The sequence below is a fragment of the Amblyomma mixtum genome, chromosome 3 (genome assembly GCF_055824585.1).
Source record: "Amblyomma mixtum isolate Tamu chromosome 3, ASM5582458v1, whole genome shotgun sequence".
In the NCBI taxonomy this organism is placed as follows: Eukaryota; Metazoa; Arthropoda; class Arachnida; order Ixodida; family Ixodidae; genus Amblyomma; species Amblyomma mixtum.
This window is the reverse complement of record NC_143014.1, coordinates 390,812,814-390,932,568: the sequence shown is the minus strand read 5'-3', so window position 1 is coordinate 390,932,568 and position 119,755 is coordinate 390,812,814. Positions and strand designations below refer to the sequence as shown.

At 47.6% G+C, this 119,755-nt stretch overlaps 1 protein-coding gene across 4 annotated transcripts; it reads left to right on the top strand.

The window, feature by feature from the left end:
• Positions 1 to 4,999: 4,999 nt before the first annotated feature.
• Swt1 (Swt1 RNA endoribonuclease) lies at positions 5,000 to 106,010 on the top strand. Of its 4 annotated transcripts, none has more exons than XM_089584461.1 (19): positions 5,000 to 6,011; positions 10,907 to 11,044; positions 12,414 to 12,490; positions 13,650 to 13,706; positions 15,406 to 15,484; positions 23,661 to 23,743; positions 28,866 to 28,955; positions 37,342 to 37,432; positions 40,054 to 40,194; positions 41,252 to 41,307; positions 44,931 to 45,028; positions 48,572 to 48,634; positions 51,975 to 52,069; positions 58,859 to 58,988; positions 99,977 to 100,153; positions 101,810 to 101,941; positions 103,812 to 103,947; positions 104,794 to 104,867; positions 105,725 to 106,010. In XM_089584461.1, the coding sequence occupies exons 1-19, from the start codon at positions 5,396 to 5,398 to the stop codon at positions 105,843 to 105,845; spliced, it is 2,454 nt and encodes an 817-aa protein (XP_089440587.1). In that variant the 5' UTR covers positions 5,000 to 5,395; the 3' UTR covers positions 105,846 to 106,010. The 4 variants fall into 4 exon arrangements, 3 of the variants coding, with proteins under 3 accessions (XP_089440587.1, XP_089440585.1, XP_089440586.1); XM_089584459.1 differs by having other exon boundaries at positions 41,252 to 41,343; XM_089584460.1 differs by having other exon boundaries at positions 5,001 to 6,011; positions 41,252 to 41,343; positions 103,848 to 103,947.
• Positions 106,011 to 119,755: the final 13,745 nt, after the last annotated feature.

Genomic DNA, 119,755 nt, shown 5'->3' with positions numbered 1-119,755 from the left:
ATATTTTAATGTCCTCCCAAAAACAACTTCATGGCTCTGATGGTGTCGCCACACAGTGGCGGGTTTTTAGCAGCGGATATGGCATCACCTGGCGCGAGCTTCATGACCGGACAAACAGTAAATATACTGCAAATTGTGTGAATAAATAGAGACACATTTTGTCACCTGTCTGTGTTTTATATTAGATCAACAAAAACAATTTGTTTGTCTTAGATAAAAGCCCTGCAAAGCAAGTAAAATAAAAATACACCACTAGGGGCGCTCTGGCATGGAAACAACGCTGCCAGTCTCACAGAGAGCAGGCAACCATGGAGTACAAACTTCCGCGACGTGCTCTGGCGGGCTGTTTTGATTGGTTGCGCCAGGTGCCGTCACTGGGAGAGCGAAATAGGAGTGGGAAGCCCCGCCAAAATCGAGTTGAGGGCAGCGTTTTGTTTGCTTGTATTTTGAAATTTCTTCACTGAATAACTCCCGTTCCTGTGCATCGATTCCTGTAATTCTTTTTAAGTCAGCATCTGTGTGACATAAAGAACCCACCTGAAGTATAGCCGGTATTCCCCCAGGCAGTGTTTCGCAGCCCCTTTAAAGGGGTCCTGAAACAACTTTTTATGTTCCCAAGAAGTGGTGGACAGAATTTTTCCAACTTGCAACAAGAGTGGAGGAGTGAAAAGTATGATGTCCAGCCTTTGCAGTTTATCTCAACATGAATTATTTTCTCCGTTTTCCCTTGTGCCTGGGGTAAGTGGTGCCACGTGTTCCAGTGCAGGGTACCGAGTCACCATTGTCCATGGTAGATCTTGCCACTGTCTTGAGCACCAACGCCTGTGGACCAGCATACTCCATGGAAAAGCCACTAAGGAATTAGGCTGCGCTTTTCTTTGTTTTTTAGGTGCTGCGTCCTGTCCAGGACTGCGTTAACTCACACCGACGGGCTCTGTGTGGCAGATGTGTTAACTTATGCTAATGGGGCGGTTTTATGGTCTCTTAGCTGTGGAAAAACTTCAGTCATCATTCATATATTGCTTTTGGTTAAATCAGCACACTATAGGGGATATTCAAAATTCCGCAAGTGCACTTTTCCGCATAACAATGTTGCCCCCAACAAGATGGCTGACCATGCGTTTCCAGCTGAAACAAAGCAAGAAAGACTGTTTTTTTGTTTGATTCTTCCAAAATACGTTTCTTACATTCTATCCACACCTTTAGCGCCTGTCCTGAAGCCCATGTAGTTCCTTTATAGCGAAGTCGGCCATCTTGTTAGGGGCAACATTGTTATGTGGGAAAGCGCACTTGCGGAATTTTGAATATCCCCTATTCCACCTGTTACTCAGCTGTTTAAAATAAGCGTATCAAAACTACCCCTTTGTATTCTTTTCCGTTGACAGACACGGCATATGCAAACAAACACATGGACAAATACAGCTTCCATTAGGAGCACAAGCTACCAGGTGGAAGTGATTTTTGATCTCAGCAGATTTAAATATTCCACCAATAAGGAGCGGGGGGCAAGGTCTCCTGGGCTGTTGGGGGCCCTCTTGGGGAGCAAGTGCGACGCTATTTTTTTTTCCCCATATATATGGGGAAAACCGAGTCTCGGAAATAAATGGAAATGAAAAATTTACTACTAAGTAAACATGCATGCCATCAATATTACGAGAACAGAAAGCAAGAGGTGTCCAACTGCAGATGGGCAGTGTGGCACTGGTTGCTGTGGCAAGACACAAATGCCACACCTTATAGAGTAGGATGAAAATCGTGCACAGCAAGGTTCATCGAGAAGAAGTAATCGTATTTAGGCAATTGCAAAGTCAGCACCTTTCCACACCCAAGCGGACTTCACAAAATCCACCCAACCATTTGGGAGAATAAGTACCAATTTGTAACAAATATCTCAATCTGTGCCACATGATCTGGGCATACCAAAAGGACAAACACATCCCCAGAATAGAAAACCCAGTGCTCGAGTAGTGGAGGGGGAGCTGTCTGGCAGTGGTGGCACCAAAGGGAGGCGAGAGGTGGCGGCCGCTACCCCAGAAATTTGCTTGACCATCTAAAAAAAATTTATTTCTTTTTAACTGGAATTGATTTATTGATTCCCCGTTTCCGCCAGACCCCTACAAGAAGGAAGCTACCCGATAATGCAGCCCGTAGTGGGCCCCCTTGTTTGTAAGCAAACGTGAAGCTCTCACTGCTACATTCTGTTGCTTGTATTTATTTTTGTTTTTATGGGGACAGCATGACTACCCAAATTTTAAATCCCCCCCCCCCCCCTTCCCCTCGCTACCCCAGTACAGATACCCTGGCGCAAACCGTGATGACCACCTCGGAACCTGAAACTGCTAGTTCTATGGAAGTACTCAATGTGTTCTAACTATTGCGAAAAGAGAATTATTCCATTATTCGGTCCCGGCTTAGATATCGCAAGCAGCCAAGCTCAAATTTTTGTAACCAAAATGTCCAAAATGTCGCCAATTTGGCCCAAAGTAGCCAAACCTGGGACATTGTGCTGCTAGCAGACAAGCGGGACAGGTTGCAGAGGAGGGCGACAAGTTGGGAATTTTAGTAGAGAGAAGTCTGGGATAATGGCATATAATGATGAGGTGGCATGCAGACCACTAGAAATACAAGACAAAGATTGACCATGTGAAGAATTAACGATAAGTATTTATGCATATCCATGGCTAAATGAAAGGAAAAATATGTGGAAGAGCACAAAAGGATTATGAAGGACAATTCAAGGGACAAGGCAATCGGACATTATGAAGCGTATAGCACCATGGAAGTTATAATAGGTATGCGGTTGTTATGGAAAGGAAGTATGGTACCAGGCTTCGCATTTGGTAATGCAGTGCTGTGCATGAAATCAGAAGTGCAATCAAGCCTAGAAATCAGACAAAGAAGTGGATACGCAGCTAGGTTAGCCTTGGATGCACATGGGAAAACGAATGAGGGACTCCTGGGAGAATTATGGACTGGGCGTCGTTCAAAGTTAGAGAGGTAATTAGCAAAAACTGAATTACGATCACATACTAACCGAAATGGAGGAAACGAGGTGGGCAAAAAAAGGTGTAACTTGAGAAGTATAAATACAAAATGAATGAACAGAAACCGATAGCTGTACAGGTGAGTGATGGAGCTCATCATCAGCCTGACTATGCCCACTGCAGGGCAAAGGCCACTCCCATGTCTCTCCAGTTAACCCTGTCCTTTGCCAGTTGCGGCCGTATCCCCGCAAACTTCTTAATCTCATCCGTCCACCTAATTAACTTTCTGCCGCCCCCTGCTATGCTTGCCTTCTCTTGGAATCCACTCCGTTCTTGTGTTCGCATTACATGCCCTGTCCAAGCCCATTTCTTAGTTCCTCTTGATTTCGACGAGGATGTCATTAACCAACGTTTGTTCTCTCACCCACTCTGCCCGCTTCCGATCTTTTAATGTTACACCTATCATTTTTCTTTCCATTTTTCTTTCTCGCTGTGTTGTCCTTTACTTAAGCTGAACCCTCTTTGTTAGCCTCCACGTTTCTGCCCCATAGGTGAGTACCGGTACGATACAGCTGTTGTATACTTTTCTCTTGAGGGATATTGGTAGACTGCCATTCATTATCTGAGAGAACCTGCCATATGCACTCCACCCCATTCTTATTCTTCTAGTTATTTCCCCCCTCAAGATCCGGATCAGCGGTCTCTACCTGCCCTAAGTAGACTTATCCTCTTACCACTTCCAACACCTCGCTACCAACTGCGAACTGCTGTTTCCTTGCTTTTCTGCATGTTAATTTTTAGACCCACCGTTCTGCTCTGCGTCTAACCAGTTGAGCATGCTTTGCTGTTCATATGTCCTCAGTGACTTAGCTAGGCAATGTCATCAGTGAATTGCAGATTACTTAGGTATTCTCCATTAACTTAATTATCCCCAACTGTTCCCAATTCAGGCCTTGGAATGCCTCCTGTAAGCAGGGAGTGAAGAGCATTGGCGAGATCGTGTCTGCCTGACACCTTTCTGTATAGGAATTTTATTGCTGACTTTATGGAGGACTATGGTAGCTGTGCAGTCGTTATAGACATCTTCCAATATTTGCACATAACACTCTTCTACACCCAGATTGCGCCTGCATGACAGCTGAGGTTTCCACTGAGTGAAATGGGTTCTCTTAATCAATGAAGGTTATATATAGCGGTTGGTTATATTCTGTACATTTCTCTATCACCTGATTGATAGCGTGAATATCATGGAGGAGTGAATATGGTCTATTGTCGAGTATCCTTTACGGAAGCCTGCTTGATCATTTGGTTGATCGAAGGTTGTCCTGACTCTATTCGTAATCATCTTAGAAAATACCTTGTAGCATGGAAGTTCGATGCCTTGTAGGAAGCTGATATCGATGGAGCTCAGCGAGGCTAAAGGAGACAGAAAGATGTAGAAAGAAAGAATGCAAAGAAAAAACAGGACACAGCATTTACCTGGTACCTGCGAGGCATTTCACTGATTTTCCAAGCTATATATAGGACAGGCGTTTTGAGAACGAAAACGTCAAGGTGAATTTGAAGAAGTGGGTATATTATGTGCTGGCTGTAGAACTGAAACCGAGACCATAGAGCACTTAGTTTTAAGGTGCACACATGGGTTGTTGTTGTTGTTGTGTGCACACAAGGGTGCACATAACTTCGTCCAGCACTTCCCGGAGCACTGGGATTTGCTGGGGAGGACGGACGAATGGATGAGAAAAGCGTGGCTTAACAAAGGGGGAGTTAGAATATTGGTGGAGGAAGTCAAAGGAGAAGTGAATTTAAGAAAAAAGTAGTCAAATTGGAAATTTTAAAATAAAAAAGCGAAATTGAAAGAAAAATTTAACGAAAAAAAAAACCCCATAGGCTAGATGGCGCGAGCTGCCGCCCAATACAAAGGGTGAAGTTATTACCATTTACCCACTTATCAATCCGATCTAATCCAATCAATTCTTTCGTCCTTGAATCCAATAAAAATTAAAGTAAAAAAAAAAAGGGATAAGTGCAGTAGCGATTAGTTTCGTGCCGTGTTTCGCTCTACCTACAAACCACGTCGTGCTCCAAACATTCTAGTTCAACCGCCTTACTACCACTTCTACTTTCCAGTGGGTAAACACTCGTCGTATTTGTGATGGGAAACGTACACGAGCCTGTAGCCTGGAGCTGTGACTGGTTCCAAATAGTTTCTGTCGAGAAGTGATAGTCGCGCGCGTCGCAGCTAGCGTGTGCGCCGAAGAGACGACGACGACGACGGCTGTGCGCAGGCCCCTGCTTTGTCATCGTCGCGCGCTTCGACTCGGAACGGATGCACCAAGGCGCGCGCTGTCAAGATTCGGCTGGACACGTAGCGATGTAGCTCGTTTGCTTTTGAGAGTCTGGCACCGAAAATGCATTTGCCTGACGGCTACGGTGCAGAGATGGACCAGAAGCGACGAGCTACGACAGGATACCTACGCGGAGAACGGTATGCGTTCGTTGGAAACTCAGAGGACCGTTCGAACACCTCCGGTCCAGCGAATCAACCGACTTCGAGCGATGCGACGACCGCTGGGCGGGCGATAAAGCGTGCAACTAGGCGCCTTCCAGCGCCCGAAGATGGAGCACTTAGGGCGGCCGCGGTGCCGACATCGCACAGTTTTTTGCGACAGGATCCGCCAAGTGTTGCCCGAACAAAAAACAAATCCGCTCCAGCCTTTTCTGTGCCGTCTTACGCTGTCCACGGCGGAAATTCGACTCCCAGCGCCCGTGGCAGCTCTGTTCGGGGCACTGGAACTTCTGGCCGTGTGGGAGGCTCACCGCCTTCCAAAAAGGCGTCCTTGAGTCGGGCGCTGTTCTCGGCGATGCTTGACGTCTTCGGCCCGAAACCCGGCGAGAAACTCGTAGCGTCCACTTCTGGAGAGAAAATCGGACCCTTCGACAGCGGTCCGTTGGCGCCCAAGTCGGCCAAGCCTCGGGCGTCGTCTGCTGCGCCCTGCTCGACGGTTGCTGCGGCTGGGCAGTCCAGTAAGTGCTCATGTTTTTTTTTTTAACTGCCGCGCAGCTAACTGTCTCTGCGCATCTGAGCTGGCGCTTCGAAACTGTAGAGATTCTGCGCGCCGTAAGACGAACGGTGAGACAGGCGCCTACAACTCGGCTTTGTCAAATACCGCATGGCTGCTTGTATTTCGTAATGGAATTGAAAGCACACATGTGTGCAGTTAAGCACTTGAGGTTTTGCGCTGTGCTGGCTTCAGTCATTTCAGTAGCGAGCCAAGTGTCTCGTGCAGTGGAGATGCGAGCAGTGCAGCCAGTTAGCCCCCTCAGAAAGGTAGGGGCTACCTGGCAGCTCTTGCTCTGCCTCCAGGTGATCGTGCGTGCCCATTTGTTCCTGGACAGCCAAGCACTGCGAGGACCTGATCATGAGGTGTCGAAGGATGACACTCCTGGCACCTTGCTCATTCCGGTCACTGTTGTTTTAACCAAGTTTTGAGCCCGTGTAGTTTCAGTTCCCATGGCCCTTTTTGGTTTTTGAGGGAAGGAAATGGCGCAGTTATTGTCTCGAACACCCAAAGTAGACAATAAAGGTGAAGCCTAAAAATTGATGAAGCTTAAACCGTGTCTGCAGTCAGGTTCTGACAAAAACTCTGGAAAACATCTTTGCACAGGTCCCAGGCTGAGACCGACATTCCTGGGAAATACCTTTTCTTTTCTGAGAGTGAAAGTGGATTCACGCAGGTTACTCCTTTTTTTGTGGGTGGCAACAGCCAGGATAATCTTGCCAAAGCTTGCTTTCCTAAAAATGGCGATATTATCATCCAATTTGGGGGCGGCTAGCACATACTCTGGTGACAGTGGAAGGCCAGGTGTCCTCATGTGGCTGGTGTTTATAATGGCTGCACTGATACACCTGATGATTTCTCCCGTGTAAGATTTCTCGCATCTGCAATATGCAATGACTGTGGATATATGCAGTGAAGTTTGCTGCGTCGATCGCACTGCTGTAACACAGCGTAACAAGAGGAGCAAACATTTTTTAGGCACACCCGAAGTGCTTTTCCACACCGCCTGCCTGCACTTACAGGCATGACCTGGCGTACTCTTTCAAAGCTACATGTGTGCATCGGCTAACTGGGCTGTGTCAAAAACACCTGGGCAAAAAACGTTACCCTGAGGCATACCTGTAATTGTTCAGAATGTGGTCACGCGTTTTTCGCAGCCCAAGTGGCGGGCAGCAGCAGTTTTAGATGTGCATTGGCATTGCGGGCTGCCTGTAATGACGCTGTGCTCACGGGCTGCATGTCTTGTCTTCTGGTTCTTTTCGCAGCTAACCCTTTGTACCTCTTTTTTAACCTGGTGTCTTGTTTGGTAGTCTTTTTAGAGGCTGAACTTTCACTCCCTGCCTTGCTGCTGTTTTCATAAGACTGGGCGAAAACCATGAATTTCGTGCACCACTGCAGTGTTGCCGGTATAAGCTTCTTTTGTTGTTGCAGCATTCCCATGTTTCATGCTCTGTAGTGAAGTCTTGCCGAGCGATAGCAGGATCACCGGGGTTTAGCCACTGTCCCATTATCTTGCTGTTTCATGTCTTTCGTGTGGGCGCAATTTCCTTAGCGGCACTTTCAAGATCACGGTGGTAAGGGCTGTCGTTACGTTCTTCAAATGGCCAGAGTTTAAGGGAAAAAAGCCCTTCTTTCGTGAGGTTCATAATGTCAGTTTTTGTGCCCAACTTTTATAAGTAGATGCTGGTCCAAGAATCAGATTTTGGTGCACTCAGGTAACTCGTTAGTAGACGTAAGCGCTGGTAAACATTTCTAAGAAGTGGCTACTCTTTTCTTCACAAAACCACACATGGCAGCTAGTTGTGCATTTGTGGAACATGAAATGCGGTAGTTGTCCACATTGAAACGTAGTTCTTACCGTCCAGAGTCCTTTGAATTTTTCTGTTTCAGGCCTCAAGGTACAGCTTTAAAAGGCGAGGTGTTTTTCATTGTGGGCTGCCACCATGCAACCGAGGTGGACCATCAGATGCCTAAGAAAGGCATCTTTACATATATACTGGCTGCATTTTGAAAAGATATCGAGCTCTCATTTGCTTGTGGAGTGAGGGATGGCATAGTACATTTCTTGACTGTTGCCCAAATTAGTGGTGATTTGTTACGACAAAAGTAGATAGCGTGTGCTTCGAGGGGTCCCACATCGCTTGAATTTGTTTCATTTGTGCACCACTCGTGTTGGTTCACTCAGAATGCAGTGGTTGCATTTCGTCTACAAAAAGTGTCACATTTGCAAGCACAGTGTTGACACTTGAGCGTCGTGGATGGTGTTCATGCCAGACAAGGCCTGCAGCCTTGTTGTGCCTTCAGGTGTGCTTTGAGTGCTGGGTGGAGAGAGCCTCAGCAGTGAGGAATCGCAGCTGCTATAACGAAGCTTTAAAGGTGCACTGAAAAGGAATCTGAACTCGTCTTTTTGCCGCGGGAACCCGATCTACACGTTCCTAGCATTCTTGGAAACTGTGACTTATTGCCCTGTGTGGCCGATTTCCCTGATTAAATCGAATTAACGCCCGGCTGCCGCCTTTTTTTTTTTAATTCTGCCTCGTACGGTGGGCGGAGTCGACCAATGCATGGAGCGCCTTTCACCCAGTCCCGTGGAGGCTTTGCTTTCGCTTCATTTTGTTTTTTAGGTTTCCATGAATAAATAGTTTCATTTGCAGACAATATAACCGCAAAATAAGCCCGCAGAAATAAAAATACGTGCGGACTATTTGCTTCAACGGACTACTACGTATTACTCCGCCGATGGCAGAGCGGCAAGCGGCCACGGGACTGGGTGAAAGGCACTCCCCGCGTTGGTCGACTCCGCCCACCGTACGAGGCAGAATTGAAAAAAAAAAAAGGCGGGAGCCGGGCGTTAATTTGATTTAATTACGGAAATCGGCCACACAGGGCAATAAATCGAAGTGTCTAAGAATGCTCGGAACGTGTAGATAGAGTTCCCGTGGCAAAAAGACGAGTTCAGATTCCTCTTCAGTGCGCCTTTAAGATATTTAACTGAACTTTCCCTTGCGTGAAAAATTGGGACACTTGAACTGTGCCTTAAAAGTATGATGCGAGAGCATTAATGGTTTTTTGCTACTTTCCTAATAAGCACCTCTAATTATACACACATTGTCATACATCAGCAGGCATCATAGACTGCGTAATACTCCACACGACGCAGAAGGTCTCCCCTTGACCAAGCCGAACGAACATGCTTCACTGGCCTTGGGGTAGCATGTCCGAGTCGCAACCCATCATGGGTTCAGTTCACAACTAATTACCCAAATTTTCTTTTAAGCATATTTAATTTACGCCCTTATATGTCATAATGACATTTCCGTCATGCTACGACCCCATAATGACAATTTAACTCGAGTTTTATTCCTCTTCATTCCATAGCTCAAAGTGTGACGTCATAGCCCTCTCGACCAATCCTGAGGTAGTGTGACAATGCGCACAGCTTTTCCTGTGAATGTCCACTATAATGCTGTCAGTTTAGAATCTCCTTTCTTAGTGCTGTGACACAAATATGAAAGCGTGGCATGTTTGCCTCTGCAGCTGACATTGAGCGCCATAGGCTGAGCTGACAATATGCTTTGTATAACCTTTTGCCCTCCCTTATTCTCTGCATGTCGCATCCAGGTGTCTCAGATGGCACAGCTGATATCAGGACTTCAGGATGATATGCCAGAAAGATGGGCTGTAGAAGAAAGTTGGTTATCTTTTATAGTTATCATGCATTTGCAACTATTATTCTAATTTTGTTCTTTTGTTTCCCTTTCGTACTGCTCTTTGTTAGACTGTGATATACGCTAATACTCACTTCTGTTCAATGGTGTTATTAGCAACTTGCAGTTTGTACGCAACGTACGCAAGTTATGGCTTAGTTTCTTTTCATGTGTACATGGATGCCTATGTACCGTCATTCCTGCTCAAAACTTTTGAATTGAACTTTAGTTATATTGCTGCATTGTACTGTGTATTTCTCGTATTCATTGTGTTGTAATTGAAAAGCGTGAACATGTTATCCTATTGCAACCGCGTACATGCTTAAATTCAGAAAATGTGTGTCTGCTGCTGCAGGCTGTAACTGATGTGAGGGGGCTAAGGCCTCGTCAGGCTTCCAAGCCTTTAGCCTTACGCCACGCACAGGGATTCATCTGTATTGTTTCCTGCAAATAAAAAGCCAATTCAATTCAATTCAAAGCAGGAGTATTTTGACGTGCACTCGTATGCATGATGTGAGTGACATTGTTGGTGTGTGCACAGTACATAAGCTGTCTAGAAAGATGCCCATAACCGTTTCTTGCTCAGCATTCTTGTTAGAAAATATCATTGCATTGAAAAAAGTGTATACAGTGTTGTAGTGGGATTGAGTGGAAACCTTTAACGTTTCGAATACTTATTTTAACGCTTTCAGTTTTTATTAAGTTTATGGATTGGTATTGCGAGACTTTCAGTGCAGTGCTCGTGGTCACTAGAGGGCAGTCGTGCTACGGTTTGAGTGACTTGAGTCTAAGAGTTTAGCTCAGAACTTTTATGATTACGTGAATGCACACTGAGCCAGACGATGTTTTATTGATACCATTAGCATCGCTAGGGTGAGTGGCACTCAGTGTGGGGGTAGGGAATCAATTGAAGATGATCACCGTAATGTGGAGGCCATAATTTCGGAAGGTCATTTGTGTTATAGCTCATGAATTGGGCATTTCAGTAGGCATGCTTTCCAGTATCATTGATGGTGTTTCAGTGGTGTCAAAGGTCAGTTCTTGGGGAATCCCACGAATGTTGATGCCTGACCAGAACGTATGTCACAAGCGATATAGCCAAGGTAATTTAAACAGGCTTAAAAAATTCTGGCGACATTTTTTTTGATTTCAGGTGTGATGACACATGGATCCACTAGCGCGATCCAGAGTCCGGACAAGAGTCCATTCAATGGAAGCACAAAGGTCACCGACTCAAAAGAAATTTCAAGTGGAAACTTGAGCTGGAAGAATTACGGATACAACTTTTTAGGTTAGTGAGGCGTTTCATACCAAAATTTGTGCCACCCAAGGCGATGAGTGGAGACACCTGTTCTTCAATAACGAAAGCATTACATGTGCATTCAAAGCGAAACGTCGTGGGAGGTTGTCGACAAACGTGTTACTCGTAAGGTCATAAGCTGCTATCTGGGAATGCGGCTTCATGGAGCTTAACCATTCTCCTGCAGTTCAGACATCGGTCCTGGGGATTACTCTCTCTTTTGTAACCTGAAGAAATTTCTTTGTGGACTACGATTTCCTGATAATAATACAGTCAAAGAAGTGGTAGCAAGCTTCCAGTAGCAGCAAATAGTCTTCCTCTTGTGAGGGCAATCATGGAAGCATGGTGGCATTGGTATAATGATCATTTTTAAAACAGCGCTAAAAAGACACAGACAGCAGGAAGAGACATACACATGTCTGTTGTCCACGTCTTTTTTGCACTGTTTTAAAAATGATCAACCACTAACTCGCCCAAGCTCTTACCTTAGTATGTTGATGTGACGGGGATTACTTTGTTATGAAGTAAGTTCAGTTTTCTCTGAAAATAGCTTTTTGAACACCCCTCATATTACCCTGGTCAGGACCTAACAGATTTATTAATTGTGGAGTCACTTTGTAATCGCATTCACTCACTCGACGTGTGTATGGAGCAAATTTCCCTTCTCTGACTGTGAGGGCCACTAAGCTGCTGATCATTTCTTCAGGATGATGCTTTTTGCCAGTTTGCTTTGAACAGATAACGCTTCAGGTCCTGAGAACCTAGACGTTCCAATTCTAGATGTCCAGCAGTTTTTGATACGTTTCAAATATACCCCCCCTCTATCATCTCATGATGCCACAAAGATATTCCTAAGAATATTTGCAGGTCGGCTAAAAAGGTTGTGTACGGCAGTCAAATCTTTTTGAGGGATGAACGTGACGAAGTCCAATGTTGACCAGTGCTCGACCTCTTCGAAATCAGTACCCGTTGTGTTGAGGTGCTTCCGTTGCCAACTTATTTTGACATAAAGTGCACCCCCAAAGAACTAGTCATAAGAGGTTGTGTATTAAGCTTATTCCGAGTTGTATAAGGCTCTTCAACAAGCGCAGCGTTACCGCCATGGTCACTGCATGACCATGATGACCCCTCCTCTGCTTCAGCTGCACCCCTTTGACCTCTGCACCCTGTGCGGACCACATCCGCCTGACGCCACAGTGGTTGATACCAGTTTTACTTGAAAGAGTTTGAATGCTACTATGCCTTACCTGGTTGAGAGGCTGTTTATACAAAAACTAGTGCTCCTTGGGGTCATTTCAGAAGCCCATCAGTGCACTCAACAACTTGGCTAGTGCTGATGTCAGTGCTCTCTCTTGAACAGGTGTGTCACCATGGGATGCCTTTGGTACAGCAGCTCCAAATGACGAGCCTTTCATTGAAGATGTGGAAATGGAAGACGTGAGTGGCCTTCTGGCATTTGAAAGGGCCTGCCTCCCTCCCCTAAAGAACTTTTTTTAAAGCTCTTAGCCTTGTGCAGATCATGACGGTGCTATTCTCTATTGCATGGGGGGGGGAGGGTGTAAGGGCTTCACTGAGACCATAATCTTCCTCAGGGAAAGGAATTAAATCCCATTAGGAAAGGTGTCAGGTAGGGAGACACGATCTCCTGTTCACTCCATGTTTACAGGAGGTATTGAGAGGTTTGGATTAAGGAATAACTGGGGAGATGAAATTTATTGGAGAATGCCTTAGCAATTTCCAATTGGCTGATGACATCACCCTAGTAAGCAACGTGTAGGAGGAATTGTAGAGCATGATTAAGGACCTAGATAGGCAAATCAGAGTGGTGGATCTTAAAATGCATACTCTGAAGAAAGCTGTAGTAATGTTCAGTAGCCTCGGAAGGGAACAACAGTTTACGGTAGCCAGCGGAGCTTGGCAAGTGGTAAAGGAATACCTACTTAAGGCAAGCAGAGACCACAGGTCCAGACTGCGAGAGTAAAGTAACAAGGTAGAGTGCATTTGGCAGGCACTTTCACGTGATGAAAACAGTTTACCAGCATCCCTCAAGAGGAAAGTATGTAGTAGTTGCATCTTGCCAGTACTCGCCTATGGGGTAGACACATGGAGGCAAATTAAATTGAGGTCAGCGCAGCCAGCTATGGGAAGGAAAATGATAGGTGAAATATTAAGAGGCAAAGAGAGCAGAGTGGGTGAGGGAACAAACGCACGCTAGTGATATCCTAGCTGACATCAAGAAAGGACATGGACAGGGCATGCAATTCAAAGACCAGATAACCAATGGTCCCTTAGGATAACGGTGTGGATTCCAAGAGAGGGAACGTTGGAGGGTTAGTAGGAAGTCATGTGGGTGGATGAGATTAGGAAGTTCACTGGACAAGGCAGCCACAGCTGGCACAGGGCAAGGTTAATTGAAGGTCAGTGGGAGAGGCGTTTGTCCTGCAGTGGGCGTAGTTGGGCTGATGATGATGTGTGACGTTGTCAGCCTGAGTTATGGCATCTTTGGTTGTAATGGTGGCATAGGGTTGACGTGACCGTGTTTCATTACTTTGCTGGCCACTCAGCTGATGTGACTGGATTGCTATTTTTATTTCAGTTATCGGACGCCATTGACAAAGGTTTCAACACACAGGGGCCACTGTCGGGCTACATGGTGAGTGGTGTGTGATCGGTTGTAACCCACTCGGCTGCAGGTGCTACAGAGTATTGTTGCTACGAGCATCACACAGTGTAAGTTATGGTCATTAACAGGTCCTTATGCAGAGGTGGAAAGGTTTAAATGCGCTGACTTTCTAAATGGCGTGCAATTTTCCAAGAACAAGAAGAAAAAGGCTCATTTGTGGTGTCCTTTAAACGAGCCTTTCAACTTATAAGCAGGACACCTCCTTTTGATTGACAAGTCAATGTGACAGTTTGCTTATGGTGCAATTAATTTTTATAGGTCTCAGGGTAGTTAACTTTACCAGAGAAAGTGTGAATTAACTGAGTGATGAATGTGTGTTGGTATGTTTTTGCGTCGTCACTTGTCATGTTTTCCATTTTGATTTCCCATAGTGTATGCATCTGTTGTCGTTTTTGCCCCTGAAAAATGACACAACCATGGCTTGGTGAGCTCGCATAGGGACAAAAATTAGTGGGCCATGGTAATGTATTATGAAGCTTAGTTTTGTGGGCATCAAGCTTGTTATTGAAGCAGACAGCCTAAACGTGGGTATGCACCACAGTGAACTGTAGAGTTTTAAAGTTTTTTTTCTACCTGTGTACAGTCTTTGTCAAAAGTAACCAGGCTGCATGGTTTGCTTCTAGCTTGTATAGTGGAGCCCTTGTGGCTTTCCTAAAGATCAAAACGTGTTGGAAGGTAAGAAGACCCCCAGTCCTTACCTTTGATGACCATTTCAGCTTCAGGGAAGCTGTAAAGGCTCCACTGTACGAGCTAGAAGCAAACCATGCAGCCTGGTTACTTTTGACAAAGACTGTACCTATGCTGCTGTAGAGGTCATGCTTTTAGTGCCACACGTGGTCCAGAACTTTTGCCTCAGCTGTGCCTGCAGGCCCAAAAAGGCACTAAATGCAGTGCTAGTGCAGATTGTGCAGTGGGGTCTAGGCCGTTGGGGTTTTGTGCCGCTGAGAACCTCCTGACGCAAGCAAAAGCCAAACAGGGCCCTAGTCTGTGATTCTCTCAACTGTCTCACCTGTTCCTGTGTAGAGAGCTGTGTGCACTTCCGTTGTGTGGACGAATTCTGCTGCTGCTAGTGTTACATATGCATATAGGTGGAGAGTTAGTTTGGCTTGGGCTTGTTGGTCATGCATAGCGAAACGGGGCACTGCGAACAGGTAAGGACAGAGGGCGGGATGGGTGGTGATGCTGCGAACGTTTGTTTCTAGAAAACAGCGAGGCACCTGTATCCAACATCCTGCCCACAATGAGGAGAGGAACCAGCAGGTCAAAAAAGCAGCCTAAAGTAGTAAAGGTGACAGGTGCACATTGTCATCCACTAAACATACAATGTGTATCTGCAGTCCTTACTTCTCGTGGCTCTCTTCTTGACCTGCTGGTTTCTGCTCTCATTGTAGGCGGGATGTCTGATTCTCAGAAGAAATGTTGGCAGCATCAGCACCCATCCTGTCCTCTGTTCCTCCGTCTGACCATGCCTGTTCACACTGTCTCAGTTTGCTAAGCTGGAGGATGTGTACCTACACCCACTGCGAGGCCTTTGCCCTGCAGTGGGTGTAGTCAGGCTGATGATGATGATGATGACTTGCTTTGCTTTGCAATGACTGGATGCAAAGGGTGCATATGTGCTGAGCAGTGTTGGATGGGATTTCCCTGGCTTCACCTCTCTCTCGTGCAGGGCACCTTTGTGGTCACGGACACCAACATCTTTCTCGGCCACCTGGACCTTGTCAAGAGGGTCATGGAGCCTCGTGCAGGTGACTGCTTTGGGCTTCCTCTGATGGGGCGGCACTCATGTCCTGCCATCTCGCAGCACTAGTTCGTTGTTTTTAGGGTTGTCCTCTTAGGTGGAGTAGATTTGAAATAAGGGAGCGATTACCCATTAGCATCTACCCAGGCTCAGTAGTACTACCCGTGGGTGGATGCTAATGAGTAATCGCTCCATTGTTTCAGGCCTACTCCACCTAGGTGGTTTCCCATGAACACATTGGACAAACACTGTTCCCACATTGCGTTGATCATTTTGGCATCACTCTGCCAACTGCGAGCTGGTTTAGTTATCTTAAAGGTGCACTGAAGAGGAGTCTGAACTCGTCTTTTTGCCACGGGAACTCGATCTACACGTTCTCAGCATTCTTAGAAACTTCAATTTATTGCCCTGTGCAACCAATTTCCCTAATTAAATCGGGACAACATCCGGCTCCCGCCTTTTTTTTTAATTCCCCACACACAGTGGGAGGAGTTGACCAACGCGTGGAGTGCCTTTCAGGCAGTCGCGTGGCGACTTTGGTTTCACTTTTATTTTGTTTCTTTTAGGTTTGCGTGAATAAATAGGTCTAGTTGGAGACTAGATAACTGCAAATTAGGCCCACGGAAATAAAAATACGTGTGGACTCATTGCTTTCGCCAACCACTATGTATCACTCCGCCAATGGCAGAGCGGCAAGCCGCCACGGGACTGGTTGAAAGGTTGTCGACTCCTCCCACCGTTTGGGGGGAATTAAAAAAAAAAGGGGGGGAGCCGGGACGTTTAATCTGATATAAATTAGGGAAATCGGCCGCACCGAGCAATAATTCTAAGTTTCTAAGAATGCTCGGAACGTTTAGATTGAGTTCCAGCAGTAAAAATGCGAGTTCAGGCTCCTCTTCAGTCCACCTTTAATTGGCAGAGTGACTCTCCTGGACAGGTGGGGGTCCTGGGTTCGATGCCCGGCCCTGGGCGAATTTTTCTGTGAACACAGTTTCTGTGTAAGCTGCGTAGCTTTACATTTTAGCTGTACCACTGCGCTTTGGTAGATCAGGGGAGTAATCACTCTCATGGCACTGCTTCGTTTACTGGCTTGTGTATTCCCACCACTGTGCACGCTGTGATACAGGGGCTGTGCTGCAAGCAAAGCTCTGCAGTGGGCTTTGCCATTGCAAATGCAATTTCATCAAACTTGAAGTTTAAAATACACGGGTCGGGCAAAGGGAATAACAAGAATCAGGTGTTGCGTTACGCTTCAGGGGCCGACTACCAACTGAGTTTACTGAAAGCAACACTGGCAATGTGACAAAGGCGTGACAGCATGTGTGTTTCAAAAGTAATCTTATGCTTTTGCGAATCCTTTCCCCGCGTGCTTTGTCAAGTCAAGTCTGTTGAGCAACAATAATACAAGCAAAATTATTATTTGAAGTTAGTACTCTAGGAGAGCCCATGGTTAAACAACCGTCAGGATGACCTCCCAACATAAAATAGGTAGTTTAAACAAATACTAAGACAGTGGTTGCTAGATACAAACAACGATAAAAGACAATCATAAAATCGTGTGTGTACAAACAAAGGCAAGAAGCATTAAACAACAAAAGTGGATCAAGAAACGGAAAAAGAAATGCATTAGGGTACACAGAGTTAGTCCATAATTTGCAATTGTAAAAAGTTTTTGATATGATGTAAAAAAAATAAAACTGTTGCATGATGATTTAACTTCGTGTGGTAAAGCATTCCATATTGTTACACCAGTGAATGTTGCGGAGAATTTTCCATAATTAGTTTGAACTTTCGGTAGGAGAAGGTTAAGACGCTCAGAAAACCTAGTTTCATTAGCATTGAAAAAATAGTTGTTGGGGAAGACTTCTAGTTCTAAGTCAAAATGAATAATTCGATAATCACAAGTGCAAAGGAACTTCAACTGCACTGCAGTACAAGTCCTATGACACTTAGGTCTTCTGCACTCTGTGAATGTGGCCATGCTCTGTTGTCAAGCCAGCCTGTTGGGGCATTGCCCCTTTTCAAATGCCTATCGTGACACTTAGTACTCCTCATGCTGTTCTTTCAAGCAACATTTGCCTTCTTTGGTTCATGTGAAACATTGTTCACAGTGATTCCGTCTTGTCCAGCTTAGCAGACTGTAGAGTGGGTGCTGCTCAGGAAGTGAAGCTCAGCTGTGCCAGGCATTTGATTGTTCCTAAGTGGTATGCAACTTTCACAACTTGTGAACACCTTCTGACAGGTACAGGCCCTTTGCTGCACTCAGCTAATGATCATCTTGTTATATACAGACGTCCTGGTAGCTCCTAAGTATTTTTGAGGTCTAGCACGAGATGAACGCCTTCTTATTAAAGCCGCCACAGTGGCTCACTGGTTGTGGCGCTTTCCTACTGGCCTGAAAGACGCGGGTTCGATCCTGGCCGTGGCGGTCGCATTTCGATGGAGGGGAAATGCTAGAGGCCCGTGTGCTGTGCGATGTCAGTTGAAGTTATCCGGAGCTCTCCGCTACAGCATCCTTCATAGCTTGAGTCGCTCTGGGATGTTAAATCCATGAAAACAAAACAACAAAAAATACCTTCTCAAGACTATACCCAGGCTCACTACATGCAGGTTTCTTGTGCATGTTTTGCCAGCTAAACAAAGAAATGTAACCCTCTCGACCTACTTTTTTCACACCACTGCTTGTGTTGAAGGAACGCTCGATTTGCCCCACATTTATACATTTATAAACGTTCCTGGATTGCGTGCCATAAAGCCCCGTCTCTGTCTTGAGCTGCAATTGTATTGTGGATATTTTATGCTTCTGTTACCCCAGAGGCCACCAAGACTACATTACAGTGCCACTCACATGAGTGTCATGACAGTCTTCTTTGTCACAAGGCTACATCATGACTAGCCAGTTGTTGTTAGATCATTTTTTTTTTTTTTTAAACTTATTGTCGCGTGGATGCAGTCATGTAGGGCGCTGTTCTTAAATTAGCTACGTCTGATGCTTTCTCGCAGCAGTTCAGGGTTATAATTTCCTTTTAACTAACATTGATTGATACAGACATGAACCTTTTCTGGACACTTTGTTGGGTGCATTTATCCTTGCCCTGCAAAGTCAAAAGGGCTGAACTTCAGCTTCTGCCTGTTGAAGTGTGCGAAGCATGAAATTTGAGAAAAATCTTAGAGGGATGTTACAAGATAGCGTACTAGAACTCGTGCATCATTACATAAAGGTGGATAATGCATTGGAGTACATGGTATTGTAAGAGAAGAAACACCTTTGAAATGAGAATGAGTTACCAATTATGCCAGTACTTTGAGGGCCAAACTATGACTACTTGTGGCTACGGTAGATTTCTTGACCAGTTTGTATGCTTCAGAAAGACTGAACAGAAAGGAAATGTTCAAATGTGTGTTTATGAATTTCTGTTCTTAGAAGTGTATAAAGTGGATAGTTAAAAAGTATGGATATGGCTCCACCCTTGGGTTTTTTTTATGTCCTTTCCTCAGTGGCATAAAATTAGTGGTCTGGACAGGCCACCATTGGAAACTGAACCTGGCGACATCTAACGCTAGAACCTTATCCAGTGAGGCTAGCCTAGCAGTGTTGTTCAAGGAATTAGCGGGTGTCAGGTGGGATGTCATAGGGCTCAGTAAGGTTAGGAGGACAGATGAGGCGTATACAGTGCTGAAGGGTGGGCACATACTGTGCTATCGCGGATTAGCGGACAGACGAGAACTAGATGTGGGATTCCTCATCAATCAGGATATAGCTGGCAACATAGAGGAGCTTTATAGTATTAACAAGAGGGTGGCAGCTACCATAATTAGGCTTAATTAGGTGGTGCAGGCCTACATGCCTACATCAAGCCATGATGACCATATCGTTGAAAGCTTCTATGAAGACTTGGAATTGGCAATGAACAAAGTAAAATCACAGTACACTGTACTGATGGGCGACTTCAATGCGAAGGTAGGCAAGAACCATGCTGGAGACCAGGTGGCAGGTGACTGTCATAGGTTCTAGGAATAGCAGGAGAGAGTTATTAGTAGAGTTTGCAGATAGAAATAATTTACGGATCATGAATACCTTCTTCCGCAAACGAGAAATCTGGAAGTGGACGTGGAAGAGCATTGGTGAGACTAAGAATGAAACAGACCTCATTTTATGCGACCTCACCCTGGTATCGTGCAGGATGTGGAGGTCCTCAGAAAGGTGCGTTGTAGTGACAACAGAATGGTAAGGTCTCCAATTAGTTTAGACCAGAGAAGGGAACGGAACAAATTAGTGAAGCGGAAGCCCATGAACGAGTTAGCGTTAAGAGGGAAAGTAGAGGAAATCAGGACCATGGTGCAGAACAGATATTCTGGTTTAACTGAGGAAGACGACCGTGATGTTGAAACAATGAATGATAATCTCACTGAATGATAATCTCACAGCTATCATTATGGAATGCGCCGTAGAAGTAGGCGGTAGGATGGTTCGACATGATATCGGTAAGCTACCTCAGGAGACAAAAAATCTGTTTAAGAAACTCCAAAGCATGAGGGTGTCTAACTCTACAGGCGGAATAGAACTAGCAGAGCTATCAAAGTTAATAAATAACTGCAAGGTAGCTTACATAAGGAAGTTTAATATGGAGAGAATCGGGCAAGCTCTCTGAAGAGTGCAGGCAGCCTAAAAGTGGTTAAGAGGAAACTAGGCATAGGTAAAAAGCAGATGTATGTGCAAAGAGACAAAGAGGGCAATGTCGTTAGCAATATGGATAAGATAGTTAAAGTAGCCGGAAAGCTCTCACAAATCTGTGCAGTAGTGAATGTAATCAGAACGTTAATGAGAGAGGTACTAGAGCGCAGCAATGGGACATCCCGCCAGTAACCAAAGAGGAAGTAAAGAAAGCCTTAGGAGCAATGCAAAGAGTGAAAGCAGCTGGTGAGGGTCAGGTAACAGCAGATTTGTTGAAGGATGGAGGAGAGATTGTGCTAGAAAAGCTAGCCACCCTGTATACGCAATGCCTTGTGACCTCGAGAGTACCAGAAGCTTGGAAGAACACTGACATTATCTTGATTCATAAGAAAGGAGACATCAAGGACTTGAAGAATTACAGACCAATCAGCTTACTTTCAGTTGCCTACATGGTATTTACTAGGGTAATCGCTAATGGAGTCAGGTCAACCTTAGACTTCAATCAACCAAATGGTCTGGCAGGCTTTTGTAAACGATACTCGACAATACACCATATTACCAATATACCATATTCACGCTATCAATCGGGTGATAGAGAAATGCGCAGAATATAATAGACTCCTATATATAACCTTCATTGATTAGGAGGAAGCATTTCACTCAGTGGAAACCTCAGCTGTCATGCAGGCATTGCGCAATCTGGGTGTAGAAGAGTGTTATGTGAAAATATTGGAAGATGGTTATAACGATTGCACAGCTACCATAGTCCTCCATAAAGTCGGCAATAAAATTCCGATAAGGAAGGGTGCCAGGCAGGGAGACACGATCTCACCAATGCTATTCACTGCCTGTTTGCAGGAGGTATTCCGAGGCCTGAATTGGGAACAGTTTGGGATCAGAGTTAATGGAGAATACCTAAGTAATCTGCAATTCACTGATGACATTGCCTTGCTAAGTCACTGAGGACATATGAACTGCAAAGCATGATCAACTGGTTAGACAGGCAGAGCAGAACGGTGGGTCTAAAAATTAACATGCAGAAAACCAAAGTAATGTTCAACAGCCTAGCAATGGAACAACAGTTCGCAATTGGTAGCGAGCTGCTGGAAGTAGTAAGGGAATATGTCTACTTAGGGTACGTAGTGACCACTGATCCGGATCATGCGAGGGAAATAACTAGAAGAATAAGAATGGGGTGGAGCACATATGGCTGGTTCTTTCAGGTAATGAATGGCAGTTTACTAATATCCCTCAAGAGAAAAGTATACAACAGTGGTATCTTACTGGTATTCACCAATGGGTCAGAAACGTGGAGGCTAACAAAGAGGGTTCAGCTTAAGGTAAGGACAATGCAGCGAGCTATGGAAAGAAAAATTATAGGTGTAAAGTTAAGAGATTGGAAACGGGTGGAGTGGGTGAGGGAACAAACGAAGGTTAATGACATCCTAGTCAAAATCAAGAGGAAAAAATGGGCTTGGGCAGGGCATGTAATGCAAGGGTAATATAACTGCTGGTCCTTAACTCTTTCGCTACCGCAGAAAAATGGACGATTTGGAGTGTACGGAAAGAAAAATTTTTTTCACAAGAACTAATACACCCAGCACATATTGCAATGCATGAAATTGTAGCTTATTAGTCGCACTTCTGAATGAAACAAACAGAAGAGTTGTGTGTGCGAAAGTAAATGAACATTTATTTGTGAAATTTGCTAAAAACAAAAAAAGTATATAGCAAAAACAAAAATTACCGGCTGCACTAAGCCAGAACTTGATTAGAGGAAAACGGGAATATACAAACTGTTGCACATGTTTATAGCTGTCATTATTCACAGTTTCAGCTATGAGAAAAATTTACTGCACTTTCCATGGCCTGTCAAGTCGGGGGTCATGACTGTGGTGCCTCTGTGAAGAGCAATCAGGGGTGAAGATGTGAAGCAGAGGTAGACTGACAGGTGCTTCACATAAGGTTTTATCTTTGTTCCTCCTTTGCTCTCTGATAGCCGAGCTTGCAGTTTCTTCTTTTTTTAATTTTTTTCGGTTGGTGTTGAATGGATTCTATGGGAGGATTGGGGGCGTGGACTTCATTTCCCTCATCATACCCGAAGATTTCTTGAATGAGCTGCTCCCTGAAAGCCAGTTGATAAAATTTGGCATTTTAGGCAAGCTCTAAAACATCAGAATCAATGAAATAAGTTTTAGCGATGCGGTTCGAAAGCCAGGACACTTTCCAAGTCTTTCCAATAGATGCTGCCGCCACTGAATCATCCGGGTTCGTTACGTGCAAAAAAACAAACAAAAAAAGCGAAAAACCAATTTGGAGAAATTATTTTTGATGGCACAGGGCCAGAATAGATTATTCTGGTATTTCAGTAGAAATAAAGTCGTGGCAGGTCAACAATTCCAATGTATATGATAATTCCAATGAACATAAGCATCTCCAACAGATTTACGTCTTCCCATGAGCCGTCACGCCGAACTTGCTGAAAATCTTCATCCATGCATACTTATTAGTGTTTCCGCACACGGTCTTCATCATTTCCGCCGTGAAGAGCATCAAAAGAAAGTCGAGAAGTCGAGCTAATCTCCGAGCGCCGCTCCGCAGCGATGTGCCGATATGGACACCTAGCTGTCGTCTTGGTTGAAAAATGCGACGTGACCTTGAGCATTTGGCAAACTGCCTGAAGCACAAAAATAAACCACTCTCATCAATTACAAACCGTATGAACCGCAGAAAACCCACAGCGAACGAAAACAGAACTTACATGCAAGTACGCGCTGGCGTTCCAGGCTCTCGAGGCGAAGTCTCGCTGTCGAAACCGAAATCCAACGTTTGTACATTGTTGCCCGACTAATAACCGCTGCTTTCGTCGCAAAAAACGAAACCGAAACCGGCCGACGTACTCGGTGTCAACTTACGTTTTCGAGGAGCGCGTGGCAACGCGGACACCATTTTCTCCGGCTGACGCCGCTGCGGCTGTTCAAAGTTTTATTTTTCACGGCCCCCCTCTTGTCAAAACACTGAAACCAAGGCTGCAATCGAAAGAGCAGTTGTTGAGCTCGCTAGCTAGATGGCGGAGCACGTACACGACTCTCCAAAATGAGCTTTTTTGCGCGGGCGATTTGAATAGATCATATGCGATCGATGGCCTATGGCGCGGTAGCGAAAGAGTTAAGGGTAATGGAGTGGATTCAAAGAGAAGGCAAGCGTAGGAGGGGGTGGCAGAAAGTTAGGTGCGCGGATGAAATTAAGGAGTTTGCGGGGATACGGGGGCCACAACTGGCAAAGGACAGGGTTAAATGGAGAGACATGGGAGAGGCCTTTGTTCTGCAGTGGCCGTAGTCAGGCTGATGATGATGATGCCACTTTGTCGTAGGGGCTCTGATTTATGTTTTTGTTCCAAGACCAAAAAAACCAAAACATTGTGTTCTATGACAGTTCTGATTGCTCTGACATTTATGATTCCCTCGCCACCTTTTGACCATGCCCACGCATTTGCCCGCTGATGCAGGTGCCGATGACATGACAGTGTACATCCCATGGATGGCCGTTCAGGAGCTGGACAACATTAAGACCAAGAAGAAGGAAACGACGGTAGGTTGTTGCCTGGCAGAGTCAACCAAAGTGCGGCGCTGACTTGAAAGGGCAGAGGCGAGGGCCGCTCTGTCACTGGTGTTGAGCAGGCCATGGTCCTAAATGTTTCCGGCAAGCAAAAGCAGTGTTTTGTTGTTGGGGAAGGCCTGGGTTTCAGAAGCATTTTTCAGCCACACGCCAGAATGTGACTGTCTTTCACCTTTGGCTGTGTGTGGTGCTTCAGTGTGGTCGCCTGTAATCCCGGGAACTGGAAAGGGTTGACCACTGCAAAGCATGCGTAACATGAAGTTGCCTCAGCAGGTTTTTTGTTCTTTTGTGTGAGCGGTTACAAACGAGATGATTAAAATAAAGTAAGAGAAGTTATCCACTCTGGAGTTTGTAATGGAGCATCACAGAGGCACTCTTTCAATGTTCCTGGCAGGACACTCGTGTCAGCTTCAAGATTTTGAAAGGAAAAGGCCAAAGCATTGGGTGGTGACCACGTATCCATGAATTGCTGTTTGTCAGCTGAGGCCACCACGGTCACTGGGGTGGTTTGTGCAGTGCATTAGGAATGATTTCAGCCAGAAGTGAGACTTGTTGTCATAGTACTTATAAGACGATGCTTATGCTTGATACTTCTGTTGACACTGGGGCGAGCTTCCAGTTATTAGGGTATTTACGCTGCATTCTAAGCCCTTGTTATACCAGTGGTACCAGTCTTCTGTTATTTCGGAGTCCCTTAGACACTCAAATCCGTCCAGATATGTTAACATTGCTTTAGCCATTGCCTTGCCACAAACGTGTAACGGTGGTCATGCCTTTCATTGCGCCCTACTGCTCTACTACATTCACTAAAACACACTCAGCCGCCACGGTGGCTCAGTGGTTATGGTGCTCGGCTGCTGACCCGAAAGACGCGGGTTCGATCCCGGCCGCGGCGGCAGAATTTCTTTGGAGGAGAAATTCTAGAGGCCCGTGTACTGTGCGATGTCAGTGCACGTCAAAGAACCCCAGGTGTGGTCGAAATTTCCGGAGCCCTCCACTACGGCGTCTCTCATAGCCTTAGTCGCTTTGGGACGTTAAACCCCATAAACCAAACCAAACCAAACCAAAGCACACTCAGCTGTGTTCATGCCATGCTCCTGCCATGATGTGTGGCCTCAGTGGAGTCAGTTGCATTGTCAGCTTGAATGCACCAGGGCAGGTACAACACTTATCACTCCTTATCAGTAAATTTGATTCCGTTGCTATCGTCCACCACACCAGCTGACTCAACTTGACGGGGAATGGGGCGTGAACCATTGAGGAAGGATGAAATAGGATAGAATGGGAATAGACTTGTATTAACCCAGCCTAGGGGTTTGCTAATGCAGCAGCTTGGGTTTGGCTGTTTTATAGGCAAACCAGGACAGAGGAGGGGACTCAACCAGGACCCCAGTTCTGAGTGAAAAATTTTATGGCAGTGCTGACAGAGTAAGTAGGCGACCAGCCCTCAGGGGTAAAGAAAAACAAACGAAATAGAACTGTACCATCATTGCCTGATGTGGTGCTTTATGGCTGAGGGCTCAGTTCTTTTCTTGTTAGTGAAACTGTGCGAGCAGTTGCACACATATGGGCATTAACCCAATGACGCCATCACGTCATACTCTTAACACGGAGCTTAAGTTTGCCCTCCAGTTTTTAATGTTTTTAATAAGGAACCCATATCGCAGAAAAGCCGGCGTCTGTCTTTGGTGTCCGGTGTCAGCGTTTGTCATCGCATCAGCGTTGGGGGATATTCAAAATTCCGAAAGTGCGCTTTCCCACATAACTATGTTGCCAAAGATAAGGTGGCCTTCGCTGCTGACCCGAAAGAAGCGGGTTCGATCCCGGTCGCAGCGGTTGAATTTCTTTGGAGGAGAAATTCTAGAGGCCCGTGTACTGTGCAATGTCAGTGCACGTTAAAGAACCCCAAGTGGTTGAAATTTCCGGAGCCCTTCACTACGGCGTCTCACAGCCTGAGTCGGTTTGGGACGTTGAACCCCAGTAAACCAAAGACAAGGTGGCCAACTTCTCTAAAAGAAAACCTGCGAGGCCTACAGGACAGGTGCTGAGGGTGCGAATAGAATATAAGAAACTTGTTTTGGAAAAACCAAACAAAAAAACTAGCCCTTCTGGCTTTGTTTCAGCTGGAAACGGATGGTCAGCCATCTTGTCTTGGGCAACGTTGTTACGCGGGAAAGCGCACTTGCGGAATTTTGAAAATTCCCTATTGACCGTGAGCAAAAAATCCACGAAAAATACCCAGAGAGTCAACTTAGGTGGGCCACCCAGGTCATGTGACCTTGAGGCATCATCACAACCTGCCCACCGGATTGTGAGTGAACTGCCTACCATTGCAGGCGATGGCAGTTAAATTAATGGTTGGTCGCGAAAGGTTGCTTGGAAAAAGCAACCTGGGTCGCACAATTCCCACTGGTGGCAGCGTCTGCCATCGCAGGGCAGTGGCGCATCCCTTAACCGCTGCACCATTGAGCAAGGAGTGGTATGACGACTGCCAGGGATCTATGAACGTTAAGTGTAGGAGGACCAGTTCTGCACATATGGGCACTAACCCATTAGCCATTGCATTACGCAGCGCGCGGTGACTGCGTTCACAAAGTGAGTTAGTAGGCTTACGCCTTCCCACATGTAGGCAGTGTTAAAAATCCTCTCTGCCGACTTTTTTGTTTGCTTATTTATTGCACTACTTTATGTGATGGATGTGTGCCACCTAACCTGGTCTACTTGTCTGTCGGTTCGCTCACCAATACCCCTCAGGAGGAAAAGGCGTGGCAGGTGTCTTGTTAGTACTCACCTATGGGGCAGAAATTTGGAGGCTAATGAAGAGGCTTGAAATTAAATTGAGAACAGCACAGCGAGCTATAGAGAGTAAAATGCCAGTTTTGGCATTTAAATGGTAGAAAGGTAGTAGTAGTACGTAAGAGTTCAGTGAAGAAAGTGGGGAGATTGAAGGGCCACTGCCGCTGAAGGCACCAAGCACAATCGCCTTTTCATTTGCATTCCTGAACCAACTAGTCTGCAGCAGTGCCCTTGATGAGAAGCATTAAACAGCCCAGATGCCAGGGAGTTGGAGAAAAAGATTCGCTTGCTTACTTGGCTAGTGTGAATTTTTCTGTCGAATCTATTCACAAATACTTTTTGTATTGGGAAAGTGCCTGTACCTATGTCATCAGTTCCTGTGGATTGTGTTTGATTTTGTTACAAATGTAATCAAATCTTGTTTCACACCCGCGTTGAGTCTTGTTCGGATCATTTCTTTATACCAGGTGTTTCAGGGAAGTCGATCACTGGTATTCAAAAATAGGGTTTTTGAGGTAAAGAGAAGTTTTTGTGGTATATTAATACTAGTGTTGGCAGTCTTCAAAAAACAGGTGAATTATGTTATCAAACAATCTTCCTAATAGCAGCTAACTAAATTCTAATAGTTAACTTTATAACTATTACCGGTAGGCACCTGATTGCAATCAGATTTGTAGCCGGCCATTAGTAATAGTCATATCAGTTTTTTATTAATTTCGAAAACGCGATTGCTCTTGCCAGCTCGACAAAATTTGGCCGCACTGTGCAAAAATACATGCACTTTCGAAAAGCATGCAGGCAAAGCAACCCTTCCAGTGCACATAAGTGTTGAAATAGACAGATTTTATCGAGCCGCAGTGTCAAGGGTAATCACGTTTTTGAACTTCTAAAAACTGGTATGGATGCTAGTAATGGCTGGCTACAAATCGCTAATTGCAATCAGGTTCCCATTGGTAATAGTTTAAAAGTTAACTATTAGAGTTTAGTTAATCACTTTACTAGTTAACATGATTCACCCGTTTTTTGATGTCTGCCAAAACTGGTATTACTATGCCACAATAGTCTTCTTTTTACTTCAAAAGTCCTAATTTAAAAAAAATAGTGATCACCTTCCCTGAAGCACCTGGTATAATGCGTGTGCCTGGTATGTATAGTCGGGGACAAAAGTCTCCGGACCACGTGTTCCTCAAACGAAGCTTATAGCTCTACTATTAGGCAGCGGCTGGAGACCGCACTTGTGGAGATGAAAGAACAAAAATCTACCGTTTACCTCCACAAGTGTGGTCTCCAGCCGCCGACTAATAGCAGAGCTATCGGCTTTGTTAGAGGAACACGTGGTCTGGAGACTTTTGTCCCTGACTGTACCCGCTGACCTGCCTACCTACCCACAAGCACTGTATGTGTAGGTGTGGTAGAAAATGTATACATGTAAATAGAAAGTGCAGTAAAGATTATTATTATTACCATTTGGGGTGACCCATGAATTAGGAACGCATTCCACACTGCAGTCATGTTTCGTTTGGAATGGGCTCGATGCTGGTGGTAGGATGTGCAGTGAAGGCCAGACTGGACTGTGCGCTTTGAAGGCATTCAGTGTGCCCAAGTTCCCATCATCACGCAATGAGACCACCAGGCCAACTGCGCACGATGCAGACCAGGCTTTGAAAGGAGCAGCTTAGGCTGGCACATCTGTATGCCAGGCAAGGGTCGCCAGTCCCCACTGGTCTCTTGGTTATGGTGCTTGCCTCAAACTTTTGGATGCACCGATCTCGTGGACAGGCAGCTTGGAAGTTTGTTGTTAGAGGCCATGGCAGTGCGTTATTTCTTACCCCGTCAAGAGAAGCCCACTGCCATTAGTGGTGCTGTAGTCATCATCATCGTCATCAGCCTGACTACGCCCACTGCAGGGCAAAGGCCTCTCCCATGTCTCTCCAATTAACCCTGTCCTTTGGTTGCCAGCGGAGGGACCTGAGCAGTTGGTTTTGTGGGGTGGTGCACAGAACAGCACTTGTATTATAGGCGCATAGTCAGACATGACAGCGCCACTTGTGACACCAGTAGGGAGCCATGACTCTCGATGTCATTGTGTGATCCCTGTCGGTTGTCGCTTTAGGGAAATGTAGGAAGGTGAATGGCTGTGTACTATGGTTGCGGAAAGTGTACACAGTCAGGTGTACTATGTCTAGCTAGCTTGAAAACTTGCATGCCATGCACTGCTTCCAGTTCTAACTGGGCACATGCTGTGCGTTACGTGTTAGTACTGCGGTAATTTGCTGACCTGCTTTCCTGTCTACTGCAGCTCGCCGCCAAAGCTGTGGCCGCAATCGCGTACATCTACAAGGCCCTTGCATCCAAGAACCCCAGGCTGCGTGGGCAGACCATTGCGGAGGTCAGTGCAGCTGTGGCTGTTTGCGCGCGGGCTACTGTGCCACACCTTCCCTGGAGTTGGAACGCGCAGACTGAAGAAATGCAGTGGACCTCGTTCTCACATATGAGGTGCATTCAGTGAGCATTGGCGGGGTGTTTATACAGTAAAAGCTCTCTAAATCCTACTTCAAGGAACTGGAAAAAATGTTCAAATCATCCGAAAGTTTGAATTATTGAATGACCCCAAAAAAGCTAACAAGATCCGCTTGCATCATGGTAAATTTATTTGGTGTAAGACCGAGCAGTGGTTGCCTGATTTTTGAGATGAGAACAGCGTGATGACTATTTTTAGCGATGGAGCTCCACCGCTACTGTGTCACACACCTCACGAACAGCAGCGTTGTGTCTCAGGAGGCTTCACCACATAGACTGCGAATAACATGCGACGAGCAAACAGTTTTGCCGCACTGGAAGAACGGAAGAACCATGCTGACAGAAATGCACAGTGGCAGCGAAACGGCAAGAAAAGACTAGCGAGATATGCCAGTCAGCGCCCGAAATGGTACGTTACTGGGCTCCATTGGCTGGCTGATGCAGACTGGCATGAAGCTCAGAAAATCGAAACCGTAACTAAGTGGTCGGAGTGTTCTCAGAGACAGGGCCGTTCGTCATGCCTGCCATCGAGAGCACGTCAGAGGTGTGCGAGCGACTGTGCAGTATGGAATTTAGGTTTGAGTTGGGCTATTTGGATGATGCTTGCTGTGCCGATCATATCTGGACGCTGCCTCTCTTCGGGAACCTGATCGAATTAATCGGTGTGAGACCGGTTGCGTCCAGATTAGTAGGCATGCGATGTCATAGGCTCACATGGGCAATGGCTTGGACTGCGCCCACAGTTCGAATTAAACGGATTTTCTAATTAGGTTCAAATTTACGAGCTTTTACTGTACAAAAGGGCATTGGCACCTGTGCTATGTCCACTCTGCACAGGGGCACATTTAAATATTTCAAAGAAGGATGTTCAAGAAATGTGTCGTGCAAACAGGGCTGCCCCCAACCACTCCCTCTGAGAGTAGTTGCCCATGGATCCGTCCCTGCTTCTGCTAGTTCTCAAGGCCGCTCCTTCCCAGCCACAACTTTTCTCTGCCTTTAAACCTACCTGCCTCCTTCCTTTCCCACAGCGCTCATACTTTTTGACTAGGTGTGTGCGAATATTGAAAGTTTCGAATGCGAATCAATTGCGAAGCAAAATTGCCCCCGAGTGTCGAATATCTGTTCAGAGTGGAAAAACATTCCAGAAAAGGCTGCTGTTCTTGTTATTTTTGTTTTCCCATAAATAGAGCATGGTCTTTGCAACTGATTTTAAGCAAAACTAGACATGACTTGGCACACAAATGTATACCGCCTAATTAGACGGCATAACAGTATGCCCCTAAAAAAGAAAATGCCAAATATACAAAAATGTGGTGAAACCTTCTAAGGAAGCTACATCTCACAAATGGCGAATGGTCAGTGAGGAACTTGCAGTTGCGATGAGCTGGGAGAAACAACGCGGGCGTAAGCGAGGGTAGCACGCATTGGCATCAGAGCAGAGATACTTTCTTTTAAAAAGGAATGACCAGCAACACGCCGTTTGGCATCTGAAAGAGGTGTGCAGCTGGGCTGCAGTCGCCTTCGCTGTGGGCTGCAGTGAAATTCAGAAACCAAAACTACGCAGCTGTGCTATTTTTTAATCCAGCAACAGGGGCCCTCCTATCATCACCATGCCTGCCGTTACACAGACCTAAGTAGTGCGCGGGCTAGAATGCTGCATGCAATAGGCAACGTTTTTACACAGTTGCTTCCAGGAGAGTTGCAAAGGCGAACTGCCGCCCGAACCCACTGGCGCTTATCTTGGAACCAAGCTCTACGCGAAGCCCTGTCTTGGGCAGCACGAAAGGCGTGAAGCCAGTGGCTTTTTACAAAGCACGGATGAGAGCGCTGTAATCGCGGCGCATTCGGGCTCACGGAGCGCGCTTTCACGTGGTAATTTTTAAACTCCGCGGGCTTTCGTTTTTCCCGAATAAAATCGGCCATGCTAAGTCGATCTCGTTGGAAGTGCCTGGGTTGTACAATATTTGTGGAGCTCCATAACTTTCCTATTGACGCCTGAACGTTTGAAGCTATATATAAAAAGTTAATTTATTTATCTCGACTAATTATTCGAATAGGAGTAGCAAAAAAAATGGTACTGTAACTTTAGATAAACCCTAACAACATCCACGTGATTTCAGTTCTGAAGAATGCATAGGTTTTTTTATAAATCTTGGTCCAAGTTAGCTGGGACACCCTGTGTGTGTGTGTGTGTGTGTGTGCGTGCGCGCGTGCGCGTGCGTGCGTGCGAAATGCTAGAACGCTAGCATTTCATTTTTAGGGTCACTTCTGTTGTGACGAACTTCTGATAAGATAAACAGATTTTATGGTCCCTTCAAGTTGTCTTAAAGAGAGCCAACTACAGTTGAGCCCAGTTATTACACGCAGGTGTAATGAATGCTCGCTTATTACGAATGAGTATGGTGCTACCGTCAAAATAAGCATTAAGGCAATGGCGATTCGTCTCAGATACAACAAACAACTTTGGCCGCACCACTCGGTTATAGCAAACGAGGAAGCACTGTAAACTCCCCTCGAAGTTCAAGAGGTTGCGCGTTCAGCAAGCGCGGAGGTCAAAGAGCTTCTCTCTGCCCTCGCGACACCACCCCGGATAGAATATGTTGGCCCAAGAATTCAATATAAAGGTGGCATTGAAAGAGTAAATAACCGCCAACCAACCGCGCCTCAGGGGCCTACGAGGGCAATCATTGCCTGCGTGTTTGCTGGCTGGGGAAATCATCCGAAGTGGAAGCACGGTGGGCGTGAGATGAAGGCATGATCGAAAGCGAAGCTACTGCCCTTGGTCGTGGATCAACAGCAGCAATTTGAGAAGTTTGAATGCTTTGCTGGCCATGCTGGTCACGTGGTATGCATCGCCTGTCCAGACGGCTCAGTGTTCTGCGCTGCTACCACGTGCAGGCAGTGTCGTACAGCGGACAGTGCAGCTGATAAATTCTGTGCCACGCGCGCTGCACTACTTTCATTACTGCATGGGCCTGGGAACGATGGATGAAGCTCTTGAAAACACATTATCTGACGCATGTAGATATGTAGCAATGTGTCATTCATACATAGCTGCCCATCTGTTTCCTGAGATAATGCGTTCCAACGAACCATAGTGTCACAGAGCCACGTGCTCTTGCGAAGCCATTGAACACCAAGAATGAGTACTCTACCGCTAGGAATCTTATTAATGTGGCTGACTTGCCACCGGCTGCTGTGGACACTTCAACCATGATTAGTTATATCCTGTCCCTAAAGTTGATTGTTGGCTGCAAGGGTTTCAGCCGCGGAGAACATGACCGCCGTGAGAGCCTGGAAAGAGCCATGATGTGGTCTGCTGTGAACGAGTAGATGCGCATAATGCAGCTTTTTAAGATATAAATGCCACTTTTGATGGGCAATATTTTTGGCTGTTATACAGAGTCCACTTACTATGAACATCAGATATAACGAACGGAATCCACATGACTGTCAGGTTCATTATAAGTGGGCTCGACTGTGTTCGCTTTGCAACCCCAAGAATGTAAAATCCCCTAAACCCTACTTTTTTCATGCCGCTAGACAAGCCCTCGAGTTCCTGTGCCGTAGGTGAGCACCACCATTATTGCTGGTATTCCTCCAACTGATCCAGTGATCATATGGGATTAGCTTTCAGTTTCAGGATCACGTGGGATCAGGGATCACTTCAGTGATGATATGGAGGACAGCTAAGAGCTGTGCTTGGAGGGTCAAGTGGTCGCAGCCAACCTTCTCAGTGCATAGTCAGGTTCACAGCTCCGTGTAGCTCCCTGCGATTACCAGTGGTTACCTGTGGAACCAGCAGGGCTGCATTTGGACCTTGCCTCATACCTTGTGTATGAACTAGCAGCTGAACTAGCAGCAGTGCCTGTTGCTTGCAATTGGCACTTGTGTGCACTGGTGATATGACCTATGGCCTCACGAGTTTGTGATCAACGGAGAAGCAGTGTCGCTGCAATGCGAGAAGCTGAAACTCAGGCCCAGCGCCATCCCGCGGATATTCGAAGGCCTACCAGCGTACTTGAGCGGGAATTTGTGACGGTGTTGCATTTCAGACAGCTGTACTCTTCAATGTGCTTATGGCTTTCGGTGCGAAAGCACGTGCTACCTCACGGGGTCAGACCCAACCAAGAATCCTGTGGCGCCTCTGACCTTGAGGGTGCAGAAATAAAGTAAATATTGCCGCGAATGGGTTTCGAACCCTCGGCGGTGCGACCAGATCAGCTTCGCTGGCCACTGTATGAGAGCACTAGGCTATCGCAGCAGCCGATCACGACTAATGTGAAACTGCAATAATACACTCGCGCTGCACGCGTTGCACACCATCGTCTTCATCAACTTCCACCTGTGGAGCGAACACATTAGATCAGCTTAACCTCGATCAGAGCTTAACTTGAGTCTAACATTGTCGCCAGACGTGCCGATGGCCCAGCAAAGCAAAACTATGAGCCAAACAGGCTAAACACATGCGGTCGCATATCTGCTCGGTTTAACTATGTTATTTTATTTTTTATTTTTTTGTACATGTTGCTCTGTGATTCCTATCATTGCTCATTTTTGGTTTATTGCGTGGCCGCTCACAGCTTCTCTTATTCTGGTAGCCCAAAGCCAGCGCATGAGCAATGAACAAAAAAAAAATCAATTTGCTTGCACTCGCCAGCGCCTACGTAGTCACAGTGCGACAGAGTGTAAATATACGGCTTATGTAGCAAGAGTCTTCAGCAGGTGCCTTTGCCACCTTCGAAAGTGTCAGCAAAAAAGAAAAAAAAACGTTTGAGATAGCATTATCAAACTGCCGCCACAATCGTCATGTGATCGCTTTTGTAGCGTGCACTCCAGTTCTTAACACTTTCGCTACCGCAGAAAAATGGACGATTTGGAGTGTACGGAAAGAAAAATTTTTTTCACAAGAACTAATACACCCAGCACATATTGCAATGCATGAAATTGTAGCTTATTAGTTACACTTCTGAATGAAACAAACAGAAGAGCTGTGTGTGCGAAAGTAAATGAACATTTATTTGTGAAATTTGCTAAAAACACAAAAAAGTATATAGGAAAAACAAAAATTACCGGCTGCACTAAGCCAGAACTTGATTAGAGGAAAACTGGAATATACAAACTTTTGCACATGTTTATAGCTGTCATTATTCACAGTTTCAGCTATGAGAAAAATTTACTGCACTTTCCATGGCCGGTCAAGTCAGGGGTCATGACTGTGGTGCCTCTGTGAAGAGCAATCAGGGCTGAAGATGTCAAGCAGAGGTAGACTGACAGGTGCTTTACATAAGGTTTTATCTTTGTTCCTCCCTTGTTCTCTGATAGCGGAGCTTGCAGTTTTTTCTTTTTTTAATTTTTTTTCGGTTGGTGTTGAATGGATTCTATGGGAGGATTGGGGGCGTGGACATCATTTCCCTCATCATACCCGAAGATTTCTTGAATGAGCTGCTCCCTGAAAGGCAGCTGATAAAATTTGGCATTTTAGGCAAGCTCTAAAACATCAGAATCAATGAAATAAGTTTTAGCGATGTGGTTCCAAAGCCAGGACACTTTCCAAGTCTTGCCAATAGATGCTGCCGCCACTGAATCATCCGGGTCCGTTATGTGCAAAAAAAAAAAGAAACAAAAAAAGCGAAAAACCAATTTTGAGGAACGATTTTTTGATGGAAGAGGGCCAGAATAGATTATTCTGGTATTTCAGTAGAAATAAAGTCGCGGTAGGTCAACAATTCCAATGTATATGATGATTCCAATGAACATCAGCATCTCCAACAGATTTACGTCTTCCCATGAGCCTTCACGCCGAACTTGCTGAAAATCTTCATCCATGCATACTTATTAGTGTTTCCGCACACGGTCTTCATCATTTCCGCTGTGAAGAGCATCAAAAAAAAGTCGAGAAGTCGAGCTAATCTCCGAGCGCCGCTCCGCAGCGATGTGCCGATATGGACACCTAGCTGTCGTCTTGGTTGAAAAATGCGACGCGACCTTGAGCATTTGGCAAACTGCCTTCGCCATACGTTGTCAAGACCCTGAAGCACAAAAATAAACCACTCTCATCAATTACAAACCGTATGAACCGCAGAAAACCGACAGCGAACGAAAACAGAACTTACATGCAAGTACGCGCTGACGTTCCAGGCTCCCGAGGCGAAGTCTCGCTGTCGAAACCGAAATCCAACGTTTGTACATTGTTGCCTGACTAATAACCGCTGCTTTCGTCGCAAAAAAACGAAACCGAAACAGGCCGACGTACTTGGTGTCAGCTTTTGTTTTCGAGGAGCGCGCGGCGACGCGGACGCCATTTTCTCCGGCTGACGACGCCGCGGCCGTTCAAAGTTTTATTTTTCACGGCGCCCCTCATGTCAAAACACTGAAACCAAGGCTGCAATCGAAAGAGCAGTTGTTGAGCTCGCTAGCTAGATGGCGGAGCTCGTACACGACTCTCCAAAATGAGCTTTTTTGCGCGGGCGATTTGAATCGATCATATGCGATCGATGGCCTATGGCGCGGTAGCGAAAGAGTTAAAATGCCTTTATGTCTTGTTTTCGTCATTAGTGAGATTGCAGTATTTCTCACAAGGTAAACACCAGCCGTAAGCAGTGTTATGCACTTAGATGCAAACGAGGACTCGGCCGAGACAGGCACAACCCGCACACATACAGATGTGTTACTGACCACTGCGCTAGATCTTCCAGAGTGACACTGCAGGCCAGTTGCAGTGAAAATGAATGCGCAGGCTAGACCCATGTATAAAAATTGCTGTTTTATAACAACGACAGGAAGTAAGCGCGTTAATTGTTTGCCAGAAAACCGCCGCTAACAAGGTTTACTAGCGGCCGCTGTCGATCGCACAGGGATTTTAGTGTCTCGATGTTGCAGCCAAGCTTTCAGGTGACAACCAATTAAGTAGCGTCCATCGTAAGCCCAAATACCGATCCCCAGAAAGCATAAATACCTAGTGAATGTGAGTCTGTTGGCCGGAAAACAGCCGCTGCGAACAGGGCTCGCGCAGCCATTCATGCCCCCTCTCTGACAGCCGCGCCACTAGTGGCGCGCGCTGTCCCTATATAAAACTTTGGCCGGAGTTTCGTGACCAGAAAAAAAAAAACTGAAGGACTTCGGCGATACCGTTCAGAACAGCACCGTTGAAACTGATGAGGTTACACCCATGTGCTATGCAAACAAGGCATCCATTTTTGAGCACTTAGTTTGGGAATGATGAGGTGCGTGGTTTTGTCGAACAAGTTCGAACACGAAGGGAAGACTGTGCAGCTCTCATAGGTGGCCCATGTTATGTGCATCATCCCTGATAGTAGAAATGCATGGATCCTCAGTAACAGCCGCTGCGGTGGCTCCGGCTCGGCTGCTGACCCGAAAGACACGGGTTCGATCCCGGCCGCGGCAGCTGAATTTTTGATAGAGGTGAAATCCTAGAGGCCTGTGTGCTGTGTAATGTCAGTGCACGTTAAAGAACCCCAGGTGTTCGAAATTAACCGGAGCCCTTCATTATGGCGTCCCTCATAGCCTTAGTTGCTTTAGGGCGTTAAACCCCATAAACCAACCAATCCTCAGTAACAGTCTGTCATTCAAAAATTATCCGCTGTAAGTTGCTGCAGTGACCAATGAACCTTCAGAACAAGTACTGTTCGGAAAAACTACTACGAAAAATTCTGCAGTGAAAATAACATACTACAACCCCTGGACATTTGCGCTTGATGCCCCCCCCCCCCCCCCCCCCCCCCTCCCCCTCCCGAATTTTGGCAATGGCGCATGTATTCATGCTCACCTGGTGGACTGATAGGGGTTTGCATTCATATCCACACAATAACTTTCAAATCAATTGTCATATAAGCTCGCAGATAAAGTTTACTTCACAAAAACTTCATTCCTGTGGAACACTGCCCCAAAAAGTGCACTTTGTTGGGGGAAAACAGTTGCTTTATAAGGTGAACTGACGAGAAATTGGAAGCACTTTGTTATGGGGGTGGAAGTTTTTATGTAGTGACACTCAGTGTAGCAGGGTGCAACCAAATTTGTAGTTTTTGAGCGACGATCCTCTGTTGTCATCTTCCTGTGTGGGCTGCCTTTTGGACGGCTACCCTCTTGATGCATTTGCACTCATTAGCATGGTAGACAGCGATTCTAGATTGAACCACTGATCTGTGTCTGAAACGTACATGTACGTGCAGTGCCTCTGGTAGTGGCAGCAAGGAGTGTGTAGGGCCCATATCTGAGCTGTGCTTTTGGTGCAGGCAAGGGAGAAGGATGATGCACTGCCAAACGATGGCCTCGACATCAGCGATGACCACTTTCTTCACTGCTGCCTGACTCTTCAAAAACAAGGTGGGCTCCTGGCTGCCCTGCTCGGCAGTCTCGCACTATTTCCCCTTTGTTTCCTCGACATTGTTGCCAGGGGCAGACGGGTGAAATATCATGCGCGACACTGTTTCTATACGTAAGTGGTTGCATTGAAATGGAAGGTGCAGAACGTGAGCAGATTCCTACGTGTGGTTATGTCAGGTGCCGTAACCTCAAAAAACAGCTGTTTAGGTAAGCTTTGTGCAAGAGTTCTCAAACTTTTTGTGTCAAGGAACACCAGCAGCCTTCAACATGGGCCATAGAACCCCTCCTATGTCACAATCGGTCGGTGTTGCTTGTGCATAGAACCTTTGTGCTTCATTTTTTCTACTGCTTCGTTCAGTTTGGTAAGCAGTGTGTGTTTTCATGCTTCCAGCAATCTGTTTTTTAATAAATGCCCACCTCTCACTCGTGCCCAGATCTCTAACTCCAAGAAAAGAACTCAGAAAGGCAGTGTGGCATCGACGTTTTTTCCTGTTTCGGCAGAATTTGGCTTTACGGAGCAAATGGTCTTTCCAGCGGCAAAACTTTGCCCTGGCATCGCCGATGCCATCAAATCTGCCGGAAAAATGCCCCGAGACACGTGCTTTTTTTCTTTTTGTCTTGTCTTTGCTATCTTGGTGGAGCTGTCCCCTCGTGCTGCCACGTGCACGAGTGTACGCTTTCCAACTGGGGTTGCCCTATGCACCATGCCCCTTTCACACCTTGAAGAAGCGTAGCTTTTTAGGCCAGTTGGTGCATGGTTACAGAAAAAACCAGCAGAAAAGAATGCGTTCATCAGAAGTAGGACTAGACAGGACGACACTCTTCCTGTCTAGCATTGTCCTGTCTTCTTCTCGTTAATGTGTTCTTTTCTGCTGGTTTTTTCCGTAACCATGCACCAACTGGCCCAACAAGCTACGCTTCTTCAAGGTGTGAAAGGGGCATGGTGCACAAGGCAGCCCCAGTTGGAAAGCGTACACTCGTGCACGTGGCAGCACGAGGGGGCTGCACCAACAAGATAGCCGAGCAGAAAAGGACATGTTCATAAGAAGTGGCAGTACACAGGACAACGCTCGTCCTGTCTTACTTCTCGTGAGCGTGTCCTTTTCTGCTCGTTTTTTTCCATAACCCTTTCACCCCATCTCACCGACATCCTAAACATACATACACTGGAGCAGTTGGGCTCTAGCCAGCATAGCCGGGTGCAGCAGCATCCTGGCATGCCTCCATGGTCTGCTGTGCGGACGGCGTCGACACTTCGGGCGCGAAACTGAGGAATGAGCTGACACCCTAAAAGGAGTTTTAAGAAACTAGCTGCTGTGTTTGGCCTGCACGCGCCCGCAGGAAAGGTGTCAGATAGAAGGACTCGCTAGTGTGGGTGCTTGAAAAGCCCACAAGAGCAGCGCGCGGAACCCGTGGGCTCCGTGTTAGGTTGGGAACCTAATTTGACAACCCCCGTTCTAGTGCATCAACATTAGAAACTAAACCAAATGATTCCTTTTTCCAGAATGCAAATTGAGTCAGAACTCAAAAACCTCAGTGATTTTGTGCACAGGCTGGGCTAAATAGCAGTTGTCAGTACATGAACCTTGAGCGTGAACAGTGAAGCAGACCTGAGGAAAATTTTTTATGTATGCGCCATAGAAAACCACTGCTGATTTCTGAAATCTGTAGCGTTTTGTATTGTTCTGTATGCTGTGGTGTGTGCAATCATGTGGCTATGATTTCCTTCAAGGCTGAGGGAAGGGGGGGATTCACTGAGAAATATCGAGGCTGTGCTTGAATGCAGCTTAATTCTCCATCAAAAAGAGGGATCTGCCATTTAATTAAATTGCTTTGCAGTGCTTTTTTTAATGGCATATGTGCTCATTCTATGGACACAGTGCAAGAAAGTAGCGTATGATTTATTGTTATATGGAATAATCGAGGACATTTGTGGTACATAACCTTTACCCAATCATCGGGTGCCTGCATACTGACACAATTACACATCATACGTGCTGCTGCTAAATACTGGTGCTCTCGCTTAGTGGTGACACTGTTAGTGCTGAGACCTGGGTTTCTCAAGGTAATAAAATATTAAATAGCTCAGTATTGATATTAAGACAGATGCTAGTAGCATTGCCGGATTCCACTCTGCACAAGCAATAGACATGATGCACATACTCAGTTCGTATTTCAGGCCCTCTTTAGGATTAGAAAATTTGAAATTAATGCGTGGGAGTTGCAGTGATTGTAGAGGGTGTTTCATGCTCCATGTCAAGCAAGGATAACCCTGTCTGCTTGACATGGTCGGGGCGCACAGTACACCATATTTTGCACACACACTCTCTTAACCCATACTTTTGTTACAAACTCCCGCTTTTTCTGCTGACTGAATCTACTGTAGTTTGCCCCCCCCCCCCCCCCCCCCCCCCCCCCCTTTTCTTTTTCAAGTTAAAAGGAGCAGCCCTAGTGTTTTGCAGGTTGTGCAGTCTTGTCAACATTGCCTGAAGGTAGCTGTCGGACTGTACGTGCTCAAACTTTCCCTTGCTCTAGGAAAGATTGGGATGCTTTGTGTGCACAGTGCTGAGTGGAGAGTGGCAGTTTATATTTTCCCTCTTCTTTTCTGGGTGTCACTGCAGGCAACCGTGTGCTCCTGGCCACCAACGATCGCAACCTGCGCAACAAGGCCATGATCAATGACATCGAGACGGTGTCGGCCTATGAATTGGAGGACAGGCTTGGTGGGCACCGCATGGGTGGGCAGCGGATGCCACCGCTTGGTATGTTTGGCCGGCACCAGAAGCTGCCATGTCCTTATCGTGGGCTGTGCCTCGCTGTGTTGACACTCTCTTCTTGGCGGCCTTGCCCAAGCTGTCTTCCAGAAAGGTCAATCAGTGGGAGGAAGCGCTGGGGCCCAAATGTGGGCGGCTGGAAATTGGGGGGGTAGTCTGTGTCAGTGCTTGCTGCAGCATATTGGAGCACATTTTCGGGTCGATCCCTCCACTGCGGCTTAGGCTCAGTCGGCTGCATTTTGATGGAGGGGTTGAGGGGCAACACAAAAACCACTTGTGTACTTTGTAATGTCGGTGCACTTTAAAGAACCTCAGGAGGTTGAAATAAATCGGGAGCCCTCCAATGTGGTGCGCACCTGTCGTAGCCCGTTAGCAGCTTTTGGACATTAAACCCCACATTCCATGCTATACAGTACAGGGGTAATTGGAGGGATATCGGAGAGGCCTTTGTCCTGTGGTGGACGTAGTTAGGCTGCTGCTGCTGCTGCTGCTGCTGATGATGATAGCACTATACCACACCATACCATACCATACACTTCTGTGTCAGTGCATGATGCTGGAGGATGTCCTGGACATGGTGTGCTGAGGGCAAGGACGAACTGAACGATTCGTAAAAACTTCCTTTGAGAGCAGCTGCTTGCCATATTTCAGCTCCAGCATCATCAGGTGGTGCAGGACTGAGGACTGGCGTTTTCTGTACTGATGGGAAAGCTCACTTCATGATAGAGGCGACATTTGTTCTCAGGCCTTAGAAACGAGAAATTTAGCTGCTGTCTTTTCAAGCTTAAAGGCTTTATTATATATTTTATCCTTTGTACTCAATTGGTGTTTCACTGTTAACGTTTCAACTGTGTCAGCAGCGTGAATGAGGCGACCATGGTCTTCTGGCTTACAACTGTTTGTTCTTTTATGACAAGTTGGGGTGCCGTAACGAGGGCGGGAGTGTGCCCTGTGCACAGTGTTGGGAAAGTTTAGCATCATGCCAGGGTGTGGACTCCTGTACACAAGTGGAGCTGTGTTGTGAACATTTGTTTGTCCTGTGCAGACCCGCTGCCAGACCAGCTGCTGACTGCCCCAGAGCCACCAGTGCAGCCTTATCGGGTGGGTGACCCTCCTGACTTCCTAGAAGTGTGCCTGGTAAGTGTGCAAGTCCACTCAGGAGGGTCAGGGGGAAGAACGGTGAAAAGAATCAAACAAGCAGAACCCTCAGAGCTAATCAGTAAGCGCGAGGTCGGTGATGGGAGGAAGTATAGCATGAAGAAGCAAGCGGCGAAGAATGGGAGAAGCCTGAAAGCAGCAAAGAGAGATGGGGGCATGGGCGAAATGGAGATGTGCGTGTTGAGAGGCAAGGAAGGCAATGTCGTTATCAGTTCGGGTAAGATACGGTAGCTAAAGTAGCTGAGGAATCGTACGCAGATGTGTACAGCAGCCAAATTAATAATGATGCTAACGACAGAGGTAGTCGTGCTGAGGAATCGGTTATCCCGCTGATAAGGAAGGAGGTAGCAGGGGAAGATTTACTAGCAATGCAGAGGGCAGTGCTTCCACTCCTGCGACAACTGTGCCATTCTGCGCCATCCTGACAAAAGTGACCAGAATTGTGAGAATATTGTGCGCCAAAATCTTCACCTTTAGTGAAATTTAGCATGCCCTTTGAACTGCAGGAAGAGGTTGCCAAAATTTCGCTTGGGACGATCCCATCGTCTGCAGAACACGTTCGCGCATCTCCCTTGAACTAACACAGTGATCGGCAGGCCTCGTTGTCACTCTCGGCGCAGCTCGTGCTAAAGTGTGTCTCCACCCGTATGACGTGCCCCACGGTGCATTGAAGAGTTCAGTGAAGTACAGTCGTGAGCAGTGTGAAAGTTGACGAAAGTTGCGAATTTCGAGGCTGTGTCTCTATTAAATTAGAGAATGACTTGTGGAAATTGTACGCCGAGGAGAACTAGTTGGAAAACTGAATAAACTGTGCTTGTCGCAGGTAATTGTGCAGTAATCAATGAATGAATGCTCAAACTTCGTTGTTCCCTCTCATATTGCTGTACATGCTGGTCTAAGTGCTGTGCATCTGAACACACTGACTTTCTAGCTTCCAGCCCAGGCATACCTTCACGCCTGCTTCCATTCAAAGTTAGGTACTGACCAAATATTTAGGGGAATCCCCCAAGGTGGAGTAGATTTGTAATAAGGGAGTAATTACTCATTGACGTCCACCTGAGCGCAGCCATACAGCCACAAAGTAATTACTCCCTTATTACAAGTCTGCTCCACCTTGGGGGATTCCCCTAAATATTTGGTCAACACTGGTTCCCACTTCGAGTTATAGATCAATTTGCTCTCGCCCTACCATAGGCTTGCCGTCCCGGTTAGCTCAATTGGTAGAGCGACTGCTCCGGTGTAGCGGTGGTCCCGGGTTCGAACCCCGGACCAGGACGAATTTTTCTTTAACTACGAAGTTTCTGTGAAAGCTGTATAGCTTTTCTTTGTGGCCACATGGCTGCGCTCGGGTGGACGTCAATGAGTAATTACTCCCTTATTACAAAGTTAGGTACTGTGGCATTTTCTTCAGAGTATCATGAGGTCATGAACACACAGTCTGAAACATGCGCAGTGGATTGAATAATGAGAACGAACATCATGCTGATTATTGCAGCACAGATTGCACTGTTCACTTCATGATACGCCATACACAATTACCCTGCCAAAATGTCTTAACGCAGTTCTTTAGAGTAACCATGTTGCTGCAGAAACGCTCTGGTAAACGTTAGATGGTAAATTTTGGGACGGACGGCCAAAAGTATTCAAGTTGCATAGAAGTCAGCAGTGGCGCCGAATTGGCATGGCTCTAGCCCGTGTAGGGTTTCAGAGGCCGTAACCAGCCGCAATCAAAGCCGCAAATTATCTGGTCAGCGACGCTCTGGATGCTCGGATTATTCAGTGAAATTATCGGTGTGAATTTCGTGGGTGTGATTCTGAATAGACCTTGACTATCAGTGAACCGATGTCGAATTTTCTGAGTTTTACTGTGTGGGGCTGGCTGTGGGCCTGATGTAGAAAGTGGACAAGTAGCGTATCCTTTTGATGTGTAGCGTTCCCTGCAATGCCAGCCAATCGAAAGTGCTCCATGTGGCGACCCCACAGTTGCTACATGCAGTAGAACCCCCTGGCCGGTCCATTTTTCACGAGATTATGGAGGGCCAAAAAAAATGTACCAGCTGGAAAATTTAGCTTCAGAACACATGGAAGGAGTGAAGTGGACGTAAATTTTCTCGATCCCAGCGTGCAAAAAAGTTGTTCATCGTTGTCTACTGCTTTCTTCTCTTTTTCTTCTTACTTTCTGCTTGCGCACAACGAGTGGGTATAGTTGCAGCACACATACGCTTGTATGCCGTTTTCGCAGCGACCGCTTAGTCCTATGCAATTCTCAGCTATTGTAATCCAGAAACTCCACATTTTAAACCAAAGGGGATGAGAAAAAGTGGCCCATAGTAACAAAAACCCCCTAGCAAGTCTGCTCAACTGTACAATTCCCACAGCGCCGTTGTTTTCGCACCATCATCAATTCCATGCCCTTGCCTTGCTGCTGCGATGGAACTTCATCAGAAGCCGCAAATCTAATTCACACTGCCCCTGATTGCCCGATGCATTGGCATTGTCAGAAGAACACTCTAGAAGCCACTCAATGGGAGGGGGGGGGGTGTCAAATGGCGATGGACCTTACTGGGTTTCATCGTTTCACCATGTCTGACGTGAAGTCACCATGTTGCGCGCACACGGGAAATGTGCCGTTAGGCGGCTGCAGTCTTTGTAGTGGATGCTGCTATTGATACCTGTGACGGTGACGATCATACCTGTGTAGTGAAGCACGACGAAAAGCCAGGCCGCATCAAAATTAAAAGGGGTGCTGACACTCGTCACACCAGCGGGTGTAGAGGGGGTATTTGTGACTTGTCATGCAGGAACATTCCCATAGTTGAGATTTAAAGCCTAGTTAGTATTGCATGGAATTCTGTGAAAGGCACAAGAGGGCTGACCTACAGCAATGAAGCAGCCAGCAGTGCTCGGGAGTATGACACGTGGTCTCGGCTCAGGCACGTAACTAGGATTTTTTTTTTTTTTCACGAGGGGCCTAAGGTAGTTTTTTGTACCAGAGAAGGTTGGGCATCACATGCCCAACAGGAGCACTGCCGAGAGCATTGGGCTGGGGGTGAGAGGGATTCAATGTATCTATTTCACGGCCCACCACATTAGGTATATACAGTAAAAAATGCATGTGTTTTACTCTTAACAAGGGGAAGCTTTGGGCCAGTTGGTCTGACATGTTGGAGAGGAACAGAGAGGAGGTTCCTCTCCAACATGTCAGACCAACTGGCCCAAAGCTTCCCCTTGTTGAACCTTATGTCTCCTACATTGGGCTCTTTTTACCGCTCGTCCTGTCCTCTTCTCGCTCTTCAGTCCTGTCAAGTTTGCGGTTATTCCTCCTCTCCAACATGTTTTACTCTTATTTCTTAATGTTTTTTATATCAAGGTTTGACTGTAGTATGGTGGTAGAGTTTGGACTTGTCGCTGTTTTGTAAATTTTGTTGCCTTGTGACGGACACAGAATCTGTCTAACAGTGACGTGTGGTATGGGGTTTGTTCTTTCAAGTTGTTTTCCAGCACTGGCTTTCACGTCCAGGTGACAGTGTGTTGATTTCAAGTAAATGCCACCCTTCTCTGTATAGGATGAAGAGGCGGCCAGGATGGAGATCTGTGACATCTTGAACAAGAGCCTGAACTGGGTCCTGAAGAAGGAGCTGGAATGTGCATTTGGGGACCTCTGGTGAGAAACTGTGCAACTTGCTTGAGGCAGTACAGTCCGGCTGCTACAGGGGCCAGGAGCAGCAGAACAGAGAGATGTGCACTCGTTGATATGCCGTTTTTGAGTACACATATTGTATTCCCCGCACGCTGCTAAGTGGGCCCTAAACCGTCCTGAGAAGCCGTGCGCGTGCATTTTACGGAGCACGCATCTCTGTTAACAGGTAGCGGCCAGCATGGAGGCAAATGGTGCCAAGTGTAGTGGAATGAAGCGGAAGTGTGTTGAGAGGCAGTGTGACAGACATTTCAGCAGAATGGGCGTAACAAGGGCTTTTTGCGTGAGGGTGCACTTGTTTGCATTCATTATACACATAAACCTGGATGTAATCAACCTCTGTATCGTGAATTCCTTGGTATTGCAAAATTTCTCAATTCCCCAATACCACCCCCCCCATTGAAGCTCATGTATTTGTGAACTCCATGTGATGAAGGTGTTCCGATGGTTGACCTTGATGCAGTGGACTCACTTCAGCAACTGTCTATTAGCTATTGCTATGTTACTTGAAATTTGTCTAAACCACGGGTAGTTCAAAGATTCGTGATGATGAAACATGGATTGTCATGAGAGGAACATCTACGATTGCAACGAGCGACCACAGTTGACACAACGTGCCATGCTCGAGCAGAATTGGTGCCTCTTTGTGGAAAATTCAGCAGTGCGCACGGCTTCCACTTTTGTGATGTTACGCCACATGGCACTACAACAATTTGTGCTCGAAAGCAGCAAAAAAACAATGGGACCTGACAAAAAAGACGCGAGACAGTGTGCACCCATCGCTTTCACTCAGTTCCTCATGTGATTCCAGCATCGATAACTCTCGCATGTCAGGAGTTCGAATGGTGGAGTGGCGAAGAAGCAAGGCGAAGAGTCCGGTTCCTAGAGCGGGGACATAACCATATTTACTCGTGTAATTTGCACCCTCGGGTAATTTGCACACTCTTAATCAAAACCTTAACAGTCATGCAGGCATTACAGAATCAGGGTGGAGATGTAAAATGCTGAAGTAAAAATACTGGAAGACATTTATGACTGCCGCACAGCCACCATAGTCCTCCATAAAGTTGGCAATAAAATTCCAATAAGGACGCAGGCAGGGAGACATGACCTCGCCAATGCTATTCACCACCTGTTGTGAAGAGGTATTCCGGGGCCTGGATTGGGAAGAGTTGGGGATAAGAGATAATAGAGAATACCTAAGTAATTTGCGATGCGATTCGCTGATGACAGTGCCTTGCTAAGCCACTCAGGACATTAAACTGCAAAGCATGATCAATGAATTAGACAGAGCAGATTGGTGGGTATTAATATTAACACGCAGAAAACCAAAGTAATGCTCAACAGTCTCAGATCTTGAAAGGGAACAGCAGTTTACAATTTGTAGCAAGGTGCTGGAAGTGGTAAGGAAATATGTCTACTTAGGGCAGGTAGTGACTGCTGATCCGGATCACGAGAGGGAAACAACTAGAAGAATAAGAATGGGGTGGAGCGTATTTGGCTAGTTATCTCAGATCCTGAATGGCAATTTGCCGATATCTCTCTAGAGAAAAGCATACACAGCTGTATCTTACCGGTAGTCACATACGGGGCGGAAACGTGGAGTCTAACGAAAAGGGTTCAACTTAAATTGAGGACAGCGCAGCCTGCTATGGAAAGAAAAATGGTACGTATACCAGGAAATGACATCTTAGTTGAAATCAAGAGGAAGAAATGGGCTTTGGCAGGGCATGTAATGAGAAGGCAAGATAATCACTGGTCATTAAGGGTAACGGAGTGGATTCCAAGCGAAGGTAAGCATAGCAGGGGACGGCAGAAAGTTAGGTGGGCGGAGGAGATTGAGAAGTGTGCGGGGATAGTGTGGCTGCAGCTGGCACAGAACGAGGTTAATTGGAGAGACATTGGGAGCGGCTTTTGTTTGCAGTGGGCGTAGTCAGGCTGATGATGGTGTATTTGTGTCCCGGGTTTATAAAAAAAAAATTTTGCCCCCATTTTTTATGCTTCGTGATCCGCCGGACCACCAGCATGCACGCGAGTGCGCACAAGGCAGGCTTGGGAAGATTGGCGCGGATGCATCGCCATGTGCAGCTGCGTGAGGTGCGATTAGCGAAGGGACAAACTGCGTGTCATTTACCCTGCTCGCTCGCGCTGACGGTCACATTCCGGCACGAACAGTTGCGCACACCAAAATCTGAAACAACTGAAACATTGGCTGTTTGGTTTTCCGCTGTCAGTCGGGCTGCACATGAGGCGCTGAGTGGCTTCAAAAAAATGTTAATATCCCGTTTACACTTGATAATCTGACTGCGGCAACCACGCGTTTCTGCCCCTGAATGCGTCGAGCCATATCTGCCGCTTGACATCGGCGTAATTCACGTGCTCGAGGTGTCCTGTTGACGCCACGTCACCAGTGCATACTGATAGCAATTGACTGACCAGGTGCCGACGTCTCAGTTCGGGTAACTCTCTTCCCCGCCGTGGAGTAAGTTCGCATGGATGTAACTCACTGCGGGGCGCATCAAGGATTGCTTCCGTTAAGGCAGAGTTTATGACTCCACGAATGATGGAAGATGCTGTCATACAGCCATGTTATCGGACGCATCATTTAGATTTGTGGCACTGCGTTGTCGATGTGCAGCTAGCCCGACCTGTTGTCGCCTGGGATGACCTTGTTGGTGAGGATGACGACACTGACTTTGGAGAGCCATGCGCTGAAGAAAATATTAGTACACGAAGTACGAACGCTCTCCCATTGACAGAAATATGATAAAGACCGTGACGAGGCAGCCGGCGTTGCACTTGCTGCTGTGGAGGCTTCCATCGCAATAAGTTATATCGCAATCCCTGGAGCAACTTGTGGCCAGCAAAGCTATCGGGGTGTGACTGCTCTGGAGAGCTTGGAAAGCGCCGTAATAGAGTTTGGTTTAATAAACAGATGCGCATAACGGACTTAGACTGTCTGAATTTGTATTTTTGTCTGTAACATGGGAAGTCCACTTACTGCGAACCTTGGATACAGTGACTGCAATGTGCGTGACCGTCAGGTTCATTGTAAGTGGGCTCGACTGTATACAGTATATGTTGTGCATTATAACTTTTGTAATGTCTTTGAGTAAGTGTTCACAAAACATTTGTGTAATTTTCTCACCCCCTTTTTGAAGCCTTATCTTAAAGATGTAATTGTCACATTACGCGAGTAAATAATGGTACAAAAAGGGGCAGGTTCTTGCATGGCTGTTCTAGCGACGGCATGACCACGTGCATTCTCTTCTAACCTGGCCGTGGTGCCTCAGACTCTCCTGCATCCCCCACTTTTCCCACCTTTCCAAGTGAAATGAAGTTGCCAAATGAAACACTAGGCCAGTCAGGAATGAACTACAAGAGCTTTTATATCCACCTTTTGGAAATGTCTTTCAGCCTCTGTACTGGTGCATGGCTAGCGGCATGCAGGCCAAAATGTGCATGGGTCTCTGAATCTCGATTTCTGCCTCTTCTCGGTGACGTCGGAAGGCCCCGTGTTGTGGTCATCCCCCCACCCTGGAATGAACGGACTGCCCTGGAATGCATCCTCAAGTAGGTACTGACAGGATGCATTGCACCTGAGCTCTGCTGTGCAACATTTTTGGCAGAGAAAGCACTATGTTGCAGTTCGTGTGTGATTAATGTGGAGGATTTTTTTTTTACATTAAAGGTGCACTGAAGAGGAACCTGAACTCCTCTTTTTGCCGTGGGAACTCGATCTACACGTTCCGAGCATGCTTAGAAAGTGCAACTTATTGCCCTGTGTGGCTGATTGCCCTAATTAAATCGAATTAACGTCCGGCTCCCGCCTTTATTTTTTTAATTCTCTCCGTACGGTGGGCGGAGTCGACCAACGCGTGGAGTGCCTTTCAGCCAGCTCCGTGGAGGCTTTGCTTTCACTTTATTTGTTTTTTAGGTTTCCGTGAATAAATAGTTTCATTCGCAGATAATATAGCCGCAAAATAAGCCCGCAGAAATAAAAATATGCGTGGACTATTTGCTACTACGAATTACTAGGTATTACTCCGCCGATGGCAGAGCGGAAAGCCGCCGCTGCACTGGCTGAAAGGCACTCCACGCGTTGGTCGACTCCGCCCACCGTACGAGGGAGAATTAAAAAAAAAAAAAGGCGGGAACCGGATGTTTATTCGATTTAATTAGGGAAATCGACCACACAGCAATAAATCGAAGTTTCTAAGAATGCTTGGAACGTGTAGATTGAGTTCCCGTGGCAAAAAGACGAGTTCAGATTCCTCTTCGCTGCACCTTTAAGTCTGTGGGAAGTCAAGCAAATTTTTCAGATTGTTCGTCATACCGGAGAATTTGTCTTAACCAAGTTCGTCTTAGCAGCACTCTACTATAATTGGTTTATAATGGCGGCATATGTGTCAGAAAAGGGGTGGTGTGCCCAGAAATGACAACTGAATTGTGCGGCGGCCGCATTTCGATGGGGGCAAAACGCAATAATGTCTTAGTGCTATATGATTGTCATGGCACATTGGAGAACCCCAGGTGGTCGAAAACTAATACGGAGCTGTCCACTACAGCATCTGTTAAATCCTACGTGCAGATTGGCAGTGTTAAATCCCAAATACTGTGCCTTAGGATTATTGAACTGTGCATTAGACTTGAAATGTGCAAGGGAAAACGGCAGCACTCTTTATTGCATAGGCTGCCACACGCACAACAAGCATTATTGCATGTTTTCTTCTTTCAAATGATGCGTTAGGCTTTACAATACATGAATCGCAGCGTGGTATTCGCCTACAGCTGTCAAGTAATTTATAATTGGATTTTTTTCTCTCATGCTGTGATGTGTGGTTGAACCTTGGGTCACCTGAGGCACAGAAAAACTGCAATATAAATGCTGGTGCATAGTTTAACCAGCCTGCTTCAAGAGCCGAAATTATAACAAATGATGTATCGGCGATTATATTTCTGTTTTTTCGTGCCTCACACGACGTAAAGTTCAAGCACAAATCACAGCCATTGTTCTGTTGATGAAATTGGAACCGAAACAGCGTCACAATAAAATTCAATTTTAAATTATTTCGTGGTAACAGGCGAATACCATGGGGCGCTCTGTGTATACTAGTGTCTAACACAGAGTTTGAAAGAAGAAAACACTCAAGCAAACGTTTGGTATCTATACTCCTTTAAAGAAACAGTTTGCACCGCCATGATCTACTCGTCTGCTCTTGTCAGTGTCTTTGCCAGTCCAATAAATGAATTCATTCATGTTCAGAACCCGCACATCTGAGAGGCCATTTGCCAAGCTTGTACAGAAATGCTGTATAAAAATGTGAATTTTAATCAAGGCAGTTTGATATGAATCTGTGTGCCTAGATTTAATTCATCGATGTAAACATGTTTCAATTGTGTCGGTCATCTGGTAACCTATCTGGTAATCATCTGGTGGTAACCATTTGTGTGCTATGTGGTTTCAGAGTGAAATTTAAAAATTTGTGTTCACCAAATGACGCGATGTGCAAAGCATAATTCCCTTAATAAGTGCTGCTTTCAGCCTGAGTGAACTGCGCATGATCAGTGCATAGAATTTGATTGGAAGCAAATACAAAACAGAGGGGAGGAGGCATTGCAAAGGATGTGGGGCGGATGGCGAAGCGTATGTCGCACTTAACACCCAGTGGAGAGTTTGCTTCTTAAGATTTTGCGAAGTGTAAGGAAGCTCTCGAGTTATTTGCCACTTCCATCTGCACAGGGTAGTTTAAGGAGGGAGCCTGGTCTTGAAAAAAAAATAAATTTTGTTAATGAAGTCACAGATAAGAAATCTTGAGGGAATATGTATTTTTGTGTGCCGATTCTAAATATGTCATTTAATTTCATGTAAAGCAATTCCTTGAGCACTTAAGTAATTTTTGTGCATGTATTTGGTGAAGACCTTTTAAAAAATTTCTTGCGGGAAACTTGCTGAAATGTATGCCATTGGGTTCTCTTGATGCTAAGGAATGCAATAAGGGTAAAATTGTCTTCCTGCCTCTCATAGAACTTAAGTTAAAGAGTTTTGAAGTTGTCGCTTCAGAAATGAGAAGAAAAGTGTGTATTCCTGTTTCTGAATTGGCTGCTTCAGTACTCTATTACTCAAGTTCTATGATAGGCAGGATGGTAATCTTACCCTTATTGCATTCCTTGGTGTCAAGAGAACCCAATGGCATACATTTCAGCGAGTTTCCCGCATCAAATTTTCTTAAAAACTCTTCGCAGTATATTTGCATAAAAATTGCATAAGTGCTCAAGTAATTGTTTTACGTTTAATTAAATGACATATCTAGACTCAGCGTACAAAAATACACATGCCCTGAAAATTTCACAACTATGACTAGACTAATGAAATTTTTTTTTTTTCAAGACCAGGCTCCCCCCATAAGGGCAGAACCATTGTGAGAACATATCCTTGGGCTGCTAAACCAGCTTGGGCGTTTGGGAGGGTGTCACCATTTCCATGAAATGAAGAGATAATGGAAATGCTACACTTGCTCTTGCGCTGAATGTTTTTTTTTTTTTTTTTTTGCCAGTGTGCGAGAGAAAAAGATGGTTGGTTTGGTTTATGGGGTTTAACGTCCCAAAGCGACTAAGGCTATGAGAGACGCCGTACGTAGTGGAGGGCTCCGGAAATTTCGACCACCTGGGGTTCTTTTAACGTGCACGGACATCGCACAGTACACGGGCCTCTGGAATTTCTCCTCCAAAGAAATTCTAGCCGCCGCGGCCGGGATCGAACCCGCGTCTTTTGGGGCAGCAGCCGAGTGCCGTAACCAGTGAGCCACCGCGGCGGCGTCGAGAGAAAAAGAGGCTGTCACCCCTCCATAACTGCAGGGCCCCCGTGCGCCCTCTGTCCATGTGCGGGTCCTCATTTTGCCTCTTGGTGCAGGCACTGGATTGCGCTGGGGGGCACAGCATTCAAGTCATGGATGAAGCCCACCATGCAGCAGCTGCTGGGCGTGCTCAAGTCCCCAGCAGTGAATGGTAGGGCACACATTCCTTCCTTCCCTGTAGTGCCCCACTGGAAGCTGTGGCAGGGCACGCCTCTGCAGCGTGAAAGTGTGGCTAGCCGCATTTTTCATCCATCGCGAATGTTGGGAGGCAGTAATGAGCCTGGTGGTCGGTTTTCTGCATAGCCATCATCGGGCTTCGATCCAGTTGCATGGCACTTGTTTCTATTGCTGTGTCAAGGGAGTGAAAGCCAGAATATTGGCTTAAGTTAAGGACAACGCAGTGAGCTATGGAAAGAAAGATGACAGGTGTAACGTCAAGAGACCAGAAGGGGGCGGAGTGGGTGAGAGAACAAATGCGGGTTAATGACATCCTAGTCGAAATCAAGAGAAAGAAGTGGGCTTGGGCAGGGCATGCAATGCAAAGGCAAGATAACCGCTGATCCTTAAGGGTAACGGAGTGGATTCCAAGAGAAGGCAAGCGTAGCAGGGGGCGGCAGAAAGTTAGGAGGGCGGATGAGATTAAGAACTTTGCCGGGAATATGGTGGCCGCGGCTGGCGAAGGGCAGGGTTAATTGGAGAGACATGGGAGAGGCCTTTGCCCTGCAGTGGGCGTAGTCAGGCTGATGATGATGATGATGATGTAGATGTACCATTGTACCCAGCAGAAGTAGTTTGAAGCTGCAACACAAATACCAACATATTACAGAAAAATTTTTTTTTTTGATGAGGACAAGTCAGCTGTGAATCTTCGTAAGCAAGCTTTTAAATGTGTGCCCCCCGCTCTGCGCCTTGCAGCAGCTGGTTTGCCAACGTCTTTCCTACCCTTCTCCTCCCCTCTCCTCCTCTCCCTATGGGCACTGCTGCAGCCTGAGTGGCCGTGAGACTTCCTGCGTGCCTGGACAGGCATCGGTTGAGGGAGGCTTCCAACACATGGAACTGTGCTGCTGCATGCAATGCAGGCCTTGGTGTTCACACGAGCCCATGCTCAGGAAGTATTGTGCACAGAGGGGGCATTTGGCTTGTGAAGGTGCAAAGGTGTCTTGGTCGCATTTCTGCGCTCTTGAGTTCTGGCAGAAGGTCTGATCTCTCCGAGGATCTGCCAAGATTTGCTCAGATGATCCAGCTGGCAAGCCAGATTTCTCATGAGAAACTAGCCTGGCAAGTCCGAGCTGGGGAAATTAGCTCCCTAGAAAGAGACACCATAGAAGTCCGCCGGGGGTGTTTTATGCTGACAACCGCAGATGTCTCTCTCCATCGCTGCGCATTCAGGACATGTTTAAGGGTGGTGGTGGTGGTGAAAAACTTTAATCAAAGAGAGCTTGAGGGTTAAAAAAAACCCTGCTGCATGGTCGGTATCCTTAGTCCGGGACACCGCATGACGAGGCCCCGTCTCGCGCCCGCTTGACCAGAGCCCTTTGGGACTCCAGTGTGGAGCAGTTGAGGAGGGCAGTCTCCCATGCCTCTCGGGTGGGGGTGGGGGAGGGGGGAAGGTGAGGATTCTGAGTACATGCCCACACCATGTGAAAGATATCGCAGATCTCTCCACAGTGCGGGCAGCGCCCATCTGTGTTCGGATCGAAGTGTTTTGCTATTGCAGGACAGAGAAGGGTTCCTGTCTGCAGGCGCCGCAGAGTTCGCTCCTCCGCCTTACTCAGCCCCTTGGCAGGTGCCGGGTAGAGACGGTGGCTGTCGCAATAATAAATTAGGATTTCGCGGAACCGCAGAAGCGGTTTATGAGCTTCTGAGCCATGAGAGCTAGGATGAGGAGCCCGGTGTGTGAGCGCTCGGGCGGCCGCATCAGCGGCCTCATTGCCTCGTAGACCCTGGTGGCCAGGAGCCCAGATCACTTTTGTGCGAGTTGGATCGGCGAGAGCGCGTCTTAGAATTTGCGAGGCCAGAGGTGATATTTTGCCTGCAAGATAATGTTCACAGGCCCGGCGAGAGTCTGTGATAACCGTTTTCGATTTTGGATCGGCGGCAGCGAGAGCTATTGCGACTTCCTCCGCTCGTGTTGAATTTGGGGCCCGAAAAGATAGCCCATCGACATTCATTCCCCGGTGGACTACGGCAGCCGTGAAGAATCCCGCGGGCGACGGCCCTGTGATGTCCACGTAATAGACGCCCTCTTTATAACCATATTGCCTCTCAAGCGTGCGAACCCGCGCTTGTCGTCTGCCTTCATGTGAAGCCATGTCCATGTTACGCGGGAGCGGAGCGACCAAGAGCATGTGGCGCCACTGCACCGGGATGTTCTCCGTCCCCTCTGGTATGCATGTGTGTTGGATGTGTAAGCGGTTTAGCAGGCGGCGCCCAGGCACCGTCTGCGATAGCCGCGTATATTGGTTCACGAGATGGGCCTCCCGCAACTCCTGATAGGAGTTTACCACTCCCAACGCCTTCAGTTTGGCGTTGGAGGTAGCCACCGGAAGGTCCAGTGCTTGCTTTGTTGCCTTCCTGATGATGGCGTCAATGCGCTCGTCTTGTTGTTTGGTGGTGCGTAGGTACGGCACGGCGTAGAGGATCCGGCTGGTCACGAAGGCATAGGCGAGCCGTAGCGCGTCCCTGCCCCGCAGACCACCCCGCTTGTTGGAAACACGGCGGATCATGCGCCCTACCTGTTCACCTATGCTCTTTAGTTTCGCTATAGTAGAGTCCGGCCTAAGTTTGTTATTGATGAACAGACCCAGGATCCGGAGCTCCGCCACTTCTCTGATGGGACCGCCTGACAGAGATATGTGTAGAGACGTGTTGTCCTTGTGGTTTGTCCTGACGTGTAGAAGCTCTGATTTGGCGGGAGCACATTGGAGACCACAGTCGGCAGCATATGCTTCGACTATGGTGGCGGCCTGCTGAAGGCGGTCCTCTATCTCCCCAAGGCTCCCCTCGGTGGTCCAGATTGTAATGTCGTCTGCGTAGAGTGCGTGTTTTATGCCATCTACCTGAGCCAGTCGGCCGGGCAGGTGCATCATGGCGATGTTGAAAAGAAGCGGTGATACCGCCCCCTGTGGTGTACCTCGTGTACCCATAGAGTACGGGCCGTACTCCTCGTCCTCGATCCGGAGGAGTGCCTCACGCGCAGAGAGGAAGTCTCTGACATAGGCGAAGACCTTCGCCCCGCAGTTAGTGGTGTTCAAGTTAGAGAGTATGGTGGCATGTTTAACATTGTCAAACGCCCCCTTAAGATCGAGGGCGAGAATGGCCTTGTCATTTTGTTGCATGGCTGTGGGTCGTATTATGTCCCTGTGTAGTTGGAGTAGGACATCCTGTGCAGACATGTGCGGGCGGAACCCGAACATAGTGTCTGCAAAGAGGCCCTTACCCTCCATGTATGGAGAGAGGCGATCCCGAACCATCGTCTCCATGAGCTTTCCCACACACGAGGTTAATGAGATGGGTCTCAAGTTGTCCGTAGTCACGGCTTTACCTGCTTTAGGGATGAATGTTACAAGGGATGTTTTCCATTCGAGTGGGAGCAGACACCCATCCCAGATCTGATTTATGTATTGTAGCAAATGGAGATATGCACAGTCGGAGAGGTTCGCCAACAGTTTCACTGTTATGCGATCCCGACCCGGTGCCCCACCTCGGCGCATTTTAGCCAGGGCCGCCTTAAGGTCATGCAACTCAAAAGGGGTGTCTAAATCCTGATTTGGCTTGCCGGAGTACGTGTACTCGGGCCCAACCGGGTCGTTTGTGCGGCAGAGATACCTGTCGCACAAAGTGTCCGCAAGTTGCGCCGTCGTACCTTGGTACCCGTGCAGAGCCCGCCGGAGCTGTTTTTGCGTCTCCCCTTTCGTTTGAGAAGGGTCGATGAGGCTGCGCAAGAGACGCCAAGTCCCCTTCGAGCTCATCTGACGCGCTGCCGAGTTGCAGCGTTCTATCCAATTGGTGTCTGTGAGCTGGGCGGCATATGCCGCAGCCTGCTCCGTAAGTTGTGCAATACGAGCTCTAAGCTTGCGATTCGTCTTGTGTTTCTTCCATCGTTTTGTTAAGCTCCGGCGCGCCTCCCACAGATGTAGGAGGTGATTGTCCACTGCAGGGATCTCGTCGGTGGTGTGAAGTGTTTGCGTGTGTTGTTTCTGTATGTTGGTGACCTGTGTTGCCCACTCCGCATAGCCGTCGGAGAATAGTACCGGAGGGACGTCCTGAATTCGAAATTGGTGCCAATTGGTTATTTTCGCCTGGCCCCATTTTTTACGGGCTGCCTTCGCCAAAAGCGTGATGCGGAGAAGGCAGTGGTCGCTGCCCAGGGTATCCCCCAGGTTCTCCCATGTGGCGTTTGTAGTGTTCCTAACCAGAGATAAGTCAGGACACGTGTCACGGGTGACCGAGTTGCCCACACGTGTGGGGCAAGACGGATCTGTGAGCAACGTAAGACGAAGGGTGGAGATGAGCTCTGCCAGCTTGCGTCCCCTGGATTTCTCGAAGTGATAGCCCCAATGTAGACTGGGTGCGTTGAAATCCCCAATGATCACCAGGGGTTCATTGTCAGCCGACTTGAGAGCACGATAGAAATGTTTAAGGGGGGATGTGGGGATCAGATCGCAATAATCATGAAAAAAGTCGATTTTTGAAAAGTACACTTTTTGGCATCTCCAACATTGTTTCTCTGTTGTACTGAAATATTTCACCCTAAAATAAACTTTAAGCTCTCAGAATATATATATTTGTTGGCATCTACGCATAGACAGTGTGTGCTAGCTTAGAACTTTCAGGCTTGTTTTCTGGAAAGTTTGTTTTGAGCTTAATACCTTGCTCCTGGAGAGCGTAGCGCAGCAATGGGTGCATGGATTTTTACCCTGTTTGTTTTGTTGTGGTCACTGAAATGTGGTCTGCGTCAAGACAGTCTCAGATTTACCATTTAGGCTCACGTTCTTATTACATGGCAATTAGATCATGATACATTCTAATCATAAAAGAAGGTGCATATTGTGTCCTTTAAAAAAAAAGAGCAGAGAAATTAAAAAAAAATTTAAGAGAGTCTTGATTTACACCACGCTTCTTAGTAAATATTAAAAGCATTTACAGACCTGTAGCCTGTTTTTTTGTCATGCTAGGTTTTCCACAAGCAAGCAACATGGGGACAGCATATCAACAATGATAAAAGGGAACCTACTGAAGCTGTCATCGTGAAACTTTATATCTGATTGTTTGATGCTGTTTTAAGCCAGTCTGCCAAATGTCATCACTCTAGGTCGAAAAATAGAAAAGTTGCCTTCAATCCCCTCATCCCCCCTTAATACATATCTACATTGTTCAAAAATGCAATTGTGGACATTTAAACAGTTTGAATGTGCATGATCTAGTGTCCTTGTGCTCATAAGACTACCTGTTTCACCTACACGTCGTGCTTGCTTGAAATGTTGTAACATAATTGAACGTTGCGGCTCTCTAGGCCACTGATGCATTGATTTTACACAAAGCTTAGCATTGCCTCACGTGCACTTCTGCTGTGTGCTGACAGTTGGTCCTATGAGGAAAAAGCAAAATAACTGATCCGTTGAGTGTGGGATGCTGTAACTTGTGAATACTGTTTGGAAATGGCATGATGCTTGCATGCAAGTTGATGAGCGAAGTCTTGTGGTTTCCGAACATTAAGGAGGTTCGAATACTTTGAATAGTTAGTGTGGTGCAAAATCCAATTGAAAGCTATTTGAAATTTCTAATATTTGCACACCCCTTTTAATTTCAGTCTTTTTGCTTCATCATACAATCAATTCAAAGTTTCTTAGCGTGATCACTGTGTGTATTTTTACAGTTCTGTATTTGTGTTGTGCTCAGAGCTGTGCAGTTATAAATTTTGAGGTTTTTAGTTTCTGCTCATTATGGTTTTTGTACAAAGCAGTGCTCTCAAGCTGTTGCCAAGCGAAAGGGTGGTTCTAGCTATTTTCTGCGGCTCCTCTGGCTGTATATCTTTTTGTTTTTTACTACAAGATAGAAATAAACCAAATCTAGATTTGAGACTAAAAGAATCCTAGTAGCTTTGAGCAGAGAGACATGGACTATCCTGTGAATTTTCATGTAACCTTTATAGTCCTGACTGTTAGCACTCATAAATATGCACCGTCATGCAATCAAAGCTCTGGAGTAAATATAGCCACCTAGGATCCTTTAATGCATTGCTTTTTGCAAAGCGGAAAGTTGGGCAAGTTGGATAACGTTCATGATGAATTGAAGCATCAGGCGCCACTCATCGCTGTGGAAGATCTGTTAAAAAGAAGATAATGGAGGCATACCATATTAGGAAATGTCGGAATCCGTGTATCAGTGAGCCCTCTGTTAACTTGGCAGACTGTGAAATCGATTTTTTAGCCTCAGCGTTACATTGAATTCCTTTTTTTGATAACGGTTTTTTAACTGATCTTCCACAGCGATGAGTGGCACCTGATGCTTCAATTTCAATTTTTTCCTCTGACTTGGTCTTTCGAGGAGGGACTGTTTGTGGTTGTTTTTGTTTTATGTTTTTAAAGTGACTACCTTATATTGCGCGCGTCAGCAATAAACCTCAGTTACAAGTTAGCGCTTGTCTGTGTCGTTTACTTTCCGTCCCTTGTGTTCCCTGTGCGCTATTTTTTACATCATGTGCATTGCTTTTTGTTTCACCTTAATTGAAATTCAGCTCAGAATTGCCCCTGTGATCCTCAGCGACAGAGTGCCAGAAGCGCTCAGCCATGGTGCAGTTCGTTGTGCATGACTGCAGTTCGTCACGCATGGCAACATACAGGATGCCCTGCAGAAAAGGGCCTACCCTCGTTGGTTCTCAGGCACTCTGCGCTTGTGTTGGCGGCTGCTGCAGTGTGATCCCTCTTTCTGGATGCAGGACAGCTTTCCCACCTCCTGAACCTGTCCCTCACGGTGTGCTCCGAGCTCCAGCTCCACTACAACCAGCTGGCTGAAGGCGTGGCTAGGCTCGAGGAGCTGCACACTGCCCTCACCACTGAACAGTCCAGGCAAGTCACCATTCCTTGTGGCCACCACTGTGGCTCAGTGGTTACGGCGCTCGGCTGCTGACCCGAAAGACGAGCATAAAACAAAAGCATAACATTAAATTCTGCTGGGTTCCTAGCCATGTTGGAATTTTAGGTAATGAGAAAGCAGATGTATGCGCTGCACAAGCCCGGAATAGCCAAATAAAGCAAGTGAACATACCGCACAGGGATTGTTTAAAATTTATATACAGTAAACTCAAAAAAAAGTGGCAGGCAGCATGGGAAGAGCACGCAAACAACAAATTACATTCTGTTAAGCCCATTTTAGGGGAATGGCAATCATGTAGGCATCAAGAACGTTTTATCGAAGTTATTTTATGTCGGCTCCGCATTGGACACACCCACCTCACGCACAACTTTCTGCTAACCAAACAAAACACACCTCTCTGTGAAATGTGTGGTGCTGAACTCACAGTGAACCACATTTTAATTTCATGTGTCAAACTAGAAGAACTAAGAAAGAAATATTTTACAACATTTTATAGGGAAAGACTTCCATTACACCCCATGCTACTTTTAGGCCATCGTGCACTGGTTGACATCTCATGTATTTTTAGGTTTCTCGAGGAAGCCAGCGTTTTAAACAAACTCTAAGTATAAAAAGCTTCACCTTTAACAAAACCTCCAACCTTGTGTTTGGCGCATCATAGCCTCAGTTGCTTTTGCGCCATTAAAATCAATATAACTAACTAACTAACCGAAAGACGAGAGTTCGATCCTGGCTGCGGTGGTCACGTTTCGATGGAGGAGAAATTCCAGAGGCCCGTGTGCTGTGTGATGTCATTGCACGTAAAAGAACCCCAGGTGGTTGAAATTTCCGGAGCCCTTCACTATGGCGTCCCTCATAGCCCGAGTCACTTTGGTACGTTAAACCCTCATAAACCATTGGCGTTCCGCATCACTTCAGATGGACATGTTTCGGTCATAGCAGGCACACACAGGTACAGCCGGCCAAATCTTTTGCTGGCTTGCATGACAGCCACGTTTTCCATGCTCCTGCAGCTTGCGACGGAGCAAACTTTCGGAAATACCAAATCTAAGCACAGGCTCACTAAGCCCGTACTAAATATTGAGCTTTCCGCAAGTTTTCTTTGTCGTAAAGCACAGGAGAGGGGAAAGAGCGGCCTGCGAGCACGCCAGCTAAAGATTTGGCCGGCTGTACCTTGGCGGCCACAAGTGGCCAGTGGCACATGTCAGAGGGGCTGTAGTGAAAAGAAAGCCAGCGTTTCGTGAAGAGAACTTGCCTTTATATTGGCCTAGACGAAGGCAAATCCTCTTGTTGAAACAGTTTACCAAAGTGGGCCCAGAGGAGTCTCCACAGCTACGATTGTATAGCATCCTGTTTATCGTTTACGGAATTCCTTCACATCGCAGTACGAACAAGGGCCAGCAGGGAAGCTTCGATTAGCTAGCCAGTGTTTGTAAGTTGTAGGGCTTAACATCCCGAAGTGACACATGGGCTATGAGGGATACCGTAGCGGAGGGCTCCAGACTAATTTAGACCATTCGGTGTCCTTTAACGTGCATTGGAGAACTCTAGGTTGTCTAAATTAATTAGGTGGTCTGAATTAACGGAAGCCGGGGCCTCGCGCAGTCCCGAGCCCGTGCAGTGCTCTGATTTATGGCGCAACCACACCACGTACCACTGCAGGACACAGGGGTGGAAACGGTGGTGGAAAGCCGCCGGAAGCACTGTGGTTTTGTGTTGAGCTGCCCAGCACAAAGCTTCTGTGTAGGCCACAAAGCTATTGGTCAAGATTCAGAGCTTCTCATCAGTTTGTGAAGTAGGGACTGCCATATTGGCTGATGAGAAAAACGGGACCTTAACTGGGAGAAGGGGACAGGAATGCTCATTGTGGTTTTTATGCGAAGCATATTACTAGAGGTACACTTCAGCCCTTCGCCGTGGTTACGTGCCGTGCACACCACGTGGTACAGTGACGTCACACCACGTGACATACCACGTGACAGATGACATCACGACAGAGGAAGACGGGGGTCCACCTCGCGCCGTCGCTGTGGTTGCACGCCGTGCAGACCACGTGGTACAGTGACGACACACCACGTGACACAATGACGTCACGACAGATCGCCGTCACGCGCTGGGAGAGGGAGAACGATGCCATCGCACAGACACCCGGAATGTCCTCGAGCGGCATTCCCGCGCATTTCGAACGCGCGTTCACACTCGGTGTAGGTGAAACGCTCGCTCCACCGGGCAGGCGGACGCGGCTTCCGTGGCAATCCAGGCGCTCACCCAACGCGCGTCTCGGGGTTAGTCGGCGTTCCGCTGTAGCCATGCCGTTGTCTTCCCCCACGACGAAGGCTTCTAGTGGTTGTATTCAAATGACCAAGTATTCAACCAAGGAAAGCCATGTATTACCAAGCCTAGCCATCAATATGCTTCGCATCTGACTAGGCTTAACCTTAGCTAAGCCTCAGCCATTTTTTTACTGGTGTGCTTTTTGAAAATAGAAAAGAGCTTTGTCTGAGCCCAGACATAAAAAATTTACTGACGGTTACAGCACTCCTTAATGCAAAATTTGAGCACAGCTCTGAGCGAGTAGTGGCGTACCTTTCTGATGATGTCATCAGCAAACGGACGATGGTGCACACTATTCAGGCACCACTTCTTAGCGGGTCGCCGCCATGGAGCCCGTCTTCAGGCTGCCAATGTACCCTGCTTCTCTGGGGCATGTCTTTTTTCGTATGGTGTGGCTATCGACTAAAGAACTACAGTTGCCTAAAAGTTGGAAGAACAGTGCAACCTTAAAGGAATAGACACCCAATTTTAGTTGCGTTTTCTCTCTTTAGAATGATGCACAGCACATTAGAAAACATAGACAACCGCATGGATTATAAATTATTCAGCAGCCGTAGATGAATTCTCAATCGTGACTCATGTTTACTACTATCCAGCTCATCACTGAGAAGAAAAAATGTGCATCCAAAACTCTGGTGTCTCTACTCCTTTAAGCACAGCCTTAAAGCTGCTGCAGGTACATTGATTTGTCTCCCACCAACAAAGGAGTAGGGTGACAACACTGAAAGTTTTCGATCCATTTTGCTGTCAAGGGATCCGACTGGCAATGGGAGCTTTCCGAACGTCTCCTGTTCCAAGTCTTTGTGCTGAATCAAATGAATGGTCATTTGATAAGCGCGGTTTTTTTTTTTGAGCAAATTGTTAAGACTTCGAACCCTCCCCAAACACCCAAATCATGGTCTTAGACCCAAAACGTCAACTATGAACGTACCTTTCAAAATAAGCCGTCTTTAACTCCGCCTTTTGCTTTTCGCATGAGGAGTACCTCGCAACGCTATTTCTGCTATCTACTCCCGTTCTTGAAGCTCAGCAAAAAAGGCTTGCTTCAGGGGAATGAGGCAGACATGGCGTGGAGCCTGACCTTGACAAAGTATAACAAGGAGGTAGTCGCTGTGAATCTTATCTGACAGGTATTCATGGACCTTATGGCATTGTACAGTCGTATCTCGTTATAACAAAATGGTTTATAACAAAATAATGAATATAACGAAGCAATGATGTTTCCCCTTGAAAGCTTGGTCAACACGGGCTATAACGAAGTAATCGCTGGGCCCCTTCAACTTCGCTAACGAGGTTCAACTGCATAAGGGTTACAATAATTTCTTCACAGATGGATCAAAAAGCCCTAATCATATTGGCTGCACTCTCATAGGAGAGACTTTGCAAGCCATCAGACGAATAAACCCCTGTGCATCTATTTTCTCAGCCGAACTGTTTGGGTTGCTAAGAACAGTAAACCATTTAGCCCAACATAAATACGGAAAATCAGTTGTGTGACACTCTCAGTTCTGTGTTGGCACTGAATGCGGTCACTTCTTGGAAGCTTGTTGCCTTGTTGCGTAGAAAGGGTATTTATGCCCAGTAAAGCAACCTAGTCATTGTATTTTGTTTGGTTCCGAGCCACACTGGAATACTTGGTAAGGGGAAACCAACTGAGTGCCTGTGCAAATAGAGCAGCTAGTCAACATCAACAGCATCCCGGCCAGAGGCTGCACATCATCCTTGCGAAAAGAAATGAAATGTTTGTGGCAAAAGGAATGGGACCTCTCAGCTCCATAATGACCTCCACAGCATTAAGCCAACATTCAATGAATGGCCGAGTGCCTGACAGAGGGAACGGTTGCACGAAGTGGTCTTGTGCCGCCGTTTGTGAATTGGCCACACATACTTAACCCACAGTCATCTCTTGAAAGGAGGGCCTACCGGTCTGTGGAGAGCACTCAGAGACCTTAACATTGATACATATTTCATTAGTTGTCCAAAGTTTAATTTAATTCAGCATATGTTTTAATGAGCATATGCCATTCCACATGGCTCTTCTACTTGGTGATGAACCTCATTTGTTTCATGCACACGCCTTAAAATTCTTGAAAAATATACGTCTCGAGCCACATTTACCTACTTTTACCTACATTTACCTTACATTTACCTTTACCTACTACATATTTTACTGCAATGAAGTTCACGGTCCTTCATTTTATACAAAGGCTACCATACAGTCAAGAATGTACCTATCTTAATGGGGAAATGTTTGTACTGCCCAGTGTTTCTTAGATGCAAAGAGTAAAGTTCCACAGGTTCTTTCGTCTTCCTTGCACCAGAGGTGCCCCGCCAGAGACGGTTTGTTTAACTCGAAGACTGAAGCTTGATCTCTGCACCAGAGGTGCCCCGTCAGAGACGGTCTTGTGATCAGTTGAGATGCAGGGGTAAGGCGAATACTTGAAATTTATGTACAGATATTTACAGCATAAGCATGTACAAGCTTAGGCACTCGAGAAGGCAAAGAGATACACAACAACAAAAAGGCGGAACTGGCTAACACTAGGGAAGGCCCCTACTCGGCATAGCCGAAGATGCATAGCATCTCACCTTAGCGCAGAACCTCGCTTCCAGCTCCGGGACCCAGTTTTAAAGCCCTAAAGGTCCGGCCCACATTTCGTAGCTTCCAATCATGTTGTGCTCTCAACATGATTGGCTCTTCAAGGGCATGGCCAGCCCTCCGGCTTCAACAAGGTAAAACCACCCTCTCTACCACTAAATAAAAGTAAAAACAAACACAAATACACATTCGTGCCAGCACGTGCGTGAATCGGTACCGCGGGGTGGGGGGACACCCGTACTTGTCGGCGCGTTCGCGAGCGGCCGCGCTCCAAGAAAGGAGACGCTTCGCTTTGAGCGCCCCCAGCCGCGTTCCGATGACCCCGCGTACACTGCCGATCCCTTACACAAAGAGTTCAAGATCTTTAAAATTCTTGAGTTGTTAGTTCATAGTGGAAATGTTTGTATTGCCCAGCGGTCCTTACAAATGAAGAGTTCGTAATGAGGTTCTCATATTTGAATTGTTAACTTGTTGTGGAAATGTTTGTGTTGCCCAATGTTTTCTCTCGCTTTGGCTAAGGGCGTTATAGATTTCTACCAAGAGTTTTCTTATTTTTCAGTTTCTTTTGGTCACTTATTTATTTAGGATCTTAAGAACCAGGGAGTCATTCTTTTCAGCACATTCACTAGACTAGAAACAATAAACGAAAAACAAACGTTTAGAAGCCCACTATAGTAATGTCACTCGGACCTGCAAAAATCTTTACTAGTTTGGTTTGGTTTTATGGGGTTTAACGTCCCAAAGCGACTCAGGCTACGAGGGACGCCGTACTGGAGGGCTCCGGGAATCGCAACCACCTGGGGTTCTTTAACGTGCACTGACATTGCACAGTACACGGGCCTCTAGAATTTCTCCTTCACTAGTATATCGGGGTCTTTACTATATCAGTTGTTGGTGATGGCATGACTCTGAGGATGCTCTCTGGCTACTTATTTAATGTAAAGTGTTGGCTTATAAAAGAAACAGTCAGAAATACCTTTCATCCTGTTCTAATCGACCCTTTATGTGATAATTATTTATTTTCAGTTATTGCGTTATATGCTATCACGTTTTCGTCTACGTCTTCTGGAGGTACAGCATTTGCACTAATACAATGAGGCTACGAATATAACGCCAGTATGATTTTGTGTAAAAACCAAAGCTTTGCGTGAATGCAGCGTCGTCTTCCACAGCCTCATTGTGATTTAAGAGGCAGTCAAGAAACGTGTGTGGCAGTCAAGGGCGGCAAAACCGTCCATGCTGTGCCGCCGCTGCCATGCTGCGAACGTTCGCCGTTTTCTTTCCTTCTCTACTCATCACTGTACTTTTACTAGCTTTCCTTTCTCAGCGAACTGCGCCGCCTTCCATCTGCGTTCATAGCCGGCTTTTTTTTTTTTTTTGAGCACTGCACGCTTTGCCTCAAGGCCCCAAGGCTTTCGAAAAGTTGGCTTCTCCTCATACTCAAGCTTGGTGGTGAAACCATCCCAAAAAGCGGCGTTCTGTTATCTTCGATATCCATTTGCCTCCGAACGTTGGCCTCGTGATCTTCGACTTCGCACATGTCATGATGCCATCATTCTGCGGGTATGTCGCCATGGCCTGACGCTCTTTACTTAGCTGTTTCTTGTAAAAAAATGTTTACTATAAACGAAAAAAAATGTACAGTCGTCGGTGAGAGGCGAAATGGGACCACACAGTTTCATGTTTACTATATCCAAGTTTACTATAGCGGGGTTCTACTGTATAGCCTCTCTGCCTGTGTATATATCTCTTGCCAAGGAGCATGCATGAGGGGGGGGGGGGGGGGGGGGGGGGGGGAACGAGGAATGAATGGAAAAGGAAGGGAGCTAATTGGGCTCCACCCCCCCCCCCACCCCCCCCCCCCCCCCCCCCCCCCCCACCCCCAGGAGGATTGAATACTTGGTGCCTATGGACAAGACGATGCTGTATAAACAAAGAAAAAGCCATTCTCTAATGCTCTGCAGCAGCACAAAACCAAAACTGAGTCAATCAGGCATGTAGGAAAGTGGGTGCAAACACAATGCCTGCAGGGGACGTGCTGCAGTGCCTGTGGCACCAAATTTGAACTGTCTGCTCCTTTGTATCATAGTGTGCACTTTCTTTTGCTCTGTTTATCTAAAAAATAATGACCACTCAATTAGTTGGCATCATTTTCCTTTAACCCAGCGCCAAAGCAAAAGAATGAGCATCACATTGCACAATAGCACATGCACTTAGAATTGGGTGCCGTGGCACTGCTGCACATCACCAGCGGGTGTTGTGTTTTCACCGGGTTTCCTGTGTGCCTCCTGCACTTGGTTTCAGTTTTGTGTGTAAAAGAGCGGCAAATTTCCTCACACCACAGACCTTTAGAACTTGAATTTTTCATTTATAAACTGATTTGGCATCACAGTCCATGGCTTCGGTACTAATCACCTGGTACCTGACTGTGGTAATTAAAACACTAATTGGTGAATTTTTCTATGTAGGTACCTAATTATTGTGAATTTTATAGTAACTTATGTCCGCTGTGGCTGACAGTTCCCAGTGTGACTTACTGCTCTTAGACCAAAGCTTTTTCAGAAGATTTGTGACTTTGACCTTGTCGAATGTAGTAAGTCCGCTCCTACACTTCACCCAAGCTTGCATCATGAGCCCCCAAAAACAGGGGAACAAAGAAATTCCAAGTTATGCTACGATGAACATAAGATGGAGGATTGGGATGTAATGCTAGGCGTTTGGTGTCTACTTCTGTTTGACAGCAAAAGAAATTGCTTGTTTGAGTGACGTCATGAATGGCTGACTGTGAACAGCTGATGTCAAAGACTGACACAACAACCAAACAAGACTTACAGCTGGAAGTGTAAAACTTACGAATGTGATGGCAGACAGTTTTTACAGCATCTTTTATATTCAAAAATTTTTTTATTCCTGGTACCCCTTGGTATAACTTAGCATGTTTTCATTTCTTTTGCATTACTTTTTATAAAAACCATTGTTTAACAATTTTTAATGCACATTACTTAGCTCATGGTGCGAAAACCCCGACATAGCCAGAAAGCCGTGCGAGAGTGATGCCATCACCATCAGTGAGACTCTCCCCCTCGAAGCGACTTCCAGGACGAATGGAAACACCCCTCCTCCTCTCTAGGGTCGCTATACAATACCCCCTCACTCCGATAACAAACCAGACCAGGCTCCACCCTCTGGGCGAGATGTCACTGTCCAGCCTGATTGATGTGGTATGTGTAAACAGTGACGTGTTGCCTCCACGAGATACGCTAGGAAATACGATATGCCATGGCCGTATTCATGTAAACATGGTTAGCGATTACGCAAAAGGGAAAGCCCTCGCCGCCGCCACCAGTTGGCCTTCAGCTTTCGGAGAATGAGGTGGTGGCACTGTGCAGTCTTCATCATTGAATCGCTCACATCTACATCATCAGGCGAGACAGCGAAGCGTGGCCGGAGGTAGCAGTTCACTCCCTATGGAGTACACGACTATCGCAATGCTGCGAAACGTGTGAAGCGAGCTGCTGCAAGCGAAACAACGTTCACCCCCCCCCCCCCCCCCACCCAAGTCGCCGACAACTCAGCAACACATTTAGCAACAAGCATTGCTCTCGCATTTACACATCAAAGAATTGCTTAAGTGCCCCCATAATTTCTCTTTAAACATTGTTTAACAATAATGCTTAACTTCTGAATCGAAATTTTTGTATTGCATGAAAGAGCAACTATTAAGCTACATTTTAATGTAGGTATCTTGACAGAGATACATTAATCATTTGTATGAAAAAAAAAAATTACCTAATATCGCAGAAAATGTTAGGTGTAATGTTAAGGGGCAGAGTGAGTCAGAGAGCAAACGCGGGTTAATGACAGCCTCGTCGAAATCAAGAGGAAGAAATGGGCCTGGGCAGGGCATGTAATGCGAAGGCAACATAACTGATGATAGTTAAGGAGAATGGACTGGATACCAAGAGAAGGCAAGCGTAGCAGGGGTCGGCAGAAAGTTAGGTGGGCGGATGAGATAAAGAAGTTTGTGGGGATACAGTGGCGGCAGATGGCACTGGACAGCGTTGATTGGAGAGGAATGGGAGAGGCCTTTGTCTTGCAGTGGGCGTAGTGAGGCTGATGACGATGATGACCACAGAAAATATTCTTTTCCTTATGGTCAGGAAAGAGTTAATCGCTACCGCTGGTCTGAGGGAGGGTGGCACGCAGTAGCGGAGCAATGAACAGCAGGGCAATCCTAAAGGGACACTGAGGACAAATTTGTTTCTCTGGCTCTTTTTGGGTATGCTGATGTTTGTCCAGCTACAAAACATGCATTTATTGTCGAGAAAATTGCATTTAAAAATCCTTCTGACACTCTATTCAAACTTGGGATGTATCCAGCAGACAAAACTCTGTGTTCACCATTTATAAGTGAATGGCAGCGTAGCCTTGCCTCTAGGATCCATGTCCAAAAAACTGTCGATGCATGCAGTTTACTTGCTAAATTTGCCGGTTATGGCAACACCTGTACTTCATATTTTGGCCGTTTGTAGCTTATAAAAGCTGTTTTTAGAAAAAGTAGTGTCTGTCATTAGAATGCAGTAATCTATCAATACAGGCCAACTTCAATTTCTCAGTGTCCCTTTGAGGAGAGCCTCAGTGATGCCTGAAAAGAAAACATGTCATTGGTCCCTGGGGAGTTTTGTTGGTGCGTCGTGGCTGAGGATAGGATGATGGAAAATGAATGAAGCAACATTATGCATGCAAGGCAGTTGGCAGTGTTTCTTTATGTGGTTTCTTAGGGTGATTGGCAACCATAATGATCCTACATTTGCCATCTGGAATGGTGGGGAAGGAGTTGTAGAGATTGATTCTGACATAATGAAGTGCCGGGGCCTTCAGGGGAAATGCAGAGGAGGCGGCCTTCAGCATTGGCTGGCAAGACGCAGATGAACTGATGAACAAAGGCATGTTCGCACTGGGAGTGAGTATGAAAAGGAGCATGGATGCTGCAGTGTGGGTGGGTGTGGAGGGTTGACCAGTAGCCATCTGCGTCTGCTGAAAAGGCAGCTGCAGCAGTGTAGCAGCCTGCCACAAATGGCAAAGCAGCAATCTTGTCAGAATGAGTGACAGAGAATGAGTGACAGCCAGATGGGTCTTTTTGGGAGGACATCCAGCAGAGACTACGATGATCCATGATGATTGGGAATGGCCAAGGTTTTCCAATTGCCTTTATGATGGCCAGGCATTCTGTTTTGTTAATGCAGTGATTGGATTGTGCTTAAGTCATTGTGCAACTGGCGTAGGAACCAACATACTTGCCGAAGCAAGTTCTTTCCCAAATGAGAACAAGATCATGTTTCTTAATGCTAAAATTTGTGTGTGTAAAGGCTTAGTGTAATGTGCTGAATGGTTTTGGTCGTACCGGCAACCGAGCTGAGCAATGGGAACTGCCGGACTGGGTCAGAGGGGCAATGGTAAAGGCAAAATTCAAGGGGAAGCGCCAAAAAATGTGAGCACAGGCCAACAAAGCTGCTTGTGAGGCAATTGAGTTCTTTTAGGGAGATGGGTTGAGGGTTTCAGTGCCCGGACAAAGTTTGGGAAGGATAGCATCACTGATGAAATGTCAGAATATAGTTAGCATCCCGGCGGCAGAGTAGCACTGCTTTGAGTGCAGGTAGCTGCCACATACGTATTCTTGTTGAGACAAGTCTAAACATACGGAAAGTGAGAGTGGATGGGAGGGAAACTATAAAAAAAGGTGTCCATGTAATCCAGGTGACAAAGACACACCTGGAACTGGAGGCACAGAACGTCATATGCCTGAATATGGCTGGGGCATTGCACTGGTTGAATGGCACGGTGCTGAAATGATGCAGCCCATTTGATGTGACAAAAGCAGTTTTTGGGCAATCGCTGTCAGCTGTTAGTACCCGTCAGGAGCTGGAGCCCAAGTCCAGTGAGGAGACAAAACTGTTGTGTGCAACTGTGCAAGCCCTTCAGAGTGTCATGTGGGCATGGTACAGGGTAGACATGTTGTGTATGATCCCCCTCTTCAGTAGAACCGCACTGTTGCGTTCCCGGATACCGCGTTTTCCTAGGTGCTACGTTTTCTTGAGCCAGTCCCATTGAATAGCTTCCACAGAGACTCAAGAAATGCAATCTGGACTCTTACATCACAACTGTGACAGTGTTCCCGCATGGTACATTGCGATATTGGCTAACCATTTACCGGCATCGCCTATGTTTAGCACGCGTGGAACGACAACAGGTCCAACCAAAGCAGGATGCACCACTTGGCACTCTAACCACCACCGTTTGGCTCGCGCTTATGCCACGAGCATTTATGGGTGGCCTGACTTTTGTTGCGGCTGTTGATTTAGTTCCATTGCCGCAGCGACATGAGCGCGAACGACCAAAGCAGTAAAAACGAAACTATGTCACAGCAGACGCTGTGCGGGCACGCTTTACAAGATGTGGCTACGCGGGTTGGCTCAATGATTTTACGCAGCAGCGTAAGGGCATGGTTCTGCAGAAAAGTGGGCATCGGCATTGTCGTCGGCAGCCGCGCTGCTGTTTTTACCGAAAAATCCAGATTGGTCAAAAAAGTGGCTGTTACAAGAGGCTCTCATAGATGGCGCCAGCCACACCAGTAGTGCATCGGATTTTCAAGGAGTATCGGGACCGGGCGCGCCCGCTGTATGGCACCACCGTTGCCAAACAGCGCCACCCATGGCAAAACGCTCGTCAGCGGAATACTGAGGTAGCGGGGTGGCATAGCTGTTGCGTTCGGCCAGGCATACTCAAGCATGGCTCTACCCATTGTTCTTCAGTGTGGCTTTCAAAGCTTAAGTAATCGCACAGAGATTTTTCGATCAGGCAATCTTGAAAAAGGGAAGAGCCTTCACGAGCCAAGCCACGTGTACAATGTGCTTGTCAAGGAGCGGTTACACACATATTCGGCTAGTGCATGCCACAAACGAAGCTGAATGCGCCAACCTACAATGTGGACCTGGAAGTAAGTGCAACTTCATTCCTTCAGGTAACCGTTATAATACACAAAAACGGATTTTACATGCTGTATTATTGCTTGCATGCAGTTGGACACATCGAGGAACACAACTGCAGCAAAACGCTCCTACAAAGCCGGCGTGGATGGCAGATGCAAACATGCTGCGGCACTCACATTTGCCGTTGATAGAGAAAAAAACAGCATTGTGCGCGAGCACCAGTTGAAGCTGGGGGGGTGCCTCGTCAGAAAATTTATTCCAAAGGAAAAAGGCTGTGCTCATGGGACTGTGGTACGTAACCTCATTAGTTAAGGTAGAGTCGAGGCGAGTTTCACAGTAATACGAGGGTATTCACAACAGCCACCGGAACCCATTTCCAGAATAAACGCCGCTTGACAGTAAACAAATGCTTCATACAAAAAGGCAATGCTTTATGGCTGAATTGGAGGCAAGAAGCACGTTGCCAAACTTCTTATGTGTTTCTTAAACGATAATGCATGGAGATTGTTTGCTAGCTTTCGTAGAGCTTCCTTCAATTTCACACCCAAATGGTGTGATCGCGCTTTTTTTTGCAAAGTTTTAAGATTTTCGCTGCTCATATTATGAGGACCTCGAGTGCATGTACTTGCAATTTTTTATTGCATAAAAAAAAGAGCAGCTTGCATTTTAATCAGTTAGAGTTTTGCAAACAAAAGATATATCATATTTAAATGTGTATGCAAAATAGGGTGCCACAATGGGGAAAATATGGTGCAAAATTTTTGATGTTTTAGCCATGTGCATGAGAAATAAACGAGCTTTGAACTTCACCTGCCGTTATTTTTACGGTGGTTGTATTCTGAATACAAATCAAAACATTTTTCAGGTGCTGCAGCCCAGGGTGGTGTCAGTCCTAATACGTGCTAGAGAACGGCAGCTGGTAAGACTGATAACATCACTGAGCACAAGCCCACCATGGCATTCTCATCTGACTGTACAGTCTGAGCGCCACAGAAATAAACATTCTTGTGGTCTGGTCCTGATGCTGTGGTGTGTTTTGCTTAAGGTTCAGTTTGAACACAGACTGTTTACACAACTTTACATGTAATTAAGAAAAACATGAGGCTCAGCCAGTGATTCTTCCTGTTGAATTGATGTCGTTGTTCCAACCTCCAACTAAGAAAACGCATTGTTTACACTGCTATGGAAGCTATCCGCATTCGGTCAACAATATGTGGCTGTGAGGCGTAGTGTTTTTTCGTGGCAAGTTCTGGAATATCTTTCTCGGGCTCAGGGCAGTATGGCTCATCTGACTAAAATAAAACAAAGATTGCCTGACTGGAATTTCTGAGAAATAAATTCGTGCACTGCATTTAAATAATGTGTAAAAATAACATACAACATGATATGGCTAGCATTTGGGTGAAATTACACTGTGCACGGAAGTAAGTGCTAGAGTTAAACCTTAGTAACAGCAACAATGAAAGAAAAGGAAAAGAAAAAATGACAGCAATAGCATATCTACTAGGGCTCATGGATTCCCCCCAATTTTGAATTGCCGATAAAATGGCTACAGATGTGGGAGTGCGGCTTCGGCTCCCAGGCTCCCCTACCATGACTTCTGGGGATCAGAAGGCACAGCTTCCGGTTACTGCAAAATTTTAAAATTGCCGCAAAGTTTTCTTGACCACACAGTAATCAAACTCATGCATATGTATCTACATCTTCGAACCAACCGTATCCAGGTCTCCCACCATTCATGCTGGTGCGGAAACCGTTATGATGGAAATCAGTTGAAATGAATCGGCATAGAAGCATCCGACAAGTTCACATAGTTGTTAGTGCAGTCAACAACACAACACGTCTGCCTAGATTTGTTTCACTGTCCATATTCGCACAACACCGCCTAAACATTAAGAGCACCAAAGCAAACTCTACACAAACCAACGACAGACAGCGCACTCCAATGCGCTGACTGGTGCCGGCCCGTTCCAGTAACGAGGGAAGCGCCTAGCTCTCTGGTCCCTATAGCTTTCTATTATGCTGGCCTGTATGTTGCTCCCTAATTTGGGGAGATTACCCTATCATCGCTCCTAAGTGATTGAGCTAACTGATGTAATGTAGCCTGAGTCGCTTTGGGACGTTAAAATCCAATAAACCAGTTCACAGCATCGCCTCTTTCTAAACATTTTCCCTCACCATCTTTCTTGAATGTGTCCCTGCTTTCTTTGATTCGTTTTACCCAGCCAACTTATATGGTTCAAGAATTTTCTTGTCCTCCCTTTAGTTGCATCGGGAACTTCAGCCAGCCAGCGATCAGAAGACTGCTTTATTTTAGCCTGGACGAGGACCTGCCTTTGCTAGTTCTTTTGTCGATAAGATTTCCTCTTCAGATAACTGCGCCTTCTTTGCTCCTCTATGTCCCCTTGAAGACACCCGTCATTGTTCGATGGCCTCCTTAGTTTCCATATTCCACCAGCTGCGTGGCTTCCTCCTTCCTCTGCAGGGGTTCACCACTACTTGTTTCATTTTTGTACTGATGAGTAGTTCTGATTATGATCCCACTTTTCCATGGGGCGTTTCTGTTTCTTCCTCTATGGCAGCATTTAGCACTATTTGTTCGTTGTTTAATTTTGTGTTCTCTTTTTCACTTCTCTGCATTTCTCTTTTGATCAGGGCTCCTACCTGCAGACTAATACGTTTGTGATCACTTCCCACACTGCACTCCGCCTCTTCGTCTGTTTCCATCTTGCTATAGATTCCCTATGACATTAGGCAGTAGTCAATGGTCGTCTTCCTGTTACAGAATTCCCACGTGATTTTTCCCTCACATTTACGTTCTCTATTTACAATAACTAGGGTGCGCCGCTCTCAGAAGTCTAGCATTACCTTCCCGTTACAATCTGTGTATCCATCCAGATCCTCTATATGGCCATTCATGTCACCCAGCAGAATAATATCGGCACCATCTCTAAACTGTGTTATATCGTCATTGAGATATTTAGCTACATCCTTGTTTTCTTGCATGAATTTGTCCCCTGTCCCTATCCCTACACGACCGGCTACTGAGCCGTAGTGCCCGGGTTCGAACCCGGCTGCAGCGGCCACGTTTCGATGGAGGTGAAACGGAAAGGGCGCCCGTGTGCTGAGCGATGTGAGTGCACGTTAAAGATCCCTAGGTGGTCAAAATTATTACGGAGCCCTCCACTACGGCACCTCTTTCTTCCTTTCTTCTGTCGCTCCCTCCTTTAACCCTTCCCTTGCAGCATGGTTGAGGCGTCCACCGAGGTGCGAGACAGATACTGCGCCATTTCCAATATTTCGGCTTCCTCTGCCGATTTGAACCTCGTTTCCTTCAAATTCACTGACGCCTCATTCCTAGCATTTAACCTTCATTTGCTTGACCATCTTATCACCACTCGATTACTGCTACCACAAAATATGCACAGGCTCAAAAAAAAAACAACAATTCTGCCAACACGGCCTCAAATAAATTTCTACCTACGGTAAATGCCAATCACCTAGAAAAGGAATAACTACGCTTCTAAACTAGTAAAGTAACAAATGCATTCTGAAAGTCCTAACTGCCAGCACTAATAAACCCGGCCGTTAGGACACTGACCTAAATTCTGCTCTGTAGCCTGCACTTCACCGAAATCTAAATACACCTTATTCCCAAAATATTAAAGGAAAGAACTCATTACTCATCTGTTGATGCGGTCACGTCGCTCCCGCAATCGTCATTCTGTCCGGTCCCGGTCACCAAGTGTAATCCGACGAACACTGAAACATGCGCAACATGAATCCAAGTACGGCTGAACTAGAGTTACTAGAGTGTACCACTAGAAGAAGAGTGTGCCTCGGACGCCTATGCCACCTGTGTATCGAAACTGAAGCCAGAAGAGGTCATTTCCGCTTGGAGCGCTGCAGTCGTTAGTCTCCCCTGGGTGCCTTTTTTAGGTGGTCGAAGGAGAAATCTTTCGTGGGTAGTGATCTCGCTTTACACGCGGAAGGCCAGGATTCGATCCTCGCCCGCGTTTCATATTTTTCTTTCTATTTTTATTTATTTTCGTTCCAGCTGAAATCGCATTGTATTTATTATTCATTTAGCACTTTTAGCCTGCTGCAAAAACAATGATGAATATCTTGCGAACAACCAAAAAGAAATAACCAGAACCGAAATCTGTGCAGCGGCACCTTGCGGTTGCCGCGAACTTCACAATCTCAGCATATCCTTCGAGATCTCCAACGCGCTGCCAATTTTGAATGCTATTTAGAGCACAACTGACCATAAACTCCAAGCTCCGATCTGCACTGCTACAGATAACCTTCACAGCAAAACACTTGCTTACCTTCTTTGCATGAGTGATGGCTTGGGATGAACCAACAGGAAAGAGTGGCGAAGGGACCTTTTTTCGCAGTCTGCGATCGTAGTGAAACAGACGAGACGTAAACACACTGCCTCTGGCAGGCAGGCCATATAAGCATTCATACCAAAGTCTTAATTATCCACTTGTGTGTTAATTTTCGTGTTTCATAATCTGGAAGAGAAAAAAACTGGAAGCAGCTCGCAGACGACAACTTCGTTCAGTAACAGAGCACATCTGCGTGGTGGGCTCTGTGTGACTGGCACACGGCAAGCTGAATGAAAATATTCCCATCCCTTTTGTAGGCCGTGTTTGCCTTACCGATCTGCAGCAGTGCAGTTCGGAGGTTGGAGTGCATCATGGGTTGTACTCTAAATAGCATTCAAAATTGTCCGCGCATTGCATCAGCCACAGATCCCGGAGGCTATGCTGTAATCAGAAGTTCGCGGCAACTGCAAGGTGCCGCTGCTCAGATTCCGGCTCTGGTTGTTCGTTTTGGTTGTGCACCAGATATTCAGCGCTTTTTTTACAGCAGGGTAGAAACGCTAGATGCATGGCTTATCTGCAATAACACTGCGATTTGAGCTGAAATAAAAATTTAAAGAAAAGTAGAGAAAAAATAGGGCCGGCGAGGAACGAACCCCGGCCCTCCGCATGTGAAGCGGGTTCACTACCCACTTGAGGAAGTTTTTTCAGCACTACAAAAACGAGAACACAGAAAGAAAGAAGTACACAGGACGGGCGCTGTCTTCTTATTACTTTCTTTCTGTGTACATCGGACGGGCGCTGTCTTCTTCTTATTACATCTTTCTTTCTGTGTCCTCGTTTTTGTAATGCTGAAAAAACTTCTTCAAGAAACCATGCTTCACCAACTAGCCCCACAATGGGTTTTGTTCACTACACACCATGGTGTTCTAACACCATGATATCCACTATACTACGAAAGATGACCCCTCGAGAGAGAGAGGGTTTATTGATGCGAAAGGCAGAGAGGTTGGTGGAAAAAATGAATATCCGCCCCGCTACTCTGCACTGGGGAGAGGGAAGAGGAGAAAAAATGGTCACAATGGGGGATGATCCTGATGGGAGGAGGCGGATGAAAAAATACGGCACACTTGCTAACATTACAAATGCCAGATAAGGCCTGTGTCGCTTAAAAAGCGTGAGAGCGCTCGCGTTGCGTGTAGAGTTTTCGAACTCTCTGGCCAAGCGCCGAGGATCAAATCCTCCAAGAGGAGCCTGGTATCAAAAGACTTCAAAGTCGATGCTAGCATGAGTCTTTTTCGTGCATATGCTGGGCACTCCACTAAGGCATGCTCTACGGTCTCTAGCACACCACATGTGGAACAGTCCAGGGAGTCCGCTTGTCCAGTTAAGTGCAAGTACTTGCGCGTGAAGGCGACGTTTAAACGTAACCTATGTATTGGCATGCAATAGACCCTTTAGAAAATTCAGTCTGGCAACTCGGCAGGCATCATCATCAGCAACTGTCGTCGGCGCCGGGCGCCATATTTTGGGCACCTTTGGCTGGAAGACGCTCTGCACAGCCTTTGCACTAGTTTCCACCTTGTGGCATGTCTGGTTTCGTTTGTGAAAGCGATGGCGGAAAATTTGCAGTGGTCGAGGGACCTGACTGTCATCCCGGGCGGATTTTCGGAAAGGCTTTTGGACTCCTATTGTCCGGCCGCACCTCTCAGCGAAGCTACAAGCCGGTATTACTGCGATCCGTTGACAGGCGGAAAATTTGCAGTGGTCGAGGGACCTGACTGTCATTCCGGGCGGATTTTCGGAAAGGCTTTTGGACTCCTATCGTCCGGCCGCACCTCTCAGCGAAGCTACAAGCCGGTATCACTGCGATCCGTCGACAGTGCGCGTTGCCGTGTCACCCTGCAGGTCGAATCTACTGTCGATAAAGGAGGGCTAACAACACTTGGACCGGACTCGACTACGAGCAGGCGCACTGCAGGGCGAAATGCGTGTGGATTCGGATACGGGCGCTCGATCAGCAGTGCCGGTGCGCTAGCCGTCGGTGCGAAATCAGTCGCGTTGTAGTTGTTCACCATCTAGGCCTAGCGACGACTAGGGCAGTCGGGGACTAGCGCGCAGTTCGTCGCCCGGCGTTGCCGCAGGCGGTGTCGTTGCCGAAAGCTCCACTCTAGCACAGGCATGCTGTCGTTGCTAGAATCTAGCAAGCATCCTTTCTGGTAGCATGGCTGTTTTGTATTTTCTTGTGCGAACGTGAAGTAAGCCGAGCCTGCCGGCCGGCCTGGATTCCGTCCGCCGGCGTCATAAAAACGAGCTAATGAGTGTTCTCGACGTAAATAATAAACCATAGGATAGGGAAATGAGAAAATATATCATTTTTCTGGGTCATTGATCAATACCGAGTTGCTGGTAAAAGTGATAACTGTGGTACGAGCGAATTTGTTGCGAGAACCGCCTCGAAGCTGCCGCTGGCCCGACGCCGGGGTCCGGCTCGACTGGCTCCCGCTAGCTCCGCTGCTGAAGGCGCCGTAGAAATTGACCATACTATTATTTTATTGTGAGATGATGCTGTTGACAGCAAAGCGGAGTGAAGAATATAGGCCTTCAATCATAGTGCAGGCGACTTCCGAAGCGCCGGCCCCTGCCGCTTCGATGCGAAGCAGCCTAAATGCCTAGCGACGACCACGGCAGACAGGCAGCCGCAGAGCTCTTCGCCCGGAGCGCCCGCGAGCGGTGCCGTTGCGGAAAGCTCGCAACATCAGCTGGCATGCTTTGTCGCCGCTCGAGTATAGCTGGCAGTCTTTCTGATAACAAGGCGATGCCGTTTTTTCTTGCAATATTTGTACACCAAGCCAAGCAGCGCTCAGGCACTGCTGCGCTGCGGCGAAGTGCGACACCGGTTGTGGACGGAGCTTGGGCAGAGCGGCGCAGCAGTGCTTGCCGCTGCGTGTGTCCCTGCTTGCTGTGGTATGGCAGTTCGGAAGCGGCGACCGGAGCGTGTTGCCGGACATGTCTCCTGCCTTAGCCAGAGTGCATAGGCCCTGACCGAACGAAAACACAAAGCTGCTGCTGCTGCACTCCGCCTATGTCGCCGTCGTTTGCTGCATGCTCGCAACGGAGAGAACGACGGCGCTCCTCGCCGCGCCGCATCGTCGTGCTCTTTTTCGCGCACACGGAACTCTCTATGAATGGACGTGGATGCTTGAAAATCCAAAACAAGCGCGTTTGAGGTACGTTTTCATTTTGTGACGCGCCGAAATAGTCGCCAGCATCGGAATGCATATCCTCGAGTGCGCCGAAGGTGGCACCTTTATTTTTGTGCTCATTATACAGCGGAGCGGCTACACGGTAGAAGGAACTTTTCGCTGCTCTTTCAATACTTATATCGTTTATTTTAATGTGAAAACCAACAGGTCACGGACGAGAAGAAAGAAGCATGCAGCTACTCCGTGCGCTCCGTGCTCTGGAAACACAGCTTGTTTCCGTGCGCGTCTCTTCGCCGCGCTGGCTGCAGAAAGGCACACAGCAGCATGCCGGCATCGCGACTATAGCTTGGTGCAGAGAGCCAATGTCAAGGAACATGGCTAGGACACAGAAACAAGAAAATTGAGCTTATTGTGGCTTCGCCGGGCGCCGTACTTTTCAATCTGGCCCGAGCGCATACCGGCAGGCGTATGCCCAAGTAATGGCGGAGGTACCGCGGTTTGCGCACCACACACCAGATGGCGCTGAATTTTCTAAAGGGTCGAGGATCTGGATGGATACACAGATTGTAACGGGAAGTTAATGCTAGACTTGTGTGAGCGGCACAACTTAGTTATTGTCAATAGAGAAACTAAATGTGAGGGTCAAATCACGTGGGAATCCCGTAACAGGCAAACAACCATTGACTACTGTCTAATGTCGCAGGGCATCTATAGCAAGCTCGCAATAATGGAAATAGACGAAGAGGGGAAGGACAGCCTAGGAAGTGATCATAAACGTATTAGTCTACAGTTGGGAGCCCTAGTCAAAAGAGAAATGCAACGAAGTCCAAAAGACAACGCAAAATTAAATGATGAACAAATAGCGCTAATATCAGCCGATATAGAAGAAATAATTGAGAAACGCCACATGGAAAATTGGGATTATAATCAGTTGGAACTGCTCATCGCTACAAAAATGAAACAAGTGAAAGGAGTTAACCGCTGGAGAGGAAAGAGGAAGCCACGAAGCTGGTGGAATATGGAAATTAAGGAGGCCATCGAACAACGACGGGTGGCTTCAAGGGAACACAGAGAAGCAAAGAGGGCGCAGTTATCTGTAGAGGAAATAGGAAAAAAATGGGAATCTTATCGACAAAAGAAACAGCAAGTTCAGGTCCTAGTCCAGGCTAAAATAAAGCAGTCCTCTGATAAATGGCTGGCTGAAGTTCGCGAGGCAAATAAAGGGGGGCCAAGAAAATTCTGGAACCATATAAGCTGGTTGGGCAAAACAAATCAACGAAAGCAGGAACAGATTATAGATGCTGAGGGAAAATGTTTGGAGGGAGACGATGCTGTGGACTACATTACGTCATTTATAGCTGCGTCTTTTAGCGACGCCAATGGGGTAATCTCCCCAAGTGAGGCGGACACACAGGACAGCATAAAAGAGAACAGCTTAGAACTGACTAGTCTTAACTGGGAAAAGGCGGAAGCGAATATCCCTAAAACCACTTCCGCAGGGATAGACGAAATTCCAATTAAGCTGATTAATGAACTTGGCCCAAGAAGCAAGGACGCGCTGATAAAAGCATTGGAGGCAGTCATAACAAATCAGCAAATTCCGCACAGCTGGAGACAGAGTAAAATGAATTTGATTTATAAAGGGAAAGGAGATAAGATGAACATAAAATCCTTCCGTCCGATTACGATAACATCTGTTATGTACAGGCTGGCAATGCAGGCGGTGAAATTAAAAATGCAGTCATGGGTAGAAGGGAATAGGATACTCGGAGAACTTCAGAATGGGTTCAGAAGGGGTAGGCGGTTAGATGATAGCCTGTTCGTGCTTACCCAATGCATAGAAATAGCTAAGGCGGAAAATAGACCTCTGTTTATAGCCTTTCTAGACATAAGCGGTGCATACGATAACGTGAACAGGGAACTCCTGTGGAGCATATTGAAAGATTTAGGTATTGGTGATGAGGTAATTGATTTTCTACAGGAAATCTACCGAGATAATGAAGTTGAAATTACATGGGAAGGGAAAAAAAGTACCACAACTGTAGGGGTGCACAAAGGATTAAGGCAAGGTTGCCCTCTATCACCGCTGCTGTTCATGCTTTACGTGATAAATATGGAAAGAAGGCTAGAAGAAAGTAATCTGGGTTATAATCTATCGTACAGATTAGGCGGAAATGTAGTTGAGCAGCGACTCCCGGGTTTAATGTATGCGGACGATATTGTACTGTTAGCAGATAGCCAGGAAGATTTACAAACTTTGGTTAATTGCTGTGGAGACGAAGGAGACGCTCTAGGATTCAGTTTTAGCGCAACTAAATCAGGTGTGATGATTTTTAACGATACAACTGATCAGGTGCTTACAATACAAGGCCACGAAATACCCAAAGTGGCCGAATACAAATACCTCGGGATATGGCTAAACGAAGGGCAGATATACACGGAAAAGCATGAACAGGCTCTTAGGGCAAAAGGACGAAGAGACGCCGGGATAATGAAACATAGGGCATTATGGGGGTACAACAAATATGAAGTACTAAGAGGTATTTGGAAAGGAATAATGGTGCCGGGACTTACTTTCGGCAATGCGGTTCTGTGCTTAAGGGCAGAAGTTCAGTCGAGATTAGACGTAAATCAGAGAGCTGTTGGAAGATTAGCACTAGGTGCCCACGGCAAAACCACAAACGAGGCAGTACAAGGGGATATGGGCTGGGCATCATTCGAGGCACGGGAAGCTAAGAGTAAAATACTATATGAAGAACGCCTGAGGAAATTGGACGATAACAGATGGGCAGCTAAGGTATTTAAATATTTATACAGAAAGAACGTTGACTCACAGTGGCGGAAAAGAACTAGAAAACTAACCAGTAAGTATGCCGGTCATGAGGACGGAGAAAGAAAGAGCATTAAACGACAGGTTAAAAACGCGGAAGTTAAAAATTGGATGAATTCAATGGAAAAGAAACATAGTGTAGAACTATATCGATTCTGGAAAAGGCAGATCAGGAAAAAATTTTTCTATGATAACTCAAGAGGCAGTGCCCTACTTTTTGAAGCTAGATCAGGGTGTCTTAGAACGCGCAGCTACAAAAAGAAATTTAACGAAGAAGATGACACATGTGCAGTGTGTGGTAGATCTGTGGAAACAATTGAACACCTCATAATCAAATGTGATGGTATCCATCCGGATGTCGATGCAGGCACAGTCACTCTTTCTGAGGCCCTAGGGTTTAAAGATAACAATGGTCATGTAAATAAATCTGCAGTGGAAGTCAGCAAAAAGCGATTGGAGGATTGGTGGCTGAAAAGCAGAGATGTGGCATAAGGTTAGAATAGTAGGAAACCGTAGGCAAAGTTGATGGAGAATCTTAATGAGAATTGCCAACACAGTAAACAAAAAAAAAATAATAATAAATAAAGAAAAGCTGAGCATGGTGGCAATTGCCACCACCCCGTTTCAAAGGGGGCGCTCCTATCCATCCATCCATCCATTTTGCACCGACTGGCGCGCCGCGGTGCGGGCGTTTCTTAGGGGACTGCGGGGCTGCGGCAGTTCCGCGGCCGCGCCTGCATATAGCCGCGCTTCGGGCGCTAAAAAAACATTGTCGAGCATACTTCCGCTGCGTGGCTGTGTTGCAGGAAGTATTTACGTTATCAAAGCGATAACATTGACGCGTTTTAATGACATTTAGTTTGACATTCAGGTTAATTGTGCCGGCGCTTAGAACGCGCTCGTGCTTAATCGAATTCCGTCTTGGTGCTCCACCGCAAAGAAACTTTTTATTCAATATCAAGAATTAGGTGTGCGGCTAGTATGCAGTTCCAATTCCCATGCACTCTTATTCCTTCCTGCCGGCCATAAAGCCCCCCCCCCCCCCCCCCCTTCCACAAACGGCTTTCTTGTCGCCGCGCCAGTTTATCAACAAATTACCGCTGTGAGCTCAACTGAGTCGCAGCGCCAACAGAAAACAAATTTTGTCATGGTTTATGCAACCTGGTGCATAAAAACGTACTTCCGCTTAATTTATAAAAGTTTGAATAGATATGAGCAGCTAATCCAGCTTTCACTAATTCTGAGGTCCGAAGTCGCGTTATTTTATTCAGGAGCTCTCGCCGCGTGTGAGAGCGTTGCGTAGGTGTTTGGCTAAGTGTGGAAAATGTAATGAAATCGCGCATATTTTCCTATGAATAATGTAGATACCGCACCGCTGCGGTGGCTCAGTGGTTACGGCTCTCTGCTCTGGCCCAAAAGACGCGGGTTGGATCCCGGCCGCGGCGGCCGAATTTCGAAGGAGGCGAAATTCTAGAGGCCCGTGTACTGTGCGATGTCAGTGCACGTTAAAGAACCCCAGGTGGTCGAAATTTCCGGAGCCCTTCACTACGGCGTCCCTCATAGCCTGAGTCGCTTTGGGACGTAAAACCTTAATAAACCAAACCAAGCTAAGGTAGATACCAACAGCAGAAAGATACTATAGATAAACCTTTACCCCCCAGATACCTCTGACATGCGTGCGGAAAAAGCAGCTGAAATCGGTAGCGGTCGTGCTTACAATCCTGTGCATGAAATGTTCTGAATGGGAACAAGAGCAAGCTCAGCGCAAGGATGCTGAACACGTACTGGTGATCGAAAACACGCGCTCCGTCGGAACAACCTTCAGTCTGCAGCTCGCCTATCCAGTTACTACTCCACTGAGTCAAGTCAATAGATCTACATTCTGATGCATAATATTATCATAGATGATATCGCACGTAAAAGGCGACAACAAACGACACGACAGCGCAGAAATCTGCTTCGAAGCGCCGGTTTCCAGTCCGTACACTACCTGGTCGACTACCCTCGGATGTCACGTTAACGAGTAACTGCGCACAAGATAACCGCAGCACTGTCTGGAAGAGGGCAAATGTGAGTAGTGACGCACAGCACACACCCTCATACGTTAGCTGATGGAGCACAAAACGGCAGAAGCGAACACGTAAACATGCGTTCTATGCGCGGCGCCGGCGCCGCACGCAGGCTGCGGACGCGCGCCTACTCTCGACGCCAGTCGCCATCTGTCGGCGCGCGCGGCCCGAGGGACTGCGGGTCGCGCCGGCGCCGCGCATAGAACGCATGTTTACGTGTTCGCTTCTGCCGTTTTGTGCTCCATCAGCTAACGTATGAGGGTGTGTGCTGTGCGTCACTACTCACATTTGCCCTCTTCCAGACAGTGCTGCGGTTATCTTGTGCGCAGTTACTCGTTAACGTGACATCCGAGGGTAGTCGACCAGGTAGTGTACGGACTGGAAACCGGCACTTCTAAGCAGATTTCTGCTCTGTCGTGTCGTTTGTTGTCGCCTTTTACGTGCGATATCATCTGTGCTAATTTTAGGCATCAGAATGTCGATCTATTGATTTGACTCAGTGGAGTAGTAACTGGATAGGCGAGCTGCAGACTGAAGGTTGTCCCGACGGAGCGCGTGTTTTCGATCACCAGTACGTGTTCGGCACCCTTGCGCTGAGCTTGCTCTTGTTCCCATTAAACACATTTCATGCACAGGATTGTAAGCACGACCGCTACCGATTTCAGCTGCTTTTTCCGCACGCATGTCAGAGGTATCTGGGGGGTAAAAGTTTATCTATAGTATCTTTCTGCTGTTGGTATCTACCTTAGTTTGGTTTGGTTTGTTAAGGTTTTACGTGCCAAAGCGACTCAGGCTATGAAGTACGCCGTAGTAAAGGGCTCCGGAAATTTCGACCACCTGGGGTTTTTTAGCGTGCACTGACATCGCACAGTACACGGGCCTCTAGAATTTCGCCTCCATCGAAATTCGGCCGCCGCGGCCGGGATCGAACCCTCGTCTTTTGGGCCAGAGCCGAGAGCCGTAACCACTGAGCCACCGCTGCGGTGCGGTATCTACCTTATTCATAGGAAAATACGCGCAATTTCTTTATATTTTCCACACTTAGCCAAACGGCTACGCACGCTCTTACACGCGGCGGGAGCTCCTGAATAAAATAACAAGACTTCGGACCTCAAAATTAGTGAAAGCTGGATTAGCTGCTCATATCTATTCAAGCTTTTGACAAATTAAGCGAAAGTACGTTTTTATGCACCAGGTTGCATAAACCATGACAAGATTTGTTTTCTGTTTGCGCTGCGACTAAGTTGAGCTCACAGCGGTAATTTGTTGATAAACTGGCGCGGCGACAAGAAAGCCCTGTTTGTGGAAGGGGGGTGCTTTATGGCCGGCCGGCAGGAAGGAATAAGAGTGCATGGGAATTGGAACTGCATGCTAGCCGCACACCTAATGCTTGATATTGAACAAATAGTTTCTTTGTGGTGGAGCACCAAGACGGAATTCGATATAAGCACGAGCGCGTTCTAAGCGCCGGCACAATTAGCCTGAATGTCAAACTAAATGCCATTAAAACGTGTCAATGTTATCGCTCTGATAACGTAAATACTTCCTGCAACACAGCCACGCAGCGGAAGTATGCTCGACAATGTTTTTTTAGCGCCCGAAGCGCGGCTATATGCAGGCGCGGCCGCGGAACTGCCGCAGCCCCGCAGTCCCCAAAGAAACGCCCGCACCGCGGCGCGCCAGTCGGTGCAAAATGGCCGCGCCCGGGAGAGGCTCAAAATTCTGGTCTATAGGCCGTGGTATTCTGCGATGAACAGAAAAGGCCATCGCCGGATATAGCTGTTCAAGGCGGATGTGTCAAGTGTCTGGCAGGGCCCAGCCATCCCATTGCTCATAGATCCCGAAAGGAGATGAGTGGTGTCCGGTCTAGAGAACGGCACAGCTGTGCGCAGGCCACTGCTGAAGGCGCTCCTTGCTTCAGTGTCGGTGGTCTCATTTCCATCGACTCCGCAGGGATCAGGGATCCACTGGACGCTATGCGGTGGCCTTTTTCCTGAGCAGATTAAAGGAGTCTAGTTATATCATGAGCCAGAGCCTGGCAGGCGGTGTGGCGTAGGAAGCATCCCAAAATTTGTAGCACAGGTTTAGAGTCCGTGAAAATGCACCACTCCTGAGGCGGTTCTTCGCAGATGTGGCGAACCGCGCCGTAAGGGAAGAGAGGAAGGTGGGATATGTGAAAGAAGAGAGAGGTGCCGTATAGTGGAGGCCTCCGGACTAATTTCGACCACCCGGGAATCTTTAACGTGCACTGACAGCGCACAGCACACGGGTGCTTTTGCGTTTCGCCTCCATCGAACTCGGCCACCGCGCTTGGGTTCGAACCGGGTGCTCCGGCTCAGTAGCCGAGTGCTGAGCCACCGCGGCGGGCCAATGTTGCGATTAAGTCGGCCTCGTCTACATCAGCAGAGCGGCTGTCCAATGCACTAGGGCCACCTTTCTTCAAAGAGGGGCAAAATTTCCGAAGCTCACTTTGAAGCTCAGTGGCGATGCATACTGAGAAATCTGAAAATTTTGTAGGAACTATGATCAATGCGCAACTTTGCCTTGCAACTAAAAAGTAATTTTCAACTTTTGGGGAGTAATTGTAATGCAATGTCATTGCGTTTTGCGAGCAGTAATTTGCATTGTAAATTAATTGCTCTTGGGAGATTTTTAGGGAAGTAATTATTAATGTAATTTGATTTTCAAAAAGTAATGTTGCCATGTGTGGAGCATTGCTATGACCACCATGGAGGAAATAGAACTCAGGAGGAGCGCCACGCCCCACTGCCAGCCTTTTCAAGCCAATTGCTCATGAAGCCGCTCCCTCCCCCGTTTTTCGCTCTCCGAGTCAGTCCCTAATGTTTTGCTTTTGGTGTTGGTATTTTTCAGTGGGCGCGTCTGCGCGGACCATGGTGCGGGCGTCTACAGCAAGGAGTGTTGATGTACAGCTAGTCAGTTTGGTCCGCGCATGCGCGCGCGCAGGGGGGATAGATATCATCCATGGAGGAAGGAAAAAAAACTAAGGAGAGGCGGTTGCGTCACATTTTTTGAATCCGGCTCCCCCCTGCTCCCCACCTGCTTGGCCGCCGTCTCAGCGCGCTTGCGCATGCGCAGCAGGCAATGGAGCAGACGACGCCGCTGCGCCCAGCGTTACTATTGGCTGCGCCGTTGGCCAAAGACTCCCAGAAGTCCTTGCGAAAGCGCGTGACCTCCGGCACAATTTTTAGCGTGCAGCTGAGATAGCGAGGACCTCTCCTGAGTTTTCCTTCCTCCATGATATCATTGCGCACTATCATGTGGTGTGATCACGGGAAAGGGGGGAGGACCTTTTTAATTTTTATGACTGTGGTTCAAGGCTAACGTCGGACGCTCCCTCCCCAGTTCTTTTTTCCTCCACGATGACGACAAACGTTACTTCGTCAGGCTTAACAGCTGAAAAATCGCCCTCCTGACTGAAAAGCAAAAGATATATTTGTCACTTGAAACTATATGCGAGAGTACGAATGGGCAAATTGAAGGTGAATACAACTGTTTACAACACGATATCGTGTCGAGGGATTAGCGACGAAGCTGTTGCCGCTGTGAAGCCTGTCTAACGTTTGAGACTTGTTTACTATGAAGCGCGCTAAGATTTTAAAACGCTATCGTATGTGCCGATTTTATACTTGCCTTACATTTCGCAGCGTCAGAACGCGGCACATCTGCGCTCATCGCAGCTTTGGTAGTGCTGCAAGAAACTACTGAGATGGAGTTAGCATGCATCGCGACGTAGCGTCCCTGGCGTCCATGCTGCCCGGTTCACCGCGTGTTTCGACAGGAAAGCAGACTCTAGCGAAGAAAATACGTCACGCGGAAAGTACGCATGGTAATGCGTCGTCGCGGATGGATAGCGGGTTCCGGTCAAATTTGTCGATATTGGCAGAACTCTGTATTGTTCCACTGAGTGATTCGGCACCTACCGCGCATCCCAATTTGCCATTGGAACACGCGGCGTCCGCTCCCATCACGCTGAGGGCATCAGGTTTTTGAAAGCCTTCCTCGGGTTCCCCTATGCGAAAAGGACTGAAGATCCCTGAACTAGACGGTTAAAAGAGAAGTAAGCGGTTGCGGTAACATATATGTTAGAGGTTTAGAACAACTTTTCATTAAACACTAGGCTGAGAAGGCTGCAACGAAGCGAGAATGGAATAGGAAATTGGTGAGGTATGCGTGCTCATAGATCAGAAGACAGATTGGCAAACAAAAATGCGCACATGAGGATTGTAGCTGGTGCAACTTATGGAAACAAAAATGCGAATATTTTGCAGGAAGTGTGCGTACATATCCGACTTCGGAAGTTCCACGCATGAACCACTTGTGATCCGCGGTCTTGCATCATTCAGCGGTTGTCTGGAGGGTGTCTTCAGGCGAAAAACGGGATGTCCATCGGACGCCCAATTTCGTGTGTGGTTAAAGGCAGGTTTTTGGATATGTGGCTGACTGCCGAGAAGTAAAATAATGCAGCAAAAACAACTGAGGTCATTTTCTTCGTCATTAGTGCCGCAGTAGTGACATCGATAAGTTTACCTCCTCGTCCCCGTGCAAAGTTCCCTTTCCTATTTCGACAGGAGCTCGGCGCGGAAGTTTTCGGTTGCGGTGTTAGACGGCGACGCTGTATACCCCAGCATCGACGTTGAACGGTCTTACATTATACCGCGAGAGATTCCCGTCACCTTGTTGCGCTCCCTGCTTTGGCCGCTTCGGCTGCACTTCGTCCGTACTTACGCCTCTTGAGTGGCGCGGCGCGCCCGGCGCACTCGCAGGAAGGCATTTCACCGGCGGACGACTCTGGCAAAAGATATGTGCGCGAGGCGGCAGTTTGACTTATTGGATTCTGCAGTTGGCCTCTGGTGGAGTGGCACACCAGGGTGCCTTGCGCATTGAAACAGTAGTGACATATATTGACGCAGTTAAGGTATACGTGGGTGGTACTTTGCGGCGTTCAAATTTATAACATGAACCAACTAGCCTTACAGCAAGTACTAATGAAAATGACCTCAGTTGTTTTTGTTTCATTGTTTCTTCTCGGCACTCAGACTTATTCAAAAAGTCGCCTTCCACCGCACACAGCATTTGGCATCCAACAAACAAAAATCCACTGGAAACTCCACTCTGAATGTTCATACCTCCGATGGACATACGTTTTTTTTTTACTACCTCCAAACAATCGTTGAACGATGAAAGACCGCGGTTCACACGTGGTTCATGCGTGGAACGTCCGAAGGCGTATGTGTACGCGCAAAATCTGCAAAATCTTCGGATTTTTCTTTCCATCAGTTACACGAGCTACATTCCTTACATTTTCAAGTTGTTGTCCTCTAGATAATGGCGCGTACCCACTGCGGGGGATTGGCCAAGGCACTGCGCGAGATAGCTCCCCGAGCCGCTTCTTTATTGTCGTCTTTGCCTGCTTGCCGCCGGCTTCTGATTCGCTCCACGGCACTCGTGGCACGAACCTGCGCGCGGCGCGCGGACAGCTCGTGTTGCACGTGCCGCGCCGAAACGGTCGAGACCTTATTTGGGCCCCAGCGTTCGGACGCGTCGACGCCTACGCCGTCTCTCTGCTGAGGTCCCGTGGGGATATCCAGCTTCTTATTCAGGTCAGCGCCTGGGCTCGCTGCCGTGGCAGCCCGGATGACGCGGCAGTCCGCCTTCTTTTTCGTGGCACCGCATAGGTTTAGACAAGGCGCCTCCCCTTACGGGGGCACTCTGCCTTCTTAGCGCTTGATAGCCGTCGGTGAAGCCTTAGGTGGCTGCTATGTGTTAGGCTTCGCTGAGACAGCGCTGGTTAACGCTTTTCTAACCAAAACGCCTACCTTCGCGCAGTCCTGACGCTCTTTTTCAGTGCCGGCGCCTTCCTTGGCGTAGCACCGCAGCGCCTTTCAGGCACCGGCACCCTCCTTGCCGCAGTACGACAGCGCCTGTCGTGCACCGGTGCCGTCCTTCGTGCAGTCCAGCCGCTCTTATCCAGTGCCGGTACCTTCCTTCGCGTAACATGGCAGCGCCTTTCGTGCACCGGGACCTTCCCTCCGCGCATTCGAGCAATGATTTTCCAGCTCCGGCGCCGTCCTTCGCGCAGTCCCTCCGCTCGGCGCCTCTTCCGAGCAGCACCTTTCGTGCACCGGCGCCGTCCTTCGCGCAGTCCCGCCGCTCCTTTCCAGTACCGGCGCCGCCTCCGCGCAGCACCGCAGCGCCTTTCAGGCACTGGTGCCGTCCTTTGAAGTCCCGCCGCTTGTTTTCAGTGCCGGCGCCCTACTTTATAGGCCCCTTTACTCTCCTTCGCGCAGCACCGCGGCGCCTTTCGTGCACCGGTGCCGTCCTTCGTGCAGTCCAGCCGCTCTTTCTCAGTGCCGTTGCCTTTCTTCGCGTAACATGGCAGCGCCTTTCGTGCACCGGGACCTTCCCTCCGCGCATTCGAGCAATGATTTTCCAGCTCCGGTGCCGTCCTTCGCGCAGTCCCTCCGCTCGGCGCCTCCTCCGAGCAGCACCTTTCGTGCACCGGCGCCGTCCTTCGCGCAGTCCCGCCGCTCCTTTCCAGTACCGGCGCCGCCTCCGCGCAGCACCGCAGCGCCTTTCAGGCACCGGTGCCGTCCTTTGAAGTCCCGCCACTTGTTTTCAGTGCCGGCGCCCTCCTTTATAGGCCCCTTTACTCTCCTTCGCGCAGCACCGCGGCGCCTGTCGTGCACCGGTGCCGTCCTTCGTGCAGTCCAGCCGCTCTTATCCAGTGCCGGTGCCTTCCTTAGCGTAACATGGCAGCGCCTTTCGTGCACCGGGACCTTCCCTCCGCGCATTCGAGCAATGATTTTCCAGCTCCGGCGCTGTCCTTCGCGCAGTCCCTCCGCTCGGCGCCTCCTCCGAGCAGCACCTTTCGTGCACCGGCGCCGTCCTTCGCGCAGTCCCTCCGCTCCTTTCCAGTACCGGCGCCGCCTCCGCGCTGCACCGCAGCGCCCTTTCAGGCACCGGTGCCGTCCTTTGAAGTCCCGCCGCTTGTTTTCAGTGCCGGCGCCCTACTTTATAGGCCCCTTTACTCTCCTTCGCGCAGCACCGCGGCGCCTTTCGTGCACCGGTGCCGTCCTTCGTGGAGTCCAGCCGCTCTTTCTCAGTGCCGTTGCCTTTCTTCGCGTAACATGGCAGCGCCTTTCGTGCACCGGGACCTTCCCTCCGCGCATTCGAGCAATGATTTTCCAGCTCCGGCGCCGTCCTTCGCGCAGTCCCTCCGCTCGGCGCCTCCTCCGAGCAGCACCTTTCGTGCACCGGCGCCGTCCTTCGCGCAGTCCCGCCGCTCCTTTCCAGTACCGGCGCCGCCTCCGCGCAGCACCGCAGCGCCTTTCAGGCACCGGTGCCGTCCTTTGAAGTCCCGCCACTTGTTTTCAGTGCCGGCGCCCTCCTTTATAGGCCCCTTTACTCTCCTTCGCGCAGCACCGCGGCGCCTGTCGTGCACCGGTGCCGTCCTTCGTGCAGTCCAGCCGCTCTTATCCAGTGCCGGTGCCTTCCTTAGCGTAACATGGCAGCGCCTTTCGTGCACCGGGACCTTCCCTCCGCGCATTCGAGCAATGATTTTCCAGCTCCGGCGCTGTCCTTCGCGCAGTCCCTCCGCTCGGCGCCTCCTCCGAGCAGCACCTTTCGTGCACCGGCGCCGTCCTTCGCGCAGTCCCGCCGCTCCTTTCCAGTACCGGCGCCGCCTCCGCGCTGCACCGCAGCGCCCTTTCAGGCACCGGTGCCGTCCTTTGAAGTCCCGCCGCTTGTTTTCAGTGCCGGCGCCCTACTTTATAGGCCCCTTTACTCTCCTTCGCGCAGCACCGCGGCGCCTTTCGTGCACCGGTGCCGTCCTTCGTGGAGTCCAGCCGCTCTTTCTCAGTGCCGTTGCCTTTCTTCGCGTAACATGGCAGCGCCTTTCGTGCACCGGGACCTTCCCTCCGCGCATTCGAGCAATGATTTTCCAGCTCCGGTGCCGTCCTTCGCGCAGTCCCTCCGCTCGGCGCCTCCTCCGAGCAGCACCTTTCGTGCACCGGCGCCGTCCTTCGCGCAGTCCCGCCGCTCCTTTCCAGTACCGGCGCCGCCTCCGCGCAGCACCGCAGCGCCTTTCAGGCACCGGTGCCGTCCTTTGAAGTCCCGCCACTTGTTTTCAGTGCCGGCGCCCTCCTTTATAGGCCCCTTTACTCTCCTTCGCGCAGCACCGCGGCGCCTGTCGTGCACCGGTGCCGTCCTTCGTGCAGTCCAGCCGCTCTTATCCAGTGCCGGTGCCTTCCTTAGCGTAACATGGCAGCGCCTTTCGTGCACCGGGACCTTCCCTCCGCGCATTCGAGCAATGATTTTCCAGCTCCGGCGCTGTCCTTCGCGCAGTCCCTCCGCTCGGCGCCTCCTCCGAGCAGCACCTTTCGTGCACCGGCGCCGTCCTTCGCGCAGTCCCGCCGCTCCTTTCCAGTACCGGCGCCGCCTCCGCGCTGCACCGCAGCGCCCTTTCAGGCACCGGTGCCGTCCTTTGAAGTCCCGCCGCTTGTTTTCAGTGCCGGCGCCCTACTTTATAGGCCCCTTTACTCTCCTTCGCGCAGCACCGCGGCGCCTTTCGTGCACCGGTGCCGTCCTTCGTGGAGTCCAGCCGCTCTTTCTCAGTGCCGTTGCCTTTCTTCGCGTAACATGGCAGCGCCTTTCGTGCACCGGGACCTTCCCTCCGCGCATTCGAGCAATGATTTTCCAGCTCCGGCGCCGTCCTTCGCGCAGTCCCTCCGCTCGGCGCCTCCTCCGAGCAGCACCTTTCGTGCACCGGCGCCGTCCTTCGCGCAGTCCCGCCGCTCCTTTCCAGTACCGGCGCCGCCTCCGCGCAGCACCGCAGCGCCTTTCAGGCACCGGTGCCGTCCTTTGAAGTCCCGCCACTTGTTTTCAGTGCCGGCGCCCTCCTTTATAGGCCCCTTTACTCTCCTTCGCGCAGCACCGCGGCGCCTTTCGTGCACCGGTGCCGTCCTTCGTGAAGTCCAGCCGCTCTTTCTCAGTGCCGTTGCCTTTCTTCGCGTAACATGGCAGCGCCTTTCGTGCACCGGGACCTTCCCTCCGCGCATTCGAGCAATGATTTTCCAGCTCCGGTGCCGTCCTTCGCGCAGTCCCTCCGCTCGGCGCCTCCTCCGAGCAGCACCTTTCGTGCACCGGCGCCGTCCTTCGCGCAGTCCCGCCGCTCCTTTCCAGTACCGGCGCCGCCTCCGCGCAGCACCGCAGCGCCTTTCAGGCACCGGTGCCGTCCTTTGAAGTCCCGCCACTTGTTTTCAGTGCCGGCGCCCTCCTTTATAGGCCCCTTTACTCTCCTTCGCGCAGCACCGCGGCGCCTGTCGTGCACCGGTGCCGTCCTTCGTGCAGTCCAGCCGCTCTTATCCAGTGCCGGTGCCTTCCTTAGCGTAACATGGCAGCGCCTTTCGTACACCGGGACCTTCCCTCCGCGCATTCGAGCAATGATTTTCCAGCTCCGGCGCCGTCCTTCGCGCAGTCCCTCCGCTCGGCGCCTCTTTCGTGCACCGGGGCCGTCCTTCGCGCAGTGCCGCCGCTCCTTTCCAGTACCGGCGCCGCCTCCGCGCAGCACCGCAGCGCCTTTCAGGCACCGGTGCCGTCCTTTGAAGTCCCGCCGCTTGTTTTCAGTGCCGGCGCCCTCCTTTGCAGTCCCGCCGCTTTTTTTCAGTGCCGGCGCCCTCCTTTATAGGCCCCTTTACTCTCCTTCGCGCAGCACCGCGGCGCCTTTCGTGCACCGGTGCCGTCCTTCGCGCAGTCCAGCCGCTCTTTCTCAGTGCCGGTGCCTTCCTTCACGTAGCACGGCAGCGCCTTTCGTTCACCGGAACCTTCCCTCGCGCGGTCGAACAATGATTTCCCAGCTCCGGCGCCGGCCTTCACGCAGTCCCACGGTCGGCGCCTCCTCCGAGCAGCACCTTTCGTGCACCGGCGCCGTCCTTCGCGCAGTCCCGCCGCTCCTTTCCAGTACCGGCGCCGCCTCCGCGCAGCACCGCAGCGCCTTTCAGGCACCGGCGCCGTCCTTCGAAGTCCGGCCGCTTGTTTTCAGTACCGGCGCCCTCCTTTATAGCCCCCTTTGCCCTCCTTCGCGCAGCACCTCAGTGCATTTCGTGCAGTACGGCAGCGCTTTCGTGCGCCGGTGCCGTCCTTCGTGCAGTCCAGCCGCTTTTTTACAGTGCCGGTTCCTTCCTTCGCGTAGCACGGCAGCGCCTTTGGTGCACTGTAACCTTCTCTCGCGCAGTCGAGCAATGTTTTAGCTCCGGTGCCATCCTTCGCGCAGTGCCGCCGCTCCTTTCCAGTAGCGGCGCCTCCGCACAGCACAGCAGCGCCTCTTAGGGCAGCGGCGCCGTCCTTCGAAGTCCTGCCGCTCTCTTTCAGTACTGGCATCCTCTTTTGAACCCCCATTTATCCTCCTGCGGGCAGGACTGCAGCGCCTTTCGAGCATCCTTCCTTTGCGCAGCCCAGGAATGATTTTCTAACCCCGGCGGCGTCCTTTGCGCTCTCCCTCCGCTCGATCTTTTCTAATACCGACGCCTCCTTCACGCAGCACCACAGTGCTTTTCGTGCCCCGGCGCCGTCCTTCGTGCAGTCATCAGTGCACGTTAAAAGAACCCCAGGTGGTCGAAATTTACGGAGCCCTTCACGGAGTCCCACCGCTCTTTTTTTAACTATTGGCGCCCTGCCTAGCGCAGACCCACAGTGCTTTTCCAGCTCTGGCGGCGTCCTTCGCGCAGTCCCGTAGCGTTATTCCAACACCGGCGCCGTCCTTCGCGCGTTCCCGGAGCGCTTTTCGAGGCCCGCCGCATCATTCGTGCAGTCCCGCAATGCTTTTATAGCCTCGCGCCTTCGTTCTCGCAGTCCCCCAGCGCGTATTCAGTACCGGCACCGATGTTTTCGCGTACCTGCGGCACTTTTCCACCCATGATGCCGTCCTTCGCGTGAACGCGCAACGCTTTTTCAGCCCTGGCTCCCTCTAAGCAGTCCCGCAGCGCCTTTTAGGACTTGCCTTATCGCGCATTTTGGTATCAAAATCGTATCGTATTTCGTATCAAAATTCTAGAGCTCAATTTTTTTCTTGTGATGAGGTTCTTGTTTACGTAACAAGAATCGTTTAAGCAGCGGACTACTTTTTCGTCGTGGAGGAATTCTGTGCACAGAGGCTGAATGTGAGCGGAGCTTCACTGCAGACTTGAGTTGTATCCGACTATAGCTGCACCGCTTATTTTTTTTTGCGATCTGACCGCCCATTCACCAAGCCTTGGCGGAAAAGTCTCGAAACATATTGGAAGGGTCGCGGCCACCACTCGCGCCCGATTCAGGCGGCCGTTGAGACGTAAACAAACCGGTATTGCCGTTGCGACGAAAATTCGACATCAGCTGGTCGATTGGCAAGAGCGTGTTAGCATCAGCCGCTGCCTACAGAGGGTGTCGCGTAAAGCTGCAACTGCTCGTTACTCGCCGCGGTGGCGTAGTGACTTTGGCATTCACCTGCAAGATAGAATCCCTGCCGCGTTTCGATGGAGGCGAAATACCAAGAAGCCCGTGTGCTGTGCGCTGTCAGCGCACGTAACCCCCAAGTGGTCCAAATTAATCCGGAGCCCTCCACTACGGCGTCTTTCATAGCCCATGCGTCGCTGGGATGTTAAAAACTCCGCGTGCCACATACCAGCAACTCCTCGTGTGCAAAGCAGCGTTTTTTTTTTCTTAATATGAATGCGCTGTGTGAAATCTGATTCGATGGGAGCCGTGAAACGCGCCATGACTGAGCGAAAAACACTACTGGACAGCTGAGGACAATGTACGCTGATAGAAAAGCTGTCGTACACGTCCTGTTTGGTTCGACGTCACTTCTTGTAGCAGCGCGAATCAACATGAGGGTAAGAGGATTACACTCGAAAGTGCTGAACTTCGACTTACTGCATAAAAGAGGACAGGGATCAGCAACGAGGAAGGAGCCCGCTGAAAACGCCATGGTGCAATCAGCAGTGGTATGGCATCAGGTGTCCCCTATTTCTTCACTGTTGTGTATGCATACGCAGTGTGCTGCTGCTGGGACCACCTCATTCAGAGGCATGTGCAGTTCTGACTGACAGGCAGACATGTGGTACGGTGAAGACATGTTGAAATGACGAAGTCCCTGGCGATCATTGCAATTGATGCGGAGGGGCATGTGCCAGCAGTAAGACTCCTATTGTGTGACTGATTTGCACTGACAATCTGAATTCACTCACACCAATGACAGTTTCAGTTTGACAGTTCATTTATTTGTGCGTTGTTCATTAGTTCAAATCATGTGTGTCTAGTGGCCATCAATTCTCCTCTTCGGTGGTTGTTCTGAGCACTCTTGCAGAGTCCTAAAACCTCCAACGACGCCAAGGTTTGCCCATGACGACCCTGTTAATGCTAGTTCGTTATAATTTCAGCAGAGGGATGTATCACTTGTGTAGCAGGGCGGTACATTGTAAATGCCTCCTTGCCTTAATTAGTTGTGATTGCCAATCGTAACGTGTTCAAGCTTTCTTGGCTGATTTATACTGATCTGAACTAAGTGTGTTGGTGGCCCAGTTGTCCTAGGGTGGATTTATAGCCCCCCCCTCCCACCCCCCGCTTCCGCCTCCTTCCGCGTCTACAAATCTGAGTAAAGTAAGGGCTTTGGCTTTTGGCTGCTGATCTCAAGGTCGCGAGATCGAATCCCAGCCGCAGAGACCGCATTTCGAATGAAAGTGGAATGCAAAACCGCCGGTATGCTGGCATAAAAAAATTCCGAGGAATCCCCTTCCGAGAAATCTCGAGGGTGGTGGATCGGGCTATTCGGTGCTCAGATGTTTTTTCAGGAGGGCTAAAATTCGAAACTGACACAGGGAGACAGTCATGGAAGTAGCGTCCATGTCTGCCTCTCCCTTTGTCCGTGTCAAATTTTAGCCCCCCCCCCCCCTCCGCCCCCCCCGAACTGACCCCTACGAGAGTCTGCCATAAGTCCGCCTTTAGGTTGTTCTCACTGTTTCACTAGCTAACACTCCAGTATTTTTGCTGGTGTTGCTGCCCCAATTTTGTTCACCATTAATTTTAAACCATCGGGTCTCGGGAAGTTGATCTATCTTGTATTTTGTATTCCGAAACCGTATACAGTATATAGTTCTCGGTTCTTATCCACAACGCACACGTGCCTCGTCCTGCTGTGTTTGCTTTTTTTAAGTTTGTTTGGCAACCTGCTCATCCCCTGGACAGCAACCTGCTGCCCTCAGTGCTGTCGCAGAGGTATTTTTCTACCTTGCTGGCTCGGTGGACTGCATATTGTGATACAACCAGAGTCGTGAAGGACTCTGATAAAACTCAAGAATGAAATGCAAATGCTCCTCAAAGGAAGAGGCATTGATTGTTTCCCACCCGTTAGCCAGACGTAACCCAGTCAAGCTTTCTTAGCTGATCTGTCTGATTCTCATGACTTCGCTGTTGCCAGACCGCTGTGATTTATACAACCAGAGTCGTGAAGGACTCTGATAAAACTCAAGAATGAAATGCAAATGCTCCTCAAAGGAAGAGGCATTGATTGTTTCCCACCCGTTAGCCAGACGTAACCCAGTCAAGCTTTCTTAGCTGATCTGTCTGATTCTCATGACTTCGCTGTTGCCAGACCGCTGTGATTTATACAACCAGAGTCGTGAAGGACTCTGATAAAACTCAAAAATGAAATGCAAATGCTCCTCAAAGGAAGAGGCATTGATTGTTTCCCACCCGTTAGCCAGACGTAACCCAGTCAAGCTTTCTTAGCTGATCTGTCTGATTCTCATGACTTCGCTGTTGCCAGACCGCTGTGATTTATACAACCAGAGTCGTGAAGGACTCTGATAAAACTCAAGAATGAAATGCAAATGCTCCTCAAAGGAAGAGGCATTGTTTCCCACCCGTTAGCCAGACGTAACCCAGTCAAGCTTTCTTAGCTGATCTGTCTGATTCTCATGACTTCGCTGTTGCCAGACCGCTGCGATTTATACAACCAGAGTCGTGAAGGACTCTGATAAACCTCAAGAATGAAATGCAAATGCTCCTCAAAGGAAGAGGCATTGATTGTTTCCCACCCGTTAGCCAGACGTAACCCAGTCAAGCTTTCTGGGCTGATCTGTCTGATTCTCATGACTTCGCTGTTGCCAGACCGCTGCGATTTATACAACCAGAGTCGTGAAGGACTCTGATAAACCTCAAGAATGAAATGCAAATGCTCCTCAAAGGAAGAGGCATTGATTGTTTCCCACCCGTTAGCCAGACGTAACCCAGTCAAGCTTTCTTAGCTGATCTGTCTGATTCTCATGGCTTCGCTGTTGCCAGACCGCTGCGATTTTACCGCACCCGGTGTAAGGGTAGACCACGACGTCATTAAAACCGGTTGACGCCATTGGCTGGACGGCCTCCTTGAGGGCCATCTGCTGCTTTGTTCCAGAGTTGTATCTCGCTTTGGTTTCATTTTGTCTGCCCATTTAGCCCTTCCACTGCGACCTCTAAGTGGCATATTCTATGCCACGGGTGTCCTTGCCCTTTCTTGTGCTGTTGTCGAGCATCTGCAGGCCAAAAAAAGACTACTGAAACGGAGTTATGAACACCACAATTAAGGTTCTTCGTGGTTGCCGACATCCATATATACTGGAGCTCGCTGAATGCTCGCGCGCAGAACGGGAAACCTGTCGTTTTGTGGGAGAAAAACCGATCGGTGCAGGAAACAGCGCGCAGTGTGCGTTCTGCGTCTTCCCACTAGTGAGCGGGGAGTTGCGCGCCGGGGCACGCAGACACAAACAGTACAAACTGGATGACAACTACAACACAGGTGAAAATGTGTTCTAGTAATTGATCTGCTTTCTTGTGGATCCCTGCCATTCAGAGAGAAGAGTTGTGCCCTAGTGAAAAACCCTGTAAAGACAGGCTGACCCTTCACCTTCTCTTTGGTGCAGATGTGACTGAAAATGAAAATATTGAGCCATTAGTATGTCAAAAAAACCCTCTCTTAAATTCAGCTGCAGTGGCATCCGCTTTTTATGCGAGAGGTGCGAGGTTCGATGTCCAGTGCTGCTGGGTGCCCACTGGTTAATCCAATGGGGAGCTTCACCTAGTCTTCTCCTAGCCTGGTGCTCAGCCTATGATTGGGTCTTTGACTCCACCTTGAGTGCACACCTTGCATCATGGCACTTTAGCAGAGCTTCCAGTGCGTCATTAAATTTTATTTTTTAAATGTCATGACCCTCAGTAAGCACAATGTTCAGATGGCACAAGCCATTTTCTCTAAACGTAACAGCTGGCATGGCTCAACCACGACCTACTGTACTATACAGTAGGTCGTGGGCTCAGACACACAGAAAAACAGCCCATGTATCTGCTACTGCATGACCAGGTTGCCTAGCATCTGGTGCTTTACCTTCCAGCAGGTGGTCTGTCACTAAGAGTGCACTGCCAAATCAAATGATGAGCCACTGCTGATGTCCCTGTGGTTGAGTGGCCTGGATGCCATTTTACATTTTGGAGTGTATAGAGGAGCAGTCCTTGGGTCAGGGGCCACTGTTGCTAGGGGCTTGGATACTCCATGTACCCTAAATTAACATATGGTGTGGTTGTTTTGCTTAATTAGGTACACTTAAGGGGATATTGCTGCAGTTTCTTGTGGGTCAGAAGTTTCATTTGTGCCATTCATGTTGTCTACGTGGAGTCAGCCGATTACTGTGCAAGAAAAAATACAAACACCTTCAGCTCCTTGCTATATTTTTGCTTGGTTGTCATGTGAAGATGGCTGCCTATACATTTTTTGTATGCTCCTATAAGGTCAATTCGCAGTATGCACCCGTCCCTGTCATGTCTTTCATCCTGGTGTTTTTCGTCATGCTGTCGGCATGACCTTGGAAGTCGTTTTGCATGTTGAGTTGTAATAGAAGCATTTCTGGGTGCCTTTAATGTTTCGAAATGTGTAGGTAGGTATTTTTAACTATGCATTCAATTTGGTTTGTTTTCTGTGCTGGCATGTTTGCGACATGTTTGTGATGCATTACCAATGGCAAGGCTGGTGTGCATAGAGGGATTCGTGCTGGGTAAGAATGACCTTAAACATTGTTCTACATAGTCTAGGTACACTTTTGTATCTAGTAAAAGGTATGGCAGTGGTACGGATGCTTATGCAAAAGTTAACAAACTTCACTTTTCACCATGCATTTTAGCTTTGGTGCTTCAAACTTCCCATCAGTAAATAGATATTGACTGCACACAAAAACACATGGCAGAAAGTACAGACAGCACTCTCATTGCAGGATGTACTACAGCAAATTGCAGATGAATGTAGTGTTGCAGTTGTCTGGGTGGTGCTACTATGTAAAGTTGTATGCTAGCAAAGTGCAACTGGAGCTGTTGTTTAAATTTTTTTACACATCATTTGACTGCCCAGTTTCAAGTTAGTTGCTGCAGTCTAGCTGGACTACCGACATAGTGGCTAGGTGTGAAACTGCTGATCACGCATTACTTCAGTGGTGACAAAGTGCCAAGATGCTTGATTCGGCGCACACCATTAATAACCGTGGTCATTGAGCTCACTAGTGGCAAAATTGACTTTACCTGCAGGCCACCAAAACCAGCATCAGGAGTCATGGGCATTTCTGGCGAAAACTCTTCCTGCATTCGGGTGCACCATCCTCTTGGAGACCATGAAGCAGAGGATGGCCAGTGGGAACTGGATTTTCCTCCCAGCCCAGCGGCCGAACTACTCGATGATGTGTGGCCACTCATTAATGACTACTGGTCAGTGCGGGCTGCTATGTTTTGACCACTGATGGAACGAAAACTGCTATGCATCTCAATCTGCAGTCCTGGAGAAGTTGAAAATTGGGAGATAAATATCTTGGAACATGCACATGACAGGAAAATATCAAATTGAGTAGTCTGGAAATACCAACACTGCTGTTTTCTCATATTAGCATTCACGCAGACTACAGTGGCTAAAAGATTGATTTTTAGTTAATTAGGAGCTTTACAACAATTACCATCCTAGTACTTTGTGTTCACCTATTCGCATGTAATTTTGTATTTTTTATGTGGAGCCGCCATTAGCACTAATCAAACTAATGTTACTCTTCCATGCTTCCGGCTTGCTTGAGGCTCTGAGGCATTGCAATACAGGGTGCAGAATTCCTTGGCTACTTTAAAGATCTTATCAAAATTGCTAATGGCATTGCTCTCGTGGTCCCTGAGTGCTCAATATCTCCTCCATCCTTCAACAGATTTGCAGTTACTCTATCCTCAACTGCCTCTTTTTATCTCTGGATTCCTTTTAAGGCTTTTCCTACACTCTCTATCATTAGCAATGATATATCCTATTTCATGGCTTTGCTGCCTCTGTCATTATGCCATGATTCCGGTTACTGTAGTACAAATCTGTGCAGAATTCCTTGGCTACTTCTAATGAAAATGCCCTCCTGGTCTCTTAATGAGTGATCTGATTTTTACTGATGCCTAGCTTGCTTTTTGCCGTGTGAGGCTTCCATCACTGTTCAGAGCCTGCTCGAACTTTTTCACATCGAAAGTTCACATTTTGACAGTTATGCTAGTTCTTTCTATGAGTTTCAACACTTTTATAATATTTAACTATGCTGCAACTGTTCTCATGCCTATCTGTGAGATATATTGTGCTAGTAATCTTGTTTGGGTTTGCTTGTGTAGGTTTGGGGACATTACCTTAACCCTTGCAGACACTGATTGCTATTTTCATTCAAGAAAGAAATCTGCCACTTAGTCATGCAGACCTCGAAAAAACTAGCCAACCAGAGGCTAGTTTTGCTGTATGAATATCTCCTGTTGGGTTTCTACAGCCATGCACATTTTGTACAAAGCGTCATGGTAGTTGGAAGTTGTAGAATTGACACAGTAGCATTTGTAACATAAGCATTTTGTGGGATCATGGCATTTTCTTCTGAAGATGCACATCGTGCGAGAAACAGAATGAAATCATACTATTAATAATGGATGACAAAATCTGGCTACACTGTATTTGTGATATGAGTAGTGCTGAATTCATCTGAAACAAAGAAATCACTGCTAGTTGTGGCACACTTTGAGAAAAAGCAGTGCCATTTACGTAGTCATAGTTCTTGGTTACGATGCTCAGCTGCTGATCCGAAAGACGCGGGTTCGATTCCGGCCGTGGCGGTCGAATTTCGATGGAGGAGAAATTCTAGAGGCCCGTGTACTGTGCGATGTCAGTGCACATTAAAGAACCCCAGGTGGTCGAAATTTCCAGAGCCCTTCACTACTGTGTCCCTCATAGCCTGAATCGTTTTGGGATGTTAAACCCTATAAACTAAACTGTAGTCATAGTTCCCCAAGTTTACTTATTAGTGATGTCGTTGCCACTGCAAGTTGCCTTTGTGGGCAGTAAGTGCATTGGTGGCCCTGTTGCAGTGGGAACATCTCTCAGCTTTTGGGGAAGCAGCATCTTTTCATCTACGTGGAGCGCCCCAGCTTCAACCTGGATTTGTGCACTGTGCATGAGGTGTACAAGCGTGTCACTCTCACCATGGACCACCTGGGGAGGTGAGTCACAAGCTGCTCGGTTGGCCTAGAAGTACTGTCCTCTGCTTACTGTCTAGGATAGCACCAACGTTGTGTTCTGTAACAGAGCTGTATGTTAAGATCAGAGGCCCAGGGAATCTGCTACCTGACTTCTGAAGTTTTCGGAGCAACTAGCATTTTTTCTGTGTGCAAGCTGGGATGTGCCACCATGTGATGCAATGGGCACTCATACTCTAGTCTTGATAGTCGAGTAGAAGTTTGCAGCATCTGTGATCAGTTTGTGCAGGCGTAAAGCTTTTATGTTATATTAGAGATGGGCATGTGCATGCAGTGAGCATCTCTGTGTCACATGGTGCACAATGCCTTGCCTTTGCATGTGCGAGAATGTCATGTCTTGCACTCATGTGCAGGCAGTGAAGGACGGAGCTGCTCAGTAAAAAAGTTTTGCAGTAACAAAATCTGAAGCTCCGTGATGAGCAATAGTTTTCTGTTGCTGCAGCCTCTGCTAAATGGGCATGGGTAGGTACAGTGGGGCACTTAGTGCATCAGCCAGATTAGGCACCTGCTTGTCTTGGACACATGTACTTAGTCCAGTGCACAATTTGAAGGTGATCATGTTTTTTTGGCAATGTGGCATTCCTTTAGGCTACAGTTTAGCAGCATGGCCTGAAGGAGTGTCATTTAAGCTCGCCAAAGGATTTCTCTATACTAAGCCGTCATTTTTATTGCAGATTGTGACTGTTACACTGCTCCATTTTGGCCCGAACAAACGTGATAACCTTAATAGCACACTACACCACAGCTATGGTACCCTGCCCCATTCTCTTCCCAAACCATCCTTCGTGAGCGGCATTATCAGAACCCTTCTTTAGTGCACAATGAGGTGGGAATGGGAATGAGCTGTGGGCATTTCCAGGTTGCATTTTATGGTGCACCCTTTGAGTAGTTGGGGAAATAATTTTGCTGCTGTCTATGTGTGCTGCTTGTAAAAAAGATTTTTTTCTGTTTTCAGTGATGCCATTATCAACTCTGACAGAAACAGCATGGTGGAGCCATCAGATGCCTTGAGTAAAACACATAGCTGCTGTGGCGTAAATGGCTCTACATTACACACGCTTTATTCTCTCAAAGCATGAGAAACCTGCGTGTGACCTGTGTGGTGAAGTGGCTGCCATAAACCAAATCTTATATTCATGTACAAAACTTGAAAAACTGAGAAAAAAACATCATATCTTATGCAATTTTGTAACAAACATATCCCGTTCCACCCCAGCTTGCTCCTTGGAGGTAATTCACTTGTCAAATAGGCAAAGGTACAGCTAAGGAGGTGAAGGGAAGAGCACTTTCAGCTGAAGTTTTCAAACCTTGAGTGGCAGTGCTCACCCTTTTCTGTCCAAGTTGAAGTGTTTTGTCATTTGTGCTATTTGCTGAGGTGGTGTGGTGAAAGATATTTGTGATGAAAAAGATGCTGTATGTGCAGCAGTGGTAATAAGACTTGCTTCTCTTCAGTGTGATGTGCTGTCATCTATCGCCACCCCCATCTGTTTTTCAAGTGCTTGAAGTTAATGCACTCCTCTCTACTCAATAAATGGATGTGCTTTTACTTTTTCGGCTGAAACAGTTTATGAAACAGTCCAGGATCTTTCAATCTAAATCAAGAAGTACTCTGTCAGCGCTGTTTTGCTTTTTCATGCTTATTGTCTGCTATTATTTTGTGAAATCTCTCTTGCCCACACTGCCTGTTCTTATTTCATCCCCCCTACTTGCCACAAGGCTGCAAATGACTGCCTGACATTTCAGGTGCACCCATCAGGGCACTGAACAGTGCTAGGTAACGCTGAGCCAAGCATTTAAAGCAAAAGATCACTTTAATAGTAGCATGGTCTTTTAGTGCAGGAGGCTACCCACTGATCCTCTTTCCCTGCAGCCTCGTGGAACGATCCAATGAAGAGCGCGAGAACCTGGTTGGGGCGGCAAACACCTTTGTGAACACCTTGGTGGAACTTGCTAAGCTGCTTCTCCACAAGGTATGGCTCTGTCTGTTCTGTTGACTGTAGTTTTATTTGGAAAGGGTGTCGTCATATGCAAGGACAAGGAAACGTCCTGAAGGAAATGTGATTCACCTGCTCAAAGTTCACCTTGAGGTTGAGGGGCAGGGCCTGGGAAGGTATGTTACAGCAACGGGGCTTTGACACTTGATTTGATGGCTTCATCTATTGACAACTATTAACAGCAGCCGCATGGTCCTCTCCCAGCATGCCATATTGGTGCCCATTCAGGTGACCTTCATACCAAGGCCTTACTGAGTCTTCATTTTGAAGCTAAAGCTAGGGGTTAAGGTGAGATGGCAAACTGTTTTGATACTGAAAAAGCATGGAGAGAATTTGTTGTCTTTAAGCTGCCTACATGCTGCCACAGTGGCTCAGTGGTTATGGTGCTCATCCTCTGGCCCAAAAGATGCAATGCCAGCCTCAGCAGTATCATTTCAACGGAGGCAAAATTCTAGACGCCCAGGTGGTCGAAATTACCTGGAGCCCTCCACTACAGCGTCTCTCATAGCCTGAGTTTCTTTGGGACGTATAAGCCAAATTAAAAATGCTGCCCATAAATGGAGCTCTACATAATTCAAATTTTTGGCCCCCTTCAAGCTGGCAAATCATTTGCGACGCCAGAACCCAAGTGCAGCCGCTGCATGAGCGGTGTCATCCCAGAAGAGGTACGCTGAACTGAAACCAGACTCAGCAATAGTTAAAATTCTTTACTCGAGACAAATGCTTTGAGATTTTTAATGCCAAACATTCGAATCAAATTATCCAAATTATAACTAGGCACATGCCTAGTTATGAGATGCTTTTATTATTGCATGTTCACAGGCTGGACTACCTGATGGTGATTGGAGTGTGACTGGGGAAGAAATGCTGGATTTCGTCCTCGACCCTGAAAACAAGTGAGTATTCCAGCTCATGAACTTGATCGTTTGTGCAGTGTTGTGCAGAGTTGGCTGTATGGCCTCAACTACAGATAGTCCTTCAGATAGTATAACTGCTGTTTTAGAAAAGGGCTGGTAAAATCAACTGTGGCAGCTCTAAAGGCCTCGTTTGCTAGTATGGAGGCAGTTCTTGCTGAAGTCTCTTCTGCAGGGAGTTTCGGTTGACTCATGCTTTAAAGGAAAAGCCATGCCAAATTTTTGTTGTTTTTTCTTTGGAATGATACTTGAAACATTAGTAAATGTAGATCACATCATAGAATTGCCCACACTGAGTAAATAATTTTCTTCTCTTATGTAGCTTCAGTTTGGTTTGAGTAGCCCAATGGTGGCTGCAATGTCACAGGTAAGTATGAGATCATGTGATGCATACAAAAGCTGCAATCTTTGGAAATTGGATGCATTGCTATTAGGAAGACCACAGAAAAAGGTTGACACAACAAAAAAGAACGCTCAAAGATTGAGTGACCAACTAGCCCAGCACCAGGTTCTTACAAAAGTTGCTTGTTTTTCTTAATTCACTCCAGCACTAGCCTGCTTGAAGCTGGAATGGCAGCAAATTCTTATAAAGGTGCACTAAAGAGGAAATTGAACTTGCCTTTTACCATGGGAACCTGATTTACACGTTCCCAGCATTCTTTGAAACTTCGAATTATTGTCCTATGCGGCTGATTTCATAACGTCCTGGCTCCCACCTTTTTTGAAGTGATTGCTGAAGGTAGGAGGAGCAGCAGGAAGCAGGAATGGTTGGTAGCAAGAGTGGGCTGGGTCTAAGTAACTTTCTGTCCAAAAATTGTCCGCTGTGCCCATCTGTGCAGGGACATCGTGGCCATGGGTTACCGGCAGATTGTGGCTCTGCACAAGTCGCTGATTCATTGCATTCATCGCATTCTGCAAATTCTGGATGCAATAGCTCCTCCCGAAGCCTCCAGCAAGTGACTGGAAAGGTGCATCAAGCACTGCTGCTGCTTCAAGCAGACCCATTCGCTGTGCCTCCTTCCTGTCATCTGGTTGGAGCATCCTGCCTGCCTCCCCCAGTTTTCTAGACCAAAGGTCATTTTCGAGCAGTGCAGGAGCAGAAAATAAAAGTTCTTTCCTTTTTTTTCCCGTGTGAAAACTGTTCCTACATTGCCTGCTACCATGATTTCCGAACTATGGACTGCACCGAGTGTAATCCAGTGTTCAGTCCTCTTAAGAAAATTTTTTTTACTAGATTGTCTATACCAGGTACATATTTTAGCAACCCAGCATGGCAGCATTATCCAGGCTATTTGAGCAAGCAAAGTGTTTGTTTTGAGCAGATTTGTGGCACTGACTCCACATTCTTCCTTACTGTGAACAGCTTGGCTACATGCATGCCCAAAGTCTGGTGGCGATTAGTGAGTTGTAGGGAGAGAACTCTCAGAAAAGCAAGCAGCAAATGGTTTGACAAACTTTAGATGAGGCACCTCATCTGCATTTTCGGTACGATAGTGCAGTTTTGATCAGCTTTTCTGACAGTCTGGCTTGTGCGCTGCTGACATGAGAGTTCAGGTTGTCTACCGAGAACAAGCGCATTTTGTGCAAAGTAATTTTTATATTACATTTGGTCGACTTTGCAGAGATTTTATGCTCGTTATCACTGTTTATAAAAAATTTGACTGGCTTGCAGGCGTTATCACCTCACGAAATACGAACTCCGAAAAATGGAATTAACACACTTAAGGCATACAGCATTGACTGGCATTTCTCGCCTGCTGACCAGATTCTCCCTCCCACTATTTCTCTTTACAATGGCAGGGTGGGATGACTGTGGGGCAGTTAAGAGGAGTGCTGACTTAACTACCCAGACTTCACTACGGCGTTCCTCACAGCCTCAGTCTCTTTGGGACGTTAAACCCCAATAAACCAAACAAACTCACCATGAGCTCAGTCAACACATTTTCTTAGTGGTAAATGAACGGTTTTCCTCCTCCTACTCCATGGTCACGCCTCCTGCGTTGTACGTTGTTGGTGCTACACCTAATCCATCTAATCCCGGACTCTGAGGAGCAGGCACTGCATCTTGAAAATAAAAAAAAGAAAAGCCGCATCTCCACTGCACTGCAGGTGATGGTGCCATTTATTCCCATTGAATTGACATTGTGTCAAGACTTTTGTAGTTTTTTTTAGCTTGCATACCGCACATCTTGTTGAGACCAGTGGTGAGCACCACGCGTGCATCTGTGAGCCTAGAAGATGCTGTAGCACTAGCTGTACCTAATTATTATCCCGCAGTTCGGCACGCTGTTGTTGGCTCAAGCTCTGTTGGTGGAGTAACGTGTGCAGCGAACCTTCCCACCATTTTTGTTGGGAAATTCATGGCGAAAGTGGCGGTCTGGAAAAAGATCCATGGTCCAGCCTGCGTCATACTACTGTGGTTAACTATTATTATTATGCAATGATAACGTGTTATCATTAGGTCTTCACCTTGCTTTGCATTCCTTCTCTTCTCTTGGCAATTTTTTACGGTGCCTCGATCCAGCTGCTGCATCGAGGCGTGGTTACGCGTGGATGGTTGGATGAAAGATATGAGCGTCCCCTTTGAAACGGGGTGGTCGCAGTCGCTATCATGATCGGCTTTCTTTCTTCATTTTCTTTTTTTTTTTCATTAATTTTTTCTTTATATTTCTAACGGCATTAATTGAATCAGTCCATAAATTCGCCATTTTTTAAATACATTTTTAATCCTACACTTATAACCTTAAGTCACCTCTGCTTTTGAGCCACCAATCTTTCAATCTTCCAATCGCTTTTTGTCGACTTCCATCGCAGATTAATTCATTCACGTGACCTTTGTTATCTATAGACCCTAGGATCTAGGGTAATTGTGCCTGAATCAACATTCAGATGGATACCACCACCTTCTAGTATAAGATGTTCAATTGTTTCTGCAGATTTACCACACACTTCTAATATGTCATCGTCTTGGTTGTATTTCATTTTGTAGCTGCGCGTTCGAAGGCACCCTGATCTAGCTTCAAAGAGTAGGGCACTGCCTCCTGAGTTATCATAGAATGATTCCTTCCTGACCTGCCTTTTCCAGTATTGATATAGTTCTACACTATGCTTCTTTTCCGTTGAGTTATTCTACACTATGCTTCTTTTCCATTGAGTTAATCCAATTTTTACCTTCCGCGTTTTTTTACCTGTCGTTTCAAGCTCTTTACTGCTCCGTCCATGTGTCCTGCGGTTATTCCCTAGACATTTCCTCTAATGTGAATCGACGCGTTTTCTGTATAGCTATTTAAATACCTTAGCTGATCAATTCCTCACGCATTCTTCATATAATATTCTACTCTGAGCTTCTCGTGCTTCGAACAGTGCCTAGCACTTATCACCTTGTACTGCCTCGTTTGTGGTTTTGCCTTAGGCATCTAGTGGTAATCTTCCAACAGCTCTCCGATTTATTTCTAATCTCAACTGTACTTCTGCCCTTAGGCACAGAACCGCATTCGCGAAAGTAAGCCCTGACACCATTATTTCTTTCCAAATACCTTTAGTACTTCATGTTTGCACCCCCATAATTATGTATGCTTCATTATCCCGGCATCTCTTTGCCCGTTTGCCCCAACAGAGTCTGTTCGTGCTTCTTCGTGTATATCTGTCCTTTGTTTACTCATACCACGAGATATTTGTAATCAGCCACTCTGGGTATTTCATGGCCTTGTATTGTAAGCCCCTGATCAGTCGTATCGCTGAAAATGATCACACCTGACTTAATTGCGCCAAAACTGAAACCTAGGTTGTCTCTGTCTCCGAAACAATTAACCAGAGTTTGCAAATCTTCCTAGTTATCTGCTAACTGTACAATATCGTCCGCATACATTAAACTGGGGAGCCGTTGCTCAAGGACATTTCCGCCTAATCTTTACGACAGATTATAACCTAGATTACTTCCTTGCAGCCTTTTTTCCATATTTATCATATAAAGCATGAACTTGCAGCAGTGATAGAGGACAACCTTGCCTTAATCCTTTGTGTACCTCCACAGTTGTCGCACTTTTTATCCCTTCCCATGTAGTCCCAACTTTATTATCTCGGTATATTTCCTGTAGAAAATCAGCTACCTCATGACCGCCACCTTCATCTTTTAATATGTTCCAAAGGAGTCCCCTGTTCACTTTGTCGTATGCACCGCTTATGTCTAGGAAGGCTTAATACATACGTCTGTTTTCCACCTTGCCTATTTCTATGCATTGAGTAAGCACGAACAGGCTATCATCTAAGCACCTAGCCCTTCTGAACCCATTCTGAAGTTCCCTGATTATCTTGTTACTTTCTACCCATGACTGCATTTTTAATATCACCGTCTGCATTGCCAGCCTATATATTATCGTAATCAATGCGAAGGGTTTCATGTGCACCCTATCTTCTTTCCCTTTATGAATCAAATTAATTTTTCTCTGTCGGCACCTCTGTGGAATATGCTTCTTTGTTATGACTGTTTCCAATGCGTTTGTTTCCTTGCTACTTGATAAAGTTCATATATCAGCTTAATTGGAATCGCATCTATTTCTGCGGATGTGCATTTAGGAATATTTGCTTCTGCCTTTTTCCAGTTAAGTCTGGTCATTTCTAAGCTGCTTTGTATTATGCTGTCCTGTACGTTGCTCCCTAATTTGGGGAGATTACCCTATCGTCGCTCCTAAGTGACTGAGATAACTGATGTAATGTTGCTCACAGCGTAGTCTCCCTCTAAACATTTTCCCTTGGTATCTCGTATCCGTTACTGCTTTCTTTGATTCTTTTGCTCAGCCAGATTATATAGTTCCAGAATTTTCTTGCCCCACTGGTGTATCGCAACCCAAGGGAAAAGGGCGCGAAAATAAGAGAAGACACTGGGCACAGAGCCCAACCTTCAGTAGCGGCGAACAAACAAGAGCGTTTATTTGCGGTAAACGGCTTATATACCCTCGGCTAGGGGGCGCACAATGTTGCTTGCACACAACTGAGTTCAGCAGGTTGCCAACACGCAACAAGGAAAAAGCTACACATGAACACGAGAACACCACGTCATCCCCTTCGCAAAAAAAAAAGAGAAGTCACACATAGAAGTCTCCGGAACGTGACGGCATCCATCTGTCCCTAGTCGATGGTTCTCTTGATCCCATTACTGAAGGACTGTCATTTGCAGGGGGTAGAAATGAACCTGAAACATCAGGCGGTGATCTCGAAAGTGTTGTTGGAGCTTGCAGACACAGTTTCGAGTTGTCCACAGCACCTGGGTTGGGGTCCTCCCCAGGCAGCTGGCATGACTGTTGGTTCCTCTCGGTCAGACATTTCTCCGGATCAGACACCAGCTTGGATGCATTTCATGAGTGACCATCCTCCAGGTGGAAAGAGCTTGTACCTAGCTGCTTTCTTATTCGCAAGGGCTTGGAGTAGGATAGCCCCACCTTTCCTATACGCGGGGGGTTACGGACTCGCACATAACTTCCCACCCGGAACTTCGGAGCCTTTGCCGCTCGCCTCTCATCGGTGTAAGTCTTCATTGATGTCTGCTTTGCCCGAACACGAGCATGTAGCTGGCACATAGCCAAGGCAGGCTGTTGAAAGAACCCCCTCGAAGGTATGCCCACAATGTCGAGACGGGCTCTGGGCTGGCAGCGATGAAGTAGCACAGCTGGCGAGACTCCGGTAGTAGCATGCAAGGTCGCCCGGTACACGGCCAAATACTTCAATACAGTCGACTGGATGCATCGGCCTTCCAAGGCAGAAAGTTTAATGAAGTCCTTCAGGCGTCTATTAAACCTCTCAACCAAGCCATTAGCTTGGGGATAGTACTCTGAAGAGACGCAGTGTTTGATGCCTCTCCTTCAGGAAATTTTCAAACACTTGGGGCTTAAACTGGGGTCCATTGTCCGAGACAAGTTCTTCCGGGTAGCCCTCACGGCTGAAGACACCACACAAGAAGTCGATGACGACTTTAGACGTCACTGTATTGGTGAAGTAAACTTCTGGCCACTTGGAATGATAATCTATGAAAGTTATTATGAACTTCGGGTTGGCCTGCTGCAAGTTCAAGGGGCCTACAATGTCAATAGCAACCTTTGCCATGGAAGTTCCGGAAACTCAACAGGCTGCAGGGGTGCATGAACTGGTTTTGCCGACTTGTCGGCTGCTTGGAAAACATGGCAGCTTCTCGCTGCCTATTCCACCTCCCTGTCCATTTTTGGCCACCAGAATTTTTCTCGAAGCCGTTGTTTCGTTCTTGTTATGCCAGGGTGAGTGTCATGTGCGAACAACACTTCGGATGTCGAGGCTGCGGGCACAACAATTCTCTCCTCTCTAAGGACAATGTTGTCTATCAAAGACAGTTCCTCCTGCACCTCATGGTAAGGGCATTAGCTCTGGGCCTAAAAGCTTTTTGGCAGGCCATCCAGATGCAATGTATTCAGCCACAGTCTGTAAGGTTGCATCCTCAGCAGTAGCTATTTGAAGTTATTCTTTGGTGATACCGCGGTGATACCATGGACACCGCTTCTTCATCCAACTCCTGCTCAGCAGCAGACGTGAGTGCTAACCTGGACAAGACATCAGCGACTACGTTATCACTTCCCTTGTGGTACATGATGTCAGACCACCTTGCAATTCGTAGCGGCCTTCTACCGGCACCTCCAGACGACAGTAATGTCACCAATGCCTGATGATCAGTTCGGAGAAGAAACCGTCGGCCCCGCAAGTAAGCGTGCCAATGTTCACATGCAATGAGACATGCGAGAGCCTCTTTTTCTCCAGTGGAATCCATGGTGGAAGAAACAGCGCAAACTAAGACAGAAAACAGAACAAGAGGGGAGACACTACAAGCGCTGACTCGCAACTAAGGTTTATTAGAAAAACAGAACAGAATATGTACAGTAACCACCCACGACTGCGCACGTACGTCATAACACCGGGGAAAAACAGATTACATGCATGGCGTGAAAGATGATCTAAACAGGAGCAGCGCGCGTGTGCACCCGTATTTAAGTACCTAAATTCCAAATCTGACAAGGCCACTGAAGGTTCTCTGACGCACCGTTGGCCGTTTTTTCTAATAAAGAACGCTTCCATCAGCTCCCGGGTCACCTAGCTCTTAGTGGCGAAAAAGCACATTGCTTTTCTGGAAAAGGGGTGTCCATTTGCAAACCCGGCAGTGTGTGGGAAGGTTGTCTCGCGAGTCACTGCCGAGTGAGTTGCGGTGCTCAAAGAGCCTTACTTTTACACTGCGCCCCGTTTGCCCGATATACTCTTTACCGCAAGACAGTGGCAAACGATATACAACACCCTTTTTGCAGGGAATGAAAGGCGACACATGTTTTCTTGTACAAGCCTTGCGATTCTTGTGGATACCAGCCGCCAGTTTTTGGTCCATTTGGCAAATCGCAGCGAGCTTCTTAGGTGCTGAGAACACCACCCTAACATCGTACCTTTTTGCCACGCTCTTTAACCCATGGGAAAGCCTGTGAGCGTACGGAATGACAGCCGGCCTATGGCGCTCACTGTCAACACGGCCTCTTACGTTGGCCCCTGACTTAACCCACCTCAGAACTTTTTCTCCTGCCCTGAAGATGACGTGGTCTGGAAAACCACTGCTTTTCAATCGTACCACTTGCTCTGACACACTTTCCGCAACACGGTGGTGGCACGACCTAGATGTGGCGCGCCCTTAAGGCACAAAACAGCGATACCGTCCTTGATCAGTTTTGAGTGCCCTGACTCATAACCAAGGAGTGGCTTTACGGTGCGCGGGCGATACATCCAGCAAAGGTGTCCCGGAGTAGCTCTCAAAGACATGTCAAGAAAGCGTAGCTCGTTGCCAACAGAAACCTCCGTAGTAAAACTTAGACCACGGCTGAACTGACTGAACACCATCAGAACGTCAGCCATTTTCGCTGCAGGGTCAGACCCTTCCACGATGACTAAAAAATCATCCACGTATCTGAAAGCCCACAAGAACAATCCCGCTGAGGCCGCGGCTACCTTCCTATCCATGTCGCTCAGAAAAATGTTGCTAAGCACAGGTGCAACCCTTGACCCAGTGCACACGCCTGCCTTCTGTACAAAAAATGAACCGTTCCACCTGATGACCGTCGATTTAAGGTAAAAAGACAAGATTTCGCAAAACGTGTCAATGGACACGCCGCACTTGCATCATTGTCGTCGGTGATGCACGCTTGAACGCTTTTCATCAATTCATTATGCGGCAACGAGTAAAAAAGGTCCTCAATATCAATGCTAAACATGCCGCACGTTCCCGGATTGTCGTGCATCATCACTTCAGCCAATGCTCCAGAGTTCGGCACCAGAAAGGGATCAGGCACTTTTAGAGATGACAAGTGCGACTGCAGATATCCTGCAACAGCATACTGCCAGGTGTCCTTCTCCGTCACATTGCAACGAAACGGTGAGCCCTGCTTATGAGTCTTGGCAGTGAAAAAAGGCTCTAACTCGAGGCCCTTTGCCTTCTTCACCGACGAAGCCAACCGCTCAAGGTTCGAGCTCAAAAGAAGGGCCACCGCCTTATCTCTAATACATGTGCTACACGGGCACTTTCGAATGACATCTGAGTCGAATGGCATTCGAGACTTGGAATGGCATTCGACCTCGACGGACTCCCGCGGTGCTACACGACACTTTCCAAACGCATTCGAAATTCTCAGCTCGTTTTTCCTTGACGTTTCCTTGCCTTTTCCTTGCCTTTGCTTGCGTTTCGAAACGGTAAGTTTGAACCGGCCCTTCACCCCGCGGAAAAACTTGCCGTTTCGAAGTCCATCTGCCGACTTGCCTCTGGGGAAGACCAGTCAAGATGCTCCACGGAATGTGTTTCCGTACTGGAAAAGACAGAAGGTAGGCCTCGTATGCGCCGTGACACGCGTCCACTGGTGGACTTCTTGCAGTCGAATAAGACTCGAGTGCTTTTGTCGGACAAGGAAGGCTGCTTTGTCCTCCTTCCGAATGCCTTGTTTGAGGAGAAGGCGTGCTCAGCGATCAACAAGAACTTTCGGCAAGTGGACTTCCGTGGTTCCAAAGTTAGAGATAAGGCGGTGGCCCTTCTTTTGAGCTCGAACCTTGAGCGGTTGGCTTCGTCGGAGAAGAAGGCAAAGGGCCTCGAGTTAGAGCCTTTTTTCACCGCCAAGACCCATAAGCAGGGCTCACCGATTCGTTGCATTGTGACGGAGAAGGACACCTGGCAGTATGCTGTTGCAGGATATCTGCAGTCGCACTTGTCGTCCCCAAAAGTGCCTGATCCCTTTCTGGTGCCGAACTCTGGAGCATTGGCTGAATTGTTTATGCACGACAATCCGGGAACGTGCGGCATTAGCATTGATATTGAGGACCTTTTTTACTCGTTGCCGCATAATGAATTGATGAAGAGCGTTCAAGCGCACGTGCATCACCGACGACAATGATGCAGTCAGCTTTATAAGCAAGTGCGGCGTGTCCATTGACACGTTTTGCGAAATCTTGTCTTTCTACCTTAAATCGACGGTCATCGGGTGGAACGGTTAATTTTTTGTACAGAAGGCAGGCGTGTGCATTGGGTCAAGGGTTGCACCTGTGCTTAGCAACATTTTTCTGAGCGACATGGATAGGAAGGTAGCCGCGGCCTCAGCGGGATTGTTCTTGAGGGCTTTCAGATACGTGGATGATTTTTTAGTCATCGTGGAAGGGTCTGACCCTGCAGCGAAAATGGCTGACGTTCTGATGGTGTTCAGTCAGTTCGACCGTGGTCTAAGTTTTACTACGGAGGTTTCTGTTGGCAACGAGCTACGCTTTCTTGACATGTCTTTGAGAGCTACTCCGGGACACCTTTGCTGGATGTATCGCCGCGCACCGTCAAGCCACTCCTCGGTTATGAGTCAGGGCGCTCAAAACTGATCAAGGACGGTATCGCTGTTTTGTGCCTTAAGGGCGCGCCACATCTAGGTCGTGCCACCACCGTGTTGCGGAAAGTGTGTCAGAGCAAGTGGTACGATTGAAAAGCAGTGGTTTTCCCGACCACGTCATCTCCAGGGCAGGAGAAAAAGTTCTGAGGTGGGTTAAGTCAGGGGCCAACGGAAGAGGCCGTGTTGACAGTGAGCGCCATAGGCCGGCTGTCATTCCGTACGCTCACAAGCTTTCCCATGGGTTAAAGAGCGTGGCAAAAAGGTACGATGTTAGGGTGGTGTTCTCGGCACTTAAGAAGCTCGCTGCGATTTGCCAAGTGGACCAATAACTGGCGGCTGGTATCCACAAGAATCCCAAGGCTTGTACAAGAAAACATGTGTCGCCTTTCATTCCTTGCAAAAAGGGTGTTGTATATCGTTTGCCACTGTCTTGCGGTAAAGAGTATATCGGGCAAACGGGGCGCAGTGTAAAAGTAAGGCTCTTTGAGCACCGCAACTCACTCGGCAGTGACTCGCGAGAGAACCTTCGCGCGCACACTGTGCTTTTTCGCCACCAAGAGCTAGGTGACCCGGGAGCTGATGGAAGCATTCTTTATTAGAAAAAACGGCCAACGGTGCGTCAGTGAACCTTCAGTGGCCTTGTCAGATTTGGAATTTAGGTACTTAAATAACCGGGTGCACACGCGCGCTGCTCCTGTTAGATCATCTTTCACGCCATGCATGTAATCTGTTTTTCCCCGGTGAATTATGACGTACGTGCGCAGTCGTGGGTGGTTACTGTATATATTCTGTTCTGTTTTTTCTAATAAACCTTAGTTGCGAGTCAGCGCTTGTAGTGTCTCCCCTCTTGTTCTGTGTTTTCTGTCTTAGTTTGCGCTGTTTCTTCCTCCATGAATTCACACCAACTAGCCCAAATGTCTGCTTTGCTATTGTCTCCAGTGGAATACTTGTGTTCAGTAGCTGTTAATGATCGGGATGCAAAGACTACAGTTCGCAGCTCTTTCCCAGCCTGCTGTTGCAACACAGCTCCGTGTCCTGTGTAGGGTGCATCGGTAGACACAACCACTGGAAGGTCTGGATCAAACGTGTGAAGGACACTGCATGATAATAACGCTGCTTTGACTGTGTCAAAACTATGCTGTGCGGCTTCGTCCCAGACGATTGCTTGCTCCTTGCGCAAGAGTTTTCTCATTGGCTCCACAGCGTCGACATGGTGTGGCACAAAACGCGAATAATAGCTGGCGAGCCCCAAGAACGATCGTAACGCTGGCTCATCTTTTGGCACCACTGCCCGAGTGACTGCTTCTACCTTCGAAAGCATTGGTGCAATACCCTCACTGCTGACTGCATGTCCCAAAAAGGATATTTTGTCTATGTCAAAAAGACATTTCTCATTCAATGTGAGGCCTGCGTTAGAGACCCGTCTCAGAACTTCTCGCAAGTTCTCGTCATGCTCATGAGTAGTTTTGCCCCAGACTATGACACCATCAATGTAACAAAGTACCCCTTGACACCCTTTCAGTATGGCTGACATCAAATTCTGATGCAGGAGCAGATGCGCCACAGAACACTCCTAAACCTGAATAGGCCTTCGTGCGTCACAAATGTTGTGCGCTCATGGGTCTCAGTTGTCAGTTCCAGCTGATGGTATGCTGCTTTCAAATGCAATTTCCAAAAACCTAGTTGCACCTACCAGCTGATGCAGCAGTTCTGTGTGGGGGAGGGGAACCTATCCACTATGATCGCCTTGTTCACCTCTCGTAGGTCAACACAAAGGCGTATAGCCCCATTAAGCTTCTGCACGACGACGATAGCAGACACCCATTCAGATGCATCCCTTTTTTCGATGATGCCTGACAGTTCCAGTCGGCCCAATTCATCAGACACACGTTCATGTAGTGTAAGCGGCAATCTTCGTAGCTTGGCAGCTACAGGCTTTACTGAAGGACGAACTTTGGCTTGGTGTGCGAAACCTTTAGCTAGGCCAAGTTCACTCTGTTTGCAGACAAGGCAGTGTATCCCCTTCGATGCAAAGTTGTAGATTCTGTATGGCATCAAGTTCCAGAAGCAATGTACCACGCTTCACGACGAAAAAGAATGCGAGTATGAACCTGCTTGTAAGCCACATTCGCCAGAAAGCAACCCTTCACTGCAATCCGTTGCTTCGAGTAGTCCATCAGCCTCACTTTGGCATCCGTAAGTGGACAGCCGGGGAAGCGTTCTTGAAAATTTCCTTCACTCAGCAAGGAGATGGACGACCCAGTGTCGATGAGGAGGCTCGCAGAAATATTATTAACATTTACGTCGATGTAGATGCCTTTTCCTGGCATGTCGTCAGGACTGAGATTGAGAACGGAGATTGCATTCGTCGCTTCAGACGTGGCCTTGCTCTCCCGGTTGATCGCAGACTCGCACTTGCCTCTTGACCGACATACAGATGCAAAGTGCCAGATTTTATCGCACTTTCGACATCTCGCCTTTTTAGCTCGGCATTCTCTTGCACTGGCACGATGATCGGTAGATCCACAACGGTAGCACGCCGAAATGTGCAGGCTTGTCAAATATATATTCTCTGCACGACCGAATCAGTTGACAGCTCCTTGAGTTCATGTCTTGTCTGTTCGATGTGTTTGCCAAGTTCCACAGCTCGGCTGAGCGTAAGGCATGTTCCCTAGAAAAGCAGACGCTCACGTATTTGTTGTGATGTTGCACCTTCAAGTAGCTCGTCTCGTACAGCCTTCTCGATTTTGTAACTGAAGTCACAGCTTGCAGCGAGTTCGCGTAGTGCAGCGGCATACGCTTCGAAATGCTCACCCGGCAGCTGGCGACGCTGCCGGAAGCAGTGTCGCTCCCTCAGATCGTTGACGCTGAAATGCTTGTCAAGCAGTGCAATTGTGCCTCGTCGAAAACATCGGTGTCAGGCTCGGTCTCGACATTTACGTTGATGAGCTCCGGCGCGGTAAGTGGCGCCAAACTGTAATATATGCGCTGCCCCTCCAAGCCTAGTGCATTCAGTAGGATAGCTTTCCTGCGTCGATGCGTGAGGTCCTCACCACCGATTGCCTCCACGAAGTCGAGGAACGCAAGCTTCCACTGTTTCCACGGCACTGATGCAGGACCCAGTGTAACAAGAAACGGAGGCGGCGGCGGGTTGTAGTTGAATAAGGCAGCCATGGCTTACCGGCGCAGAGCGAGGCGCAGGCGTCAACAAAGCGGAGGGCGACACTGGCAGCGCGCGAGGCCTAACTTGTCGGCGCAACGTGACGAGCGACGGAGACTGTTGAAGCGGACGACGCAATTCGAGCTCTCATGCTAGTTGACGAATCTTAGGGCCGTTGCTGGCAGGCGTGTGCCGTACGCAACTGTTTTACCTCGTCGCCATTTATGTTGTATTGCAGCCTGAGGGAAAAGGGCGCGAAAATAAAAGAAGACACCGGGCACAGAGTCCAACCTCGAGTAACGGCGAACAAACAAAAAAGCGTTTATTTGCGGTAAGACTCGGCTAGGGGGCGCACAATGTTACTTGCACACAACTGAGTTCAGCAGTTTAAGGAAAAAGCTGCACATGAACACATGAGAACACCACACCCACCTTTAGTTGCATCGCGAACTTCAGCCATCCAGCGATCAGTGGGCTGCTTTATTTTACCCTGGACGAGAATCTGTACTACAATTTCTTTTGTCGATAAGATTCCCATTTTTGGTTTATTTCCTCTTGAGATAACTGCAACCTTTTTGTCTCTGTGTTCTGCTGTAGCCACCCATCGTTGTGCGATGGCCTCTTTATTTCCTTATTCCACCAGCTTCGCTCCTATTTTCTTTCCAGCGGTTTGCCACTTTTACTTTTAATTTTCGTACCGATGAGTAGTTAACTGATTATAATCTCATTTTTCCATGGGGCGTTTCTTTATTGCTTCTTCGATACCTGCTGCTATTGGCTCTATTTGTTCGTCATTTAATTTTTCATTGTCTTTTTGTCTTTTGTGCATTTCTGTTTTGATCAGGGCTCCCATCTGCGGACAAATACGTTTAGATCACTTCCCATGCTGTACTCCCCCACTTCGTCTATTTCCATTTTTGCGAGCTTGCTATAGGTTCACTGCGACATTATGCAGTCAATGACCGTCTGCATGTTGCGGGATTCCTACGTGATTTGTCCCTCACATTTAGTTTCTCTATTGACAATAACTAGGTTGCACTGCTCACAGTTTCCCTTTACAGTGAGTGTGTCCAACCAGACCTCGATGTGGCCGTTCATGTCACCCAGCAGAATAATATCGACACCGTCTCCAAATTGATTTATATCGTCATTGAGGCACTTAACTAGATCCTTGTTTTCTTGTCTGCATTTCTCCCCTTTCCCTAAATAAACTACACCTAGCCATGTCCTTTTAGCGGCAGTTGTATACCTGATACCCAGACATGTTCATTGCAAGTTGATTTTATTCTTTGCCAATTTGTTCCTTGATGTATTAGCACACCTCCCCCTCCCCCCTTCTCCGTTGTTATTCTGTTGAACTCTCCCCCAGACGTAGCCATCAATGAACGAGGGATCTTCTAGATCCGGGAGATGTGTCTTGCACAGAGCTTACACACCTATTTCGTCCTTCTTTGACTCCTGTTCTGTTTCTAACCGTTTCGCTCTCATTCTACCCCCTTGCATATTTATGTAGCTTATACAGGTGTTAAATTACTTTTTTGCTAGTTTTCTTCCTGGACCCCCTAGAGGGTATTTTGTTGGGCTCAGCCTCCATTCCACTAAAATGGATGCCATTTCATCCAAACCCTCTGCCAACGCCTGCTCCACGCACTACCCTGTTTATGTCTGCCACTTCGAAACATTCGAAGCCTTTCTTCGGGCTTAACTTCCTTCTCCCGATTAACAGTCGCCACGTCCTTGTCATCCTCTCCGTTCTGTCCTAGCACCTCTGGTACTGTGCACACCACGATCTGTACCTG

Excerpts from the sequence above, each read along its gene's own strand:
- Swt1 (XM_089584459.1), top strand. The coding sequence starts at position 5,396 with ATGCATTTGCCTGACGGCTACGGTGCAGAGATGGACCAGAAGCGACGA. Across the intron at positions 11,045-12,413 it reads TTACGGATACAACTTTTTAG|GTGTGTCACCATGGGATGCC; the intron begins GTTAGTGAGGCG and ends TCTCTTGAACAG. Across the intron at positions 101,942-103,811 it reads ACCATGGACCACCTGGGGAG|TGCAGGAGGCTACCCACTGA; the intron begins GTGAGTCACAAG and ends ATGGTCTTTTAG.